Here is a 135,600-nt window from a genome sequence, read left to right as displayed (position 1 = left end):
AAAAAAAAACCACCCACACCAAAAATCCCCAGTAGCAATGGTACTTAGCCATTTCTTCTCACAATTCTAGCAAAGGGGGAAACTCACATGTTTGATATCATAACCAACCATTTACTTGTTTTCTAAAATGATAACTTTTTCAAAATAAAAAATACATCCAGAATCCACTCTGCTTCTCTTCTTTAGGATATGTGCTGAGTGTGTTCTAAAGCAAGCTTTCCCAGGCCAGAGTACTGGTGGCATGGATCACTTCTGGTTCCATTTGTGGAACAAACAGGGCCAACCACAGAAACTGCTCCAATGGAACAGTAGTGTTAAGAAAATATTTAGTCTTTGCTAAGTGTTCCAGCTGTGGTTCTGGCCTTCACTTTCTCTGTGAGGACAGTGCATACAAGAGGCAGTTAAGATACTTATATCTGTCCCATTCCAAGTGCTTAAGTAAGATTCCTGACTTTTCCTAGATACTCCTCCAAGTATGTGGAAGCAAGAAAGCAGCTCTATGCATCCTATCAATTATTTACAGACCATTAGAAAATTGCCTGCTCACTCCATCTTTGAGATTGCTGCTAGGGAAAACACAGAAGTTGTGTGTCTGTAAATGTAATAATAAATCCACTTTGCTTGATTGTGACATAAAACTTCTCTAACAGTTCATGCTTATCAATAGCTCACTCTGCTACTATGGAGATCCAGATATTTACAGAAATACTTTTTCTCATACATGTTTTTAATAGGGAATGCATTTGTAGCAGCTGAAGAAGACAGGAATATTAAGGTTGTTGTTAATATGTAAAAATAGCTTAAAGTTTCCTGATTGGGAGGGAGGGAGGGAGGGAGGGAGGGAGGGAGGGAGGGGGGAGGCATTTCTCTTCATAAAAATGTGTCACTGGAAGGGTAGCAATAATGTGGTTTTGTGACACTTCTTCACGACTAAGAGATAATTTTTTGATTCCAAATAACTGTGAGCTTTTTTCCCACAGTCTCAGTGTTTCTCTCTTAGTTCGTCCACATATTTTTCTACAATTATGTGTGTTTTTGTAAGCACACATTTCCAGTATCTCTGAACTTGCTTCCCAGGGTATGACCCAATCATTAAGGCTGAACTAGTCAAGTGATTTAACATACAAGGATTTCAGGTAGGGTGTAACCGGAGGAGGGAATGCAGCCCACCCAAGTCTGAGACTGTGAATGCCAAGTTCAAGTAAATTTACTAGCAGGCTTTTTCCTTTTAACCCCCCACCAAAACATATAATCAAAGGGTGAAGAGTTCAGTTATGGAACAAACAGGACCTCTTTAAAAATATGTAGCTGGCTCTAGCCAAAGACAAACTATGATGTCATTGGGTGGGAACTTCCCCTCACTGTATGAGAGCAACATTGGAGTGATGCGATGCAAGATGTGAAAAAAATCACAGGAGTGATTTTAGTATCTCTTGGGGTATAGTTGTTGTAACTAATCTGCAGTATCAGTGATTTTCTGTTTCATACCTTTGAATGTTGTTAATTTTCCACAAATTGGTGCCCACACAATTTTCCATTCCTAGCCACGCTATATTCATAGGCAGACTGAAAGCTAATCTGATTAGCAAAGTTGTCAATCACAGCATCGATTAGATAGTAGATAATGGTGTTAATGCAATCATTAAATGGCAAGCAGCTTTTGCAATGTTTTCTTTGAATAGCTTGTGGGGCCCCATCTATGTTACAAACACAGTTGATTTGGGGAACCTGGCTACAGACAAGTTACCCTATACTGGGTGTTAACATTTATATTGATTGGTCCTGCAGACAGCTTGGTACCTAGTTCATATTTATGCCTGTTAGCAGAACTGGAAACTAGTTTGCCCTCAAGAGATTTCCCATGCAGCCAGTTAGGCTTAGATACCTTTACAGCAAACCGCTTGAGAAAAGGCCTTATGTGCTGCTGTCAGAAAATGTGTCAGAAAAATGTGTTTTACAGAAAAACTGGTGCTTATGCTGATGTTTCTAATTCTCAGAATTTCATGTAAGACTCTTAATGGTGACAAAAGAAACCAAGGTCAAATCCTGGCTTCACCCTATCACTATAAATCAACCTCTCTTGACAGCACAGGGGCCTCTATTTTATCCCATAATATGGCCATCAGTGTGAATCAACTGATTTACTTTTGCAAGCTTAGGCCAAAATAAGTTAAAGAAGCAAATTAGCTTGATTTTTTTTTTTCCTCCTGCAATATGGGCATAGAATTCCACACAATCTTTTCTCAGGATTGACTATTAGAAACTTAATTGGTCTGTGGTGAACGACATTATTATATATGTAGTTCAGATATGTAGATCCAGATAAAATATCCATCTCTTCTTCATTTTGCTTTTCCAAAGGAGAATGGAATGAATGTTTCCTTTTTAATTAATTTAACTTTTCAATTTCGCTGATTTAATTTTCTTTTTTATTAATCACACTCAAGAAAAAACGGTGAATAGATAACAAACAGCTTCACAACTGGCATTGATTTTCAAAGAAATCTGTTAGCAGTTTTCAAGTACTGTATTCACAAAGGTCAATAAACTTAAAATGGACAAACTCATTGTCTGAGCCTATAGACTGCTGAGGGGAAAATGTGCTTCAAGAAGTGCTGATCCCTTTAAAATCATCTATCTCAAGTCTTTGCCTCAGGTAACTTTTCAGCATTACAAAAGCATACCACGTATAGCCATGACATTGCCAAGACATCTGTGATGTCTTATATAAAAAATAATGAATATCCTGATTTTCAGATAATATAAAATTTGTTTGACACACAGCCAAACACCTCACATTCTTCTTTTTTAGGTATGCATTATTCATTTTGTTTATTGAATGGAAGAAATTACAATGAATATCAATATTGGGCCCAAATATCCAATTTCAATTTTTTAATACTGCATGATTGCTTTATTAAACATAAAATGTTTAATCAGCATGATTGCTCTACTGATATTTTATCATGACACTAACTTGGACTATTATCCGTATGACATTTAGCAGTATTTCAGTTTTATACAAGTAAAAGCATCTTTCACAGTTAAAAGTGGATGTGACTGGTTATATTGTTAGTAAGGAAAATTATTTTATTGTATGCAATTCTAGATAATTGTGAATTAGGGAGTGATATTGTCTTTTGGGTGAGTGAAACAGCCATTATATATATAAAATCAGAAACAATGTATTTGTTGACATCACTGCTGTTTAACCTAGAAACTCTCAGAAAATAACTTTTGCATTGTACATACAAAATAACATCTGTCCGTGCAAGCTGTGCACAGAGCAGGTTAGAATTCCTTGCAAAATCCATATGCACCACATAATTTCACTTTAATTTGATTTGAAGTGTCTGGACAGCAGGTGTATACTAAGTATTTAAAGTGATTCAAGGGAGACTAGGAATGCAATTCCCTGTTTGGAGCAGGCCTACTACAGCATTTGAAACAGAAGCAATAACAGCATCAGCATTGCTCCTAATGTCCTTTGGAGCCGAGCAGAGCGGAGGTGCCCCTGGCAGCTCCTTCCAGTGACAAGCGTTCCACTGCGCTACTGAGTGGAGCCGGGAGTTTGCCCTGAGACATGGCTGACTTCCCCTCAAATGCCCTCTCAGGCCGTAATCCACAAACCCCACTAATCTGCACTGGGGCTTCCCTGCATTACCGTGGATTAGTGACGTGCTGCTGTATCATATAGTATATTTACGCACTGTTTACAAACCCTGGGCAGTTTAACCCATGACAAGCATGGGTCTGTAATCTCATGTGCTGTCAACCTTGTTTAGTACAAGTATAAAAATATAGATATAAATAGTGTTATGCTTACTTCACAGGAGAGTTTTATACAACATACTGCATGTATACTTTATAGCCATCTTTTCACATTCTTGGAAAGGGAGGTTGAGTATCACTCGGCATATTCAGCTGCTCCTTTGCACAACAGCAGCCTCTCACAAATCTGTCAGGAGGCAGTGGTGTTCAGGGACTTTGCCTGGATTCCCCTTTACTCCACAACTCTTTTCTAGTGGCTTGGCTTCCAGCCTAGCAGTGTTACTTATTCTTCTTCTCTCAAATAAAATCTGTAAGCCTCTATCCTGCAGGAAGCCTGACAGCCTTAGACTCCCTGCTCCTGAAGGCTTCAATCACCCTGTTTTTTTAAAGTCTTCTAGTAGTCTGCTGCCAAGCATGGCTCAGTTCAAAAGTAGTTGTGACTAATTCAAAAGGAGAAGCAATTTAAAGGATGCACTGAGTTCCTTTAATCTCGCCATTTGTTTGCTCTTTTCGCTATGCATCACTAATATATTGCCTCTTTTCCTTCAATTTTCTGTGGTGAACCAGCAGATGAGTTACTGTAGCAAATCAGGAAAATTGGAGGTGTTCTTTTCTAGGCTTTTCAAACTTCTTCTGGACTTCTTGTGCCAGATGTTTAGCACCTAAGGCCGTTGCAGCCCCTCTCCTCCCCCTTCCACCCCATCAGTCCACAGTCTCTCTGTGCATAGTTCCCACATGCATCACTGCCATCACTGACGCAAAAACGTACTCACAGGCCCTACAGAAGGATTGGCAGCACTGAACTGTTTTCTCTTGTTCAGTAAGAAGGGCCTGAGCCAAGCAGTGGGGTTCAAAGTGCAAGATCTAGCAAGGAGTAATAGGGTGCTATGGGAAGGACAGTGGGGCAACCATGCCAGGAGAAAGAGTAACCAAATGCCTTCCTAAAAGTCTGCTTACAGCATGTGGATAGGCACACAAACAGCTCTGCATCTCTGCACTTCACAAAAACCTACACTACAAATTCCCTAAGTTGTCCTTCTTTAAGAAGAGAAAATACTATACCTGGAGTTTCTGGGAAAGTCATGTCTGTCCATTCCTTCAGGGCCCAGTTGGGGCACCCCTTTTCCTTTTAAAACTTGCACCTCACTTGACATCACCTCTCTCCTCTGCAACCTCTTCCTTCTCTTCATTTTCCTGTCTGACTGCTGCAAGACCCTGTATTCAGTCCCTACTCTGCTAAAGCTTCAGCAAAGATATAAAATGTGGCAAGGACAAGCCTAGGGGAGATTCTGCACTGGTAAGATGTACAAGCCTGAGTCGCATGAATGACTAATTTTTGTGGCAACAAGCTACTGACTATTGCTGTAGTCTTTAGTTCTAACACTAATTTCACTATGAACAAATTGCCGCTTTTTCTATAGAATATATTTCTTCTCCAGGACTCTGGTGGCTTGCTGTGCTGTATGTACCATTTTTCATTAACAGATTTTAAATAGAACCAAAAGAGATGTGTATTTCTTCTCTTCTAATGTGGATGCAATTTTACATTTCTTCTTTGGTACATCTTACTTTTTTACCAGGATTGTAACTACAGTGAAGGCAGGAAAAGTAAAGTCAAATGAGATTTGTGGTCTATGAATCTCTGGACTACTTCATCAGAGTGCTTGGTGATAATTACCTCTTTCTTCTTCCCTTCTTGCTCCAACAGTTGGGGTATTTTTATTGTGCAGAATTGCCATGGGAAGCTGACCTCAGAAACAAGAAGTATATCCAGGAAAACTCACATGCAGTAATGACAGAATTGAACTGTATTATTGAAAAATGTAAAGGAATGTACAGGGATGCTATATCTGTGGAATCACAACCATTAATGCCTGTTGAAATTATCACCCTTACTGAAGCTTTTTTTTTTGGCTGACTTTGTGCAGCAATCTTGGAGAGGTTTCTGTAACTTGCATCTCTGTTGAATTTTATACTAGATGCAGCATTTACCAGCATTTCTGAGGAAATTTCTAGGCAAATGGAACTGCAAATTTGCTTTATGTGTGACTCTGGCATACACTAAGAAACCATCTACTTTAGAGAAGTAGTGGGAACACGCTTCACACAACATGCACAAACCCTCTTATGATTTAAATGTGAACAGACTATGTATCTTTGCCATGTTAGCTCAATAATCCAAACTTCCCTCGGGCAAGTTGCCTGTGTGTCTAAACAGCACACATCTGTTCTTTTCCACCACTTGTTTACATGTTCTTCCTCTCTGTGTGCCTGCTCCATCCTCATTTTAAAGACATTCCTTAATGCTTTGTTTATTTCCCATGTACATTTCACAACTGCATGCTCTAAGAGTAGTATGTGTTGAGTGCTGGTTTCATACAATTTATGATCCAGTGTTTGTTTTTTAATGTATTAGTGTGTATGAAGAATAACTCCATGAAGTCATTCAAGGTTAAAATCAAGCTTTCTGGCTTCAGGCTGACTGGGCAGAATTGTGAAATGCCACATTGCATGGTAATGTAACTAATGAATCTACAGTGATACATACTGTAATACAGAGTAGAGGATTTAGGATAGGAGAGAAAAATCTAATTAAAATTAGCAATTTAATAGTGTCATCCAAAACATTAATACATTCTTTTATTAAGCATAATAAGAGGAAAATTGCACACTAAAGAAGAAACAGAAATATTTTTTAAATGACATCTTCAGTCTTCTGTTCTCAGGTATCAAAGAGTCAGATTTTCAGAAATGCTAAGTAAATATTTGTTCAGTAGCACTAAAAAAATAATGTTGGATAGGCGGGAGGGAACTTCTATAAAGTCCACCATTTTTGCAATGTTAGTACAATGTTGTACAAATATCAGGACGATGAAGATGCTTATTTTACCCTATGGCTGGAATAAAACATTAATGCAGTTTGAAAATTGTTACTAGAGCTGCCCAGCTCTGAGAAGTATCTTACAAGCCTTTTAGCTTAACATTATTTTGTGTTTTCTTTTTACTGTTTAAAGTGTTCTACAATTAATAAACCAGACAGCCTGAAGTGGGTTGTTTGTTCCTCTACTGAAATGACAATGGGTGCTACCAGCGCTCAGCACAGGACTTGTTTACATGTTTAGTCTGCTTGCTTATCATATTTGAGTGCTGATCAGTGCTGCCTCCATCTCTTTTTCCAGAGCCTCTTGTTGCCAGCCTGGAGTAGAGCCTGCAGTGTGAGTTTTTATGAAATGATTAACAATAAAAGTAAAATTCACTGAGAAATATTTTCCCTTTTTTATGTAGAAATCTCAGCAAGCATATGAAAAAGTCTATGACATTAGGAATGGGCACATCTGACATTTCATTCCTGTAAAATATGCCCATAGACTAACAATGCATCATTCAGAAAAGAAACCAAGTATTTTCAAGGTAGAAACATAAGCAAAAAGATATTCCTGTACATAAGTGAATATTACTGTAGGAAAAAAGGTTTCTGCTGATTGATCTGTTGGAATTACAAAACTCTACAATTGACAGAAGAGATTCAGTGTGGAATCAAATTCAGTGCGGAATTAAAAATCAAACACTGAGTAACTCATTGAGATGATGATTTCTGCTCCTGGGCTTTTTTTCTTTTTGGAGGGGGAAGTAACTTAGCAATGCAAGTCTCTTCTATTTGTGATAGCTATAAAAAAACACAAAAGTACTTTTCTGGATGTGTATAAATACTATTGCATAATGCCATGTTGGTCTCTGATCCTTGTGAACACAATTATTTCCTTTGGACAAAACCCTCTCTTCATTAGCACTGAATGGTATTTGTCAGTCTTTTTCCTGTTTAGATAATTTGTTCAGTGTTGATATATTTAAAAACATTCAATTGGTTGGAATAGTATCTGCAGCTTTCCATCAAAGGAGTGATGGCAGTGGCTGTGGGTCTAAATCTCAAAGCACCACTCTGTAGACTTCCTAAGTGATTAGTACAGAGTATTATCGCTCTCCACCATCTGGCTATCTAATATGGAAACGATATTAAAGGAATCAGAAGACCTATACAGGCTTCATCACATTGGATGTACACAATGTCACAGGAAAAATGTGGAAGCTACATTTAAAACAACAAGAGATATGCTTAAACATAAAAGAAGTATTTCTATTTGCAGGGAATAAGTACGTTTGTCCTCCCTCATTTTAATTACTTGCAAGTATATAAAGCCATACATATGTATACTGAGATAATGCAGCTTAGCACATATAGGCAGGATACATGTTTAGCATGCTAGGAGTGAAACCTGTTTCAATTAAGAGTCTCATTTTGGTTGTGATGTCACTTCAATTAGTTGATATGTTTCTGTGGCTTTGATTCATCTATGCTTTAAAGGTTTTGAAGTTAAATGCTTTGGGTAAGGCGGAATTAAAGAATCATCAGAAATTTCTGTGCTAAAGCCTCACAATCCAATACATAAAAACTCTTGTAATTCAGTGTACTGTATATCTTTGTGTATAAAAATATCCCTTTATAAGGAAGAACAAAAGATATGCTTCTCCACTCCAGGAACATTACATGGAATAAAGAGCCTCTGAAAACCTCCGAAGCACAGAATGCAAGCTTGTGCTGCCAGACAAAAGTGAAAGCCTATCCTGTTTTCTCTCTCCCTGATGTAGTTGCTGTGTCAGATGAGGGCATCAGGGCAGATTCAAAAGTCAGGATGAAGAAAAGAGAAATAGTGCAGAGAGAAGTGTGGTGAATTTAGTCCTACAAACACCTAGGTTTTCCCTGTGCAAGCCCAGCTATAGGCTTTTTAATTTGTTTGTTTTACAGAAGTGCAGATAAAGGCGGTAATTAAAAATGGGTTATCAGATTCCACTCATTTGTAGGTGTTGTGCTCCGGGGGATTGTAAGCCCTGTATCCGGCAAAGAGGAAAGAAGAAAAAAAAGGGAGGTCTTCTGTCCTGTTTCCTTCAAGCTGTTTAGGAAGTTATTTCTTTACTTCTTTTTAAAAGGTTTTATTTTTATCTCACAATGAAAATCAGTTTATTTGCCTTGCCAAAGAATCCTGAGCTAGTGGCTTTCTACTCATGTCACAAAAGTGCCGTAGCTGCTTATGAGGAAACAACATGTTTGGCTGAGCAGCACAACTATTAGAGTCTGGTTTGGTAAAGATTTATGTCTTTTGGTCCTGAAATCTCCTTCCCCACTGCAGTGATCTCATGTCCTCCTCCGTGGCACCTGCTTCAGACAAAAGACAGCATGAACTACAGCTAACCTGGAGGAAGGACAGTAGCAAAGCTGAGAACCTTTCCCTCTACTAAAGAATTCTTTTCCTTTCTCTTCTTGCTTACTGTAGGGCTTTTTTTAAAAGACTTGTAAGGCGTTAATTGTCTTTAAGATTACTATCCTCTTGCACATATTGCTGAAATTGGTCACGGACTTCAAATGATAAAGGGCAATGGCTGACAGCAGTCACATGGGCCTAAGGAAACTAGGCTGTCAAATAACTTCTAATATGTGGTTTTATATTTGGTATTCTCAGTGCTTTTGACCACAGTTCTCTGACCTTTGGTTATGTTCTTCATGATATTCAAGGAGTAAGTAAGAAAACCCAACAAACACCATCTTCTTGTCCAAAATTTCACTTCTCTTTCTTCTCCATGTATCATGAAAAGAATACAGCATCTTTTCCCTTTGTGTACAAGCTACTTATTATACACATGAAGGATGTGGAACTGTGTAGCACTACTTTTGGCAGCAAGGTCAGTTTAAATCAAGTTGATGAGCTCTGTTTACCATTTCCAGTCTGACCAAATCTACATTGTACTTTGCATCCACAAAGAAGTTGTGTGGACAGAGCGGTCTCTGGACTCTAGGATAAGGTGGATCATTAAAATGACACACATTAAAAACTCCACAGAATTAATTTTTTTAAGGTATTGTTAATCCAATTTTTTTTCAACGTTCTCATTCTCGTTTCTTCTGCTTCAGCAGTGCAGGGGCAAATGTGCACTGCTGGAGTGGGGAAAGGACCTGGGAGATGAGTCTTAAAGCAGATCAGCTACCAAAGTGGAATAATTTTCAGTTATTCCTGAAGTGTGAAATTCTGTTCTGACTGAAGATACAGAAAGTTTGTCTTTTACTGCAGGGTGGATAAAATTCCATCTTGGGCAGCCACAGCACCAGGGCAAGAATCCAGGCCCTACTGACATCAGAAGTAAAATATCCCATGAATTCAACATTGTGGCACTGAATAAATGCCAATAGTTGCAACTCTGTTCTAGGAGAGCTATAAAATCTGTGAAACGTTATCTGTCAGTTAAATCTCCCCTGCCATTACAAATTCCAATCATAACTATGGAAAAAATTATTAAAGGATCAAAAGATAAAATTAAAATTGCTCCATACTTAACTGTCCCAATCTTTTCAGAAATTATTCAGGATACAAATATCTTTCAATTCTTCTGTGCCTACATTTGCATGCATAGTTTAGGCAAATATTTTAAGAGAGGATTTAAAATTTTCTGGTACTTTTTTTTTAAAGCCAGTGTCAATTAATACAGATTGTGACCAATTTTCCATAAAATTTGCACTAACAAGTCAGACAGGGGCACACAGTTTGGCAGTACTAAAGACACATACCTAAAAATAATCAGGTGCTGGCAGAATATATAAGGAGAGAGAAGAATTGTCAGCCTCTGTGCAGGGTTCAGCCAGTTCCTAATAGCCTTCCATGTCTGGTTTGTAATGTACAGGACCTTCTCATGAAGTCCTAATTCTGGCAAAGATTCCTTTGCCCGAGTAAGGAGCATAAAGCAACCCACACAGTGAACACTCTATAACAAGGCCTATGAAAACTAGCACTAGAAAACTAGAAAGATTTTGGTACGGAAATATGCATTTCCCAAACAACTTAGATACTTTATTTTCAGTTTCCACCCAGAAGTATCAACGTAGTCAAGACATTGTAATAAGCTAACTCAGTTAAATGTATTTATTCTCAACTTTAACTCATTGTTAGGCATGTACAGTCTATGGGTGAAAGCAGGAACAGAACAGTGTTTTTTTCTGATCCTAAGAGGACAGTCTTTTTGGCAGAAATTGCCTTGGTATTCCAAAAGCTACTGTCTCCTTCCAGTGTAGTAGCGGTCTTGTAGTAACTGTGAAATCTCTACACAGCATAATCACAGTAAGCATATACCCCTTTTGTCTGCAAAGGACTTATTAAATTCTGCTGTCCTCATGGTAGAGAGGCAATATACACATTCCCTTTTTCATGGTGTAAATTAGAGAAAGAAAATGAAAATGCCACTTTCAAAAAAGCAGATTAAAATAAAATATAAACCACTTTATAATTCTCTAGAGTATTCCTTCTAGTACAGATTTTATTACAGCTTTACATCCCAGATTTCTACCAACATAGATGTCATCTCATGCAATTAAACTGGACCATTTTCAACAGTGTTGGATGCAAGGAATCACTTAGAAATCTTTATGAAATATATCTGGGGGAGAGTAAACTTTTCAAGTAATAATACTTGAAAAGATTCAGGAATAAGTATTTACAAGAAGACATGTCTTTCATGACATATGATTTACTGGAATTCTTATGTGTTTTTCTGAAATTATCTACTAGTAGCTTAAAATGAGATTTTAAAATGAAGGTTTACAAAGGATACCAGCTCTTTTGTCAAGGCTTGATACTTATCACACAAACAAGAAGTTACCTTGTCCAGTTTTCATTAGACAGATTTTTGTGGTGGCCATTTCCTTTGTTGTAAAGCAGAGAAGCTCCATCTGAGATAGATAGACTGGCGTATACACCAGGGAGCCATATGACTAGCATTAAACGGCTTAGAAGATTGTCTTAGTGCATTATTAGTTCAGCAGTTGTAAGGATTATTGCTGTTGTTGTTTGGGATTTTTTTTCTGGCAATTTCATAGTAAACAACAGTTTAAAGGAGAACAACAAAGTCATTCTGCTGGTGCGAACAGCGGTATTTTTCCAAGCAGAAGAAGGAGTGCAGGAAAAAAAACCAGAGAATCCATGTCTGCACAGTACTAACACAGCGCTGCCCACAGATATCTGAGCTGCTTCTGAATGACTTAAATTCACACTGAGAGCAGAACAAATTAATTAGTGCAGTATTCTCTTTGGGCTGTTTGCTTGGCTAAGAAGCCCAGTATATTCATCCAGATGTACAGCCACAGTAAACAGCCATCCAGGTCCCAGTACCCAAGGCCAGTTGTTAAGATCTGGACTCTGCTTCTCTTGAGCTATGCAGGCACAAGTAATAGCACCTGTTTAAGTTACAAACCTTTCAGAGAAAGAAATCAACTTTCTCAGTATTAAGCACAAGATAATAAGGCAGGCATTAACCATAAAGAATAAAAGTCAAGACATCTAAGTTGTGTGCTAAAATACAGAAGTTGAAGAGGAATTTAAGATAGGTTACATTGCAAAAGTTGAAATTGTAGAAAAAATTACCTTTCCAAAGACTTTCTAAATTACTGTGCAGGGGAATTAAATTGCATTTTTCAAGGCCAAAGGGAAAAAAAAAGTTCTAATATTGAGACATAAAGTGAAATCTGGACAAGAATTTCAATAGTAAGCATTACAGTTTACATTTACAAGACTCTGTCTTAGGTAAAAAGTTAACTTCTGCCTAACACATGACAGATTGAGAGAAGAGCTTTGAGAGTTTTGAGACAAACATAACGCTTTTGTGATAAGAACTAACTGACTGGCAGTAGCTGTGCCTCCAGGTGACTGAAGGAATATGGAGAGTGAGGACGAGGACAAACCATGTTTAATGATGCTGCACATAGGCTGAAAGCCAGACATCCATAAGCAGATGGTCAAAGTCAGGCTGAGATCTTAATTTGAAAAAAATATGAAGGAGAGAAAAACCTGAAAGTGAATTTGATAAAGATGGTAACTTGTTCATTAGATGGAAGAAATTAAATGTATACACAAAGGGGTCAAGGAATAAAACAAATCCTCCAAAGGCAATGTGGAAACGTGGGATAATCATGAGTCAACATTATCATAAAAATCAAGTGAGACAAGGTTTCAATGGCAGAAGTTTGACCCTGATTTGAAAGATGTCAACTAACCACAAAGAGCAATTATGGGCCTTGGGTCATTTGAGACTAGAGTGAAAAGAGATTCAACTGTAAGGCAGACAATGGACTGTAGACATGCAATTTTAGAAGAACTTAAACAGCAAATGTAAACAGAATATTGACTGAGGCTGGACATGAATGGATAAGCCATAACATTTACAAAAGCAAGTACATACAGAGTTAATTTCAAAGGCACAAAGGCCCCTTAGGTTGCCAGATCCCATGAGAAATCAGTGAACTCTACCTAATCACACTCCCTTGCTCTGAAATCTCCCTAATTATCATTCTAATTACATGGATATGACAAGTCAATGGTCATTAGTGGTACTTCCTATGAATCTCTGGAGTCCTGCAAATACAGTATGTAATTGGAAAAGCCTGCTGTAGACCCACACATAGATTTGACACAAGTGCAGCTCAACATATCCTTCAGCAATTCAGCTTGCTTTTTTCCCCCCTTGTTTTTCTGCAGGTCCTTCTCCTCATCACTTAAGGGAACAGATCCTTGCTATACTACATCATTTCAGGAAAGCATTAGTTCTTTCACCGAATGCACTTCAAGTAAGGGATCCTATTATTGTCTTCCCAACTGTTGCAAAAGCATAAAGCAACCTTCTTATGGATATGATTTCACCCTTTTTGAAAGTCTCCATGCACCTTACCTGTCTTAGAGAGCTGTGTTGTGAGGAAGGTCATTCTTAGGATTGTAGATACCATTTTGCAAAGACACAGCAGAAAGACACCTACATGTCCCATACTATTATTTGGCTATTATTTTCAATTTGCCTGTTATTTTCAGTTTTGATGCTTATATGTATGCTCAAAATCTTGATTTTTTTAGGAATCGGTGCAAATTAGAAAGAAAGAGAGCAGTTCTGCCACCCTGTCATGCTATGTTACAGAGGAAGTTACAGCATCTGGCCAAAACACAATGTGAGTATATCTCATACTGAATATTTTGAACTGAGTATGAGTTACATGTCAAAAAAATTCAGTGATTCCCTGGATGCCCATCAAAAATAGACTTTTTGATAGAGTGCATTTTAATGTCTGCTTGAGCTCCTTCCTTTCAGTGTTTCAAAGCATGTGTAAGCTTTCATGACTTTTAAGCTGTAGATATATAAGCATGTCCGGCTCTCTTAAAATAAAAACCGTCCAGAAAGTGAATAAAAATAACAACAAATAATACCATTTTTTTGCTTCCCTACATGGGTACAAGTTTTTGTGATAAGACCAAACAGCTGTTTTGATCAGACCAAATGAACTACAGTTGTTCTGGAGGCCTGGGGAGATGTTTTTCCCCTCCATCTTCTCACTTTATACTAGCTGTATGAAACAGCCGTTAGACCACTATCACAGATACATGGTAATAGTCACCTGTTGGCTTATGGAGACAGACTGGATGCCTGACAAAATGACCCAAACGTGGTTCTTTCAATAGGACTCTTTAAAACATTGTTCTAGCCTGGACTGAAAGTACTACTGGAAATGCAAATATTTCAGTTATTGCAGATCATCTAGTGCATCTATGAAAGTGAATGGAAATGTGGCTGAACAAAAGTCTGGAGTATTGAATAAGAACTGTATGATATAACCTATTAAAGACATAACAGCGTGCTAATCTGGAGAATTAAAACGTGTCTCTTTCCCACGAGTCAGAATGTGTTTTTCTTTAATTGCATTTAGGTTTTTTCATGTTTTGTCATACTAGAATGCGGACATGAGTTAATGCCTTTGATCTAGGTTAAAATCATTATTGTAAATAAGAGAGCTTTGAACTGGTTCATCCTTGTGATTTTATAAATTAAAACATTGAGCCTCAAGAAGAGGATCAGGAAACTCCACCATCAGCAAAGAGGTGGTGAATAGCCTCAGGTCTATACATACAGATGGATCCAATAACTCTCAAGAGATTTCTTAAGTGACAGAAAGATTTAAGAAAATTTTTCTTAAGATTTAAGAAAAATCTTAAGATTTTCTTAAGTGACAGAAACTGGATGCCAGATCACGTTGCTCCAAGTGGGAGTGGTAGCTATACCAATGTTAGAATTGAGATCTCTCATTTCTCTTGAGGTCAGGAGCGCTTTTCTTCTTCAAACAATAAGTTACTGTTTCCCTGAATATCTCGTAGGAAAGGTATTTTGAGCATCAGTGGTTTTTTGTTTTAGACTTTAGGTTAAACATAAACAGACATCTTAGGAGACTGCTGATGTGAGAGGTGGGTGGGATTTTTTTCCATGGTTACACTCAGCAACACCAGGAGTAACTCAATTTCAAAATTCATGTGAAACATAAAACAACACAACTTAATTATTTCTTCCTAGGTAGGCTCTAACTTGGCAGGATCACAAAACCTACACTGCACAACGATTTCTGAGCACTCAAGCTTTGCAGCACTAAGCCATAGCCATAGTAGGTTCTTCCATCATGATGAGGATTAGTATAACAATCAAGAAAGGCTGTTTTGACTGAAGTGTTTCCAGTTAGAGAGCAGAACTTGAATTTAATTGTCTGGGTTTCAAAAGGCTTTGCCAGAACAAGTATTGGGCTAAAACAAAGTTGTTTTCCTAATTCTAAACCAGGTGATAACAAAATTCAGGTCTTGATCCGTTTCACCCAACTTCAGCCTTCTAGCCAACATGCAGATTAGAGGTTGTGTCTAAGCAAGACAAAATCCTAGTTGTTCATGGAGAGAGTAGAGCATCTCTGGAACTACTATTATTATACGAACTACAGTTCACATAAGCCTCTGTCTTTATTGACTGGTGAAGAGTCCCAAAGCACATACATTCACACCTTAGGCTAAATGAGCAACTGTCAGAAGCTCTGGTAGTGCTTGTGAACTAATGTCTGGCCTCCTTTTAGGAAAAACAGCAGGTACAAACCAGAAATGTGTGAAGAGAGAATGATGAGCTGAACTTCAGGAAGAATTCTAATATGTTCTGGCAATAAGGAACATAGTTTTGTTTTTTCTTAATTGGACAATGGGCTATGTAAACATGCAGGAAAGATACTGCCTTTTTTCCACAGACGTCCCAACTTGACAGAAAATCCATGGATATGAGGCCACACACAAAGCCTGCATAGTGGTCACAGATGCAGTGTGTTTGTGCAATACCTGAAGCTTGAGAAAGTAGGAAGCCAGATCTAAAAAATAAGCTTGTGTCTGAAGGTAGTGACAGACAGAAGAACAAAAGGAGAGAGGAGAGCAAGCAACAGAACAGAATGGCAGCATAAAATCAAGATTTTTCAGTTTAGTAAGTAAGTGTGTATTTCCCCCACCCACATCTGGAATAGTATGAATTCTGGATTCAAAACTGCATTCTTTATTTGCTTAAGATTCCCAGTAAAGTGTCTTTTGCTCAAGGAATGCAGGATCTAGTTAGTGTCTCAGCTGCATGACTTCTGCATGTAGTTGGCCATATTCACTCAAACTTTTTAATTGCAGGCAGTGTCTTCTCTTACTTAAACACTTTCCATCCACTTTTCCCCTGCACATGCTTTTTTTCAAATTTATTTTTCAGTCAGAAAAAAAGAACAGCTCCAGGAAACTGGACATTCCAGAGCAAACCGAACTTGACCTCTAGAGCTAAAAAGTGAAGTGGGTTTAGTAAAGTTCTAAAAAGTGAAATCTGATTTTATTTCAGTGCTTTTATTTCAGTCTCTCATATTGCAGGTGTGTGAAGGTTTCCTATTAAACTGAATCTTGTCTTCACCCTGCAGATTGGCATACGTAACAGTCTCCAGGACAGGCAACTTCTTGCTTAAATCCACATTATATTTGTCAAGAATCAGAAAAACAAGATTGTGGTAATCAAAATCACTTAGAGTTATTTTCTATTTTATAGTTTTGTTTGCATGTATATAAATACTTAGTAAAAAGAAAGCTATCTACTCACATTACAAAATATGAACTACTGGAGATGTTCCATTTTATTATTTGTATTCTAATTACCTCACATTTTGAAAATGTAGTGATGTATATCACAGTGATGGAATTTATGCTTCTGAGACAAAACTAAAGAAATTAATATCTTCTTTCAACCTGACGATGGAGCAACATAGGGAAGACTGGTTTTGTTGAGTAGAAAAGGATGATGTTACTCTGGTGCAGAATGAGGATTTACCTACATGATTTCTGGTGGATTTTCTGTGTTGAAAAGTGAAAGGAAGATTAAATCAGGAAAAATATAGATTGGGAAGGCATATTCTATGTCTGCTGCTTGAAGTATTTAAGAGGGAATATTAAAACTAGCCAGTGAGATAAAATTTGCAAGGGGAATGGGTAAAGCAATAAATTAGCTTTAATAAATGCTATGTTCAGGGAGCAAATACTATAGGAGTTCAGGCTAGAGATTACACCTAACAATAACACCCAGTGAATAGTCCAAGTTGGTAAAATATGTCATGGACCATTAAGTTAGTGCAGATGTGCATCTAGCTATTTTTGCCAAAACCCATCAGGTGCTAGATGCAAGGTTTTAACAATTGTCTTCGTTGAATATCATGTAGCAAGCATGTACTGTTCCACTTTTCCAGCCTATTGGGGTCCCCCTAAATGCCAGGCAACCTTGCCATCATGCTATCCTGCACCTGCTTTTCTATTATCTACCACTACCTCTCTGTCAGTACATCAGCTTTTAGCTCTTCCAGTTCTCTTCCGTTCTCTTCCAGTTCTCTTCCAGCTGAGGTCTGATGGGACTGCTTTTCCATCCTTCCATCCTTTCCATCCTTCCTCCTAAACCTAGTTTAAAACCATTCTTATGAGGGTGGCAAACCAGTTGGCAAAGACATTCTGGCTCCACTTTGTTAGGTGAATCCTTTCTCCACCAACAAATGTCATTCCTCAAAAATCCTGGAGAAACCTGGAAGTGTCTGAAATACTACATTGACATTAACAGCATTTGTTTGTCTGTGCTGATTTTTAGCCCATGTCCCTTACAATAGGTTGCTATCCAGAAGGTAGCAAGTGAAGAACTGCTGCTCTTGGTAAGCAGTTAATTTTTCAGCTGCTTTCTACTGTTCTGTTCCCTCCTCCTGAAATGTAAATGAACTGCCTGTGATCAACAGATCATGAAAATATCCATTTATATTATTTTTTTCATGTCAGATGTCAATCAAATGCACTTTCTATTTATTAACTACATCTGATAGCATCATCATGCACTTCTTCCTTTTATACCAGTAATTGTAGAGACTCCAGACTACTTGCTTTTTGATCTTTGCATTAAATTACCTTATCCTAGGCATTCCTCTACCTCTCATTTTCCATCATCTGTAGTACTGCAGCTCAAACTTTTCTTTGTTTCTCTGGCAAATCTCTTATTACTATCAAGTCACAGTCTGTAATTCTTCTTCACTTGTTAGAAATCAAGATGCTGCAACAGCAGCAACAGTAATGAAGACTTGTTTTGTATCACTTATGTACTCCTTTCTTATCACAACAACCCAAGCTTCCCCTACAGCGTCCATGCCCTCTCATTACAATCCCTTCAACTCCCTCCCATGGCCTACACAATATCCCAATGTCTCCTCTAGGCTCCCTGCAATACATCCCGTTCCTGCCTTTTTACTACCTAACTTCCCTCAGTGAGTCATGCCCCAAATACTCATAGCTCCCCCGTATCTCTTGCTTGACTAAGATAAGACATAATATGTATTGATAATATGTGCCATGACCTACAGTGTAAGGAGCCAGCCAATACTCATGGACAGCCACTCTCGGAAAAAAAGACACATAGCACATAGTTTCTTCTTTCCCTCATTTGGGAGTGAAATGGATCTTCCTTTTCTCCCAAATCACCCACTTTCAGGAAAGGTGTGGGAATATCATACCTCTGAATCCTCTAACACTCTACAGAATTTGCCTGAAATTAGTGGGTGGATTAAGAGAAGGAAAGGTAGGTGAGAGGCTAACAGGCATTGGCAGTGCAGTTGTGTAAGCAAATACAACCACAGAGCTGACCCTGCTTCCTCTTTCTGCCAGCGTCACTCAGCTGTCATAATGTGAGTTTTTTTTCCTTTGAAGGGACAACTGTACTGCTGAGAGGTTAATCAGAAACTTTCTTTAATGAAGGCAAGGCCACAGAAAATTGATAAAGTGTTGGCTTTGGGCCAAACCTAAGCAGTAATGAAAAGCAGTTTCTGCCAGGCACCAGGTCAGTGACCTCGGTGAAACTTGTGCAGTATTTGGGCAGGCAGAAAAATCACAATTTGTTACGTCATCTTTCTAGTCCTCAATTGAATGCTTCCCTCCAACACTACTTCTGTGATTTGTAGGGACAATTAATGGGAACTGCTTCCAGCTCTAGCTGAGGTACTTTTCATTTCTCACTTCCTCGCATCCTGGAAGTAGTATATTCAGGCAAGTCGTGTGACCAAAGCATACAGCTAAAGGCATAATTTTAATGCCAGGCTAGTGGGTGCTGGTTACAGACAATTTTAGCTCCATAAAAATGCACTGCACTTTCATTTGTTAAGAGCACTATTAAATGCTATCTTAATTTAAACATTGCATTGGACTCCCCTGTCAATTTTACAAGCAGAAATGTTTTTTCCTGAAGTTTTCTTGCTGAAGATTTCTGCAAAAAACTTAATGAATTTATTTGGAGCAGTTACAGATCCAAATTGCTTTTTAAATTCATATTTACAAAAAGACACTTAATTCCAAAAATATTTTCTTCCAGTATTTGACCTATAACTTTCTAGAATCAAAGTTTTATGGAAGTATTGTACTTGACAATGGAAACAGGCTAGGAAGATGTGACCACTTATGCATTTAGTCTCCTAATGATAGCTGATATTCAAATGAAATGGGAATAAAAATTGCCAGCAGCCTCATCCAAAACTTTATCTTGGATCCCACAGAACTTGGACTTCTGCATTACATCCAACCTTTAGCCTCTACAGAACTATGCAAATCAAATAAAAATTCTATGTGAATGGCAAACACAGCTCAAAATGGATTAAAATGAGGGTAAAAGGAGGAGCATGCAGGAACTGGCCTAATTTTTCACTTTTCTTTCAACCAGCTTCTAACCTCCAGCAGACATGCTGTTTCCTCCAACCATCCTATTTTATATATTTGCTTTTGCCATCTATGGAGAACCAGACATACGCATTTTTTGTCTCAAACATTGTGGCTGTTACAATGGGAAAGGTGTGATCTAAAGATGTAGAGGTGGGGCAGAACTGTTCTGACCCAACTTCCTGCTTCACCTTGACACTTGTGCGCAGTGTCCCTGTCCACACTCACCTCCTGTGGGAGGACTCCAAGGGCTGGCTGTGCACGCATCAACAAAACAGGGCAAAAGATCTGGTTTACGTAAGAGGCTTGCACCAGGTTATCTAGAAAAGAAAGCGGTCAGGCCCTCTCCCGCTCTTTTCCCTCTCTTTCTCTTTTGCTTTCTTTCTCATGATCCCAGCTCCAGAGCCTCCAACACAGCAGGACCAATGCTTTGTACTGTCTTTCCCTTTTCTTTCCTTATTTCTCTCCCCACTTGCTTTGCCTGGCAGAGCATAGACACAGCCAGGCATATTCTGCCTCCCATACTGAACTTTGTTGTGGGTGTAGGGAGGTCGTGGAAGTGTGTTGTGGCTTCTGATACAGCACCTTGATTTGTTTTGCAAGTTGAGAACATAATGAAGTGTATGGTACAAAATTAAGGACTTGCTAGCCACCACGTTTGTGGAAACGTATTTTAAGGAATTTAAGGGCTTGTTAGCCAACAACTCGAGCCTCAACAGCGGGCTGGTCGCCAAAGTTAAAAATGCAAGAGTTCAGCCTGATGAGAATTTACAACTAACATCATCCCTCCACTGATGAGTCGTGACACCATCCCTACTTTGTGTTTACAAATGAAAGTAGGAATCTTTATGTGCATATATACTACCTGCTCCCTCAGATCTGGTTTACATGGATAAACCAAGTAGCAAAAGCACCAGGTGGCATTTAGCTTGGCTTCTCCCACCCCACGCCCTGAGAGGATTTGGCTTCCAAGAGGCACCAAGTCTTTATTTACGCAGGAAAAGACCATCTCCCCTTCCTTCCTTCAGACAAGCAGCCTCTCCCATACACAGCACTTTTTATCTGTTTCTCCACTGGTTCCAGCCACTCTTATAATCCTGTGTGCATACCTTCACATCCTTTTATCTTTCTTTGCCAGTCAGTTTTTAAGGTCTATTCGGTAACTTCAGAGAAACTCAAAATTTCTATTCTTTATGTAATTTATCATCCCTGAGGCCATTCCGAACACGAGACAATACAGTCAGAGCAGAGCCCTTAGTGCCAGCGGTCACTGTGGCCCGGGGCTGCATAAGGCAGAGCACATTCAGAGCAAGACTGTCTATTCTCCGCTGCTGAATTATTGTTAATTATCGCTCTGCCGCCCTAAGCCACAGCCGGTTATTTTGAGGGACGCCAAATCCCGCTGGCTGCAGCCCCCCACGGGGGCGAGCGCTGGGGCAGCCACTTCTCGTTAAGATACCGAGCGAGAGCCGCGCTCGATCGGACGATCTCCGGCTGCGGGCCCCGCCACCCACTGTGAGGGGCGGCCCCGCCTCACGCCGCCACCGCGGAGCGCCCGCCGGGCCAGCCGAGGGGCAGGGCCCTGCGGCCGCCCCATCCCCGCCGCGGCCGCCTCCCGCCCCATCCCCGCCGCGGAGCGTGCCGGGAGCTGTAGTTCGATTGGCCGCGCGGCCCCGTTCCCTCGCTGCTTCCCCGAGGGGCGCGGCGGCTCCGCCAGACCCGCTCCGGCCCCGCGGCTTCCCGGCGGGGCAGCGCTGTTCGCCCCGGCCGAGCATGCGGCCGCCGCTGCGGCGGCTTCTCCCCTCGCTGTGCTCGGCGGCGGCCCGAGCCCTGCTCGCCCGGCGGGCCGTGCCCATGGCGCTGCGGCCGGCGGAGGGAGCGGCACGGGTCGGGGGCGATGCCCGGAGCGCGGCCGGCGCGGCCCCGGAGCACGGTGAGAGGCGGCGGGACAGCGGCGCGGGGGCAGAGGGCAGGCGCTGGCCAGACCCCGCGCTCGCCTCCCCCTGGGCTGCGGGCGGGCCGCTGGGGCGTGCGGGGCGCGCTGGGGCGTAGGGAAAACTTTTCAACTTAATTATTAAGTTATTAATTATTAAGCAGGGCTCTTGTTCATAAGGCTCTGGCGCTTCCCTGACTGCCCCGCTCAGTCCCTAGGCTTGCCGTCAGCGTATGCATCCGACCTGACTGAACACTAAACCTACCTTTTTTCCCCCTAAGTTTACTACTACTCCTTTTCTTCTCAGTTCCCTGTATATGTCACCTGGCTGAATACGAACCCTGCCATTTTTTCCCACAAGAAGCTATTATTATTATTATTATTATTATTATTATTATTATTATTATTATTATTATTATTAATTATGATTTCCTTATCTATGTTAACTGTAGTGCCAGTACTGGAGGTTCAAAATGCATTGACACTAAGACCATCTACTTCTACAGCACCTCTCAGTTAAACTGTCTCTAAAGGATTGATTTGTTATTAAAAATATGAATAGAAAGCAGCGGGTGAAAGCTCAGGAAGAGGTCAAAGATCCCCAACCCTCTTGCCGTCAGGCAGATGGGAGGAATGGAAAAAGGTCCCTTCTCAGAGAGGTGGAAGAATTTGCTCTGGGCATCCCTTGCTTCCCTAGGGGCCCTTATGGAATAGGTAGGAGCCCTGGATCTTGAGGGTCAGGCAGACAACAGTGGAGAAGAAGGTTTATCTGGAGGGCCTTCCAGACCAATGCAGTCAACCAGGTGGATCACGTATACAATAATACACGCATTAAGAGAAAAAGAAGGGTAGTTGTAGTGGGTGACTTGCTTGTAAGGGGAACTGAGGGCTCTGCATGCTGATTGGACCCATTCCACAGGAAAGTCTGATGACTTCCTCTGGCCCAGATAAAGGATATTACCAAGAGACTCCCTGAGCTAATTCTGCTCACTGGTTACTACCCAATGCTGGCTGTCCAGGTTGACAGTGAGAAGGTTGATGAGAGAAGTACCAGGATTATGAAACAGGAGTTCAAGGCACTGGATTGTCTTGTTTGAGGGACAGGAGCACTGATGATGTTTTCCTTGATTCCTTTGGTATCAGGGATGAATGCCAGAAGGAACAGGAAAACCCATGTGGTCATCAAGCTTAAAGATGGTGCCATTGGTGGAATTTGGGTTTTTTTCTTTGTTGTGGGGAGATTATGAAGCACCAGGCCTGCAGATGGTGTTCACCTGTCTAACAGGGGCAAAAGTATTCTGGACAATGAGTTGGCAGGACTGACTGAGAAGGTTTGAAGGGGGAAGGGGAGGATGAGACCAGGCTCACTAGGGATGAACCTAGGAGCTGCATGCCAGAGTTAGGGGTGAAATCAGTAGCCCAGCTGAAGTGCATCTACACCAGTGCAGGCGGTGTGGGTAACAAACAGGAGGAGCCAGAGGCCGTCGTGCAGCAGGAAAGCCGTGATATAGTCGCCATCGGGGAAATGTGGTGGGGTGACTGCCATGACTGGAGTGCTGCAGTGGGTGGCTACAAGCTCTTCAGAGGGGACATGCAAGGAGGAAGAGGCAGTGGGCTGTCTCTGTACCTCAGGGAGTGCTTTGACTGCACAGAGCTTGAGGATAGTGGTGGTAAGATTGAATGTCTAGGGCTGAGAATCAGGGCAAAGGCTGGTAAGCCAGAGATCTTGGTGGGAGTCTACTACAGACCATCCAACCAGGATAAAGAGGCAGATGGAATATCCTGTAGGCAGCTGGCTGATGTTTCACCATCACTAGACCTTGTTCTTGTGGGAGACTTTAACCTGCCTGTGTCTGCTGGAGACCCAACAGAGTGGAAAGGAGTCAGTCTAGGAGGTTCCTGGAGCATTTGGAAGGTAACTTCCTGACACAGCTGGTGAGGGAGCCTACAGGGGCAGTATCTTGCTAGACCTGCTTTTTATGAACAGGGAAGGGCTGGTGGGAGATGTGGTGGTCAGAGGCTGCTTTGGCAAGAGCAACCACAATGTGATAAGAATTTTCAGTACTTGCTGAAGTAAGGAGGGGCATCAACAAAACCTCTGTCTTGGACTTTGAGAGGACAGACTTTGGCCTATTCAGGACACTGATTTAGAGAGTCCCTTGGGAAGCAGTTCTTAAAAACAAAGGGGGCCAGGAAGGCTGGACATACTTTAAGAAAGACATCCTGAAGGCACAGGAGCAGGCGGTCCCTGTATGCTGAAAGACAGGCTGGTAGGGAGGAAGACTAGCCTGGCTGAGAAGGGAGCTTTCACAGGAACCTGGGGGAAAAACAGAGCGTTTATCATCTTTGGTAAAAGGGGCAAGCAACTCATAAGTGTTTCAGGGTGTTGTTAGGTCATGCAGAGAGAAAACTAGAGAAGTGAAAGCTCAGTTAGAACTTACTCTGGCTACTTTTATTAGGGAAAATGAAAAGTGTTTTTATAAATACATTCATAACAGAAAGGGGTCAAGGAAAACCTCCATTCTTTATTGGACAGGGAGGGGATTATAGTCACCAAAGACGAGGAAAAGGCTGAGGTACTTAACCCCTTCTTTGCCTCAGTTTTCAACAGGAAAACTTGTTATCCTCAGGGCAGCTGGCCCCAGCTGAACTGGTAGACAGAGAGGAGAAGCAGAATGGACCCCCTGTAATCCAGGAGGAAGTAGTTAGTGACTTAACCACTTAGATGCTCACAAGTGTATGGAGCTGCACGGGATCCATCCTAGGGTGATGAGGAACTGGCAGAAGAGCTTATTAAGTCTCTGTCCATTTTCCATCTATCATCAGTCATGGCTAACCAGGGAGGTCCCAGGCAACTGGAGGCTGGCGAGTGTGATGCCCATCTACAATAAATGCTGGAAGAAGAATCTAGGGAACTAAAGGTCTGGCAGTCTGACCACAGTGCCCAGCAAGATGACGGAGCAGGTCATATTAAGTGTGATCATACAGCACAGGCAGGACAACCAGGGGATCAGACCCAGCCGGCACAGGTTTAGGAAAGGCAGATACTTCCTGGCCAACCTGATCTCCTTCTATCACCAGGTGACCCACCTGGTGGATGAGAATAAGGCTGTGAATATTGTCTACCTGGACGTCAGCAAAGCCTTCAACACCATCTCCCATAGCACACTCCTGGCAAAGCTGTCAGCCCATGGCTTTGACAGATGCACTCTTCTCTGAGTTAAGAACTGGCTAGACAGCCAGGCCCAGAGAGAGGTAGTGAATGGTGCTGCATCCAGTTGGCAGCTGTTCACTAGTGGTGTCCCCAGGGATCAGTGTTTGGTCCAGTCCTGTACAATATCTTTATTGATAATCTGGATAAGGAGATCAGGTCTTCTACTAGCAAATTCACAGACAAGATCAAGTTGGGTTGGAGTGTTGATCTGCTGGAGGGGTAGGAAGGCTCTGCAGAAGGACCTGGACAGCCTGGATTAATGGGCTGATTTCAAAGATACGAGGTTCAGCAAGACCAAGTCTGTTTCCTGCACTTTGGCCACAACAATCCCCTGCAGCACTACAGGCTGGGGACAGAGTGGCTGGAAAGTGGCCCAGTGGGAAAGGTCCTGAGGGTACTGTTTTGACAGTCAACGAAAAGTGACTGTCAAGTTTGCCCAGGTGACCAGGAAAGCCAATGGCATCCTGGCCTGGATCAGCAATAGTGTGGCCAGCAGGACCAGGGCAGTGATTGTCCCAGTGATTTTTGGCACTGATGAGGCCATGCCTCAACTCCTGTGTCCATTGCATGGCCCCTCAATTCAGGAAGGACACTGAGTTGCTGGAGTGTGTCCAGAGGACAATGGCGCTGGTGAAGGGTCTGGAGCACGAGTCTGATGAGGAGCAGCTGGGGGAGCTGAGGGTGTTTAGCCTGGAGCAAGAGGCTCAGGGGGATCTTAGCTCTCTCTACAGCTACCTGGAAGGAGTCTGTAGCCTCCCCAGGTGGGGATTGGCCTATTCTCCCAGGCAACCAGCAACAGGACAAGAGGATACAGACTTAAGCTGCACCAGGGGAGGTTTATGTTGGACATTCGGAAGAAATTCTTCATGGAAAGAGTGGTTGGCCATTGGAATGGGCTGTCCAGAGAGGCATTGGAGTCATGTTTCTAGTTCTGTTTAAGGAAAGACTGGTCATGGCACTTAGTGCCATGGCCTTGTTGACAGTGTGGTATTCAGCCATAAGTTGGACTCAATGATCTCAAGAGGTCTTTTCCAACCGAATTGATTCTGTGATAAATCTATTAAACACACAAACATAGTGAACAGGGAACAGTGCCTGAAGATCAAGTCTCACTGTGATCTGTGATACTTACACGTCAAAGAAAAGAAGATTGTTCTATCTGAAACAATAATCTGAATATGTAGAGAAGGCAGCTGGGGTCAGAGAACAATCAAATATATTTTATTGCTCCTTGTTTTTGTGGTTTCTCCTTTGTGACGTAGATGTATCATGATCTTTTTTTTTTTTTCCTGCTGGAACAGATGACAAATGCTGGTGAAGATCAGCAGTCACTTAAATACAAATAAAGGAATAATGAATACATCTACTCATATATGAAATTCAGGCAAATATAATTAAGCATGCGATTAAGAAAAAAGAGCTTATCCTATTAACAGCTTGATGGTCAAGGAGTTCCTAGGGAAGCTAGTTTTGTACCCTAGGCTTCAGATTATCAACATTATGTCAAGAAGTTTGAAAAATCTTGTTTTCAAGTTGTATTAGTAACTAGATTGCAACTGTTGAATTTTGTTGCAGATTTCTTTAATTAGTTTTTTTCAAAAAAGAGAGGGAGTTTTTTTTTTTTTTTTGGTAGAAGCACAACCTGTAGAATTTAGACACAGTGCCTGCTCTACTCAAGTCAGTTTACTGAGGGTGCGTTGTTAATTTAGCTGTGTCTTTGCTATTGTGAACAGGCTGCATTTTGCAAAGTGGTGCAAGTATGTTGCTTTTTGAGCAGACAGAGCAAAGGAAACCTGCTATCTGCAATAGGCATCCCTCAGATTTATGTGAGTCCTTGTACTGTAGCTGATACTACCTTAACAAACCCCTTTTGCTCTCAGCTGGTGATTCTTCACTGCTGAATTTTGAGGTTTTCTGCCCCAGCCTGACCTACTTGTTTGTCAGTTTCATGGACCTCTGTCTTGTCCTTCACTTTGAGATCTCTTTGGATCCAGGGTTGTTTTCTGTATGTCTGTGGATACCAGAAACAATGTTGTGTGTGAGCTTTAATCTAAATGTTAAGTAATAATTTTATTATTGCTTTAGCATCTGTTTCTTATGCATAGTTCTTTAGTGTCTGCAGAGGGAACAAGTAACAAATCTAAATACTTTGTTTCCTTTAAATAGCCTGGGGGGATAAAGTCAAGGTGTCAGGCTACAACCACAGAGTGATTTATGCCTGCCTACTTTAGCCTGGAGTGAATTAGCATTCAATCAGGTTGTTCTTTTATTTATCTTCCCTAGCTTAAAGTGATATGTGTAAGAAACATTCCACAGGGTGATAATCACCCACACTGGGTCTGTAATATCAATTTTATACATGTGTAGCCTTGCGTGCCTTAAGAACATAGTGTACACTTTTGCTGCTGAATTTTCCTCTTAGGCCAGATTTGGGCCATCTGCACTGGTCATGAGAGGAGCTTTGAAAATGTGTTGTCGGTGGTAATGAGCTGTCCTGGGATAAACTGCAATTCTAACACACGGCTCCTTCCACTACAGTAATCCCATTGTGGAGTTGTCCCAAAAGAGTATTGCTGGGTGCCTGATTATATGCCCATTGTTTGCTGATAGAGAAGATTTTGCTTATTCTTTTTTTTTAAGGTATAACTTAATATACCAATATTAGGGTTTACTGATGCAGAAGCATGAAGTAGACAAGGAAATGACTCATGCTCAGTTAGTACTCTTGGAGAAAAAGACTTTTTAAAAAACTTTAGTGGACATTCTGTCCTGTCTAACTCAAAATATTCTGTGATTGTGGTATTACTCTAAGGTAGAGCTTTATGTATATCTTTGTACATGCAAGATGTATTTTCATTTACATTGATTTCCTTCTATAGCTTAAATACTAAAAGTCAGTTTTTAGAATGAGAAATTCAGATCATTGCTGTCTAAAACATGCTATACTGAGTGGGAGATGCAGGAATACAGTAATCATCTCATTCCTGAATGATGAGAACCCTTCGTTATATGTGGAATGGTAGGATTCCCTTCCTGCTGCTTCTTCATGGCTCATTTTCAGTATGTTTACAGTGGAATTAATTTGCCAATGTTTGTCTGCACTGAATTTCATATGCCATTACTGTTATCTAAAATGAACATTATGTGATGTCTGAAGGGTATTATTTTTTGTGCTCAGTTATAAGTTTGGGGGTTTTTTTGTTGTTTTTTTTTTTTTTTCAGTAATTTCATTTACTTGGAACCAAACAAGACCATAGGTTATTAAAATATAGAAAGCAGAACTCTATTTTTTGCTATTTCACATAAAATGTTGAGGTATTTTTACTGATCTGTTGACAAAGAAGAAGAACAGGATCCCTGCAGGGTTATATGTCAATATATATTTGCTGATAATTAATTAACTGTTTACTTCATATGTTGCTTATGTATAATGTCTCTTAGCTGTTTATATCAAAAACTAAGATCCAGTGTGTTATTTTAAATATATTACAGATGGGCTGGAAAATATACAGCAAAAGAAAATCTTTAAAGAGAATAAGGAAAAAACAGAACAGAGTGAAGAGCCATGTGCTGCTGATTCAGTAGATTCTCTAATGGCAGAAATGCCATTTGTGGACACAGATATTGAAGATGAATGTGCTAGTAAGTACATTAAACAGAAGTAATGTGAAAGCATAGACACATCATGCACTCAGTTCTTGGTCCTACCTGTTGGCAGGGACACATGGGTCATGCACATGGAACAGTCTCCCTGCAAACGTGTTACAGTCCAGACCCTCTCTTATTACTTTTCGGTCCTACAGTACTTGAACATATTAAGAATTCACCCTCCTGTTATCCTGTGGAGCAATGAGTCACAGAATAAAGAAATTTCATATGTCAATTCACATTACTGTATGTGAGCTTCTCAGGTGATGGGTTTTGTGAGCTGTTCTTTAATATGTGTATTCCCAGCATGAGGCTGGAAGTACACTTGTAATTGGACAGTGGATGTCTGCAGCCTGGTCAGCTTGGGGGTATGTATCAGGCATTGTGGTGGGAGAGGGTCTGCAAAGGCTCAAGGAAATGAGCCAAGAGAAACACAACTATGTGTAAAGGAAGAACTGAGGACACACACATTTCTTTGACTATACCAGAAGGTATCTCTGGGAAGGGAGGAGGTAGAGAGCAAATCTGTCTGGGATGATATTTTCTTCTGGGCTGGGTTTGGTTCCTGTACTATTAGTTAGTTAGTCTTAGTCTAGTACAACTTTTAGCTTTAATAATCCTATATTTAATCCTGCATTTTATATTTCAAAATGGAGAATGCATGGGATTTTTGAAGTTTAATATTGGCCCTTCTGCTCTACAGTCATGTCCATGTTCAAGTATGGACAATTTGCAGGCCTGTTGTCCTGCTGCATATATTGGCTAAGGGAGATTCAGTGGTTTGGAAGCCATGTGTCTGTCTGTGTTAGCAGCTTATAAACCTTGCTTAGAGGTGTAGGCCTTAGTTCAGCCTACATTAATTGTATGGCTATATTAATTCAGGTCAGAGTTGGATCCCAGTCAGACAGTTCAGAGCATGGGCAGAGCAGGTCAGTGGGAAGACACACTCCAGTCAGTTGACTAAAGTCCAGCTCCTGTTGGTGTGATATTAAGAGTGTCTTTGTTCAAATGTCTCTATGCTGAAAGTGACTTTTTTTTTTTCAGTGCATGTGACTTCTGAACTAAGTATTAAAAAAAAAAGAAAGCGGACTATTGGAAGGGAAATTGAAGAAGGCATTGAGAGAAAGAAGAAAAAGAACAAACAGTATCAGCCAAATTATTTCATTTCTCTTCCAATCACTAATCCAAAGGTGATATTCTTTATTATACTAATATAGTATAACCAGAATTACTTCAACAGCTGCATGTGTTTATAAGAACAGTGTTTGATATTGTGCCAAACATTTTTTTCAGGTACTTTTAAAGAAACATTAGCAGTCTATTCAATGAGTAATGTTGTGTTATGTAACATTTTTTGTGAATAAAATTGCTTTTCTAAAAAAGACTGGAGGAAAAATACTTAGATTTTTATTCAGTTTGTCAGTCTTATGGATTTCACTGAAGCTTGCTGAAATTTCCCCTCTCCCCTCAGCAGTGTTCAGTATTGCCTATTTTGTTGTTCACGTAGAATGAGGAAGATATTCCTATTAAATTTAGTGAGAAAAATTCTAGCAATATTTTTAGATTTCTTTATAGATAAAAATTTGTATTTGGATCTATTACTGTTTTAATTTGGCAGTTTGTAGTTTAGCATTTTACAGTGAAATGGTTCATCTTATTTAAAATTAAAACAACTGTTGTTTTAGTGAGATGTTGTTCACATGAATTCAGGAAATGCAAAGAGCTCTTTAAGAAAATGTATTTTCTTGCAGTTACATGAGTTGTCTCATTTAGGCAGTAAATGAAAATGATTTCTTACATGCTGCAGGTTGTCTCTGGTATATCTTTGATATCTTTTGTGTCTGAAACAAGGAAAGTAGGTGCTTTATGTTTAAAAAGTTGAACCCAGCAGTTTAAAAGCATTTGCAAATTTAGTTTGTGGGGTTTTTTAATATCAGAAACTATGTCATATGAATTTTAACTCTGTATTATCAGTTCTCTGAAAAAGTAAAATAAGATTAAGAAAATACAAAATGAGACTAAAATAGGTTTGAAAATGACACTGCAGTCTTTGATTCTTCAAAACATAATATGTGAAGAAGAGATTGTAAAGGCTGGTTTTATAAGATCCAGGATAGCCTGTTACAAATATTGTAGGATATCTTTGGTGACATCTTATGTTAAAATATCTTTTCTTCTTCCAGATCTGTTTAATAGATTTCATGATTTAACAAGTGCAAGAATAATGTAGGGGTTATATAATCTGGTAATTGAGAATTCCTGCTGATGATCATTACTATGCCCAAGGGTTGGTTGGGGAGGTCTTAAGTATGCGTGGCTTTTTATATGTCATTATCTAGTCATATCATTTACAGAGGTAAAGAAACAACTCTTTACATTTAATCTCAGAGCATTTGGGAACTCCAGGACTTTGCTAGAAAGTTTTGTTTATACTTGCCTTAGAGGTAAAGTTGTTCTGAAAGTAGAAAATACACATTGGAATTTTTATAGGCAATATTAGCGAAAAATTTAGATGCCTGGTTTCTTGATAGCCAGACTGAATCTGGTAATTGCTGGTATTATTTCAGTTGGTAATGAGAGAACTTTATGTTTTGAAAAGCTTATTTTATTCCAGTGAAGTATTTTAAGCATTAGTGTTTTTATTTGTATTTTATGTAATAATTTAAGCTTTACACAGGGGAAATTTTTCAATAAAGGGTATTTCTGAAACATTTAATCATCTGTTCCTCTTGGATAATGAACAGTTTTCTTGTTTTCGTTTTAATTGTTTTGAATCTTTAGAAATTAAAAGTGTTGTTCCATTAATTTTGAATTTATATTGAACTTTGCATTATTACTTGTGTAAAAATAGCTAAAAAGATTATGATCTATTTCTATTTGTTTGGTTTTTTTTTTTAAGTTATGACTTACATGATGTGTTACCATTGGTAGGTTAGCCTTTCAGGGTTCTCCAGTCTTGACTATAATTGCTATTGATCTGTTAAATCTTTAAAGCTTTACATTTACTTACTAGTAGTATCCTTGTAATAAGCAAAATGGTGTTATTCTATTACTCCTCAGAATAATGTACTTCAGGTAATGGGAGAGGAGATCTTGAAATCAGTAGTTGAGGCCTTTTTTTAGAACTTTTTAAAAAAAATTCAGAGGGAGGAATTGTTAAGTGTGATCAGCCTTCAAAAAGATTTTGAATTACATTAGGACATCTTAAGTAAAAATAAATAGCATGATAGCAGTTGAAATGTAAAACAGTACTTCGTAAGGTAATGTAAATAACAGGTTAAATAGCAATTCAAAGTTTTCATCTATGCAGTGGGTCAAAGCTTATTATATAGCATTGGAAGAGTTCTAGTTTGCTTCATTAGAATAGTATTCTCACATGTTAATTGCACCTTAGATTTATTGGAGAAAACAGAACAAATCTGAAATTGTGATATGCATTGTGATGGCACGCCTGTTTAACAGCTGTTGTGTTACACTTTGATCGCATAACTTCAGGGAAAACCTTTGAAAAACAACTTTCTGAAATTCAGAAAAACTTACTTGAAAACTTTTTTTTTCTTCCCAAATAATATTGATTGTGTAGAGCATTGCCATTTAGAGAGAGAGAGAGAACAAGAGGATGTGCTCAGCCTTCTTTTTATTTTACCTGTATCCAAAGGGCAGGATTTTTCATACTTTCTTGATGGAGTCAGCAATAACTTTTCTCTGGAATTGATAACTGGCTGTCTTTGGACTTAATCTTATTCCAAAGCCATATTATTTTTTAGGTTTTTAGCTTGGTTTCCTAATAGAGTTTATACAGCTATGAGCCTGTCCATTGGGATTTTTTGGGTTTTCAACCTGTTGTCCAATTTTGGACAGAAAAATTGACATCTCAGAGGTATTAATTTCCTACAGTTTTTGTGTCATTGGTGCTTGCATAAAGGAGTGAGCCTTGAAGGAGCATACTTTTGTGGACGTACTACTGAAGGAACTATAGGAGTATGGGGATGTAGGGTATTGGTTGCTGAACTAAATGCTGAGTAATATTGATCTCTTTCAGAGCTAGGATGGTCTTTACTGCTTTGATAACACAGTGCCACATCTGTCTTCTGTACTCTGAACGGCTTGTACACTTACATTTATATTTTTTCCTTTCCAGCTCACAGGTGCAAATTAAATTTAGAAGCAATAGTTGAAAATAATAAAATTGTAATTACTATGACACATTTTTTTTTTAGTTTTGTTTCTTTTTTTTTTTTGCTTTAGCTTATAAACTTAAATAATTATTCAGACAATACATTGTCATTAGTGGGAATCACATTTACCAGTTCTTTGCTTAAATATGGATTAAATTCCTCCTGTATCTGAGATAATGAAAATGTTATTTATCCAGGAGGAGATCAGTTCTGACATATGAAGAAAGGTGGTCTTATTACAACATGATTTATGATAAAATGTTGGTGGAATTTTCTTCATATATTCTATGCTACTTAAGACACGTGTGGTTTTTGTAAATGCCATATTCCCTTTTCTGGCAAGTAGCTTTTACCTTCCATCCTTCTCCCTACCCTCACTAGCATTGGTTCCTTTGAGTTATAATTTAATTATATTTATATGACACTACTAGATATCTATGGCTTATTGGGTAAAATTTCTGCATGGCAAAACTCATCTCAAGAAATTCAGTCACAAAAATACTGAACAGTCGCATTAGATTGTCGGATTTTTTTCCCAGGAAATTTGTGTTCTTTATGATTAACAGAGCTGCCAAAATACATCAATGCTTTTTTAATACCCAAAAACTACTTGTGCTTATCTTACAAAAGTCAAGTCTGTACAGTACATTTGTGAAGTATTCACTACTGGATTTCAAATAAGTAAACAACAAAAAAGTGAACCTGCTTCTTTTAGACTTTATACACCAAAGATGATTTGACTGTAATGTCTTTGTTCACTGTGCTTTAAGAAGTAATTTGTTTCGTCAGATGATCAGATTTATTTGACTTGATCTAATTTTCACTAACATACTCAAGAATTATTGCAGGTTTTTGGTGTTTTGTTTTTTAAATTGCTACAATACAACTAGCATAATGTTTAGCACAGTAAACATTTTGGATATAATTTATAGAGCATGTATAACCATATAAATAATTTTCAATAAAAAATGTAATTCCAGTATTTTTAAAGAGAAAGACTGATGAAGTTAGAACTCTATACCTGTTGCAAGGAAATTTGTCTAAATACATTTGAAGGGAGTATATACATTATATTTGTCTATTGGACTATATAATTGGAATTGCAAATCAGATATCTCTACAAATTATTTACTAAATATTCTGGTTTTGTATGTGCCCAGTCCTGCAAAGATCAGGTTTTTTTCAGTCACTTACCTGCGCATAGCAAGACAGATGTTTAGCAGAGTGAGCAGAGAAATTCCTTGAAGAAACTTCTTGTTGGTATTACTGGCAGTGTAAAACTAGATGATCTTAACCTGCTTCAGGAGTTTATAATACTTATGGAAGGAAGCTCCTATTAAGATATGATGGGGACTGTCCAGTGATTTATTAATCACTCTATTTGTATCCCGTTTGGGTTCATTCAGGTCAATTAGTACAGCTTTGTCAGAGGATAAAACTTTCTTCTGCTAGAATGGTTTTTACATAAACGTTTGCTTTTAGTTTGTGTGCTTTCTTGTTCACTTGCATGATGGGATACAGTAATTGTTGTAGTGGCTAACTGTTGTTTCTGTGTCTTTCTTCCCAGATTACTGGCAGTATTCAGGCTGTCCAAGATGCAATAATACAAAAGGATCAAAGGCTTTCCAAAGCAATGGTTCGCTCTGGCTCATTGCATGTCACCATGTTAGTGATGCATTTATCCAGTGAAGAAGAAATTAGCATGTAGGTATTTAGTGGAAATAAAGTATATACTAGTATTTTTGCTTAATGTGTTCATAAAGAGACTAGCAGGGTTAACTGATACTTTTTTGTGCCATAAACAGCCCTAATTTACTAGGGTTATTTTCATAACTTATGGTAGTCATAAGCTCTGAACAAAATATGTGGTTTTCCCTTGCATTTTACTTACTGTGTGCTGAACTTGCATGCACATATCTCGTGTTTGCTAAAGTAATTACTTTAAAACAATGTTTTGATATAGGGGACAAGGGAATTAAAAATCTGCTGAAGTGCAGATTGCTCATAAGAAAGTGAGAATCCAAGGTAGAATGTAGGAACCATTTAGTAGTTAAGGGCATGCTTCTAATAAGTAGAAGTATTTTGGCTGAAAGCATTTGACACACATAAAAATAATGAATGATCAGTATATCTGAATCAGTTGCCTTGTTTTTACATGCTTGTTTTTTTTGAATGCTATATCCTTGAGATCTCTATACTCCTAGCAGTCTTCTACTGTGAAGATGCAAATTTGTCAGCATCAACAGTCTAATCTAAGGGGAGAGAAACAGCCAGGGACAGAGAATAAAAAGGCAAGCAAAGGATACTCGATCTGGTAGAATCCTCCCCTCTCCATGTGTCTGGTTAATGAGTAAACTGTGATAGCACCTGAAAATTGGTGAGAACAACCACCAGCTGTTTATATGAGATTTTTTTAAAGGGCTTGAAATACAAACTTTTAAAAAAAGGAACATGGGATAGTACCTCAAAGCACATGTACCTCTTCATGAGTATTTTTTAAGAGTCCAAAACTGTATACCAGAACAAATATTCTCAAATTCAGGATATTCTGCTACTCTGTGAGCCCCTTCTCAGCTTCCACTGTCTGAATGCCACCGAAGCAGTGACTTACAGAGTTCTTCTCTGCCTCTCCCAGCAGAACTCTACAGTCCAGGCACTCAGAACTGTCCTCTAGTCAGCAGGAGCTTCCTCAGAGATTCACCCCTTCCCTGGCCAGATGCCTCCTATAGGTTTCTAGCTCAGCTATCCTCAGGTATTCTAGATTGCATGTTCTTTTTAATGAGATTAAAAAAAAATCATAACTGATATTTTTTGTTTAATCTTCTGGGAGATCTGAAAGAGTAAAATACCTTCTTCTTGTTTCACCAATTTTTGATACCAGGTTAATGGAAAGAAAGCAAGATCCAGGCTGGCAAACAAACCTGTGTGTAATGTAGGGGGAGAGTAATCTCTCAAACAAAGTGCAGCTAGTCAACTGGGCATCTGAGAGTTCACAGATCCTTAGGTTTGGATCCATTGAGTTACTTAGATATCTACAGTTTTTCAACTGTGTTTGCACAATAGTGCCTCTGTCTATACAGAAATGAAATGTGTTGAATGCTATTTGAAGTCAAATGCGTGATAAGAATGTGCTAAACATAACATTCAATTCAGCACAAAGCCCTTTGTATGGTATTTTAGTACATACAGCTTTCACCCTGAAAATGGAAGATCTGTATTCTAGGCCGCTCTTTCTAAGGGAATCCAGACCTGCAATTCTCATGTGAGTTTCCTAACTGATTGACTGTAGTCTAGCCTTCATGAATACACTGTACATCTCTTTTTGTAGGATTGTGTGAAATCAAAAATGTGAGATTTTGAAACTAGAAAGAAAGAAAGCAATCAAGACTCATGACAGCACTCCCTTCAAGCCAGGAAGTTCTACCCTATGCTAACTGTGCATAGTCATGGGATCAGGTGCTAGAAATCAGGATGCCTGCCTTAGCAGTAAATGCCTAATTATGAGATTATAGTGTCAAGTTTTTCTTGCTAGTTTTCTGTCAAAAACTCTGTGAATCTCACCTTTGCATTACAAATAACAGATCTGATGGAATTGAGTTTGGCTTTGTTTGAGAGATCACTTTTTCTAGCCAATGATCAAAATTAAAACTCAGAAATTTCTAAAAAGAAACTTGGTGAATTTTAAGTGCTACAATATTTACATTGCAACAATATAGGAAGAAAACAGGCACCGCTTCTATAATTCTAGCGTGTGTTCACTTAGAATATGCTGTTTAATTTTTTTTTAATTTCCTTTTTTGACTTTAGATCAAAGTGCTTGTAAACTTTTTGGGTATCTCTGTGGATTAGTTGCACTGAGTATAATTACTAGTTGGCATTGTATATACTATTTGGTATGGAATAACAAGAATAACCACTGTTGTGTTTTTAGCTATTGACTCAGTAGAAATGTTTGTCCTTGTGCATTATTCTTACAAAGCAATTGTTAGATGTTATGAAGCAGTTGATAGAATACAAAAGGCAAGATAGCTAGAGTGAGATGACAGCTATTTTTCTACATATTTTAGTGTTTGCAAAATTATAAATAAAAGTAAAAATAGAAGTAGATCTTTGCTGCCACAGTGCTAAACTGAAAGCACACTGCACCGTGTGGATTGACCTTTCATGGAACTTGTCGAGTTGGCTTGGGCTGGTCAGTGAGTTCTGCAGCAGACCCTACAGTATGGAAATATAAATCTATGTTCAGCTGAGGAACAGAGCTTTCCATGGACTTTCTGTGGATTAGTTTTCAAATGTAAAAAATCCAGAGATGGATTTTAAATACTTTCATGAATCAATACTTAAAAGCCCTCTGCAAGCTTTAACTTAATTTGACTCAATGTATTTGAAATATCTGTACTTGTTTTGGACCAATTTTTAGGTTCATGTTGGTAAATAAATCTATGCCTGCTTACATGTTAAGTAATCTGACAGGTAGAACCAGTATTAGATGGTGTTTTTGAAAGATTTTGAAGTACAGCACATAAGGAAGACACAGGAACAGGCTTGTCTAACAGTGATAAGAGGGTAGGTAAGTGACAGAGACTACACTTAGAGTAAAATATCTTCGCCAAGGAACAAGGAATGTTGGTGTTTAAAATGGTTATAAAGGAACCAAAGTACTTCTAGCTTATAGATTAAAGCCCTCTAAAAAGACCACAGGAGGGCTCTATCAGTGAAGGATATTCTGTCATGTAATCAACATTCATGTGTTTCTTAACTTGGCCTAGGTTCCAGTTAATGCACAGTTCAGATCAGGAGTCCACCTTGTTAAACACAATGGGAATGTGTAGAGATTCTTGGAATTGTACAGGTTTTGATGAAATTATTTAACCTACTGTAGAAATCGGTGATTGCTTTCATCCAGCTAAAACAGAAAAAGTAAAAATGCCTCTTCTGAGCATTTTTAACCTATTACTGCCATCTAGCGTTTATAAAGTCTGCATTGATTTGGGGAAGAGATTAAAATCAGGTTAATTGAATAGAATTAAAACTGTGAGATGTGAGAAATCTTTTAGAAAACACTAAAAATGTTTATGTGGTTTTTGTTTAGAATTTAAATCACTTTAAGTGCAGGTCAAAACAATTATTTCATGTAATTGTACATACACTTGATGTGGCTAATTAAGATGATCATTAAAAGATTTGTACCCTGTTTTTGCAGTTATAGTGTGCACGCCTCTTAGCTCTTACAGAAAGTAAATGTAAATTGAGACTGCACCTCTTTTAATAACAGTTCTTCATGAGCTTAATTGTAATTTCTGTGTAATTTTATCATTACATAGGTAATGTTACATCTGTTTATAATTTAACTAACACTGTTGTAACTTGGACTGAAGAAGAATCTTAGTTCAATTGACATATCAGGAAAGGAAAAAAATTAATTTAAGAGTGGAAAACTAAATGCTTCTGAGTAATCATCTTATTTAAATGGGATTCACAAAGTAATAGGGACACTGTCATGTTAGTATCTGGATACCTTGAGGACTGAGATAAACTCTTTTGAGGAATTACACCCACTACTAAATCTGCTTTTATTATTGGTTTGGTTTTATAGCACAGTGTATGAACCACTTTACCTTTATAAAAAGGTGGTAGTAATAATAATAATAATAATAACAACAACTGTATTGCTAGAAACCAGTCCAAAAGTACCACAGTAGATAATAAATTGGTACTAAAAAAATCTTTGTTACATTTATTGATGTAATGATTAATGGCAATATTAACACGAGAAATTCATTTGACATTGGTCTTTTCTTTCCTCTCAACAGAGCAGTTGGTGCTCTTTCTGACAGCAAGGTTTTTGTAGATGATCTCCTGAAAGGAAAAAGAGTGGATTTGTCTTTTCAAGGAATTGATCACTTCAGAAATCAAGTTGGATTTGTGAATTTGGCAGAAAATGATCATACAACACTGCTTAAGGAAATAGCAGGTACAACTTGTCAATCTAGTTTTAAGTGTTTTAAAGACTTCTCAACAACCTCAATGAGAATGGAGCACAAAGATAACTAGGTGCTAATTTAGTCAATAGTAATTTACCTTAAACAGCTGTAAATGCTACATAATTAATTTCCTGGTCTAATTTGCGTATTTCAAAATGATGTTAATGAATTACAGACAGTACTGTTCTCTGATAACTTTTTATTTAGTATATGTAAAAAACATAGTGCAAATCTGTAAGTGGGATGTAAAGACTCCATGCTACCTTGTTTTGGTCCTATTTTTATCTGCCTATGAGTCTATACTTAAACTATGTTGTTTACAGATATTTAATAAAAATTCTCAAAGAACAGTACTGTCTGTAATTCATTCGTGTCCTTTAAAACTATCCTGGCAATTCCAACTATTCCTTGGAAAGATTCTTTAAAAGAGTTTTTCAGTATTGATGAATTATCTTTTGTGTTCTGAGGAATGTGAGGTCACACCATTTTTTAATAGAGCAATAACCCATTTTGCAGAGCAGCAAGGACTGCTGCTGTCACACTACCTCTTTGCAGTCCAGTACAGAGGGAAAAAGTGAAAAAGTTCTTTATTAATACTGTGTTTTCTCTAGCAATTCATTAGTTTCATTTCTGAAGTGCAGCTGGTTTGACCTTTTACAAAGACCTCAGATGAATTTATTAAGGAATCACTGTTTTGCTACTTCAAGATTATGTATGGCTTCTGCTATGTTCTAATGTGAATTTTGATTTCATGTTGTTATTTTGTGTTGTACATGAATAAAGGAGAAATATTGAAAACATAATCAATAGAAAATAGATGAAGTTAAATTAGCTTCTAAATTATAGGAAACCATTTTGTTCTGTAAATTATACAGAGAAATTGTTTGATAATAACATCTGAATGTGGTCATTGCATGCCTGCTAATACCAGTGTAGATGTAGGTTTGCCAGAGATGGAAGTCCAGGAAAAGCAGAGCTAATGTGAATCTTCTGTTTGTTCTGATTTCCCAGTTACTTCCCAAAAATCCATTAAAAGACATTAGCATAATTTAATTATCTACCAGGAATAGTGTTAAACAGTTCTGACAGAGGTTTGAAGAGTATTTTAATAACTGTTTGTCAAAGTCTTTTTAGAAATTGTGCGCTTACATGACATATACAATTACAGGACATTTTAAAAAACTTTCTTCTGCTTTGCTGCACCACAGAATATTTGAAGGACTGTTGTGGTTTAGTTCCAGCTGACAGCTCAGTCCTGCATAGCCACTCGCTCACTCTTCCCCAGCCATTTGGGGGAGAGAGTTGGAGGAGTAAAAGTGAGAAAACTTGTGGGTTGACATAAAGACAGTTTAATAGGGAAAGTGAACAGCATGCACTCGAGCAGAGCAAAACAAGGAATTCATTCACAGTTTCCCATGGGCAGGCACATATTCAGCTCTTCAGTGATTCAGCAGGGCTCTATCACTAAGAGTGACTTGGGAAGACAAATGCCATCCTCCATCCTTCTTCTTTCCCCAACACTATAAATGCTGAGGGTGATACCATACAGTATGGAATATCTCTATGGTCAGTTGGGGTCAGCTGTCCCAGCTGTGTCCCCTCCCAGCTCCTGTGCATCTCCAGCCTGCTTGCTGGAGAGGTGGGCTGAGAAACAGGAAAGGTTTTGGCTCTGTGCAAGTGCTACTCAGTAGTAACTAAGACATCCCTGAACGATCAAACCTCTGTTCAGCATAAATCCAAAAGATAACCCTATACTAGGTACTATGAAGAAAAGTACTCAGCCAAAACCAGCACAAATACTAAGTGAATCTGGAAAAAGTAATGAAGTGCTTGGTTTTTATTTTGATAGCTACATTGTAAATGCTGCTTGCAGCTGATAAAAGTAAATAAGTGAATCCTGGTTTTTTACCTACAGGATTTGCAGATGTTGATTTTATGGATTAATGATGCATGTTATGGTCTGACCATGAGAGGGAGCTTGTATTTCACAAACAGAAAAATTACTCTTCTGTTTATGCATACAAATGTTTCATTTGCTTTTGGTCTTCTGATTTTAAGAAATGTTGTTTTGTTGGCTTAAATACTTTAATACAGTTAGGACTTCACTGTAGTACTACTGTCAGTTAGGCTGACATGCAGTACAACTAACTTAGTAATTTTCTTTAACTTCACTTGTGTATAAATGACATTTAGTCTAATCTCTTCAAATTGATTTCCTAGAAGTCCACACTAGAGAGTGAGAGAAACGGAAAGCGAGTCATACTGCCCATCTTCTTCTCTAGATACATTACAGCTTTACTTGAGCATAAACTTACATTGCCACCATATCAAAGCAATCTGACTCCTTTGTGCAGCCACATGGAGAATTCAGCTGTGATAAAATTAACATTTTTACCTTTGCCAGCTAATTTTTAGCCTATTTAACTTGCCCATGAAGTTTACTGTATAGCTATATATCTGCTGGTGGAAAAGATGGGAGCAGTGGCAGGCATGAGGCTGGTGAGAAACAGTCTGTTCTGACAAGGATGATAGTTTAAAGCTCATCAAGGATGAGCTTCTTTAAAAATCGTGAATCCACACATTCAGCATCCAATTGAGGGTGAATTGCATTGCCCTCCCTTCAGGCAGCATAGGGAAATAGTTTAATTCAGTTAATTTAGTTCACTTTAGTTACAGATGGCTGGAGCTGTGATAAATGAATTTTGCCTCTTGTCAGTTGTTCTTAGGTCATTTCACATGATGAAAAAATTTGGAACTCAAAAGTATTGTAATTTTCCATTAGAAGAACTGATTTGTACAAAGTGAACAAAATTATGGCAGTCCAAATTGCTGTTGTTTAGTTAGGTGGGACTGGAAGTATTCTCTGAAATTATGAAATGATTCTCTGAAATGATTAAATGATTCTCTGAAATCATACTGAAAGCGAGGACAGCAAATGCTTTTAGATTTTGATCTACATTGTTTTTCATATTGTGCTGCCTAACACTGAATTACAATAGCTCTGATAAATAACTCACTAAAATGAAGCAATATGCTTATGGTGGTTTAAAAGAAGGTGCTATCACCCATTCTACTTATGTTTCTTTTTCAGTTTAGGACTTTACCTTCACATTGTCACTATCTTGTAAGGCTTAGCTTATGTACTGACATGGGTATGAAGTGGGGATTGCTAGGCCCAGCTGCTCCATGCATCCCACTTTATGAACAAGCTCATCTTTCTTATGTGTATGTGTGTGGTGATGGAGAGAAACAGAACAACCCACACATACTCCTGATGAGTGCTTGAAATAACAATATAGCTCGCTGATACATGGCAGTGGTCTGGGACAGTGACAGCTCACTGTAAAAAAGTCTAACTAATACACAACCAAGGAGCAGTGGACGAACTACTGGGAAACTGGCTTGACTGGCTTATCTTTTGGCCCATCTCTTAAAAAACCCTAAGAACTTAATAATTTTAGCATGGCTTAACATGATAGTTCTAATGGTAAGTTATCTACGCTCAACTTTTCTTCATTTCCAAGTGTAAAGTCAAAAAAAAATCAGTAAAAAGACAGAATACCGCTAAATTATAAACCTTTTAATTGAAGGAACATGGTTTTGAGACAAGAAGAAATTAATAGTCTGGAAGTATACATATGTAGCAGGTTTCTCTATCTAATGAAGTCTTTGGAAAGAAGATGGCCATTTGTATTATGGAATATGGCTCAATAAGCAATTTTACTATGAATTGGTCTGTATTGATCTAGCTGTTGGATTTTTGAGCTTTTCCCATGTAAAGTGGTTCTGAGTAAGCTTCATATATCACATTTCCATTCTAATTATAGGGAAAGAGTTATCTAATGGATTCAGCTGCATCCAGTGTAAGAGGCAGATGACATTCAGTAATTTTGACATTATAAAAATGAGGTACGAAATGATATTACAGAGTACTTCAAACTGCATGAAAGGCAGTCTGAAAGCTGTCCAAAAATTTGTTCCAGGAAGTCATTGTGCTTGTAAAAATAGCTTTAACATTTCTAGGGTATACTTTGAAGCTGCAAACATCAGTCAGCCTGAGGCTAATAAAGGAAAACATAGATTTTGTTTGATTTTTCACTCTAAGTAGTAATGATAATGTCTGGAGGAAAGATGGAGGATACTCATTTGTCAAAACCCCTGGGCATTGTCTATTTTTCTCATCACTGGCCTCTAATTTCTTTCAGCTAAAGTAATTCCCATCATAAACTTTAACTTTTGTGCATTTGCCAGTCAACAGATCGACTTTTATGCTGTCTCATAAGCCTAGAACTTTCCCTTGCCCACAGCATCCATGTGTCCTTTCCAGTTTCTGTTAAATCCCTTCTTGTAGCCACTTCTTCAAAGAATTTCACGGATATTAATAGCATTACATTATCTTGTAACCTTCCTGTGCTCTCAGGAAAACATTTCTCTTTATTTCTTTTTTTCCCCTCCACTTAGTCAGATTTCATTCTATTTTCATTATTTTTGAAGAAGGAAACACGGAGTTAATTATGTTCATAAGTTACCTTAACCAGTAAAATGTCACACTTTCTGGGGTTATCTTTAGTCCCAGCAAGCCCAATGTCTTGAGCCTGTGATGTTTAATATGTCTGTGCCGTGACAAAGCTGTGTGCAAAGTCTGATGCCCCTGAGAACATGTGTAGACACACACCTACACACAAGTAAAACTGTTATGTTTAAAACTGCAGTCTCTCTCTCCATGCTTTTCTCTTCTGACCCAGGTTTTCATTGTTTTTTCTTGATTGGAATTGCCAGATATGAAAGGATTTTGGAAAGATAAATCGACCAGATATCGAACAAAGCTATTTCGCACAAAACGAAGACAGGCAGGCCAGTGGTTCTGTTCAGCAGGGTAAAGTGCAGGTGCCCAGCTGTCCTGCCCAATTCCCACACAGTCACAGCACTGTGTGATCAGTCTGTCCTGCTGAGATCCCTGAGTTCACAGTCCCGTGATCAGAGGCACATTGGCAAGCCTCTGCTCTGATACTAAGCTCTTCCCGGAGTTAGGAGGGGACACCTGGAGAGGTGCAATTCTTCATCAGCACAGATCCTAGTTGCAGAGTGTCAGATAAGACTGCATGGCCTAAGATGTGATGGCAGAAAAAAATTGGAGTTTTCAGAGGGGAAAAAAAAAACTGCTATGCACAAGATGAAGTCAGAACATCACATGGTAATGTAAACCTGGGTCCAATAAGATTTACCCTTTGCTGGAACATCAGTGTCAGTGGGTCCCCAAATGGTGCTGTTTAGAGATTAGATACAGGAGCCAGAGAGCTTAGTGGGGATTCAGTGTAAATTTAGAAATGTCTCCCACAGACAAAATTTAAAATAATACAAGTAGGTCAGCTGTACTTCTGTTATTTGCTTCCTGATGTGATGCTGTTTCTTCCAGGTGCCACAAAGAAGACTGTTGAACTATCAAGCAAAAAAATAATATATTTAAATGAACATGCATTGTTTTGTTAAGGGCTGATTAAATTTATGTGATAGGATTATAGGATTGATAATTTTCCCCCCATTTTGAATTTAGTTTGATTGTGTGAGTGAGCTAGACCTACACCTAGTGAAAAATTGGAAGTTGTACTTGCAAAAAAAAAACAAAAGCTTAAGGTTTTTCTGTTTTTCAGCAATTTTTTTTCAGCAATTTTTCTGTTTTTCAGCAATAGAAATACTCTATTTGCCAGTATTATTTTTATCACAGTTTTTTTAAATTTTATCTAAACCTTTTTTCAAACAGAAATTTTTCACATTGAAAGTATTTAATCTAAAAAAAACCCCATAGAACACAATTCAAAAGTTGAAAGTATTTAATTTAACAAAAACCCATAGAACATAATTCAAAAGTTACACTGAAATTTATTTCCAAGAAATTAAACATTACATTGCGCAGATAAGTTGCAAAATAGTAAACTAGGTCAGTGTTGTCGAGTTGTTTTGGCCTGGACTATAAACAGATAAAAGTAGGAAAAAGTACATTAAAAGTAGGAAATTAGCTCAGAAGGCAACAGTGAAGCTTTAAAACCCAAGCAAAAATCATCAGCACACCTAATATGTTCTCTAATGCTGGCGTGTTACTCCAGTGTCAAAACTTAGAGCTTTCACTTCCAAATTTCCTTTGGTCTGAGTGGGAGATTACCCAAATACAGAACATAGAAGTCACCACAGAATACTGTTTTTGAATTGAGAATTCTGTTACAGAGTTTTCCTGAAGATTCCCACACTTCTAGTGAGAGTGACTCCTGAACAGTGCTAATGTTGAGTCTTGATTTTGATAGCAAAATCAGACAGCATGAACAGCTTTCTAAATGCCATTATTTAACTGATATTAACTGCAAATATTTCACATGAAATATTATATCAATTTTCACAGGAAATAGTATATACCTCTGAAGGAATAATATGTACCCTTGAAATTAAGTAGAAATCTCCCTGCCTTTTAGTACTCATCATCTTGTTTCTTTCATGTGAAGCACCTATGACTAAAATTACATTTGAAAGCACATTTTAAGCATTACTTTATGTAATATCTTTGTATTTATGCAATTTTCTCCTCCTGTCAGAGACTATGAAGAAGATATTTCAAGAAAAGGGGATCATGGCAGGAGAAGAAAGAGGTTTTAAACCACATCTGACCTTCATGAAATTGTCAAAATCAACAGAGCTACGTAAACAGGTGAGCTCACATTTCACATAGCTCAGCAGCAATCTAGAAAGTTTAATTTGGAGATGGACAGTGTTGTTTATGCTGTAGCATCATATTTGCTACTTTGAACCAGCTGAAGAGGTAAGACTTTAACACTTGGCTTTTAAAGAAATAATTAGTGTATCTACCATTTAAACAGTCCTGTACTGTAATTTACCACTCTTGATATTCTCAGTGCAGTAATATCATGGTCTGTTTTCTATTGGGAAATTAGGCAAGACCAAAGGTTAAAAGTACTTGTTCAGAGTTGCAGAACTCTCATTAAGTGGTAGATTGTATGCATGCAGTTTGTTTGCTGAATTTTGCTACTGTATAGGAGAAAATGAGCAAACAAACAGTAGAATTTCTGTTTGGATTATGCATAGTGGACAGACTGTTAGTTCCCTACCGAATATGCTTTGGTGAATTTCAGAGTAATGAGGAAAAACTATATTAATAAATATATATAAGTTAATATATCTTCTATATTCTCTCTTGCAGGCAGTTATTTCTTGCCTATTAGGGGTTTTTTTTTGACAAAATACACAAATACATGAAAATAGGATATAACTGTGATTAAAATATATAGAAGCAATACTAGTGTACCTTTTTTTAAATTTCATACTAATTTAACTGTAGTACTGTATTATTTAACACAAGATATACATCCATACATTTTTTTCTGACATTGTGTAGAATGTTTTATGTGATTTTTTAACATTGACTAGGAAAATATTTTTCAGAAAAAATATTTTAAATAAGAACTAAAGTACATAAAACTAATCTTTTAAGTTGATTTTTCCTCAATAGTGGGTTAAAGTTAATAATCAAGCTTTAAATTTTAGTTAGAAATAGCTCTAAAAATGCTGAAGGTGCATGTTTTAATTAAGTAGTATTTTGAAATCAGTAGAAAGAAGGTAGTGAGATTTGAGATACATCAAGAAAATATGAGGGTGTGCATACTTGTTCTAAAATAGAAATAAAGACTTAGCCACAGGATGCAGGTGGTATAGATATTAAATTTGTAAACTCACTGAAGCTTTTCCTTGAAATGATAGTTGGGTTTTAAAATGCTAATTTTAAAAAATCCACAGATCTTCTAGAATATCAGCTCTTCAGTGATTTAACTGGTTAAAACATCTGAGACAATCAGGGTGGGATTTTTGCTATTCTGTATTTTTACTGTTTTTTGGCTGGTTGGTTGTTTCATTTACATTTATCTACCTTCCATGAAATATTAGCCAGGATGTATCCTTTCTATTCTGATATTCACTGCTGCTGACAGAACCAGGTCAATGTCATTCCAAATCATCTTCCTGAGCCCTCCATAATGCTGGATAATGCATATGATCTACTGCATAGGAAAATATTATGTATCAAAAATCTGTACATTTTTCTGTCAATTCAGTGTGAGGCATAAGCATCAGTCTTTACTCTAATTTTTTCTTTCATTGTGTTCTTGCATTTAGTTAGATAGTTTCATGCACTTACAGAAAACAGTAAATAAAAACATGTATCATAAAAGGAGTAATTATTTGGCAGTACATTTTAATACAATGTCTAATTGCATTTTCAGATCATACAACAATATGAAAAGCAAGAAAAGAGAAGTGGATGAAGGTTACATGAGCAAACTTATAAAAGAGCAAATAGTACTGAAGTGGTTGAGTATTGTTCTCAGCCATATCTTTATATAAGTATATTAATTTATTTTTTTAATGTAAGCTTCCTTATTTGAAACAATATTCTGTTAAGTCACCCTCCTCTCAATGACATCTAAATTCCACCGAAGTTATATTTTAGGGGAAAAAAAATCTGTTTTTTAAACCTTAATATAATTGAAGTAATTTTGAAATGCATATATTCTGTAGAGATTTCACCTTTCCCAAAGTTAAAAATTATATTTACAAAGCAAAGAGTTTGAGAATTCAGAGTTAGTAAAGATCTCAAGAAATAAGGTTTTCACTTTGAAGACACATAATTAATACATACACATAATGATAAATCTAAAAAACATGGAAACAGATATTAATAAAGGATGACAGTGTGAAATTAAGTGGATTAGAAAAGAGCTATCTGGTTTACTGTACCCCCTTCAGCTTCTCAAATTAAAGGACTTATTTACCTACTCAGAAGTGGGACCAACTCATTCTTCATGCTTAGTTGGGCATTTCTCAGATCAGATGTGCCACTGAACACTTCCCCAATAATGTGCTCCTAGATGTCCTTGTGGAAGGAGACAAAGGGATATAATTTACTTGCACATGTTCAGCTATTTCCAGAATTATTTGAATGAGAAGAATCCTGGGTTATCATCATTACTTTCTGTGCAAAGAACCTAATGAAGCACAACAAAAGAAGCAACTGGAGTTTTGCATTTGAAAATAATGTTTCTGTTCCTGCTTCCCTCACTCACCTCCTAAGTTGCCACCAGTCAGTCACAAGCCCTGTGTTTTCCATTTGTCCACATTCCTGTTTCTTTCAGGGTGTGTTGTGAGACACTTCATAAATGCTGTATGATGTTTGAAGGTCCTTTGATACCTAGTACTGCCAGAACTGCAAATGCTGTGAAATGAATTTCATAAGTAGAAGATGACTGACAGCTAAATTGCTCTGATGGAATCTACTTAATTAGTGCAGAGTATATGCCTAGCCTAGACAGCGGTTGACAACAAGAAATGCCAAAATGATAAATCATGAATCTTTTGTATATTATATTCTTTTGTACAGTGTATCTTTAAGATGCTGCATGTATAGATAGTAAAAGAATATTTTATTGAGAAAAATATTTGTATTAGCAACACTTCTGAGTATTGCAGGGGCCTGTTCAAGGCCTGATGCAGTGTTGCCATTCACTTCAATGGTGACATCATGATACCAGATATTATGCAGACAGTATTGTTATGATTGCACTGGAAATGGCATGAAATGCACTATTCAGTAATTTATTACTGTATTTTTAAATGCAAATTATGTTAAACTTCTGTCACTTTCCAGTTTCATACAGAAATAGCATAAGGTACTTATTTGGTAATAATAATAGTTTCCATTATCATCAAGGAGGAAATTCCACACTGAAACAAACCCAAAGCAGTGTCTCCAATTATACCTCTTTTTGATGTATGCTGATATTCATCTTTTTGCTATCTTCAGCCAGATATACCAGATAACATGTTCACTACTGATAATTACTAAGGGATTTAATTTTTTTTAATCTAAATTTTCTCTCAGTTTATGTGACATTCATATTTTTGGCTTCTTGAAATGACATAGATGAGAGATGTAGTATGTCTTTTATTTGCCATAATGTAAGTGGTTAGAGCAAGTTTTGGCAGACAATAAGCTATCTAATGTCTCCTCTGTCTTATTTACATGAGGAATATCAGGCACTTGCCTGGCTGCAGGAAAGATTATTGCTTTGATAGTGTTTAGATATGGCTCTTGCATCATTAATTTGTTAATGAATTTTTCTTGCATATGCATACATAAAATACTATGTTCAGTAATGATCCTCTGCATGACAAGAGAAGTGAAAGGGAATCCTCCCTTTGTGGTATTAATCCTCAAATGTTAATAATTGAAAATAGAATAGAAAATGTGAATTTCTCTCTTACATTCCTAGATTTGTAATTTTGCCTTTATTTATACCCATGTGGCACAGACACATAGAATGCATGATACAACTGTATCATACAGGACCTTAAAGAAGAGAACAGTTCTCAGTAAAACTAAGGTACTTCCATTTATCAGTCCCCACTGAATCTGACCACCAGCATTCTTTTTATATCTAACCCCTGGGATCTCTGGCATTTGGACAGAAAAGCTGGTATAAGAAAAGCCACAGAGCCATTAAATCCCTCTGCATTGCTACTTCTGGCAGTCTCTATGTTAGTGGTTTTTATTCTGACAACTGTTAATTGTTAGTACAAGAGTCTGAGCTGTGTATTTATTTGGAATCTTTTATGCTGATCCTAAAATGGCTGAAACCATCACTTTGGCACAATATGAAACAATAAACATGTTCCTTTAATAGTCTTCTAAGACTAGTAGAAATGTGTTGTGATTTTTCTGCAGTATATTTTTTAATCTGAGGTTCCAGCAACAGGGACAGAAAATGCACAAAATGAGTGACCCAACACCTGGAAGAGGTTCTTAAAAATTCTTCCTCTTCATACACTCATATGATACACCATATTGCAGGGATATGTAAGTACTTGGTTTAAACAAGAAGAAGAAGGAAGGACATGACAGTTTGTTGCAAGCTAAATGTCCTGTGAGGTGTCATGTCATAGTGATCGTTCTGTTAAGTTCTGTTTAAAGACTGTCCATGGTAGATATGATGCAGTCAATGTATTTACACATACCCTTGCTACAGGACTGAGGCTGCAGAAGGCAACACCTCTTTAGACATGAACTCTTCCAAGTCCACTTGGGGATCGTCAAGGTCTATGCAAAGAAACTTTTCCACAACAGACTTGCATTTTTCCATCCTATCACATTTTGAAGGATTATCAAGACATTTGATAGGTTTTCCATTGCGAATCAGTTCTGATACTTCCACTCCTCTTTCAATAATTTTGGCTGGCATTCCTGCTAATGCAGCAATATTGGCAGCATGACTAATGGTGGACATGCCCTGTTTGATCTGATAGAAAAATATCAATTCCTCTCCATCCTGATGGGTCTCCATGGTCAGGTACTCCAGAAGAGGTGTGTCAGGCAGGAGTTCTAGCTGCATTAAACTGTGAAAATTAGTGGAGACAAAGACCTGTGGACACTGTGTTCCTTGTCTGATCCAGTACCTCAGGACAGCAGCCAGAAGGGACAGGCCATCCAGTGTGTTGGTGCCTTTACCAAACTCATCAATAAGTACCAGGGACCTCTCCGTGGCATTGTTTACAGCCTTGGCAACCTGGTTAAGATCAATCATGAACGTGGAGAGCCCTACAGAAACTGATTCCCTACTGTGGATTCTTGTGTAAATCCCATCAATTACTCCAATCTCTGCCTCTGCTGCAGGGACATAACTGCCAATTAGAGCCATGAACACTATAAGACCTACTTGTTTTAAGTAAACACTCTTTCCAGAAGAGTTGGGCCCTGTGATGATCTTTATTCGTCTGGTAGCCTCGCCGCTGTCCACAGGATTGGCCACAAAAGTCTTTGCACATAGTTCCATGAGTGGATGCCTTCCGTCCTTGATGTGGAAGCCGTGGCGGTGAGTAAAGCGAGGTCGGCAATAGGCGTTCTCCCGGGCCATCGCTGCCAAGGCTAGCAGCACATCCAGGTGTGCAGTGTACTCAATCACACTGTTAAGTACTTCAGACTTCTCCAAGATCCTTATCTGCAGCTGATGCATGATGAGTGTTTCCTGGTCTCTGATCTCACTGTGCAAATCACCCAGCAGGCTGTCTAGCTCCTTGGTCCGGGCACTTCTGTAGTGCAGTTTATCATCTGACAAGAACATGAAGTCCAAGCCTTCAATTTCAAAGTCAGTCTTATCCACCATATTTGGTAGGCGTGGAATGGAGAGAAGGAACCCAATCAAAGGAATGTAGATCACAGAACAGGAGGGAATGTGATTGTCCAAAGTCTCCAGTTCTTTTTGTGCCACTTCTGTAAGGAAGTCTGGCAGTCCCATCAGCTTTCGTTTCTTCTCATCAATTGTGGCATCTACATTGGGTCTAACAGTGAAGCGGTTCTCTGAGAGGCTGCCTTCAAAGTCTACCACTTTGCTGATCAGGTTAGCAATGTAGTGCAGATCATCAGTGAAGACACGTGAAATAGTCTGAAAAAGTTCAATAGTGTTGGGCAGAGAACGACACGTGTCTCTAAGGCACACTGCATTGTATGCTGTCTTATACAGTGCTTGCCAGTCACTAACTTTTGTGTTGGAAAGAGTCATTCTCTTTAAAATAAGAGGCACATTTTTAATATTCTTGAGGCAGTTTTGAAGAGTGAGGACTGTTTCATGATTCTGAGCTAGCAGGAAGAAGTTGATAACATCCAGCCGTTTGTTCAGCTCTGTCATGTTCTGGGTAGGTCGTGTGAGCCACAACCTCAGCAGTTTTTCTCCCCATTTGCATCTGCAACGGTTTAAAATTCCAAATAAGCTAAATCCTTCTTTTAGTCCACTGGATAGCTTGTACACAGAAGGATGGATATCACTTTTAAATATCTGCAGGACACAGTAAGTGTCTTGGTCCAGATTCACAGTATCTGACAGCACAAATTTTTTAAAGGCCAAAATAGGAACTGCTATACTGCTGTCTTCGAGTTCAACTCCAACCCTTCTTCTGTCTAGAAACTTAAGGAGGCCCCCCAAGGCTCGTATCATGAGTGGACTCTCAAAAGGGATGATTGAGGACAAATAGAGAATTTTCTCTGTAGCAGTCATATGAGATGGGATAAATGGAAATGGCCTAGACAGGATCCGTTGCTTGCTGACTTCCAGACCAAAATCTATGTTGGGAAACAGGACAATTTCTGGTTTTCCTATGTCTTTATCACCAGCAGTTGCTTTTAGGTTGGTCAGGAATTTGGCAATATTCTGGTCCTGTTTTGCACTGGTCACTATGCATTGAGGGTTAAGTTCCCCAATCACTTTTTGCAGTAGCTTGAGGTCTTCATTATCAGGTATGTCAGGCATGAAGTAGACTGAGCAATCTTCTGTATCATAGTAAGTAATTGCCAGCTGCCCTGCATACCACAGAACAGACATATGTGTCTCCGAGCTCTCTTGCTCCTCTTGCTCGGGCCCAAGCGGTAGTGGCAAGGCACAGCTTGTGGTTGATGTGGCACTCATCTGTTGACAAGAGGTATTTTTATTCACAATTCATCCAAATCGTCCTGAGAAGTAACTTTAATTGACAACAGGAAGTTAACAGGAAGTCAGTCTTCCATGCCTGGAGAATCTGAGATGCTACCAGGAATTAACTATAAATGTTCAAGTGAAAAGACACAGCCAATAACTACAGCCATTATTGGCTTCCAAGGAAGGAGTAACAGGGCTAACTACCAGCATTAGTTTTACAGTTTGTGTTCTTTATATTTTTTTAAGTCTGTGTACACTCAAGTACCCATAAATACAGTAACATGCATGGACCTGTATATCCATGTACAAAATCATCTCTCAGAGGTTCGTGACACACACCTGCGCTGACCATGCAGTGCAGCCCCATAGCCTGGCCATCATTTCAGGGTCGTAGCCCCATATTTATGCTGCACCATCACATGGCTCCAGTTGCTATAGAAGCACATAAGGGATCGGAGGTACCAATCCCTGTCAGAACCTCACTTCCAATCCCCTCCCACTTTGCTCGCTACTCACCCTCCTCACCACAGAAGGGCAGCTGGTCTCAGCTGCTGCGCCTCCCTGCAGCCCAAGGGCGTTGTGCTATCCCCTTTCCCTTCCTCTCCGGGCGGGAGCCCGGCGCTCCGTCGGGAGGGCCCGTCAGGGGCCCGGGCTCGCCTCTGCAGCCGGGCCGGGCCCGCTGCGGCCCTGTCCCGGCTGGCGGCGGGGCCGCGCCGCAGGGAGCGACCCTCGGGCCGCCTGCAGGCCCCCGCTGGAGGGAGCACCTCAATGGTGTGCTGGGTTGTGCGGTGTGGCACACGGAGCCTGGAGGTGCTTGCGTCTCTGCTACCTGCGCTGTCACCACTGGAGCCTTCCTGCTCCTGATCCCAAGGCTGACGGCGGCAGTAGCTACGGGGCCTGCATGGGTTCAACTGCTGGGATAGCGGGCTGCACTTTCCCAGAGACACGAGCAGGAAACCCAGACATAGCAGGGCTGCCAGAGGCATTCTCCTGGTGCTCTGGCAGTCCTGCAAGAGCTCCTCGTGCCGTGCTTCCCCAGGCCTGTGTTATTCAGCCGTGTCCTTTACAGGCATCGCCCATTACAGTGCTTCCTCGAGAGGCAGATGTCTTCCTCCTCCCCTTCCAGCACCAAACGCTTCAAAGTGTGCTCTGGAGTATTCTTGTTTCTGACCCTTCCTCATTATAGCTTATCTTATTATCAGCATCTGTACTATTCCCACGTGGTAACAACTTTTCTCTTGCATCTCTACTGCTCCAGACCCTTTCAGTTAAGAAATGAGCCATAACCTTCCCATGCGCCTGCATTGCTTCATCCTTTCACATCTGACTGCAAGCAGCACTCCAGAAATTGTTCCAGTTACTAAAAATATCATGGTTTTCCCATGGCTGCTTTTCCAAATACTTTTCAGTAGTGCATCACAAGCACGACTCAATTCCTAAGCATTCAACTTTTGATTCATACCATAGCAACCTGTCTTTGACAAGCAACATCCCAATCTCTTGTAAATGTTATTTTTTTATTGGAGCATGAAGTTGTGATTTTTATCTTTTCTTCATTTCATTCCAGAAGAGCTCAAGGCTTCAGATTTTGACAAGTGTTCTCCTGGCTGAAAAGGTCTTTTTTTATTACTAATTGATGTCTAACAGTATTTTCTAGAACTGTCAGGCAAAAAGCAAGGAATGATTATTTAATGACAGAATAACCTTAGTACATAAGGACTAGTCTAGCCATAGCCATAGAATATAAAATGTTAAGTAATTACTATGAGGATGGAATAAATGTAGACTTCCACAGAGATGCAGACTCCCACATTTCCATTTCCTGAAATGAAAAGCATCCACCACTAGATGTCATGATTTCAGAGATTAAAGAAATGAAAAGACATTTGACCTTGGCTAAAGCAGACTTTACTTTTCACACTGATGAGCTGCCAAGAAACCACAGGCAAACCGGGACTTTGCAGTTGTCCAGGGTCCAGGATGTTGGCCAGTTGACTGTGCAAATGCATGGGGGGCGTGCAGAGAGGTTGGAGAAGAGCACAAAAGAGGAGGGGAAGGTGCAGGCTGCCAAAGGGGCCAGTCCTGTTTAAAATGAGGCTGGTGGGCACACCTGTCCAACTGATTGCCAGGGGCAAATGTCTGTATCCTCCCCAAACTGTGTATGGGGAGTGCAGGTGTTCACTGCAAAACTTCAAGCTGGGCCAGCCAGCAAGTGGAGACCTGTGGGCTCAGTAAGAGGCCAGCAATCTGGGCAGAGGTGCTGGCGGACAGAGGGGCCATGACGGTGCTTCAGGAATGCACAGACATGAACATGGAGAGAAAGTCATGTCCATCCTACACTGCTGACCTTCTGTCCCTGCCAGAAGCGACCTGCGCTTGTGTCTCCTTTGAGCCCCATGTGCAGGTGCTAGTCAAGGCAGTGGCATCCATGTAGCCAGCCATGTCCATGTCCTTTCAGCATGGGTCTCTGGGACATGAAAGCAGCAGGTACATCCATCAAAGACTGAGGTTCCCACACGCTGGACTGGACTCCAGCAACCACGCAGTAGGGAACACACCAGTTGGGGCTGAAGCTGCTAGAAGCTCCTAATACTCCTTAGCATAGAATAATGATATTTAAATAGCAAACAGCATTATTAGGAGGTAGATTGAAGGAGAAAATACTGAATTTCTACGGAGATCATATATTTTTATTGACAATGCAATGGAATGAGGACCCCATAATTCTTAAAATAACTACTGAAATTATGTTTTCTGAAAATACCCTAATAGAATATTTATTATATTCTGCTTCATATATGTAAAACTGCTAATGATTCCAATGTTATAAATCCCAGAAAGTTTTTAGATTTACTGAGATAAAAGAAGTCTAGTGCTAGTAAAATACAACCATTTTTTTCCTGTGGACTGATTTTAATGACTCAGAAGACTACCCTTGATGACCCTTTGAGATTGTTCCTTGTAGCAGCATACCCAGTGATGACAGCAAGAATAATTTCCAGTTACATGTTCCATTAACACTTGTAAACCACTGGAAGTTAAAGCACTTGTAGCATTGTGTATATCTGTTTCCTACAAGACTGAAAAGGAAGTGGTAGAAAGGAGGACTAATGACACTTTTATTTTATTGTTATTTTCTGCAGTAGACAGTTCTTCCCTAAAATGGAAGATTTGGCATATGATTATTTCTGTATTCTTTTTGCATCTTGAAGTAGTTTTCTATACTAACTGTACTTATGGTTAAAATGAAAGCTATAGGAATTAGATATGAAAATTCAGTGTCCAAGTAGAATGCCTAACCAAATTTTATGTTTCTTTTTAAAGGTGAAAAAAATTGACTCTAGTCTGTACGAAGATTTCAAAAACCATTATTTTGGAGATGAGATCTTGCACCGCTTTGATCTTTGCTCCATGTTGAAAAAAAAGCAGCCAAATGGTTACTACTACTGTGAGTCCTCCATTGTTTTTGGTAAGTACATAATAATTTTCTTCTGGTCAGTTGCATCTCTGAGTTATATGTGCAAAAAGCCATTTTTTCTGGAGTGTGTGTTAGGCAATTCTTGTAAGATCCATGGAGTCTGAGAGAAGTCTCTCCCTCAGCCTTGGCTCTGCAGGAACTCTGTGCAGTGGTTCTCTCTGACAGCTAAAGTTTATGTTCAATTATCCATCTCCACAATCCCATTCCATTTCTCATCCTAAAATGAGTGTTTAAGATAAGTGAGATGTATCACTCCCTAGAGCTGCTCATCTCTCTGTTGACTTTAAAGACAGGCTGTGTGACTAAGTCAGATTAGACACAGTACTTACAGATGATTAAAGCTAAGTGAAATGTCTCTGGTATGGCAGAGATGTGACCTTACTTTCATGTACTACATTCATGTACAGAGAGAATTGCAGTGGTACCACAGATTTGATAATAAGTCTTCAGAATTAGACTTTAAACATTTTACAGACACCTTGCTAGGTTATTACACTGTTAGAAATCAGAGTTGTGTCTTTGGGCATTGTCTGAACAGAAATACCACTGTTAGAAGTTAGTGCTGGTTTCAGGGCTACATGTAGGGCTTTGGTGATAATTTGGTTTCTTCCTTGCGGTGACTTCTTTGTGCTGCAGCATTGCTGCTGGAAGTGCTTACTGGTCTTGAGGATTGTTCTGAGGATTTTAATTAAATACTTAAACATGCCAGGCACCTCTCAAATTCTAGCTGCTGGTAATGTTTTGTTTGTGCTTAGGGTCACCTTTATTTAGCTTAGCTAAATTGTTACCAAAAAAATCAAAAGCAGTAAAGAGGAAAAAAGTATAGGATGTGGCAAAACTATTGTAAAATCTAGATCAGTCAAAATCAATATGAGATATATTTATACATATTTATTTATCTATATATCTGTCTTATCATATTTATTACGTTGTGTTATGTATGCCTCATAGTTATGTTTATCTTTGTGTACGTAGCTATATATATAATGTCTTCTGTATATGTTTGTGCATTTAAATTTTATTTATATGCATCCAAATGACTGAGTAAGAAAAATTATAAGATCATTTAGCATGGTATAAAATTTTTGATTTGGGTGAAATTGAGGCTCTGCTATTTACAAATATTCTTCAGACTATTCTGGAATATGATTAAGGAATTTGGTATATAAATCATTACAAAAAAGAATCTGCTTAGTAGTATATTTGGTAGATATGTTTTTCCCAAACATTTGTTTAAATCTGTCTTCTTGAACTTGTCTTGTTACTGACATCTCAGATTGCTAAAATGAGACAGTTTTTCAACAGTGTTTTGAATGTGAGTCCCATTAAATGGTTTACAACAGCAGTCAATCAACCAGTATTCAAAGCAAGAATCAGATGCTTGTTTGGCTTTAATTCAATTCCAGTATGACCATGTTTAAAGAATTTATGTGTCATTTTCACAGTCCAAACAGAACTCTGCTTTGAATTATTTTTACATGCGCACTACATCTGACTTTTTCTAGCAATAGAGAGAATGGATGTTCTTCACTGATATTAGATTAAGAAAGGGCACTGTCATTATTCACATTTTTTCAGTTCTATATGGATTTAGATGCATCTTGGTGAAATATGTGCATTTAATTTCTTGGCTTTGTACATGTTAATATATATTTATGTAAAGACAACAAGTGAAGGAAAACACTATATTGGAGTGGAGTTTAAATTACTTATTTTTTAATTTCAGGGAAAAAGAAATTTTATTTTCATGAATTTTGAAAAATTTCTTTTGATGAGTTTTAAAATGTGATTTGGATGGGGTTTTTAGTAATTATAGGTAGCTAGGACATTAAAATAGGGGAGGTAATGTAATTCTATTAATACATCAAAAATAGTGAATTTTGAAAACTACTTAATACAGACAAAACACCATATCCAGGTCTAGTTCTTCCTACATGTACATGTACTCGAGCACTTTTCTTTGAAGTACACAGAAATTACAGAAACAGAATTTACTTGTTACCTAGAGTCAGGGTTGAATGTTTTGCATTTAATAAGATGAAAAGATCTGAAGGGGGATCAGAATTAATGTCAGAAGTCCATTCACAATGGAGACTTGCTTACTACCACGTCCTGGCAGCCAGGAGGGCCAAGCATGTCCTGGGGGGCATCAGGCACAGCATGGCCAGCTGGGCAAGGGAGGGGATTGTCCTGCTCTGCTCTGCACTGGGGCAGCATCACCTTGAATGCCAGGGGCAGTTTTGGGTACCACAATGTACAAAAGACATTAAAGTATTAGAGAGTGTCCAAAGGAGGGCAACAAAGATGGTGAAGGGCCTTTAGAGGCAGCCATGTCACTTTGTCTATAGCCTGGAGAAGAGGATACTGAGGGAAGACCCCACTGCAGTTACAACTTCCTTGTGAGGGGAAACAGATGGGCAGGTACTGATCTCTTGTCTCTGGTGATCAGGGACAGGACTTGAGAAAAAGGCATAAAGCTGACGTGAGGGAGGTTTAGGCTGGATACCAGCAAAAGGTTCTTCACCCACAGGGTGCTTGGGCACTGGAACAGGCTCCCCAGGGAAGTGGTCACAGCCTGACAGAATTCAAGAAGCATTTGGACAATGCTCTCAGGCGCATGGTGTGACTCTTGGGCTGTTCTGTGCAAGGCCAGGAGTTGGACTTGATGGTCCTGATGGGTCCTTTCCAGCTCAGCTTATTCTATGATTCTGTGGCTAATAAGTGTCACAGCCATATCAGCTGCACATTTATTTAAAAGTCTGTTTAAAAATCGGGGAACCAAAAGAGATTGATATGAATAAAAGGCAGAAGTACAGTACTTGCTGAACTGCATCAGTATACACTGCGGGTAACCAGGCTTTGACAGGATGTTACAGAGCAGCATCCACTAACTTTAGCAGAGCCTACAACTGCACCAGAAGCTTTCTCTATCTTTGTGCTAGCCCCACAGGGTATGCGCTCAGGAGTTAAAAATTGGTGTGATAGTAAAGGTAATGTTGAAGCTTCATCTTCAAAGTAGAGTTCAGTTTGCTGTTTAAAGCAAGCAAAATAGCAAGGCAACAAAGTGTCCTTCTTTGGACCACCCGCCTCATGGCAGCTGTTGTATGCCGCCTCAAATCCCAAAGAAGATGAGTGAATGCTGGAATGAGTTGAGCTTTTCAATATATGCTCTTTCACCTGAATGATTGGTCAGTTTTTGGTACTGTGGTAATGTTCAATAGATCCTCTGACTGTCGGGAGGAGCATTATGTAAATCTTATGTCAAATACAACTTTAGCATTAAGTATCTCACTTAAATATTTTCAGGATCCATTAATGAAGATTTTTGTAGACTTCTTTCAAAGAAAATTTGTTTGTAGTATTATAATGTAAAATGAGATTATACATATTAAAGAAAGGTATCACATACCAACCTGTTTTCTGTGATGTTTCTTCTGAGTGGCTTGTAAGAAGCTTATACATCAGACTTCCCCCATGCTGTCTCTGAGGTAGAGAAACTTCAAGAAGTCTGTTGCTGGGTGGAAACCACCCAGCAGGTTACTGTTACTTTCTGCACAGCCAAAATTCATATTTCTGGAATGTGGACCAACCTGGAGGTTAAAGTCTTGCAGTCCCCCTTAATCCTTGCAATCTAGCAGTAGCAATATGGAAAATAAAATATCAGACTACAAACATCTGGTTTATCTGCATAAAAGCATAATCATATGGTAAAAGGCAATGCTTTTTTCTGCTCAAGTAATACCTCTTTTTAAGTAGCAGAACACTAGTGGATCAATTTTCTTTTCAGTGGATCTGTGTACAAGTTGGTGTCCAGTCTGACCTTGTCACCAAGGTCATTCTGCAGTCTCTCTGAGATGGGAGACACCTGCAGAAAGTCATTCTTCCGATCCTAAATGGAGTGTCTAAGGCAGGATCTAAAAAGTGTCTATGATAGCCAAGCTGTGAGCTTAAGGTACACTGCTTGAGCAGTTGTTAATATTTGTTAATTGGCTTGCTTGCTAATTCCATATATGTGTTTATATAAAGACAAAAGTTTTCAACTAAATAGCAAAAAGTTGCATTATATTTGCAATCTTTAAGTTTCTGAGAGATATCAATAACATTGTGCACAAAACATGTTACAAAAAAATTAATTCTTGTCAATTGCTGGTGTTAGGCTATTTAAACCATTAAAGTAACATTTTTGTTTCTTTAATAAACTTGATTAGGCTTTCATGGTGCAGTTTATGCTTCCGCATTACATTGTACAATGCTAGCCAAGCAGCTGCTCAACACCCATGTCTCAAACAAAGAGGAAGATACTTCTGATAATAAGTTTCATATGAGCCCTCCAGACTGAAAATAAGTTTGTCAGCAATAGGTTTGGGAATACCCACAGGGAAGAAAGAATTCCAGAAGAAAGAACAGAAGAAAGACTCGTCTGTACCTGAAACAGAAAATAGATATGATAGTGTCACTCTACGAACTCTGAATAATACTGAGAAGAAACAGAAGGATAAAAATAAAGGAATTGGAAACCAATTGATAGTTGGATAGATTGTCAACATCCCTCAGTCTGCTCTTGATAAAAATGCAATTACAGTGTCAAGCAAAAAATACAGTAGCATTTAGAATTCAATCATTCATCTTCTAGTACTGAAAACAAGCAAAAAAAAACCTTCTCATCGCTTTCTGTGATAATGAGATTTATTTTTTTGTATTTGATTATGAGATTTACTTTATTGTACAGGATCATTTTTGCTACACTCTTTTTAAAATATCATAATGCAATTCTGTTCAAAAGACTATTTTCCTTTGTTTTTCAACAAAAGAGTATTTGAAGTAGTGATGTGTTTTTATGCCAGAGCTGTTATCAGTAGTTGAAAATAAGTCAAAATAAGATTTTCCAAAATGGTTTTCAAAAATATGTGCAAGCAATGGGATAAAACTGATGAAGTAAATCTAACAGGAGAGCACAAAGTCTTATTTGACGTCAGTAAGATTGTGATTCATAGCTGAAAATTTAGTTGAGTATGTTAAAAAGGCAGAATTGATTTTTCACAACAGAACATAGTGTGCTATAAAAATACAATATAATAACATCCAGCAGGTTTTTAGTGTCTTAAGTATTTATGCTTTAAGGATATTTTCCTCAACATACTTTGGTGTTCAAACAACGAATTTGTTTCTAAATTTAATATATTGAAAATATATTAAAAATGCATAAAGCATTGATTTCAATATACCTTAATTGCAAAAAGGTAAACAGACCACTTAGGTGGTGCGGAGTAAACTAAATGTGTAATATTCTTTATTGAACAGATCAGTAAATATATAATATTCTTTCATTGAATGGATCAGTTGTAGATAATTAATTTATATTCTTAAAATTTTGCTAGCTAGCAAGGTGCTTTTGTTGATACATATTACTTGTATAGTGTTGACATCAAAGAAAAGGTATGTTTGATTTACCATAATCAAATTATGCTCTTTCTGCAATTTCTGAGCAGTCTTTTTCAGTAGTTTGAAGGACCTGGAATGAAAGGACAACCAGTTTTCCACTGTTCAAATGTCACCATTTTTTAGTTGTTTCTGGTTAGTGTAGAACTCTTACCCAGTGTAAGAGTTAGTGTAGAACTCTTACCCAGTGTGCAGCATGGTTCCACAGAGTCTGTAGGCTTCCTACCTAATCCTTATGAGGTATTTTAAAATAAGTTATGGTTGCAGATCAGTAGAGGTCTGTACCTCAGAGATTATGACAAATGCTGACATAAAAATTTAGGTGTTAGGGAAAAGGGCTTGTTTTGAGTAATACCACAAGTTGCATTTCTCTTTCATGACAGTACTCAGCAATTTATGGAAACAGGTGTTTCTAGGATAGAAACAATAGTTTTCTTATTCTGACTGTGCATAAAATATTTTTGAGGCCCCTAGTATTTGTAAACATAGATTCTTTTAGTGAAAATAATTTCAAGATAAAATGTGACAGATTTTAAATGTGGCTTGTAGTATCATTTCTTGTTTCCAACAAAGCCACAATGTGCTGTTTCTCATGGAAGCAGCAGAATGTAAGAGAAAGATTACACCAACTACAAGCTAAGACATGACATCATTGTTTTAACAGTAGCCTGCCAAAACCTACTTGGTTTTAATCTGTTCTTAAAACAGAGAGTGTTGTCACAGTACCTGCTGGATACATAGTATGTGATCTTCTATTTTTTAAATGAAGATATTTAAGATCTGCATTAATATTTGAAAACAGATAAGAGACCTGAACCTCCTCTCTGTTTATAGGACAGTTAGGCAGATATGTTGGGTACAAAAGGTTGGAGATGTCACTCAACCAGTAAAGACCTTTCTGGGAGGGTGTAACATGCAATTCACAAATTTGTTTTCATTTCTTCTTAGTGAAGTATATCTGGGTTTGTGTGTGGTCCCTTTTTTGTCAGCCATCCAGCCAGGGACAGTCCAGCATTGCACGTAATCCCCCTGCCCCACACGTACCAGAGGATGTGGGGTTTTTACACTGTCTTTCATGCTAGTGACAATTCCTTACCTGTTCCATTGCAGGACTGAATGTGCTAACCACACATGGCATAAGCTATGTGGTATTACTCCAGTGTTTGATGTACCTCACTCGCTTATGCTGTGGAAGTGACAGGGAGAACTTGAGATCACATGGAGATTACCATGCTGAATGCAGCTGTTCTTAGTGCTTCTCAAGTGTGGGTGCCACCACTAGGCTGATGCTATAATCTTTAGCTGTGTACTAATTTCTGTACATTTCTGTACCAGCATCAGCAGCTCAGGAGGTTTACATGGCCAAAGCCGTGGTACCCACGCATAGGTTGAACATGCAAACATACTCATACTTACCAGACATACTTACAGACATCTGAAGGCAGGCTTCCAATTCGTTAACTTTCTAAACACGCCTACTCTTTATTTTCTGAGACAGTGTGAGTTCACACTGCTTGCATTCTGAGCAAATATCTGGGCATATGTGGTTGCCAGAGTACTGAGCTTGACAGTTTCAGTTGGCAGCACAGATTTCTATTCACCTGGATTTGGATCAACTATTGGTACAGCAAGAGTGTCCTCCCTAGACTATATGGTTTTACTTTAGGTAAAAAGTTTACTTTCTGAAGTCCTAAGACATTACAGTTGACCCATACTTTTAAAAGTCTCTGCTGTTACTTCATGTTTTGCAAAGAACAGGTTTGACTTACAGAATTCTGAGTAGCCATCCATAGCCTAGGGATTACAGCAGAAAGTAATTGCTGACTCTTTGAAAAACATTTTGCCTTTTAAATCATTTATTTAGAGAAGCAGTGAAAATGGCACAAATTAATTTTAATACCTAGGCTGCCATAGCTTTTTTTTTTTAATATTTAAGATGTTTTGAATCCGAAACCTTAGATACTGAACTTTATTGGCTTAATCAAGAGAACAAACAAAAGCCTTTTTTACACATATAAATGCTCCTAATTAAATGCTTTTGGAAAGTGGGTCAAGCTGAACAGGAACAAAGCACTCTCTTATTCCAAAATAAGAGTGTTCACATATGGAATTATTCAGAAACAGCTCTTAGTACTTTAAAATTCCCAGGCAATGTTAATCTGTCTTATCTTTCAAATGCAGGCAAGCTCTATAGTTTTTCTTCCCCATTCCTGTAATTCTGCAGACTCAAAACATATTGGTTGTTAAAATTTTTCATCACTTGATTAGGTTGTTACACCATATCTGAAAGGAGGGCAGGTTTGTTAGTGTATCTTTAATGTTAGAGATGTTATTTTCACATGAGAGCAAGTAAAAGCAATCATTATTTAGTATGGGATGTACTCTTTCAGATGATTATGTTGAATTCTTTGTGATCCTTATTATTGGTAAATTCAGCTTTCTATACATTGTAGTTTCCTTTCCTGATGTATGCAGTATCTCAAATAAAATGTCATCTACAATCCAGATTATGGTTATACTATTTCCTTTTTTCCAGTTGTCTTGCAGTTAACTAGTCAGAGCTTCTCTTTTTAATTTTTTTATTCCCAGAAATATGCAGAATATCTGGTTTAACTTTATTCATAATTCATTACGTGGACTGGTTTGAATGTACTTAGTGGTTATGTCTAGTCTTGGGATAGTTTTGCTTAATTTCTGAGAACACAAAACACATGAATATATGCTGTGTCTCCAAATGGAGATTGAAATACTATAGTACAAGTCTTTCTATAAAGACATAAAACCCTATGCATTTCAGAGCAAACCAAAATCTATAATTTGAAATACAGATGTGTAAACCTTAATGCCCTAGTTATTTGAGAATTATTGCAAATATTTCCCAGATAAAGATTCATCTGTATTTTTACTTCTTTTCTGAATCACGGTGCCTTTTATTGGCTTATATGAGCAGCTTGAACAATGTTGTTGTGTTAATTCAGGTGCTTATGAGGAACAAGAACTAAGGTTTTAAAGATTTAGTTCTTTCTTACTGTTATCTGCACATTCAGTTTTAAACTCTCCACTTACTTTCAGTCCTTTTCTTCACTCCTTTATCTGTTTGGGACTTAAGTAGTATAGTACCAGTGGTGGTGAGGCTCACCTAATGAGATTCTAAGGAAAAGAAAATTATCTTGGGAGAATATTGGTTTGTGCTAGTAGATTTTAAAGGTGAGAATTATAAAGTAGAATGCAATAGCTAAGTACAAAATGTTTTTGATTGTTTTAATATATTTGAACTATTTAGCATCCCTTTTGTTTAGAGGAGGGATCTTATCTAAATGAGTTGCGCTGCGCAAATACATGGAATTAGTCAGCTGCATACACCTGATAAGTTTCTCTTCTGTAGCAGTAGCTATTCTGACTGTTGAATTTTTATTTTAATGCTTTTTTTCTTTTTGGTTTATTTAATATAGTGGAAGAATCTCTAAGGGATTGTATTTTGTGACAAATATACATTTTTTCAATGTAAATTTACATTTGTGCAAATTCAAATGTAATGATCTGTCAGTGCAGTTGTATTAATAACTGTTCTAGTACAGCAAATACAATAAGAAATCTACAAATCTTCAGACTCTCTTTTAAAGGCTGTTTTCCCAAACAAATGTTGGTCCACAGTGCTGGCCCACAGTCTTTTGCCCTGTGAAATACAGTATGAATGTATGTTATCTACCTGGCTAAAAAGTGCATTTCATAGGTGTGTTATGAAAAGTTCTGTATATTTTCATAGGTGTATATTGAAAAGTTCCTCTGTTTTGTATTAGAGGAGGGAATTGTTTCATATGCTTGTGTATAAATAATATTGAGAAATAAAAAAAAGGTTTTAGATTAATATCTTTTGCATAAATTTGGCCCCAGAATGAGATGCCTCCATTTCCAGTTGTGTGGAGTCCAGTATCCCAGAGTAGAGTCAAGAAAGGCTGAACTGAATGCTGCACTGAACAAGCCAGGCATCAACACCTCTTTGTCTTACTTTGATTTTTGAGTTAGGCGTCTCACCCAACTGGGATCCAAAACCTCTGCTTATGATACATTGGTACTTAAATCAGGTTTCACATTTTATTTTAAAGAAGAAATAACTTTTTGCATACATAGTTTGCTTGAAAATGAAACTGGACATTGGGACTTTTTCTTCTCTCAGCTTGGGGAAATTCAAGCCCCCAAAGACTAGCAAAGCCACAAATGGCAGCTTAGCATGGAAGCTTAATGATGTACCAGTGTTCTTCAAGGAGCTTCACCAGAGCAGCAGAGAATTTGGACATCACAGAGCCAAAGAATGAGCCCCACTGCTGCCCCAAATCAGACTGTAATCCTGTGATTATTACCAGGAGTGTCTAGTCTTACAGAGGTCACAAGCACAATACTAAAATACTCACTGAACTCTTAATCTTGTGACTCATTTAGAAAAGTGAGTGTCCAGTTTCTGGATCCTAAGCCCAGGCTGTTCAAACTGAGCCAGTTCTGAATGTGACTATTTCTGCTACTGGACATCAGGAGAATATGTGAGGTTTATTCAGTTTCTGGATGTGGATGCATCACTGCTGGCTAAATGCTCAGTTTAGTGCTTGTCTTTTTTTGGTTTTCATTAGAAAAAAATTATCGATATATAGGATTCATTCATACATACATACATATTATATTTATGTCCCTGTGTGTGTGTTTGCATGTTTGCATATAGTGCACTTGCATGCATGCTTACAGTAAGGTGATGCAAAACACTGCTTTTAAGCAGCTCTTTTCTTGCTAAAATCCTTGTAATCAATTCAGCCACAGCAGTGGGTGATGTTCGTTTGCATGGAGGAGGTTAAAAAAAGCACAGCAGAAAAGCATTGAGTATGTGTGGGTTTGGACAGCCTTTGTCTATGGGACTTGTATGGTACCTTGACATATATCCAAGCTGCTGCCTTCCAGTTGCACAGTAAATGAAACGTGTACTATTGTTAGTACATGTTTCATTGAAATGTTCCTTTTCTTTGGAGAGAATCTCCATGTATGAGAGAATCTCCATGTATGAGAGAATCCATGTATGAGAGAATCTCATACATGAATGTCCATTTAAAGGAGCATCTTTTTTGACTGTGACATGTTGTTATCTTTTGTATGTGAGCTTATTTTTCAAGCTATGCTAGCTTTTGCACTCTTACATAAAAGTTTCCTTAGCACTTTAAAACTTAATGTTTAACATCATAATTAATATGCATAAATCCTATTTTATCAATTAGTAGAAAATGGCAATTTTAAAATCAGAACAGATACTGATGGTCTTACCAGTGATTTCTCCTCTCTCTAAAAATATTTATCATTGCTAAGGATGAAAACAATGTGTCTTTCCCTTCTCAAGGAATTGTACAGTACACAGAAATTTTATGGAAATAATGAGAATGAGAACAAACAAAAGAAACTGTTTTACTTCATCTAATGCCTGCTTACATGAATAGATTTTGTAAAGAAATACCTTTCAATACATTGAGGTAAAGAGAAAGAATTTGTTATTTCACTTATTTGATATTGTATCCTATTGTTCACAGAGCAAATGCAGAATCACATTCCCTTTTTTATGACCTTTATAAATGCCTGTGTCCTTGGAGTATAGAAATATGTGGGAATGCCCACTCAGTTAATTACATTTTACTCAGTTAATATAAGTATCTCAGTCTCCCAAATCTTAAATTCCTTTTTGAGAATGAAAATATTTTTCTCAAAATGGCACAGTTTTTGTACAAACAGGTAATAGGTGTTCATATACTAAACTAAAATTCCATAACACACTTTCTTCATATTTATAAATCTTAAATACTGAGGTTGGAAGGCAATAAACATATTTCTAGGTAAAGATACAGGAAGGTCTTCAAGCTGTAGTCCTAACTGGCTGATTTTTGAGAACTTTCCAGTAAATTGCTCCTAGCTGTTAGATCACTTTGGACTCCATAGTTTTCTAGTTCTTTGAGATTGTGCACTTTCAGTATTCCAGATCTTATATTACGTAGATATCACTTTTAGATCTTTTTATAGAGATGTGATAGAAAATCACAATGCATAATCTTTGCTTCACTTGTTCTTTCTTTATGTTTTACTTCTTCCAAGTACGCATAACATTCATATTAATTGTTGTCAGTAATCTTATGTGAACTACAAAGAAACGTATCAATTTATTGAAACACTCATATATTTTAATTTTAAATCTATAAGCATATTCTGTTAATGTCTGAGTCTCTTGGGCAAGTCCTATAATTACATCTACATTATTTTAGTGATCTCAAATATTTTATCTCAGCTGTAATTGGAGGCCAGTGAAAAACTGGCAGAACTATTTGTTTAAATCAAAATTAGGAGACTGTTGATCCGTAGCAAAAGAATGGCTGGGTTCTAGATTGTCTATTAATTTTGGGACAGGGCTTGATTTTTTTTTTTTTGTTACTTAGGTGGTTTAGAGAAGAATGTATGAAAGGAATAACAAGGATCTGTGTATGAGTAACAAAAATGAGTTCACAGTCATCTGAGAAAGCAAAATCTGGCTGGCATTCCCAGTTCTCCTTTTCTTTCCATTTAGAATGAGTTTCTGCTTTGGTCTCAAGAAAATCTTGGAGCAGAATAGCGTAAGAAATGAGTCAGTGTTACTGCCTGTCCTGATCCTTTAGCAGAGTCTATCTGGCACTTCTCTTTGTGATGATAAATCTGGTAGATTCACACATAGGCAGTCATGGCAGTGTAATGCCTTTTAGTTAAAATTACACCAGCAGTTACCCAGCTTTCAATCCGTTGGTGTGTTTGTGATGTGTTGGTAGACCATATGCTAAGGGGTCAACTGGAAGTGATAAATGTGGATTATTCACTACACTTACTGCAAAGATATATTAATAATGGGTGCATTTTTTGCACCTGTTTTTGAGATAAATATTTCAAATTCCATGGTCTTTTCCCCTTTCCTTTCATAGTGTAAATTTAAACAGTGAAAAGAAAAATGCAAAAAGAAAGAAACAGCTTTTTAAAATTACAGTCAGTAAATGATTGCTGGACTAAATGTTCACAATATTCAAGAATATGTGAGCTAGGTCCTGAAATATTTTCCAATTTCCAATTTTTGTCTTTTTAGGAAGGAGTGAGAGCAAAGTTTTCCTGAAATAAGTTTTCTTTTAACTGGTATACTCAGAAGAGAGTGTAACAGTTTAGTGCATTTGTTGTCTGCAAAAGTTTGTTCTTTGTTTATCAGTTTTAGCTGAACACAGACTTGAGCTTCACCTGGCATGTACTGCTTTAAGTGACATTGTGCATGTCAGATGAAAGTCATGGTGCTGCACATTAGTCAGATAAGACAATTCAAACAAGAGGGTGGCCTGAAGGATCCATACTTGGTTTCTGTGTGAAACTCAAGGTAGAGAGCCCTTTGCTGAGGTGAATGGGTTTAGATAGCCCAAAAAGATGATATTCCTGAGGAATCTCACAGATGTGTGGTGCAAGTGTGGGATGGGAATATTTTGCCTGGTGCCAGTGGCCAAAACATGAGCACAGGGGGAGAAGGAACTGCTTGGCAGACTAAGCTGCTTTCTCATTTCATTGGCATGGAGGAAACTAGAATTCTCTGGGCATTGACTTTGGCCTGACTTCTTGCTGATTTTGTGTGTAAATGCCAGTCAATCTCTTAAAATTGAGGATTGATTAGGACTGAACATAACCACTGGTCAGAGCATCCTTCTTCCTCCTTGTTCCTTTTACAGACCTTCTTTCCAGTGTGGCTGATTTTTTTGAAGGACTGTTAGCTTTGGAAGAAAATGCTGTATTTAAGAATTTATTCAAATCTAGAAATTCATTTTCTGAAAGGCTTTGAGGTGAAATGTGTGATTTCAAAGGAAATAATTAATCCTTTTCTTTCAGAATATTTATTTTCTTTATAATCTGACCAAAGAGATTGGTTAAGCTGTGCTCCATGTACAGTTTACTAAAGCAAATGGCAGCACATGAACAGATTTCAGTGAACAATATTAAGGTGCAATCTAGCTGATGGCATCAAAACCTTCCTTATTTATTATATTGTTGTTTTTTAATGCAAGTTGTATATGGATTCCTTTAGTGACTTTCCTTTTTCTCCCCCATCTATCATTTAAAGCCTTTGATACAGCCTCAAAAACATAGCTGTAACACACAGTAACCAGTATTGGTCCCTGCATTTCTGTTCTTTAATGCTAAGTACTTGTTTGCACAGTACCAAATACCTCATTTTCACTGGCATTCAGGAATAATATGGCAAAAGGTTGAAGAATTACATAAAATACAGGGTATTTGTTCTCACTAGAAAGTCAGGGAAAAAAACCTTTTACTACTGATTTTCAGATTTTCAAATAGCATAGGGCAGCTGTCTAGTCAACATTTAATTTTTCTTCAGACTGTAGAAATACATATTTAAGGAGCATTCTGCAGTTGTACCATCAAGTACTTCTAAAATAAATGAAAACTTTTACAGAAAGGACCACCTTAAATATTAATTCTGTCTTGACTTGCATTCTTGACAGAAGTTTTAACAAGCAAGGGAAAAGGAACTTTGTAATTTCTCAGAAAATTAACAAATGGGCACTGGAGTGCCAGATGTAGGGAAAAGCTGCAATACTGAGGAGTGTTGCAACAGGAGTGAGAAGGGGACTGCAATAAGGACCTCCCTGTGCAACCTTATGCCAGCTAAATTTTGGGCACATTCAGTGAGTTATTTATGTATTTAAGTATTCCAAACCCAAGAATAATTTTAGTAAAGAATGGTAATGAAGAGCAATATATCAGCAATAAAATACTGACTAGGGTCAGTGGCAGTAGCAGATTGGATACACAGAACTGTGGTATATTGTCAGTGCATTTCAGTGACTTTCATGACAGTCTTTGACAGCAAAGAATATTAGTAGTCACAATTAATTGTAATTTCTTTTTTTCCTTTTGAAAAAAAGTGTATTCAATTTGCTTGTTCTTAGTGGAGAACTCATTTCAGGTTTTTCAACAAGAATTGTTCTTCTAGTCTATGCACAACACAGCATTTCAGAAAGAAAATTTTAACATAATGTGATCAAAAATATATGCTCATTGAAAAAAATACCTCACTGTGCTCTGTGCATAATGCATTTTATTTTAAATGTAAAAATTTATCATGTTTGAATGGAGAACAAGGGGAGGATGTACAACAACAGATCTCTAATTTCTTTTTATTGGTAACAGGATTTCCCAGTTCTTCAAAATAATAATTTAGAAACACTACATGTAATCAGGAAAATAAAATATTCAAAACAACATTTGGGGAAAAAATGAAAGTCCTCTTAAAACAAGGCAAACTGCATAGTGATAATTTGTTGGAAATTAAGATTTAGCAATGTAGATGTCAGAACATAGTCATTAGACCCTTGCCACTGCCACATCTTATTCTTGTTTAATTTTTATATACATAGTTAAACCACCTATCATTTTTTTTTGCTATAGTAAATAGTTTGAAAGTGAGAGGAATCTTTTATATTCTCCTTAAAACATCTTTGGTGCCCTCACAGTCAGTTTAACTCTCAGTAAACCATCATTGGACAATAATAGCTGTCTGTAACTACTGACTGCTTCGTAAAATTGAGACTGCAAACTAGGAACAGAACTCTTTTCAAGCCTTATTATCTCAGTTTCTTTATTTCAGAAGGAAAAAAGTATGTAAGTACCAAAAAATTTTCCCTTGACTTTTATTACAGATTTTTGCACACATGACATTTAATAATTTGTATTAAGATAAGAGAGTCAGGATTTTAAAGGGCATTTCCCTCACAATAATGAATGTATCCTTCTGTTTCTGGTCCTCATGTTTGTATATAATCTTTCTTTTCCACAGAAACAGCAGGAACTACCTGAATATTGAATGAAATTAATGCTTAGGAAGTCTCAGAGGCTTAGGCTTGTAAACTGAGCCTTGGCAAGACCCTGAAGTGTGAGGAGGACCTTGCCCTGGTTTTTCACATTGTCATTGTCATGGGACTTATCTACAAGTCTTTATATGTCAAAGGGGATGAATTCTTGTACTGGCAAGCCAGTATGAAAGTCCCTCTCATACACATCCTCTCAGTGAGGCCAAATCACTTCAGGAATAGATGGGCTACCTTGAGACATACACGCTATAGGTGGTCACATCCACTCTGCAGAGGAGGGTGCCATGATATGTTTGTGGTTTGCTCCCAGAAGTGCTGTATGGCTTATTCAAAAAGTGGCTCTGAATGCGTTCCTGTGGGTAACAACTTGTACATTTGCAGATTTGGTCTTGAGCCTTGCCCTTAGGTTGCACTAAAAATAGAAGGCAGGCTCATTGGTGGCTGGCATCCCAGCATTTCCTGAAAGGTACAGTGTGTTCCAGAAATGGAACTCACAGGAATAGTGATTTGCAGTGAGTAGGAGCAAGATTCTCTCTCTAGAAGGCAGTGTTGTAAAACACATATTAGTGGTGAGAATTCCCTGGAGGATTTTAATGTGGTTTAAAAAAGCATAGCTAAAATATGCACTCCTGTTTTATAAAGCAAATGCCAACTCATTATCTTCTTTTTTTGTTTTGTTTTGTTTAATGCATATTTCTAGGAATATTCTTAATCTATTGAAAGAAAATAAAATACATTAAATTTAATTTAGGCTCATCATTTAAGCTTTTTCTCCAGGAAAATAGAATTGGAAGTGTTTTCAGAAAGACACAATTGAAAAATTGCTAGAATTATACAATGCATTACAAACCAAGTATCAGAAAGAAGTGGGAGCATAGTCTGCACTATCAAACACAATAGGAAAATGTTTGCATATTGGCAAGTCCAACAGATCATTTATTTATCCCTGTTTTATCTTCTAAATGGGGATTGTAATTCTGATTTGGTAGATGCTCCCAAAACAAAACTTACACTGATATACTGCCTTCTGCACTCTATGTGTGTGTATGTGTGTTTTTATACATAAGCTTGGGAACAGCTTAGGTTCTGAGTGCAGAAATACTTTTAAATTGAAATGCAGATCAGCTTTTCCTCCTCACCCACTTTTTACATAATTTGCACCACAAGCATCATCTAAAAAAAGCTAGGTTCCTTCTGATCAGCTGAACAGTATTCAGGAGCATTAAGAAGGCTGAAATTGCCTCTGCTTAAAACAAACGTTTTAGTTTCTCCTAGTCTTTATCTGCTGTATGGAGAGAGACTTTCCAAGATTCAAACCCATAATTTCTATTTAGGGAGGCCGAAAGTTCTGTTTGCTGGTTTTGTATCAAAAAAAACCCAAGATTCAAACCCATAATTTCTATTTAGGGAGGCCGAAAGTTCTGTTTGCTGGTTTTGTATCAACCACTTCGTTTTGACTAATCTGAACAGCCATCCTTGATAAAGGATGGTACCTTGCCGTTCTTTACCTGGCAAAATTTTACCCCTCTGTTTCAATCCCAAGGTGTCCTTCAGTTTGTCTGCCTCCCAACAAAATATATACCAGTGTCTTTTGAGGCCTATTCATTTTTAATAATGCTTTGGCTGTTATGCGGCTAGAGTTATTATAATTCGATATCCAGTCACATGTGCCTGATACAGCTGAAAGCTTTGCTGCTCTGCTGTAACTTCTGTCAAAAATGTACTTTGTATACCTCACCAAAATTTCAAGAGCTGTCCAAACAGAACAAATGGCAGGCCTTGAGCTAGCAAAGCACTGAAAATGTGGTCAGACCCACTTTTGTTACTGAATATCATATTTAAAATATTTAAGATGGACCCTACCCAGCTCTGGAGGTTTCAATGGACTTGATGGTCTCTACCCTCATCCGGGAAGTTAGAATGCATGTAGAATGATGGGGCCAGTGTTAAAAGGCCAGGGCCCACCTTGAATCCTCTGTTTCTTCCTTGTACCCACATTTGTGCTTTGGTATTTCATTAGTTTTGGCTAAAAGATGGCTTATAGATGGATGAAAGTGGTCTATCACTGATTGTGACTATTCCAGAATTGCTTAATAGATTATTGTCATCCTGACATCCATGGATTGCCAGGATTGCTTAGAAAGTGATCCGTAAGAACTGTGGTTATTGCATGTTTTGACAGAAGAATTCTTGGGGTTAACAAGATGACTTTGTGCTTCTTAATACTGCTTGGTTAAACATACTTGTGGAAAGATGAGAGCACCAGGAGCTCTGTATTCATTTAGGCACTATAGAGATATGATATGTGTATATAGAAGGAGATTATGCTTACATAAAACTGAAAATTGTATGTTAATGTTTGTTTTATTACTTGAATATTTTTGGTTATTTGGGCTTTTTTCTATTTTTTAAGGTTTTTTGGTTGAGAATATTTGGGGGGTTTGCTTAAAATGTTGTCTGTCTTCTTGCTTTGATCCTGAACTGACTGGAGGATACTCTTAGAAATACACTCTTAGAAATACTTTCTCCATGCTTAGATGACTGTCTTCACTTATGCCCTCTAGTATTCATGTTTAATTCATTTATGTTGTAGAATATGGGTCATGTTCTTTTCCTTTTGCTGTGGGTTAGGCTGACAGCATCTCCTCAAGTGAGGCAACTACACAGCTCAAAGGAATTTCATTGAATATAGAACGTAAAAATTGTTATAGTTACTTAAAAAAATAAAAAACTTGTATACTGTCCTCATTTTTTATTTTGGCTACTGGAAGATGATAATTCTTTAAGCAGTAGATGATCTAATTATTGTTAATAGTAGAGTAGTAATGGAAAAGAATAAAAATTATCACCTACCAACCTTACACATTTAGTTTTTGAATATTATGTCACTTAAAGACAATTCTAATTTTATGAAAAACCATGCTTTACAAATATGTTAAATATATTACACTTGTTCTTCTGAGATAAGCTGACTTATCTCTATAAAAAAATAAGAAATATTCATAGGATTTTCCAGTCTGAGATTCTAACTTTTGGGGAAACAAACATATAATTTCTTGAATAAAATAGTAGTTTGAATGTGAAGTAGTAGCCATTTTTGTGAAGAACTTCTGCCACTGATTTAATTATTAGCTTTATGGAAAGCATGTCATATGAACTAGAACATTTTAAAAATGTAGATTAATAGTAGCAGAATTCATACCTTCACCTGCGTGGTAACTGGATTCTTTGCTCATAAGTATTAGTCTTTATAATATAAACAAGAATAATAAAAAAGTCACCTTAGCCTTATGTTTTAGTTCATCAATATAATGAGGAGAAACTTGCATGCTTTAGCATCCTTCATATTAATATCAAATGTTAAGAACCATTGCTGTCACAAGTTGTCTGTAATGGTGCTCAAGTGTCAGTGACTCCAGGTATCACCAGAGGAGATATTAGGTGCAAGATTAGGTCTTTAAATGAAAGGTAATTGTGGATTTGATTTCTTCTGATTTATTTTTACTTTTTGAATGTAGAAAAAATTACTTTCAAAAGCAAATTGACTGCAGTAATAAAAGGCTGGTTTTTCAAGTGTACATGGCTGATCTCTCAATGAAACACCATGGTTTTCCTGGATCTCCTGGACAGGAAATTGTGTTGTGTTTTAACCCTAGCCAGCAACTAAGTACCACACTCACTCCCTGTCCACCCCCACCCATGGTGGGGTGGGGAGAAGAAACAGAAAAAAATTAAAAGCTGTAGGTTGAGATAGGAACAGTTTAATAATGGAAATAAAGTCATTGTTGATGATAATGATAATAATAATAAATAATAATAATACAAAAGGAGAATAATACAACCCACTGACAAATGAGTTGTCAGCCTTTCCCCAAGCAGCTATTGGCACCTCCCAGCCAACTCTCCCTGCTTCAGATACAGGTTACAACATTCTACAGTCTGTAATATCTCTTTGGCCAGTTCAGGTCACCTGTCCTGGCTGCACTCCCTCCCAGCTTCTTGTGCACCTGCTCACTGGCAGAGCATAGGAAACTTGAAAGTCCTTGACTTAAGAGTGAACACTGCTCAGCAACAACTTAAACATCAGTGTGTTGCCAACATTGTTCTCATCCTAAATCCAAAACACAGCAGTGTACCAGCTACAGAGAAGAAAATGGAACTCTTTGGAAAATTGAATGGAATGCATTCCTTCATTATTAGCCAAATGACAGAAGATCTGTGGGATCATGTTTTGCTTATGTGTATGTATGTGTGCTATCTGCCCATTACAACATTAAAACTTTTACAACATAAACTTTGTTGGCAGATTTCTGGTAAACTAATCAGATGTAGAAATCTTGAAATATTAAATATCTGCATTTTGGCAGAAATACACATCCAGAGAGAAGAGAGAGATATTTCATTAATTCCCACAATGAAACAAAAATTGCAGTATGAGCTTGGGTTTTAAGAGCCACAGGACATCAGGGAGTTATGCCATTATGAATGGCTGATCATGGGTCTGTCTTCAATACAAGTTCATTGGACACCAGAGAGCTACTTCTCAGCCACATGTCATGTACATTCCTTGTTGTTTAACAGAACAGCTTGTGCTGACAGCTAATTGCAGCAAAAGCTGGGATATTCACATAGACTTAACCTGCGAAGATGCTTTGATAGCCAAGAGCATGAGCACCCCAACAATGTTTTATTCCTTTAAATTAAAGGAACCACAAGACAAAATAAGTAGACAACTGGGTAGTTTTGGTTCTGGTGAGTGGAAGAATACTTAAACAAAATGTGTGTCTCTTCATTTGTTTTTACTGACTGACATACTTTGGTGGAATGGACTCAGTTTGCCAAAGCTGTACAGGCTGTGCTCATTTACTATCCTTTTTCATGGTGTATGCCAAACTTTCACTCTTAGGTGCTTTATCATTTATTTACTTTCAAGTCAATAATGACTGTGTTGAGTAATGTTAGGACTAATAATAATCCTTGTAGGACTGACTTTGATTCTTTTTTATCTTTAATCACTAACTGAGGTTGCATCTTGTTAGTATTTTATTACCTTAGAAAATCCTAAGTTTAATACATCCATCAGGTGACCTTCATCACCCACACTTGCAGTACACACCATGTTGAGAAAGGAGAACTAGTAACCTGGAGTGAAGGTGGTCGGCTCTATTCCTTCTGAAGTCGGTGGCAAATCCCCACCACACCCCGAGCCATAATCCCAGTTTGTTTCTCAGCATCTCAGACTAGGGCTGCTGTGCCGCTCCTCCAGCTGCTTGAGCAGCTTTCTTCCTTAGTCTTGTAACTTCATTTTTCCTTATGGGGGAAAGAAAGAGAGCCCATAAATTAACTATAAATACTAATATATATTGTCATAATATGTCCTTAACTATATTTTCTCCCGTTTCTCAGCACACGGCTGTGGGGCGGAGGGGAGCAGTGGTGGCAGGGGCACTCAGCCCCACTGGCCGGTGCCGTATTTAAAGTGGACAGACGGCTGCCTGGATTTTCTAGCGCCCATCCCTCCCGTAACGTCAGGACGGGAAAGGAAAGATCTGTCTTTAAGCAAATTGGATGTCAGGGAGACAGGTGCAGGATGCCAGTGATCCCCGGCCCCGCGGGCTGGGGCTGGCATTTGGGCTAGGGCTGGGATTGGGGCTGGCGCTGGGATTGGGGCTGGCGCTGGGGCTGGGGCTGTGGCTGTGGTTGAGGCTGGGGTTGGCGCTGGGGCTGGGATTTGGGCTGGGGCTCGTGCTGGGCGGGGGCTGGTGGTGCCGTGCCGGGGGCGGGGCGGGGCGGGGCCGCCGCTCGGTCCCCGTCTCCCGCTCGCTTCCCGGGCGGAATAAGCAGTTTTTGCACGGACCGCCGCCCGACTTGCAGGTTTTGCTTAAGGTGCAAGCAGAGAGGACGAGGGAGAGGCTGAGGCGGCCGGTGCCATGGGCCAGCTCTGCTGCTTTCCCTTCTCCAGAGGGGAGGAGAAGATCAGTAAGTGCGCGGCGCTGGCTGCCGCCGCCGCGGGGAGGGAGCTGCGGGAGCATTCCTGCGGGGTTTTTCCTTTTGGGAAATTAACTGATTGCTTTTTAGAGAAGGGGTTGAGAAAAATGAAGCAATATGTCCACCAAGTAGATGAAGATTTCTTTCTAATAGAGATAAGTGATCGGGTCTAATTTTGTTTGTGAGCATTCTGTCAGTCCATTTCTGCAAGCAGATGTAGCCGAAGTCAGTATATTGATTTTCCTTTTTGGCAACTGCAGTTTAGAGGGAGAGATGAGAAGGTTTTGATATTGTAAGCGTGTGCATGTTGATGGTAAAGCTCATTAGAGACAGATAGAAAGAATGGAGATTTTGTTGATGTCAATCTTGACAGATGACAAAGGATTTCCATTTGGGTGTTGGTTGGATATGTAGTCTTAAGATGACCAAGTGAAGTCACACTTTATGTATGGATCTGGTAGCATCTGCTTTTGCTTTCAGTTGAGTAAATATAAGTTGAATCAGAGGGAGCAATTCTGATCTCTTTATCCTTTGGTGTACTGAGTCAAGCTAGCTAATTTGACTGGAATGTTGTTTCTGTTAAATTCTGTGCTGAAAATGATGTTTGTCCTAAATTTGGTTACACAATAAAATATTTGCTCTCGACTTCTTGCTCAGTGAAATACTTTCAACCTTTCTTCTAGAAGATACAGCCAAATTTCTGTCACATTGTGTCTGAAATCAGTTTTAACTAAATTCACATAATTCATTAGCTGTAGGCTAGAAAGTCTAGTTTTATAATCTGGTCTATATTCCATTCTTGTTTCTCAGGAAGCTGTCTAGGCATAACTAAAGTGGGAGTTTATACCATCAATTAAACACTAAATGTGTCTACCAACTGTGCAAGAATCTAAAAAACAGCCTCAAGAAGATGAGTTGGCAGTTATTTTAAAATGTTTTTCCTTTCCAGGTCATGGTATGAGGGTAAATGTTACAAATTTTGCACTGGGGAAATGACTAGGAACATTTTATATTTTGAAACTATTCTTTCATCTAGCCAGTACAGAATGTCTTTATATGAAGAGCAAGTAAGTAGCACATCTCACTTCTAATATATGAATTGGTGAAGACAGACAACAAATACAAATTGAGTTTTTTAAGTTGTTCTGTTGACAGAAAATAAGAGAAAGAGAAAAGTACTATATTCTGCATCCTGCTTCTCTCAGTCCCCTCACTTCACTGCTTTTTAACTTTTCTTCTGACATCACCTGTCATGCACCAGCTTTCTTTGTATGTGCTCTTGTGAGTGACTGGAACATACACTGAATATAACATTTAGCACAGTATGAGCTCAGACTACAAGTAATCAAAAAATCATTCAGGAGATGTCATTATGTATATGCAAAGTCACAAAGGCTTTTGAAAGATGTCTGCTTTTGGCATGTAGCAACTGAAAGGTGTGGCATAACCCCTTGAGAATGTGGAAAGGAAGAAATGGGTAGTTAAAGGATGAGGGGAATCTGAAGCAAGGAGATCTGGCTGTGGGTGAGGTAAGAAGGTGGTGTCTGAAATGAAGAGAAAAAAGTAGATGTGGCACTGTTTTCCCAGTGTTCATGGGGGAGTAACATGACTGAGTGATCTTAAAAAGGGAAAGAGAGAGGAAATATAGGACAAGCGTGGTGAACATGATTGGTTTTCCCCTTCATTCAGCACTGACTGAAGAAAAGGAAGAGAGGGGAAATTACTTTCCTTTCATCTGGCCTCCCTCCTCCCTCTCTTCTGCCACATCTGTTTCTCCCTCTGTGTGCTGGGAAGAAGCACTGCTGGGCATCTAGCATGGCCCCAGCCAGAGAAGTGGTTTGAAGCTGGCCATGAGGAACAGGCAGAAGGGAATGTGTCTCACATCCATTTTTCCTCTTCTTATCATATTATCATGGTGACCTCTAAACTAATTGTGTTTAGAAATTAACCCAGGCTTTTTATTACTAAATTATCCTGGTTAGGAAACATGCAGGTGCAAATCACAATCATGTGGCTGTTGTACACAAGAAACAAAAAGTACATTATGAAGGTGCAAGCATGTGCAGTAAACAGCAGCTCACTGTGCTACTTGACTCATTTCAGTTGCAGTGAAAATGAAAATGTATGAACTTCACTATGGTTTTCCTATAAGTTTTGTTTTAGCTGAGGTGCCTCAAGTGAACTCAGCCAGTTATTGAATTGCTGAAGGTTTGTTCCTTATGCAGTAAGGAAATTTTTTTCATTTCATGTAAAGCATAATTTCAAAAACTGTTGTAATTGTATTGTCTGGTACTGTTGCATTGTATGTCTTTGTGTTGAGTGAGGTAAAAGCTCAGTGCTTTCATGGTGTGCTTTTTAAAATTTGAGTTTAGATCACAGCAAGTGTGAATTGAATTTAGCTTCAACTCAATCTACATTGTTAAAAAAAATTAACCTATTTTACCTTAGTAATTAATAGGTGCTTATGATTGAAACACACCAAAGTGCTGAGAAGTGGAAGCTGAGTTGTATTATTACAGCCTCTTGTTTACATCTTGTATCCACACACAGTTAGGTATTTCACATCCCTTTCTAGTCTCTTCAAATTTAGGTATAGCCATGGAAAACATTTAGCCAAGTTTTATGGTGATGGTAAGATCATAAGAGTTGTTGTCTGGACCAGATTTAGGATCTGTCTTCCTAACACATGCCTAACATGCCTTAAAGCTATTAAAAAGGACAGGTGTGTAAGAAGGTGTTTCCTTAAAATTAAGTTCTAATGCTGCAGCAGTTCAAGATTTGTGGACTTGGTGAAGCGGGGTGGCATCCTTGATAATCATGAGTCTTTAATTATTTTTTTCCAGTCTCCTCTTGAATCCACAGAAATTTTTAATATCTGTACTATCTTCCAACAAGAGACTTTATGGCTTAAATATGGTTTTTGTAAAGAATCTTACTAGCCATGCTTACCAATACAATTTAATATACTGAATGTTATCTTAGTAAACAGTTTTTCTGCTACACTTGGTAGAAATCAATTCCCAGAATGTACTCTGGGTAGATCTAGGGTATTCTGCAATGAAGGAAAGGAAAAGAGTATCTCTTCTCACCACTGACTGTGGGATAGACACAAATAAAGAATGAGTAGAAACTGTTAAAACTTAGACATGTAAGACCTTCACAACTTGTTCTTTCTGTTGTCTTAGTGAATGGTCATGTAACCACTGTAAGGCTGAGAAAGCCTTCTACAAGGATACAGACACTCAATTCAGCACGTTAAGTTCCAGTGAAGTTGGTTAGAGTTTCAAAACTTGACTCACTGTGTTCAAGGAGGAGCTTTTCAAAGAGTATATATTTCAAATAAAGATTAGTGTTTAGTCTAACAATTCTTTATATTTCTGATATCATGAAGGAATTGCCTGCATGATAACCCTGTAGTTAGACCTCGTATTGATTTGCTTATGTCAATGCTCAATAAGTACTTTTTCATTTTGGAAATGGTCTCAAATTATTTTTAACAGCTTTTTGAAATCATCTAATTGCAAGTTCATTTCTGGTCTAAAGTTGTTTGTTTTAACTTCACAGCATGACACTTTTAAATCTGTCATAAAAGAGAGCACTTTACAAAATAAGCATTGTTATACATCATTATAGTTGTATATGTGGTAGCCCATTTGCTACTTGATGGGAAACCAAGGAAGAGAGACTTTGTTGTACTGGCCAGAAATTGTTTAAAAAGACTGTTAAATATTGAATGCATACAAAATCCTCATATTATACAATTACTGATATGAAAGAAGGCTGGTCATAAAATCAAAATAGAATATGAAACTTATTTGCATTCTAAAAAATGTGATTCTCAACTTGAAAGGGCAGAGGATAGCAGTGTGAGCACTTTTTGCATGTTTTAATTTAATTAGATTTAACAATTTGTTGTTTGATAGCTATTATAAACAGGTCAAGAGCAGCCACGCCCAGAAGGACATGGGGATGCTGGTGGGTGAGAGGCTGGACATGACCCAGTAATGTGCACTCACAGCCCAGAAATCCAGTTGTATCCTGGGCTGTATCCAAAGCAGCGTGTCCAGCAGGGTGAGAGAGGGAATTCTGTCCCTCTGCTCTAGTGAGACCCCACCTGCAGTGCTGCATCCAGCTCTGGGATGACCTGCAGGACATGGACCTGCTGGAATGAGTCTAGAGGAGGCTACCAAGATGATTAGAACACATGTCCTACGAGGAAAGGCTGAGAGAATTGGGGTTCAGCCTGGAGAAGAGATATCTTTGGTGTGAACTTATTGTGGCCTTCTGGTACCTGAAGGGGCCTGCAAGAAAGATGGAGAGAAACCTTTTACAAGGGCACGTAGTGCCAGAACTAGAGGAAATGGCTTCATCTGAAAGAGCATAGGTTTAGATCAGATATTAAGAAGAAATTCTTTATTGTGACAGTGGTGGAGCATTGGCACACGTTGCCCAGAGTAACTGTGGATGCTCCTTCCCTGGCAGTGCTCAAGGCAAGTTTGGATGGGGCTTTGAACAACCTGGTCTAATGAAAGGTGTCCCTGCCTGTGGCAGGAACTAAATGATCTTTAAGACCTCTTCCAACCCAAACCATTCTATGATTTTATTATTATATGTTAATACTCATAGTGCATATTGAACACACAGTGGGTAAATAGTGTAGAAATGAATAAATAAACACAGGAACTGGGGCTGTGTAGCCTATACAGAGGAACCAAGCAAGCTGGCAAGTTCCAACATCCAGCCAGGCCAGCAACATGCAGTCCAGATCTTTTGGGCCTGACCAAAAATTACCCAACTGTATTAAATTAGGGATTGGTTTTTTAGGGTAAAGCAAAGTTCAATGAACAGAATCCAACTACTTTATATGTCTTAAATTGAGTTTGAAAATACTGAAAGTTACATTTGCAAATCAATGACTTGATCCAATTTGCAGTTTGGTGTAAGTTATGATTTGTTTTGTGTTTATGTAACTGTAGTACAAAAGTTGCATTGTCTGGCTTTCTGTCATGAGAGACAGGACAGGTTTGCCTACCACAAATAGCAAGTCAATCCCTGTTGTTGAACAGGCCTTGTACATTTGCCAGGTTGTCCAATAATGATTGCTCCCTGTCCTGCAGGTTATTGTCACTTCTGTTTTGTGAGGTTTTAACTCTTACTTACTCAAAGTGATACCTGCTGTTGTACTATAAAGACACTATTCTTTTCCCTTCTTCTTCCTGAAATGTGAAAATGCACTCATCAGCTGAGGTTGATGAGTCCTATTTATACTCATTTTCCAGTGCTTATATTCTGTCTTGCTAATCTTAATCTCCCTGTGTGATGTTTCTTCACTCCTACACACACATTCACACAAGATACACACAAAGAGGTGCATGACGTGGATGCAAAACACAAACAATTTGAAGGAAAGGTGCATTCCTCAAAATGACATTTTGAATAACAACTAGGTGTTGTTTGTCTTTTTCCCTCATAAAACTTCACAGTGCCTGTGATTAGATTGCTAACATTGTTTCCATCTCTATGGGAAGAAAAGAAAGAAAATTTAACAGTCCAAACCAAAACTAAGTATTCAATACTTACCATGTCAAAGTTGAAAGTTACACAAGTATTCATCCTCCTGCAACCAATATTAGGTTTGATGACCAAGGCAATAAGCCCAACCAGGGCTTGAAGACTGACCTTAATTAATGTCAGTAGAATCATGAGTATCTTACATGTATGTCCATTCTTGGGTCTGACAGTGGCTGTCAAAAATAATCCCTCAGTAATGCAGCTAGATTGCTAAGAGAACACTTATTATCTTCACACTAGTGAAGATCGAGATTTTTTAAAACCTAAGAGAGAAAATAAGGTGTTAAGTTCACTTTCACTGCAAAAAGGTATCAAGTGGATGATAAAAGGACAGGCTCTTAAATCAGAGGAATGATATTTAAGAAAGCCATCAGGAAGTGGATGCCTTTTTGTGGCCTCAAGAATGAAGAATATAGTTGTCTTGAATTAAAGAGGATAGAAATACTGGGGACTGTGAAATTAGGAAGTTTTAAAAATTTTGTTGGATGTTTCCATATGTCTTAGGTAGTCCTCCTTGAAATTAAAATGTCTCAACATATTTGGGGTTGTTGGTTGGGTTTTTTTTTTAATTAATAACTACATTTAGAAAATAGTCCTACATGATATGAGCACATATTGCTGAATTTCTTCTGTGTCTGACCTGTAGTCATTTTAGGTGGCATTTGATATAAACACAAAGGGATATGTAAGCCCAAATTTAATTCCTACCAGTATATATGGTCTGTGGAAAGAAATTAAATTATTGAACTTAATTTTTATAGCAGTTTTTATTAGAGTATGAGGAATTTTGAAACATAGAATGCTATTTTTTTCAAGTAGGCTACATTTTACTATTTCACAAGTATGCAGCAGACTGTCTTGCTCCATAATCTATCACACTGCAAAAGTTGGGCTCCCTTCCACCTTCCTGACAGGATGTTTTGTGTAAAATAAATTGCAACTAGAAATTCTGGAGATGGATCAAGTCAAATGTGATTGCCTTGTGATTAAGTTATGTTACTGATGGCGGGAAAAAGCAGAAGTGTTTATTATATAATTTATTTAGGGATATGACAGAACTGCTTCTTTTCCTGAAAGGAAACATGAGCAAAGTCAGGGAGTTCTGTGGTTCATAAGCAAAAAATGTCGAGGTTAATTTGTAGCTGTTCTAAAATACTGAAATTATAAATTCTGCTAAAAGTCTAATCCTTATATAATATACACTTATGTATGAAATGAGTATGTATCTGGGGCTGAAGGCCTTATTTGGAGTACTATTGGCCACAGTGATCCATAACTACACTATGCTGAGAAACTTCAGGGAAAGTCTTAGCTAAACCTGCTTGTATTAAAAGGCCTGAAGGATAACTCATGAGAAGATAGGAAGAGATTTCATTTCATTTCAGCTGTAGCAAGCAAAGACCAGGATTAGCTAGATGGGACAGGTACCAACACTTGATCCCAGTATGAGAGAATGAGAAAGAAAAGAAAGTTCAGAAGACCCTGATGAGAGACTTTGAAATGGAGATGAGGTCACTAAAATTGGCTCCATTTTGATGGAGTTGGAACTTTAATGAACTTAATGATCACTTTTTGTAAAAAGTGTGTCAGCAGAGAACCAGTCTCCAGTGAATTGTGACTGTGTCGCAAGATGAGAACTGCCCAGGTAACCGTGCAGCCATTCTCATTATAATACACTGTTTCCTGGCTTCCACTGATGCCAGTAGAAGAAAATGTCTGGTAAAGATCTTCTTTCAGCTTCCATATAGGATGTTTTTGTGAGCACTTCACCACTGTGTGTTGTATCTAGACTGTCCATTAGCTTAAGTGTTCAAGGGCTATCTTACCTTCAGCTTAATTGCCAAACCATTACTCTGCATAGGTGGAAAAAATGAGTACCTTTTTGGCTATCAAGTCATATTGTGCAGAAGTATTTACACAGATTTCTCCTATACTATTGAAATTGTATTTATTTTCTACATTGATGTCATGTTCTCTGTCTTCCATTCACGTGCTACTATTACTTTACTGTCAATACCTCTGGAACTGGATTAGGTCCCAAACACTCCCAACACAGGGAGTATCTTTTATATCAGTTTAATGACTGGCAGAAGAGGATATACATAACATAACTGTTTTTTACTTTCACCCTCACTATAATCTCAGTCCTCCTTACCCTGATGTGGGAGTTGTGTGATCTTTAGATAAGACTACCAAGGTGAGAACTGGCTACACTTTTTATAACCCTGCCTGTAGTTTATGGGAGGTTGCTACAAGCTGCCATTTTTCATAGTGAGTTCTATCAAGAAATATGTGATCACATACAATACAGGTTAACCTTGCTTCTTACAGATAGATGTTGGTAGGAACAAAAATAAGCAAAACAATAATGGTTTGATGACCATAAAAATCTTCTAGATTAAAAAGCACTGACAGAAGAAGTTGCAGATCCCACAGAAGCATTGCTGCTGCCATCCCTGCTTGTGTGCACTGTGCACTGGTGATCTGTGCTGTGTGGACTGATCCATCGCAGAGCAGGTTTTATGTGAGCACTCCTTTAATAAAGGCAAAAATACCCCAGTGAGGTTAAGTGCTTCCTCCATCATTAGCTGACTACACCTGGATAATTTTGTTTTAAGTGAATTAAGGAATTCTCACAAACCCTGGACCAGCTGATGGTAAAGGTCACGTAGCCACAGTAGCTTTTTCAATTGTGTGACTGGATCTAGTGAAGAGTAATACGCAAGAGAAATACACAGGCTCAGTTTTGCAAAGTACTGAGCACCTCTGATACCTTGTGAACATGTGCACACACATATGGAGATACTTCCTACTGCCAGCAGACCCTGCTGGAGTGGCAAGGAGCTGAAGCTTCTGATGCATGTGGAAAGGACTAGCAGAGTGGGAAGAGGAGACATTGACCAGAAAAGCTGATTATGACGTCTTTCTCAAACAGAGCATACTGCTTCCTTGGTGTAATGAAAGGGTTTTTACTATATTTAAAATAATAAGTTCTGCCTCTGTGCAGATTGATCCATTGGTACCTGTGGATTAAACATTAAATCATGTAGATGTCAGATGGGTCAGCCTTTCTGCTAAGTGTAGCAGTCCCAGGACAGTGAAATGGTGTCTCTCTACCTACCCTGCACTCAGATGGAGGAAGCAAGGAAGACCTGCCTGATTGTAGCTGAGTGCTTTTCAGAAACTGCAGCAAACACAGTTGGAAGGGCAAAGCTTTGAGAGGTGTATGGACTCTGTCTCTCCCTTCTGCCTACTCTCTCAGTTGTATTGCCTCGTATGGCTGCTGCTCCGCAGGGTAAAGTCCTGTACTTCTTATTGGTCGGCCAACTTCCAAGGTCCTGTCGCACTTATCATGCTTGTATTTCACAGGAAGGTTATCTTCATATTTGTGTGCTTTCCCATCCTCTTCTGATCTGCAAAGCTATAATTCAGAAATGAGTTTATTGACAAAGAAATGATTGCTAGTTACTGCTGGTCAGAAAATATTAAGAGACATGAAAGAAAATTTAAAAACTGATGCAAGTTTTTCTGCTGTGAAGGGCATTGTATGAGCCATCTGTGGATATTTAGGTAATCACTGTTTAGTCCTGTTAGTACTGCAATGGATAGCTCTATTATGGGACTTTTCATTGAGGGAAGATGAGAGACAACATTAAAACTGTTTTGTTTACAGCTGAAGGCTTCTTTGCTGATATGGGAAGCGAGCCTGTGATCCCAGTGAGTCCATACAAAGGTCACCACTGCTGGAACTAGTCAGCATGCTTGTCAGGCTGACAGAGGTTATACTATGGTTATGCAGTTTTCTGAGTGGAAATTAAACACAGTAAGAGGTGATGATGAGTACCATGCAGTATTGCTGCTGTTGTATGTATGGTACTGTAAAGGAAAGAAAAAAAAATCCTCTGTCAAGCAGAGGGACCTTCCTTAAAGTGTTTATTTTACTGCACGTTGATGCAATTAATTATTTCTGTGATTTGTTTTCTTGATTTTGGTCTCTAGTTTAAAATGTATGGCCAAATAACATTTTAGTACACTTCGCTACAAAGTCGATCTATGTAGAGAATGCACTGGAAAGTTGCTTATGTGGAGAAGTTTCTAACCGTGACATTAGCCAGACATTTTGTTCATTGTTTCTGGAAAGTATTTCATTCAAAAAAACACATGAATAAAACCAGAAAATTCCAAAGGAACAGTAGTATTTTCTTAAACTTCTTACTGAGCATACTGATGCTACATCAGTTAAATTGATTGATGAAAGTTTTGGGAGACAGGAGGCTTCAGTAGAGGCAGAATTGAGTTCTGTATTTCTTAGGTTATATAGATATCAGTTAAAATTCTGTCCACCATAACTAATTTCCTTGCCTTATAAGGGGAGGAAAATAAGGCACAAAAATACATCTGAACACTTCGTTGGCAGTTGGAAAAAAGAAGCTTTATGGTGATCTGGAATATGAGCAAATTCTGCTGCAATCATACTCAAATAGCCCTGAGCATTACTGTGGGCCACCAGCTGCAGTGGCAGATTACAGCTGAAAGTTGCATTTAAAATTCCAAACTGTGCTGCTTCTTAGTTCAAAAAGCCAAACAGACCAAAGAATAGCAAATGCAATTTCTCATGGGGCTAAATCTTTCAAATGCAATTAGTTTGTTTTGTAAAATCTCCAGCATAAAGTTAGACAAACAGCTTGAATAAAAATTAATAACTCTTTTAAAATATTCTGTAATGATTAACTGTTTTTCATCTTTTATAAATGGCTAATAACTGTCAGTTAACTATTGTCTATCAATTTGCAATATAACCAATAAGAATACATGTTGCTTTTGCCCAGAAAATTTATTTCTGCATACTAAAATAACTACACAGGTAATTTTTCTGGTAGTGGTAAAATCTCAGAAAAATTTCCAATTTCCAGTAACTGAATTGTTAATTTTAATAATTTTATATTAATTAAAAATAATAATTTCAATAATAATATACCATTTAGTACTGCAATGCTTGAAAGCTGTCTAAAAGGATGCTTCAGTTGGAATATTCAATTAGAAACAAGCTAACAGTGTTTAAGGATTTTTTGCTAAACATGTGAGTAAAACCATGAAAGTGAAACAGATTAACTGGGGCATGAATCAAGCAGTACTGAAAATGCCAAGTTAAACCCTTAGCAGGAGTAAGCAGGAATAGTGCTGATTTATACCAACCAAAGACCTGGCCTGCCAAGTGTCGTGGCTGTGACAGTCCACTGGCAGCCCCTGGAGTCCAGAGCTGCAGCGAGATGGATGAGAGTATCTGCCAGACCATTTAAAAGCAGACCTTCTATAAATAATACCAGAAAGATTGGTTCAGATGGCAAGCCAACAAATTGCCAGCTCCATCTGGAATCCTCTTTCTAAGTGCATACGTAGCAAGGGAAGGAGCCCGGGTAAAATGCTGTTTCTGCAGCCCTGAGCATTAAAAATCAGACTGTTAGTCTGCTCTCTTGGCTCTTGCAGGAGATTTCCAGCATGATTTCTTTAAGAGAAAGTAAGCCTGGAAAGAAATTAAGATCACTTTTAAATTTGCATTTACACTAGTTTTTCCAAGCAATGTGTCTGCTGCCATCCCATATACTTTTTGGGTTTCAAAGGGAAAAAGAAGCCAAAATAAAATGTAAATGTACATAAGCGTGTTGTGGGTGAATCGAAGAGCATAATTTCCCTGATGGTCCTGTATGCAGATGTTCAACTTAAGAAGAAAAAGTGTAATGGATTTCTCATACTTCTATAAGTATGCAGGTTAAACATTATTGCTTATTAGTGGAAAATATGTTTGGTATCCCCCCCATATACACCTAGATATGAGATATTCGGTCTTTTAAGCTGTTAAAATGATTTAAAGATTATCTTAGTAACAACATTGCCACAGCAAAAGGAAGACTGGGTTCTCAGAGGAGCTCTGTTTGCTTTACTCTAGATATATTTGAATAAGCAAAGGCTGCAGCATTATGTTTTTATTGCTTTTCAGAGGGTAAATTACAGGTCATTGCTATCAGATAATATTAAAAGCTGCCCTGTATTCCCAGTGAACAATATCCAAATACCTTATTCTGTATTATGGAAGTACTATTTCTCTCATTCATTATTGCATGCTCCTGTCTCAGTTTACTGAGATTTGTGTGTACTCTGGCACAGTGCCTCTGTCTATTCACTGTACAAATAGTGCCACTCTTTACACACCAAACAGTAGAAGGAGCTGCATGGTTTTCTTAAGTGCTGTAAGGCCTGCCCTGAAAAGTAAAAAACATTAGAAAGTCTAAATGTTTAGAGTTATGAATTTTGCTTTTCCATTTCCTTACTTCTGCAGGATAAATCAGAACTACAGTAGTGAGATTTCATTGTAGTAAAAGAGGAAATGGAAATTCTGTTGTTCCCACAACTTTACTGGAGTAAGGAGCCAAATCCTGTCCTCTGGCATACGTGTTACTCTAGCTACTACTGCATTACTCTCTGAAACTGTTCTTAGTTCATACTTCTGTTTTCATTTGCGCTGGGCTGCTTTGGAGTTACGATTCAAAACCTCTGCCAGGAGAAATCCACAGAAGTAACTGTTCCACGAATGCAGAATTTGGCTCAATGTACTTCTCAGCTTTGCTACCTACAGACACAGCCCAGCTCTGACTGCTCAGGGTGCCTTGGACTCCAGTGCACTGCATGTCAGGGTGTCTGGGGATGTACCTGGACACTGGGACTGCCTTGCCCATGCCACCACCCTGGCATAGTTCTGGGCCTGGCAAACATCCTGGGCACTGGTTAGAAGTTAGTACCAACCCAAGTCCTTTCCCAGCAGGCAGTTTGGATACAGCCACAGTATTTCAGAGGCCTGCAGAGCTGCATGGGATGGACCTGACTTGCTCTGTGCTAACTGGCCTTAGAGCCAACAAATACTGGAATTTTAGAGCTCACCTGTGTACACATAGGCAGGTGCCTCTGCATGAAACACCGGGTTTCAGAGATGCTTTTCATGGTACTGTGAGAACAGGTGTTTGTCTAATGTCAACATAGAACCCAAGCTGAATTTTCCTTCTCTCTTCAAAAGTGATCCATAAGCAAGTCCATGTTACAGACAAATAGAAAGTGCAACATGCTAAACATGAAATACCATTCTCTGTGAGCATATGTGAACAGCTACCTCTTCAATTTAGAAGCTCATTTGCTTCAACCTATTGTCTTGCTATATGACAAGTCCTACTGTAACCTAATCCCTGTGAGCTTAGAGTGGAGCCACTCATAATGTAGAAATTGTAGCATATGGATAAAAAAATGTATTACAGAAATAGAATAGCCACACTTGAGAGTGGGAAAGTGTTTGTTATACAACCAAAATGTGGTAGTTGTTTACTTCTTCCAAAGCTGATATTTTAAATGTACTTTTTTCCCTTTGTACTGTCTGATTTGTGATGTTTAATGCTAGGTAATTGAATGCTTTGCTTGCTAATGGAGAGTGGTATTCCTGGAAGCAGGCAGGCATGTTCTAACCTCAATTCCAGAAACCATTAAAAAATGATTAAAAAAAAAAATCACAAAATTGGTCTGCACAGCCTCCATTAAAGATGCCATATAATTAAGAAAGAGAAAATGAGTTATTTTGTTTCATTAAAGGTTTCTAGAAACTAGAATCTGAACTAATAATCAGACTCTCAATTTTGACATTTCTATACTGACCTGGAATGATCAGGAAGCTGTACTTGGTCCTCTTTAAAAAAGGGGTGAAAACAGATTTCATCTGTGGAAAGATTCACTTCTGGGAAGTAAAAAACAATCCCCGAAATCTACCTCTTTTCCCCTCCAGCAAGCTTGTGTGCCACCAGACCTATAACCTTTCAGCAGAAATGGCATGCATGCAGTGCTAGCTAAATCTGTCCTAGGAAGATCAGAGTAACTTTTGTCCTAGAAGCTCGAGAAGCTCATGGAGCAGAGGAAATAGATGTTTGGAGGAAGTACTGTGTCTCCAAAAGAATACAATGCTCAAAACGTGAAGTAGAAGCCCAGGCTGTGCTCCAGAAACTGGCTGGGGAGCTCTGAGAGCAGGAGCTAGCTAGTTTTGGAAAAAAAAAAAAGAAGAAAAAAAAAAAAAAAAGCTACAAAGCCAGAAGGCAGGAGGAGGAACTGGTTAACATGATTAAGCAACTGTTAGGATAGCATGGGATTACTTCTATTGCATCATGTGAAATAAGAACAAGAGAGAACATTTTGTGTATATTTCAGGGAAAGCTTCCTGTCAGTGACAGATGCTGGGCTGCAGAGAGTCTACATTTTGCAATGTTGTGACCAAGATTTTGAGATTAATGCAGACAAACAAAGAAAGCAAGACAAACAACAGGTCCTTGGTCGAGTGAGGGGTTGTCCTTTAGATGACATTGGTCTGTTATTATTTGTGAAATTATTATAAGCAAAGTGGAAAACAAGATACCTTGAAAAGTATCATAGCAAGATGTACTGATGCCTTGTTCAGCAGCTGATTACTGATAGTTTAATAATGTTTTTTGCCAAATCATTTTGCCATTCCTAAAATTTGAGTGGTCCTGTTTCCATAAGCATTGAGAAGCTGGAGAACTGACAGAAGAGATTGAGATTTAGAGGAATTTGAGGTATATGGTTGTATATGCTATGTAAGTTAGCATGATATCCCTGCCCATGGCAGAAGGCTTAGAACTAGATGAACTTTAAGGTCTCTTCCAACCCTAACCATTTTATAATTCTGTGGAGCATGAGGTTGGAAATTGTCTTAAAAGAAAAATGAACTGGGTGCAGGCTGTCCTTGAGCCTTAAAGAGCTAGAAATACGCTGTACCAATGACCAGTTTGGCACTGCCAAACTTGTACAATAGTCAGTACTTTTAGACTTGCAGTTCTGATGTTAGTGTACACAGCTGAACTTCTGTCAGTCTCTTGACCCTGCCTGAATTGTTGTTCTAAATTGGTGTAGGGAAAGTTCACTTCTTATTAGGTATTCCCTCTGGATCCCAGTCCCCAAATCTCAGAATACACCGTTAACTTTATCTTTTCTTCTGATGGCTTAATCCCTTTGAATATCTGCCAATCTCAGGTGAATTTGATCTGGGCACTTGCTAAGGTTCCTGTGAGTAAAATCCTCAGGCATGGATAATTCATTTCACTCACCAGAGATGTTGTATCCTTTTGCTAAGAGGTGAATTGTCTTACCCTATGGTCTATTATTGTGTTTCACATCCTAGCAATATTTTTTAAATGACATTTTATTCAATCTTTCATTTTACTGCAAAGCACAAGGATTGAACAAAAACATATTAAGACTCAGCCATGTTTTCTGTATCACTTACTGTGGCTGAGTGCAGACAGCAAATGTACATTTTTTTCTGTCTTAAAAATCCATTACCATCTACTATAGCCTAATGCAGTCTAAAAGGTTTTCCTTTCTTTCTTTCTCACATCTTTTTGCTTTTCACATACACCTCATTAATACACTGTGAGAGGTTTTCCAGCACAAAATTATGAGTTTACTCCTGCAGTTCTACAAACTGTAACCTGTGAGGTCTGTTCTAGGGACTGAACCCTCTTCTAAAGTCGGGGTTTCCCTTTCTCTGTTAAAATGAAATTTGCTGTAGTGTTTTTGTGTTTTGAAGCACAGTTGATCCTCACATAAATGTTGGAACATTTATGTTGGCCCCCACCTGTGTGCTCTATTCATACATTGCATGTGTGTTCTCTGCTACAATTAATCTGAAATATGTGGAAGAAGGGCCATGTGTAATACAGCCCGGATCATGGAGTCACTGCCTGTAATGCTTGCTTCAGCAAAAGTGTATAATAATAAGTCCATTCCAAAAGAAGTGCATCATTTTACTTTGAAAGATCCATTTCAATCCCTTTGCCTTTTTTTAACCATAATCTTTAATGAAGGCATAAAATAAGAAAATAGTACAGGATTAGACTTTAAATAAAAACATGATATGTGTTAAGGTCTGTCCATGTTTAATCTTCTCCATCAGCAGCAGAATGTGTGGATGCCTGTGGTGCTGCAACCAGGCTGTGAGGAGGCCAGTTCTCAAAAGCTCTAGGTTACTGCTTCTGGTGCCCCACACGGTAACCCTCAGTGTATAGCTACACCTGCATTCGTGGAGTTCAAACCACGTTGCGTCATGCTGAGCAGTTGTTGCATGTGCTTTCCTGTCTCAGGAAATCTCAAAATCATGAATGACATAATCTGCTCTTGAGGAGAACCACTGCCCATTTCTTTCCTTCTCCTCATCCTTAACAAACTTTTCTTGGGCCCTCTAGTCAGATAACAAATGGGAGAACTTTTCTGTATGGAAAATATACAGGCAAAAGCAAACTAAAGTACCACCTTTTTACCACACAGTTGGTTCTGAATAGAATGAAAAGAAATGCAAAAACTAGTTATGACATGAATATCCACCCTTTATTCTTTTACTCTTGAATTCAGGAAAGGCTGAGAACAATACTGCTTTAAAGAGGATGAAGAAAATATATGAAACTCCAAATCAGAACTGTTTAGCCTGATAGAAATAAAGGCCCAAAAGACCAGCTGGCATAAATAAGCAGTTTTTTGCTGATATTATGGGACAGATTTAGAATTATTGAGATGCTAAAGAGGAAGGTGTGGAGCTCTCTATACTATGTAGGTAGAGAGAAACTTTGTGAATAGAAAAAGGAATGTAAAGAGATGAGAACCACTGGTTTTAAGGCATGGTAATGAGCAATCCATTATGGTACAGAGTAAATTGGTAAAAATTGTGATGATTAATTCAGTTTTTGGCATAGCAGACATATTTTTTTAGATTGATTTCATTGAAGTGTTGCTAGAACAGTCTTTGACTCACTGAGTTTGAGGAAGTAGAAATATGGGGGAAGAAAGGGAGGGGGAGTTATTATTTTGCTAGAATGCAGTGTTAGAGCTGTAGGGATTTATTCTCAATAAAGAAATGTTGCTATTAGGTAGGGAAATGGGTTTTTAAAGGAGTTTTATGTTGTTTCAAAAAGAAAATGATTTTATAACTTTGATATTTAACATTGGAAGGATATGGAAGTAAGGTCCAGTGGTTTAAATACAGTAATTAGGACTCAGTTATTATTGATTTTTAATGGTGATGCAGACTCAAGAATAATGTTAATTTTGATTATTAGGTGCTTGTTCACTATATGAGGTTATTCGTTCTATTCATAAAGAACATAGGATGGGAAAAAATTTAGTACTGTCCTCTCCTATTCTTTCAATTTTTTCTTGTCCTAGATTATAAAGTCTGTTTTTTCATGTGAAGGATTGATTACATTAAATTTAGTTCTATGGCATGGTAATGTTTCAGGATTTTTTTCATCCACAGATTTTGTTCTGCCATCCTCTAGCAACAATTTTTAAATTTCTGTGAATTAGATTAACTGAGCTGTAGTCATACCTTCAGCATTCTTAACTCTTTATCTACAGCTTTTCTGATTTCATGTCTGAGGTCATCAAAACTCCCATGACACAGAGCAATTTATTATGACTAAGCACGTGCCTGAATTTGTTGCCTATCTTGTCTTTGTAATATTTTTCTTTAGAAATCAAGAGGGACTTTTTTCAAGGTCATGTGGTGAAAGGACAATGGCTTTAAACTGAAAGAGGGTGGTGAGTCCAGAGAAGTTGTGGATGCCCAATCAGTGGAAGTGTTCAATGCCAAGTTTGATGGGGCTCTGAGCAACCTGGTGCAGTGAAAGGTGTCCCTGCCCATCGCAGCAGGGGTAGGACTAGATGAGTTTTAAGGTTCCTTCCAGACCAAATCATTCTGTGATTCAGTGTTCTTGCAAGTGGGTATATTTGGGCTTTTAGAAAGTGATAAAAGTTGAGGAAGAGCTTGTCCTGAAGAAGATCCCAAACAGTGGTTTTACAGGTTCAAGGCCAGAGCATTTAAAGAGAGGCCTAAACGTCTATGTACTAGTATTCTCCAAGTATCAAAAGCTTCATGTTTACAAACTTTTGTGTGTTAGAGCAGTGAATATTTATGCAGCTACATCTCATAATATCAGTTTAAAAACTGATAACAAATTCCAGCTCTTCCATTTAAAGTGTAAGTTAGGTGGCAAACAAAAGGGACGGAAGAAGGAGCAAAACTAAATACATTATTTAAGGCAAAATCTGTGATAGATAAAGGGGATTCAGATAGGAAATACCATAATAAGTACTTAATATTAGGGGGTGTTTTTAAATGCAATTCAAATTGATTTAAGGGTGTCTTGTTAGTTTTCCCAAAGCTGTTAGCAAATTTGGTCAGATTCTGTGGACTTGATCCATGAAAGGAAAGACAGCAGCAATACTACTCATATGTTCAAAACCACATAACTTCATGATCTGCTTAAGAAGCTTATGTAGTGGGTTCAGTTCCTTCAAGAGGAAGATTCTGGGGGAAAAGGATTAGACCCATCTATTTTGACTGCCTTTGGATGCAGTTATGCTACCAGTTCAAAACTATCTAAGATGCTCATACCGAGAGAGGGTACTCTAACCTTCTTCCATTAGATTCAGAATCTAATTAAATATGCTTACAGAGATGTTAAAAGCACCTTGCAGATAACGGGGGGTTTTTTTCATATGATACAGTATTTAAAATTATTAAATAAAATTAAAATTATTACAGTATTTTATGGACACTGTTGGACATACTTTTGAATTGCATTTTTTTGCAAGATTTCATCTTCCTTTTGCAGTTCAAACAGTATGCAGCTGTGTTTGACAACTCATGCTTCTGCAACTTAAATAATTAAATGAAAATGCATGTTGATTAAAATTTGACTTTTCTGTCCATAACTTACAAGTATATTCATAATTGCTTTCCCCAGGGAAAGAGATGTACTATGTGAGAGACTGTGATAACATGAGTTTGTATGGAGCCTTTATCTGAGCTCAGGAGGAACAACAATGCAGGTTTAGCTTGTTAAGATTCACTTATTAACACTTGTTTAACAATCTGTCTTAGTCCAAAAAAGATTGCTTTTTTTAGTATACTTGACAGCAGCATGGAAAAGTCACAGCCAAAATAGCATCCCTTTGGAAGCTGTGTAGTAACAAATGAATTCTAAAGACATGACACTGAAGTTCTCATAGACTATGGGAAGGATAAGGAAACAGTAACAAGTGAATGTTTATTAAATGACTTGCCTTGGCATGCTGGTGAGTAAACGTTTGATTTTCATGGCTGACAGGTCCATAAGCAGGGACTTTAAGGTTTTGCCAAAATACTTGGACTGTGGCAATTAAAATCTTTGTATATACCCTTTTCATTAGCAGCTGTGTTTTTGGGCCTACACCTCCCTCAGCTTGGTAACCTAGCAGGGTGATTTTCTGCCTTCAAGACCAGTCAGCTCTGTCTGTGGTCACTGGTGACCGAGGTTGATGGGGAAGCAGCCTACATGTCACCCATAGTGTGTTACATTCTCAGTATTAGTTTTGGAGGACCACTGAAGGCAAGGCACTGACGTTCCTGAACTCCTGTTCCAGAGTTCAGCTTTTCCCTGGGAAAACTGGGAAGCCTGATCTCTCTCTTTCTTAGGCTCTGGAAACAGCAAGAGGCTTCCCCCTTGGCACCATCCTAGAGGGCAGAGAAACTCTTCTGCTCTCCTTGATCAGCCTGCTGACCCAAGCTGCCCTGTTCCCTGTTCCCGAGAGCTGCTGGCACTGGGCAGCACAAAGGGGAGTGAATAATGTTGGCTGGATGTTTGCTATCACAATCTGCCTCAATCGTTTGGTTGTCCCATTGCCATCATGCACAGTGGATGTTACTGTGGCTATGTGAAACCACTTCTGTAACTTGGCCTGTTTTCTTTACCAGAGTGTTGGTGCAAAAAATCAAGTAAAACTCACAGCTTTTTAAGCCATCATGTTTCCTTTGGCAACTTTGCTATCTTTCCTGCTATTGCACTAGACTTCTTATAAATCAGTTCAATTTAAGAATTAAACTACATTAAAGGAATCAGGGAATTTCTCTGTCAACAGATCTCTTTTAATAGAAAAATAAACCCAAGATATTTAACAGAACTCCCTGTATGCCAGAATTAGGCTCTTTTCTGGAGGCTCTTGCCTGTGGCATCACATCCCTTAGTGCTTGCAGAGGGATGAGTAGGTTTAGCAGATCACATCCTCTTTCTTCATTTAGAGGTGGTCAGAAAATTTATATCAGAGCTTTCCAGGGGTTTATGTGAAACCAAACAAACTTTTGCTGTGTTTGCCAAGTCTGCAGCTCAAAGGGTCCCGCAGCTACTCCTGTTGTCATTACTGAATCTGGCAAGAGCACCACTTTCCCTGAATAGCCGCAACAGCTTTAATTTCCTCTTTAGTAGAAATTGCTGCTTTATCAGGTTTATTCCATGGTGTGCCAAATTAAATTAAAAAACCTTTCCAGCAAACTAGAAACCATGTATTCAGCATGAAGGACAGATTGGCATTGCCTTGTAAGACAGTCCTGTATTTACGGAGCAATATATGTAAACCTAAAGAAGTTTGTTAGATGTCCTACATCTAACAAAGGTGGGAACATCCAGCAACAGAAATGTCATCATCCTCATATCATAATGAGATTATGATTTCACCTTCCTCCCAGTGCCTTGTGTCAATTTCTAAAGTGACCACTTAAGAGACTTTTCATGCAAGTCCTTCTTAATTAACAAGGAAATGTTCAGAGTTGTGACTTTCCTGTCTCTACTTACTGTGTTGATTAGATATGGGCATGTGCTCATATTTGTGTTCATATAGTTTGTAAAAACTATATTAGAAATAATTATTGGAATAACCCAAAAGGTAGATAGAGGCATGTCTGTTACCACAGCCCTCCCAAGGTCCCAGAGCAGAACTTCTGCCACCAAATTTCCCAGCGGTTCTCAGTTACCTATTCAAAATACTAAGGGTCTCTTTTATAATGTTCCCCATGTTATCAGTGTTTTGTTGCCAAGAAAGGTTGTTGGAAAGAAGAACAAAGCCCAGTGTGTTGAGGCCACGAGGAAAGGATTGCAGAACATTGTCTTGGAGCAGAGTTGGTAAAAGGATGTAAAACTGGCTTTTCCTATAAAAGGGATCCCCTGTTGCTTCCTTCAATTAAATCTGTTACAAAAAAAATCACAGTCCATGGGCTAATCATATGAACAATAGAGGGATTCAAACTGTCCTGCCTCTCTCCAAATCTGAGATACCTACATGCACTCTAAACAGCCTGTGTCAGGGCCGTGAAAATGCTGTACCAGGACCATGATATCTGATTTGTTCCAATACAGTGTTTCAAAATTCAGCTCACAATCTTGTAATGTGTAGGGGGACGTAGACTTGGGGAATAAACCTAGTCCAGTAGAAAGATACAGCAGAGAATTTGAATCCAAACTTGGCTATGTTTGCAGGCATCTGGTTCATGTCCATAAGTGCTAGCAGTAGGATGTAGGATCATAAAGCCTCTTTTGAATAATTCTGTGGAGCTGATAGTTCCCTTTGTAAAAAATGATGGTCCTTTCAGGACAACTGGTATGCTTCAGTTTTAGTGATAAAAAACACTGCTCAGCATGAATGCATTGAGGTACATTCACAGGGTATGAATTGGTTTTCATATTTTGAAAATTATAGAAGAGAATTCTGGGATAAACAAAATGAAAGGTTTTTTTCATTTTTATTCTGAACAACATTGAGGAGAAGACAGTGGATTTTTTTTTATTCACAGGCACAGAAATAAAGTAGTGTCACAATATTGATGCAAATACAGTGCTGTGGTATATCTGTTTCGTTTTCAGAACAGAGATTGCAAACAGAGCAAGTGTGAATTTTTAACCCTCCCTTTTGAATCTAAAACATTCATATCTGCAATGACTTCTACAGATATTCCAGTAATTCCAATAATGTTAGACAGGGCACTCAAAGAAGCATTTGCCTGCTGCAAAGGAATTGTATTCATCAAAGAAGCAGGCAAGCAGAAGCTGCAGCATGGGAGGAGAGATGTAAACAGGACAGATGTGTGTTACATTGTCAAGTAGATCTAGATGCTCAACACTTGTTTTTATTACATGACCTGTTTCATTTTATCAACAGTCATGAATAGGAGTGATACAATGGTACCCAGCTACCTTGCCAGCCAACCATGGCATTGCAGACACTCCCACAACTGCTATTTTGGAAGTATGAGAATAGAAACAGAGCATCAGGGAATCACATAGGCCCATGTACCTGTCCACCAAGGTGGCTGCACAGATAAATTCAAGCACAATCTTCATGCAAGGATGTGCATGCATTTGCATTCACATGTCAGTCAGATGCCTTTCCAGTGGGAGTGCAGAGCTCTTAGGAGTTGCTACAGTCTTCACCCCAGACTTTTGATGAGCCTTGAATATCTCAAAATATTAAAAATAAACAAACAAAAATCCACAAACCCATTCTTCTGTAGCTATATAAACTGAACTTATAAAAGTACCGTTTTATAAAAATCTGAAGTTTTTCATGCTTGAGAAAGTACTTATAAGTGAGCTACCTGCTTATTTTGAAATAATAAACACAATAGTAGCTATATGGATTTTATACATATATCTGTAAATGAGAACTGTTCTGCAGAAAGTATTCATGGGAGAAGAGCTCTGGCGTTTTTCAGACCATAATATATTATATACTACAACTAAAATTACACTGTGAGTAAATATAATCAGTACTGTTGTGTGGTATCTGGAGGCCTCTGTGACTGATTAGTCGTATTCTGCATATTAAGCACTACAGGGTCAAATGCAAGAGTAGCTGAGCACCATATTTCCCATTGATTTTTTTTTTCTGAGTTGCATGGATAGATCATTAGCACTATGTGAGTAATAATTTCCATGACCCACAAGCAATTCTGAAAAATAAGAAATTCTACAGCTGGAAACCAGTTTTATTTTAAATAATCATTAAGTATTTTAATTATTTTTTCTAGTGACTAAATATACCAGGGCAACCAACACATTTTTGAGCATCTTTACTAGAAGCAAAGGAAATCAGTAATCAAAGGACTTCATTCAAAGGAGTGTGTGGGATCAATTCAGAAAAGCTGTGAGGAGATGCTGCTCATAAATATCTTGGGTGCCCTGAGAGAGAGTCTGAATTAAGTCCCTCCTTCCTGAAAATTAAAGGATAAACTTAGACCCAGGATTTAGAGATAGCAGTGATATGGTAAGCAGTGAGTCAGAGAATGTGGAGTGTGTAGCTGTTTGGTTTTGGGAATAGCACCTCTGCCTCCGTTGCATGGTAGCCTGAAATATTTCTCCTTGGAAATGATAATTCTGTTTTTAATGTATTCTTATATTTACATTCTTATAATACATTCTTATGATGTATTCTTATATTTGGTTTTAACCAAAACTATCCCCTTAGATATTCTTTTCAATATCTTTAGAATATTTGTCTACACTTTCTCCAAAATGTAAAGAAATGCTTTACCAAGATATGGTCTGATGATTCTTCAGGGGGAGAGCACAGTTCTTCCTTGCCCGTACTAACTGTGCTGTGGAGGCCCAGAACTGGAAGAGCTACTGTTCCAGAACAGAATGATCAGATTAACAGCTAATAGAGGCACTGCCTCTGAATATGAAGAGTTTTGTTTCCTTCTCTCTCTGCTCCTTGAATCCCCATATGAATTATGCTTTATCAGTGAAATCACTCCCAGGTTGTGCAGTACACTAGGAAGACTAATAAAAGTCTTTCATAACTGTTATCTAAATGTGTTGGAAAACTTTAATAAATTACATATATGAAAAATGATAAATTTAGATAATTGAACAGTACAAAGCTTTGTGCTGAGAACATACAATAATATCTCTTTCACCAGATGCGTGTGACTAAGCAGCCTCTTATTACTGGTTGCAGAATGCAAATGCCCAAAGAGGACACGAAATGTATGACCTTTAAATACAGATGGAGGGAAACAGTTATTTACATAGTGCAGGGTATTGTGAAATAGCAAATGGCATGACCAATGAGAATTGGACAATAAAATTTGCTTTTCCTGCAACAAATTCTTTGTAAAAGGAGGATTCTGCAGTAGGGTTTATAGATTATCAGGAAAATGTTTCATGGAAAAGTACCATTTCAAATTACATGTAATGATGTATGAGAGTCCTCACTATGTATACAGTTGGTTTGTTGAATATGTTATTCATACAAAGTTTTAGCAAAACAGGGAAATTTCAGCTTTTTGTTTTTAGCAGCAGATATTTCAGAATGGACTTCTGGAACTTGCAATCCTTTGATGTTAGAGCTTTAACATCACAGCTCTAGAGGCAGAAGAGAGCTTTGAGGGGAGGGACTATATGGTTTTTCAAAGTTTTATGCTTTGTTTAGAAAAATATATGTAACCTGTGCTTGGAGTGTTTTCGTAGTTTTTCCTGTGAGAAACTCCTGAATTACAAGCAATGAATAAATAGATAGGTTTAGATTTATTAAGCAAAATCACAAAATGGTGGCACCTAAATTTAGGAATGCTTCTAAAGTGCAAATATGCCTTATGCTATATTTGATCCTGAGATTGGCTCATTTGGTCAGAGCATGGGGCTGATAATGCCAAGGTTGCAAATTTGATTCCCTTAAGGGCCATTTACCTAAGACTTGGATTTGATGATCCTTATGGGTCCCTTCCAACTGTGTACTTTGCTCAGATGTCACAGGTGGTCATTGGCCAGAAAAAATTAAATTTGCACACTTACTCTTCTAAGCTGAATGAGGATTTATAATGTTAGCCAGTGGCTTTTGCTGGAGTATTATAAGAAACATGAGCAGTGAAATATCTTTGATCTAATACGCTGTACACATCTTTATGTAACACTTTTGGTTTGGAGCTTGAGTGGGGGGAAAATCACTTTTTACAATCAGGAAGAGGCAGCTAGTAACTTAGAATCCAGCTCAAGTCAGGAGCTTCTGATACAATGACAGCTACTGTCTTTGCATGGCAATGAATTCCTTCTCTTGTCTGTTATGATGCATAGGTGAAAAACAAGCAGCAGAGCCAGACGATGCAGAGCTGGTGAGCCTCAGCAAAAGGCTGGTGGAGAATGCGGTGCTGAAGGCTGTGCAGCAATATTTAGAAGAAACACAAAACAAAAGCAGGCAGACTGATGGGAGCCCTGCAAAAACTGAGGAAGCAGCGAGCAGCAGCAAGAATGAGAGCGACAATGATAACAGCAAGTGAGCACTGTGCAAAAAGCCTGGGAGCAAATATCCCACCAAGAATAACTACAAAAACATGTTCTGCTCCCTGCTGAAATTTGCAAAGTGGTGCTGGGTGTCAGGCATTCTGCTTTGTGAGTCTCTTATCAAAAGTTTTTTTCTGAATTGAAGGACACTGTCTACTGGTTTAATAAGTGCTTGCACTACTGAAAATCTGTCGAATGCTGGGAGGGATGGACGGTGGAAAAAAGACAAGAGCGGTGAAGCAGGCGGCTCCAGTCTTCACTTGCTCTTGATACCAAGAATCCCTTTCTTGCTTTTGAGGAGAAGCTGAACATTTTGCATTTGTCATTTGGACTGTCATGGATGGCTGTGGAGGAAGCCTTGCCATAAGTGGAAGCAATGCCCTGTGCCCGAGGGTTTGGCAGCGCTGCAGGGCTGCTTGCTCCGTGTGAGAGCACGTGCTGTTTCCTAGTCAACAGCAGTCAATACCAAGCTAAAAATTACCACTGCAGATACTCATCGCAGATACTATTACACAGTATGTAATAAGGCAGGAGTTTCCCTTAAATGTGATGCTGTACTGTTCTTTACATTTTGGTAGCATTTGTTGATGTAAATTATATTTTTTGATGAAATACCTTTTTATAAAAAATCCGTATGGGTGAAACACTGAGCACTTACTACTGTTCAAACCAGATATGATCTCTTTTTCTCTGTACATTAATGATTCTAAATCACATTAGTTATAAAATGTATTATATTGTTGTTTTCCTCTAGGAAAGAGCCATGAAGCAGACTTAGTAAAGGAAGCTTTACACAGAGAAACGCAGGCCCTGTTACCCAGACTGAATCAGATAAAGGAGCTGTTAATGAGTCCTGAGATCCGCACAAAAATTAGCAAAGAACTCTTTGGAGACAGGCACGACTGTAACAGTAAATGGAAAAGTTGTATTGATTCTGAGTCTCCAAATGCATGACTGTAAATTTTCATTGTGGAAAATCTCATCAGGTTGTTTAAAGACAAAATATTGTGGCAAGAAATTTTTCAGGTCGGTTTGTTCGCGTTTTTTTTTTAACTAAAAATGTGAATGGGTATAAAATGGCTCATGAGGAATCATGCTGAAATACTTGCACAGAAGGATTATATTTCGTAATAATGAAGTATAGCCACTTCTCATTGAAACCTGTTTGAGTGTGCAGGCATATGTTATGACTCCAAAGTAGAAAAATACTGGTTTCAAATAGATCTGAGCAAACACTGTGCCCTTCCTTTATCATTGTAAATAATTCAGTTTTTTTTCTCTTATACTCCTTCCCTAACAATGATGTACAAGTACTAAAAAATTGGTGGTTTTAAATACTTCAAAACGTATATTTGGGGAAAAAAAATCCTCTTTTAATTATCTGTCTTTTGTATATGTACTGGCATTTTGGGTTAGCATTGTATGTTTTTTATTGTTTTTTAAACAGCACTTGAATACTTGTATAGATGCTGGCATTTAGTTTCTGCTGATGTTTACACTAAATCAAGAATGTTTTAAATTTCAGTATGAAATTCAGGTTCCACTGCTCTCAATGGCATACTCTCATTGGCTTTAATGGAGTCAGGATGCTGCAATTAAGATTTCTCGTACAAATAATAATATTCCTTGGGATAATATTTGCCTTTTTACTTTTGTAGAACAGAGTTTTTGTCTTTTGTTTTTGATGTTCCTCCATCTCTACCTTCTGCTGCCTGAGGTGGGGTGTCAGTTTGCTCTCATTGTTCCCTCCACACACCTGCAAGATTCACTGAAGATTTGGATCATGGACAACAATGCAGGAGTAGGTCCAATATTTGCAATTTTTATAAACGTTGTCATAAAAGCTATATAATATGTTGTGATTGGTATCAGAATTGTGCTGTTAGAGCAGCTGTGTGCATGTTCTTAATTTGTCTCAAGCACTGTTCATTTATCTCACGTCAGAGCTTTTTCTTTCCTTATTTGATATGTAACAGCATATTCTGAAACACATCTTTTACATGCCATGTTCACAATAAAATATTTTTCCTTTGCACTCCGTGTATGTTTTCACCTGTTTCCAAATGGACTTGAATAAAACTAAGTGCTTGCAAGTAACAGGGTTACAGGAGAGAAATAGTGCTCCAGTGTTTCACACCATTAAGTTGACTATAGGGTATTGTGCCAACATACTACTCTGGAGCTTGGCTGCTGAAATCATGAAGATAAACTAGGCCCAAGTCATTATTATTTTCAAGGAAAAATCTTTGAAACTCTTGGGATTAATTTATGTTCTGGGCAGGGCAGGTTTAGAAATAAATACTGGTTACAACTTCCTAGAGGTCCACTCTTGAAGTGTGAGTTAAAGGAGTAGTCTCAAAATACTCTAGAATGATAGATTAAAGAAAAAATCTCATTCTGAAATCACCCCTGGAGATCATTGAGAGGTAGCTTTTTGTAGGCTATCAAGCAATTTAAATCCAACTTGCAGATAAGAACACAAAACCAGACACTCAGCTGTGAAAACAGGAAAACAATTTATTGTATTATATCTGAATCATGAATTGCCATCTCCTATTCCTCATACAAGTAATTTCCATAATTAAGGGACTTTTTATATTATTCAGCTTGTAACATTCATTGTTCTTATGTTTCAAGTAAAACTGTGGAAATTAATCACTGAATTTATGTCCACGTACTTTGTTAGGTGACCTCATTATTTGAGAGTTTGCTCATTCAGTTGCTATGGATGGCATCGAGAATAGCAGCTCTGAAAAATGTTTAGGAGAGTTAAGGGCCTGAGCATAGGCATCATCTGAGATGTACTGGAGTGAGTCTGCCAGATATGGCACAAATCATAAAGGGGACATTCTACTGGATCAGGAACTGTGGGATAGGGGACACCCCAGAACCTCTAAAAATATTCTGGATACCGTGTTTAAGCACCCCATGTTTAAGCAACCCAAACCCATCTTTAATTTTCAGATGTTTTGAGACAGGAAAATCAATAGGGCTTTTGTTTCTGAGCCATTCACGTTCTCTTAAAATAGCCTTTACTTCTGGTTTTGACAAGAAGGACTGTTAATTTACTCAAAATTTAAAACAATAGGGGGAAAAAACCCTTACATCTGGATTCATTTTCTTATGACAACCCTTCTTGCTTTCTCAAAGTTTTTTTTCCACTGGCAGTGAAGCCTGACTGCCAAACTGAAGGATAAATCTCTTTTATGGAGCTGTGAGATGAGCACTGAAGAATGCAGATACATAAAGACTGAACCTAATATAGGCAGGTGTGAAGCTCAGAGCTGCACCCACCAGAACAAACGTGTTGCCTTCCTCACACTTACAAGTAATTTTCAGACAACAATTCTGTTTCTTAAATAAGCTCTTCTTTGAGGAATGTCTTAAGGTAGTGAAGCACAGGTTATTCTAGGAAAGTGTTGGCATTTCAAAGCAGATGGTGCAAGTTTGTCCATGTTTTGTTTTCAGTTCTACCTTCCAGTTTGCTCATACTCAAAGAGTATTTCTACACTGCTGATTGTAGAGCTGTCTATGACAGATTTAAAAACAGTAGCTCAGCTTCCAGGACTAATCTAGATGGAACTGCCCGTGACCTACTGAGAAACTTCCTGACATCTAGGCTTGGTCCAGGCTTAGACTGAAAAAATTGTGGAAGACATGCATTAGATATCTGAGCAACCCATGCCATAAATTCCCTACACAGTTGGGCTGTGCATGAGAGCTGTTTAAGAGTTGACAGAGTAACCGGAGAGACAGTAAATCCATGTAAGTCCTGACTAATAGACACCAATTCTCTGATGAAGGAAGGGAGACTCTTGTGGAAACCCATGTCTCTAAGCACAGGTGCACATGGCATAAGGATACTCAGTCTGGTAGCTAAGGGGTAATGCACCAGCTGAATGTGCATCAAGGCCTTTGTGAGAACGAAGCTAAATGGTGTTTCTGAGTTGACTGAAGGTGACCTAAAGCTAAAATGGATTGGAGCTTAAGGTCAGATTTGAATGCTGTATCCAGATATACAGGTACTGAGATCCACTCTGGATACTGCCCTATGTCTATTGAATTGTTAGGTAAAATACTACTTCTTGGCAAGATTATACAGTCTGTAAGTTAGGATTCAAGAGGCTTCATATTACATATTTATAGAAGTTTCTGATTATAACTGTGCACACTTCTGCGTGTGCTATTTTAGCCTAAAGACCATGTGAGCGTGTCATGGATCAGAGTGTAAGCCATGCTTCATTCGGGTGACAAGAATGATGCTGTTCATTTTTATGTCAGTCTAGACATGACTCACCTATTCTTGTTAGAATTCTGACTTTTTAAAAGTCTTGAGAGATATCCTACACATTTATGTAGTCAGCAAGCAGGAAAAATAGAAGAGCAGGGCTGCTGCCCTCAGTGGAACTTTTAAGTTGAAATTTAGTAAAAACACATATTTTTTTCCAGTTATGTCCAAGAATATGGAATGAAATGTAGACTGAATTTTTTTCACTGCAGATGAAATACTATCTGCACAGCTGGCTGCAGCCCAGTGGAAGGCAGGAGGAAATCTGTTTGCCTCAGGTGGAGCCTGGTAGCCAAGCACCTGAGTGTTGCTTCACTCTGCTTTAGCCTCACAGACTTGGTTTTGCACAATCTTTTTCAAAATGATGTTTTATCAGTGAATGCCCTCTGCCTCTGTTCAGCTGTTAGGGGTGTATTGTCTTGGCCTGAAAAAATGAGGGGATGAACTACTGTGGCTTTCAGCTGTTTCCATCCCTTTGGAGGAGGGGAGAAGTTGTTGCTAAAATCCCAAAGAGATTGATGCTTTTGCAGAGACACCTCTGGTCTCGCTCAATGGGCCAGAGGTTGAAGAAGGGCCTACATGACTGTTCACTGAAGTCTTCATCTGGCAGCGACTACTGTCTGATCCAGCCCAAAACCACCGGACAAAAGCAGTTCCCAAGGGATGTGCCCTCCCAGAAATGGGATGGTGAATGGATCAACTGTATGATTAGTGAGCAGTTGGATAAAGTGATGTTTTAGCTTAATGAAAATTGTGTGAAGTCATGGTCATGTAATAATATAATTTGTGAAAACCTTTTGGAATTTTGATTCTTCTGTACGTTTTCACATAGTGACAGGGGGTAATCTCTGAGACTGTTGAAGGTGCATATGATTTCAAAGAGCTCTTTAGTGCCACACCATAATCTTCTATAGAAATGCTTTGCACTTTTTATTTCAATTAAGCAAAGTCTTTCCTGGCTTGGTTTCAGAGGCAAGGAGTCACACTATTCTTATGGGAAAGGAAACTGTTCAAACCGTGGAAGTAGGAGCACGTTAATGCTGACATGTGTTTTACTCTGCTATTCCTTTGATCAATAGTTTCTGTATAAGCAACTTCTTAGCATGCACTCATCTTCTCATTTATATTCTCCTCATGTTAAGCCTTTATAATGAGAACATTTGTACTGAATGAAAATCAGTCCCAAGAGACGGCTGGGCTGAGGAATAAAACACACTCATAGTGGAGCAATAATTAGAACAGTACAAGGGAAAACAAAAAGCGATATGCCTGCCATTCCTGGCATAGCAAAAAGGGCACTCTGGCATTGATAAGCAAATAATTCTGCAGCAAGAGACTGGAGTTTGACTGCTGGTTTGTGGTCTCTGGTCCCACTGCTGTTTATGTTCTTTGTTTAGTGACTCTTGGATGAAAAATGCATTAGCAGAGACTGGGACGTGGAACGGTTTCTTCAAGGAACTCTCATTGCTGGAAAATAAAGCCCCTTTTTGCTTGTGGTGATTAAGGATTAAACCAATCCAAAATGCAGAATTATGGCAGTTAAGAGGAGATAATTAAAAAATTACACATGGGGATTTCAGTAGAAGCTTATCTGAAATAAAAGTTGGTTTTCTTTCATATAAGACAGGCAGAGATGATTTGAGGTCAAGATTGACTCTAGAAATTCTGGTGGGATTTTTTTAGCAAAACTACAATTTTAATTAAAACTCGGAGAAAGCATTGCATTTCCAGAATACTTTTTACTTTAATTCTTTTTTTCTTTCCTTTTCTTAGCCATACAGAGAACTTCAGCACTGAAACACTCAGAAGATAAGAAGAAAACATGCTGATATGATTTAACTTTGGTCGTAACTCAGAAAAACAAAGCATAACAGAAAAACAAAATAAAGAAGAAATACCAGCAATTAATGATAAAATTCAAAGGTAGCTGGCAGTGTGAAAAAAAATTAATAAGTCTAAATGTTTAGAAGAATAGAGGATGAAATGAAGCAAAACAATAGCGTTCTCTGCATCTGGTCAGTCAGATAATGAACACTTGTGTTTGTCACTCTGCTGTACTGTACAGGCAAATGTCCCATTTCCCAGACACATTTTGCAACCAGATACATCCAAGGAAGAAGGCTGAATGAGCATGTAGTCACTCTAGCAGAGCACTGAAGTGAAGGGTTACAAGAAATATTGCAGGATAGAGTCTCAGTCAAGGTAAAGTCAAGGCAGAGCTCAGGGAGATAATCTCTAGAGGAGCAGGAAGAAGCAAAGGAACAAAGTGTGCATTTGAATCTCCATTTAGCATTGTGCAGGTCCTCTGAACCTCATCACTTTCAGAAGTTACCCCTTGTCACTATGTGAAAACTTACAGAAGAATCAAAATTTCAAAAGGTTTTCACAAATTAAACTAGTACATGACCATGACTTGGAACAATTTTCATGAAGCTAAAACACAATTTTATCCAATTTCTGTCAAAGTGGAATAAGTAGTCAAGTCCTTAAATGTGCAGAGGAAATTAATTGCAAATTATCTTAAATTCTGAGGCATTCCTGCTGCCAGCCAGCAGAGCAGAGTGACCAACAAACCTCCCTCCTCCAGAAACAAATGGATGACTGAATGTTTGCAAATGGCTCGAGGTGATGGCTGCAGCATCAAGTCTTGTTCTTGCTAAGTACAGGAAATTGGAATACAAACCTCAGCAAACTTATTTAGGTTAATTAACAAAAAGGGTCCACTGCAAAACCAGGCAGAATCATCGAGTAAATATGATAACTTGGTAAATTAAAACCTTCTTTACCATTGTGCTCTAAAATTAGATGTATCACTGGACTGGGAGGGATCCTATTGTTTGTAGAATGATTGCTAACAAAGGGAATATGTGGAGAATGGCTAAAGCAATATCATAAATCAGTAATTCTGCAGAGGTAAGGAAGGTGTTTCAAAAGTGAAGGTACAAAAAGGAAAAAACAGATTAATTTCTTAGTTAAAAATAATATTTAATTAATATTAATAATATAACAAATCTTAACCCCATCCATCCATCCATCCATCCATCCATCCATCCATCCATCCATCCATCCATCCATCCATCCATCCCAGTAAAACCTCAAGTGCAGGGCCAAGTCTAACATGTATAGTTCCATTGCATTCAAGGCATAAAAATATGCGAATCAAGGGAACATAACTGAAACTGCTTTTAGTGGTAGATGTAGAAAACAGAGAAAAATAGATTCATTGCTCATCAAGCTAACATGTCCAGTGACCTGCCTGTTACATATTTATTCTATAATTTTACATGTAGACATAATAATATTTTTTCTAGAGATACAGGAAAGGCACCAAAATACAGAGAACACCCACTTAATCTGTACCTTAACATTATAGAAAAGGAAATGAAGTAATAAATTTTTGAGAGAATAGAAATCAACTTTCTTAGTTATATACTAGACAGTTTTTGTACTTCCAGGAAATAAGAGTTTACTACTTTGAAAATAACATGGAGAAAATACATTATGGAACATCGCTGGATTTAGTGATGTATTTAGTTACAGAAAAGATGAGTACAGAGAAGCCACAGATCCATTTGTCTGGTTTTGTCTTGTTGCCGTCCTGTAACCTCAGACTCTTGGAAGACGACTTTTCATCTTTAATAACTGCAGAGATGCTCCTTCATAGTTACTTACTAAGTCTCTGGGTTTTTTACTGCTGTAGTGTTTCTGGATCACCCACATGAACTAATAATTTATATACATTCATAATTTAGCGAGTGTGATGGAGTAACAGAGGCTGAAGGCCATGGGATCAAAGGGAAGAAGGATTTTCTCTGTAGTCAGTGAAATTACCTAAGTCAAAATGTGTTATGGCGCTCTTTCAGCTCAGTTTGCTTGAGCATCTTTAACCAGGCATAAAGAGACTCCACAAACTGGACATGCACAACTCAAAAGCATAAAGTGACTGTTTATTACCTAACACATTAAAAAATGGGGTTTTACAAACTACTAAGCTAAGCTTTAACATGCTCCCCACCCCAAAATCTCTCTGCTGGTTGGGTGGCCAAGAATTAGGAAGAGAGGGGTCAGTCTCCATAGTCCCCTGGACCAAAGTCTCCATGGTACAGAGCTGCCACCTGCCACACCCTCTGGCAGTGCTGGTCCACCAGCTGTGTGAGCCAGTGATTCCTGCATTGCTGACCTCCTGCCACCCCGTCTCACATCCTTTATCCAGCCTCCATCAGAGCTGCACAGGGCAGCTGTCAACATGAGACCTTGTTCCCAGGCTGGGAGAGCCACAACGTGCCCAGCAGCCTCACCACATCCCCATCTGTCATGTGGGCTGTTCTCCACACCAGCAGACATTTCCATCCAAATACTACATTATCTTATGCATGGGTGGATTAATGTTATTATTTGTATTTCAGACTCAAACTGGTCCTTGCAAGAATTAGATTAAGGAGGTTTCAGAGAAGTGTTAGCTAACATTTGTTAATCATTATTCTTGAATGTAATCTCAGAGCACTTGGCTCTGCCAAAATATTGGACATTTTCCTCACACTGTCTACTTCCCTCACTCCAGAGAAATCCAAAGAGAAGCTTGCTTTAGCCACAGCTGGCCCCAGAGGATTAGTCACAGAGGCACAGGAAGCCTGTGGACAAAATCAAATGGAACCCTATGGCAATGGACACTGAACACACAGATAAAATCTTCATATTGCACATAGTCTTCTCCGTCCTCTGAATTACTTGGAAGTCATCCTGCAGGGCTTCTTTAGTGGGGGCTATGCCACATGGGAATGCTCAGTTTGGCTGTTTGTGAAATTCATCCTTCACTAACCATGTTATTTAGATTTGGAGGTTTGTGTCATACCAGTTTAACAGTTTAAAAATAAACACAAGCCCAACACAGACCTAGCACAGTCTGGTGTGAACATGTTGCAGCACCTGTGTTAAACTCTCCTGATACTAAAGAAACTTCATAATCCTATCAACACTTAGCCTGGAAATCACACAAATATATTAAGAAGCTTTCAAAAGAAATTAGAGTGGATTTAGCCACTACCTCAAAGTTTTATTAATTGTACAAGCAGACACACCAGATTATGCACAAAGCACTGGCATGCACTTCGTGCTGCTGCTGCTGAAATCTATGTCATGTAAGTTTGTCGTGGTTTAACACAGAAGTAAATTTTTTCAAGAAGTTAAGTCAAACCAATCAGTAGTCAGGTTTAAATATTAACACCTGAAATGACCACTAAAAGTATAGACATGCCTCTGAGAACACAAGGGGTTAAGAACTCCCAGGGGAACTGTCTCTTTAGTTCCAGTCATCAGAGAGTACAGTGCAGACCTCCCCTGCCCAGCCACAGGCTGGGTAGGGGAGCAGAAGCCATACGGCCTGGTCGAGGTAATCAAAGAGTGAAGTGACGAAAACTGAGCCAGCTCCTGCCTGACAGCACCTAGAAATTTACCAGCAAAAAAGAAAGAAAGAGGGAGAAAGATGCCCAGTATAAAAGTTAAGAGTTCTAAGCAGAGATTCCAGCCATCCAAGGAGTCCAAGACTTTTAACCCTCTTCTGAGAAATGAAAGCTTTATAAAATATTACTCCTCCTCAATTTCAAGTAAAAAAGAGACAGTCCGAAACCTGAAATGTTAAAAAAATAATTAAGTAAGAAGAGATGATGGAGTAGCTTTTAGCTAGACTTTTCTTGTTAACCATAAACTAAACCAAATTCTCTGGCAACAGAGACTGCATTTTTAAGAAGATGCAATCGTAAACCAAAGAGACCTGCTTCAGCAACTACCAGCACAAGAATAGAGAGAACAGAGAAAAGCTGAAGAGAGTGTAGTGATACCCTCTGTCTTCAAGAAGAAAATTATCTCTATTCTTAGACCCTCGGCCCCAGGAGGAAAATAAAAAGAGACTGTAGTCCCAAAATAAGAACCTGAACTGTTGTCTCTTTTAGTCCTTAGCAAAGCATCCTTAAAAGAGCCCTATAAGCAGTCTGTCCATACACAGTAGTAAAAACTGTAACATAGAAAAAAAAGTGTCACACTGGCAAATTTTCTTCAGACAGTTGCCATGTGTGACATGAGAACACAGAAGGTGGCAACTGTGTTTCATGGAGGGTCGATAGTACAAGAGTGACTCCTCTCTCCCTAGATAGACTAAGCATTAATTATCTAAAGAGTAGCAACTTAATCAAGAATCCCAGGTAATATTTCATAGTAGCTGTTTTATAAATTAGGTAAGAAAAAGAGTGTTTTAAAAAGTCTTCATCCTAAATTTAGTGTGTGTGTCTTTTATAGTAATAGTAGTTTAATAAAGTTTTTTTCCTTTATTATTAAGCTTAAGCTTGCTCTACTCTGTTCCTAATAACATCTCACAACATTTATGTTAGGAAAGTATATTTTCCTAAGAGCACTAACATTGCGCCAGTGTCAAACCATGACAAAGTTACATGACAAGAAGAATTTTGTTCATTCATGTGAACACCATAAGGTGCTTTATTGGAGAGAAAAAGAGGCTCAAAGTGGCAACACATCCAGGAGCTGAGCAAACCTGGGCTAGGAGACACCAGATTTAGAGAATCTGATTTCAAACCAAAATAATCATCATGAGGGTCTTTCATTACCCAGATTTCTCAATTGAAAGGACAGAGAGAGAAGTAGAATCCCAAAACTGAACCAGTAAATATTTATTAGGCAGTTGTTTATAGAGTGGGCTGTTGGCATGATGTCTAAAATAGCCCTGTTTTTAATCAGACTACTTTAGAGTGTGTTTAAAAATGGAAAATGCCCTTGCTACTCAAGTGAGGTAAATTTCCCCAGCAGTCTATGGGAAAAATATAACCAGGGTGTCACATTTGCATTAACAGAAATGAAAGTATACTAAGGCCAACACTGAATAGCTTTAGAAACCTTGTTCTGAGCCTCTGGGATAAACACTGTTAAATAATGGCAAAATAGACCTGCAAGCATACTTACAAATTCATTCCACAAGTCACAATGTTGCTTTTTATGGGATCAAAAATCATGCAAAAAATATGCAAGGATATTCAGCCAAGTTTTTTATGAAAAAAAAAAAAAAAATTAGAGAAATCAACATTTTTTGTCTCTTTTTGACTGTTTCCCTTATGGGCCCACTCCAACTCAGAATATTCTGTGGTTCCAGAGCCAAATGAGAATGGGAAACCTACTTAACAGGTAGTACACATAGCTGTAGTTTACATGCATTAACACATTTCTTTAAACCAAAAATTTCCCCCCCTGATTTACTCATGTGACTGTAAGAACTAGCACAAAGTAAGAGATAGCACAAAGAGCCATGTTCCCACTTGTAGCAGCAGTGGCTGCTTCAGCTATGTGTTTCTTTCCCTGTCACATCCTCCCAGTTTCCAGCAATCAACCCTTAAGGGACTTGGTGAGTGGGAAGTTGCATCTGGAACTGGAGGCTGTGATTACTAGCCTGATTAGCAAAAATGAAAATTATTTCCAAAGAGCAGAGAAGAGACATAAAATGATAATAAAAGACAGTTGAAGTTGTAAGTTAATTAATGAGCAAAAGAAAACTCAATCCTATTTCACAACAATACTTTGAGTGCTGTTTGGTATGGTCCTAGCTCTCGTAGAAGTAGAGCTGGGCTGAAAAGTGTGGATTGGCTTGGGTTGCTCTTATGCCCTGCTAGGCCATGAATCTGTACCCACAGTGTGCACAGGAAATGGCCAGGCTCATACTATGCTGTGGCCCTCAGCATCCTGCAGCAAGGCTTCCTCAAAGCTCTTTGATGCTCAAACTAACAGCTGTCCTTGTATTGCAGTGCCAAATCCAACCTGTTTGGCTGCCAAGGTCAGGGAGATGTTCCCAGAAAAAGGTTGGTGGGCATCTCTGTTTTTCAGATAGGACATTGCAAATCCTCATCCCCTGGGATGATTTGCTGTCACCAGATGACACAAGGAAAAACGACGCACCACAGCCTTGGTCACGATGAAGAGACCAATTTATTTTTTCTGACTCCAATCTTTTATAGTTCTCAAAAGGTGCCAGTGGATTGGAGGGTGAACGTGCCACCTCTCCAACGACACTGGACAAACTACCTGTACATCAAATTTCTCCGCCTCTATGAAAGAATGCAAAACAATAGGTTGTTTACAGAAAGTTGTGTGGGAAAATTCTCTACAAGAATGTAAACTCAGAAGGCTTTAGAAAAATCTTGATAACCAGGGCGACAATTTGCCTCCAGCTGAGGCACCATGGCCTCCAACTGAAGAACAGCCATGTGGTTGTGCCTGGCATAGATGTGGTGCCTTGGGCAAGATCACCTCTTCACAGGCAGGCAATCTGGGTAATTTACATCCGCCCAGGGTAAATGTATTTCAAGTAGACCAGAGAGTCAAATGCAATACTTTGGACCAAATAGATAGTGCACAATAGATTGTGATTGCAGAAAATAAATACTTATTTTGAAAGAAAGCCTTTTTAGTGTGCTATTAGATCAGGACAAAATGTTGCCTGAATAATAATTACAACTGAAATTACAAATTTGTTTTTCCACTTTGGGGTTTGGGTGTGAAGTAGAATTGCCAGAGCTAGGAGAAAGTCTGGTTCTTCTTAGTGCACCAAAGCTGCTAACTGGAGAGAATGTATCATTAATATTGCTTTTCTGTTATGCTCCTTTCCTATTTATGTTCTATTAAATAATGGTCCTTCTTGAAGACATGTCAGCAGGCTGGGTCTGTGTTATCACTTGGTGCTTCAACAGCCTGGATCTTATCAAAATATTGTGTTGCAACATTAGAGGAAACTGGCAGGGCACGAACAGAAAAAGGGTTTAGTACACAATAGATAATCAACCTGTGGAACATACTGCAGAAGGATCTTGTTGGTGGAAAACCTTTACAAGTCTTGGGGGATGAATGGATGACAGGAAATCCACTGTGGGTTGATACTGAAACCACAGCCACTTTAGGAAAGCCCCAGCTATAAAGCTCTTTCTGTCTTTTAAAATACGAAATCTGATTAATATTTCATTTGGCCAGTTTGCAAAACATGTGACCTTTGTTACCCTTACTCATTGGGTTTTGGAAAATTGCTGTACTATTCATTTGATCATATACAGGAAAAGCATTGTTATCAAGCTGAGATTGGATTAGCAACAAAAATACAATTGTGGGCTTGGTAAATTCACAAGAGCCTACTCAAGGTGATAATATGCGCAGATTGCTCATTTAAAGCCCAAGGAGATTTTCATGCTTCAGCAGTATTTTTCCCACCCCTGGCACAGGGAATTATCCTCATCTCTTGTACCTTACCTGAATTTAGAACTCCTTACTAACACAGAAAACTCACTTGCTATTTCTCTTCTATTTGAGAGTGTGTTTTCTTCTCATATGGGAACCATTTTATATTCCTGTATTTTTATCCTTGCTGGCCCATTGTTACACCTCTTGTGTCCTAGGACAGATCTTCTGGACTGATGTGACTAGAACTGAAGACATTGTTATCATTCCAAAGTCATATATAGTCTGGCATGATTATGTTTCCTTTTATATTTCCTATTTCTTTCCTAATAATTCATAACATTCAGTTTAGTTTTTTGATCATTGCCCTGAACTAAGGTGAAATTTTCAGAGAAATACTCACAATGATTGCAAGATCTTTCTCCTGGGTAGCAATAGCTCATTGACAGACCATTATTGTGAATGTGTAATTAAGGTAGGTTTTGCATTGATTTGTATTTATCAGTATTAAATGTATTCAGCCATTGCGTTATTTATTGATATTCTCACAAAATATTTTTACAGGTCTCGGTAGACTTAGCTTTGACTACTGTGATTAATTCAATGTTATCAGCAAAAAGTGTCTCCAAAGTCTTCACTTTATTTTCATGGTCCCTTACAAACATCTGTGTAATTCTACATTTCCTATTACTCTACTAATTTTATAATCATAATAGTTGAATTTCTTTAATGCACTTTGAGAAGAGACACTGTTAAAATGATTTGATGATTAGCTCATCTTTAATTGTATGCTTGTTGGCATCTTCAAATAGCTCCAACAGCTTTTACTCTAAAAGCCATGTTGATTCATTCCATATATGACATATTTATCTATTTTCTGATGTTTTCCCATTAATCTGCTCAATGGATAAGGCACATTTAACTCCTTGTAATTGTCAAAATTTCCCCTGGGGTTTCATTAAATATTGATGCCACATTTACCACTTTCAAGTCCTTGGGATCTGAACTAATTTTAAGCAGTGGGGTACAGTGTGGTCATTTCAAACCATCCTAGAATTGAGTCATGCAGAAATTATTCATGTTCTGGTAGCCAGACTTCACTATGTCTGTTTTGCTGCATTGCTTCATTTCAGAGGAAAAGCAGTGCAGATTTAGCACCTCATCCAACTGCAGATAAGCAGCACATTTCATTTGTATCTGTTGCTTTCAATTCCAGGACTTTTGGATTTGCCATACTACTTATAATGTCATGACAGGAAGTAGTAAGAATAAGCACCTGCTGCCAGTGACCTCAGTGGGCTGTAGAGTGCCCTTTCAGCTGTAAGATTTTAGTGGTCCCTGTGCCAAAATGTACTGTGAAAACTGCGCTAGATCCATTATCAATACAAGTGTAATAAAACCGGCATGGACAAGCTAACTTTCCTATATGAGAAGCTCAAAGAGTTGAGTTCATGCGCAACTGCTTACTTCTCAATTCAACAGTTACCAGAAGAAACTTGGATCATACCAATCCTCACAACCAAAAAGAAAAAGGGTCCTTCTTCTCTTTCAGATGAACTATTTGGCTGATGAATGCTCCAAAGAATGGGCTCACCTCAGAGGAGAAAAGAGAGATCCCAGTGGAGGTAAAATCGCATGGCTCTCTCCTTTCATACTTCTGCCAAAGCTCATGCAAGTGAAATTACGACATAAACCCAGACAGCTGTTCATTGTAGGAAGGAGGAGATGGGACAACTTCCAAGTATTACAACAGTTCTTTTCTTTTTACTGTATTTAGATTTGATCAATTTGAGGGGTAGAAAATAAGGTTCTGAGAGAGAAATAATTTAATGAAAAGAAAAACCCTGCAGGCTGAAGGTAATAATATTTTTCACAAGAAACTTTGTTTCTGGCCTTCAAAAAGAAAGATGCTTTCAATTTTCATTCCTGTGCAACATTCATATCTTAGTTGCAGTGATCAGCTACAGTAATGATATTTTATAAAATAGACTAAATATCAAGCATCAAATACCAGATTTACTTTCTCTTCAGAGATCCCATTTCTTTAATGTGCAAGTTATTTTTTCTTTGCAAGGAGTTTGTTACAGCACTTTCCCTTCTGCTGATGATGGAAACAGAATCCTGTTCACCCATGGCTTAAGCCCAAATGTGCTAAGTGTACTGGCAATGCTGCCTGTGACTTTAGCACTGTGGAAAGCAGACTTGAAAGACTCAAGGTCCCATCAGCCTTTGAGGGATGTGGCAAGAGTAATAGATTCAATAATCCAATTTAAGTCTTCATTTTCAAATGTAGATCTCAGCACTAGGGAAGATCTTTGGGATATACCAATGTAGTTTTATTGACTTGAGTTTATTCTACATCAGGACAAACCTACCTGAAAATTTACTTTTAGGATCATGTTTTCCACAATGACAAACAAATGTATCCAGACAAAAAAAAAGATTCTTGTATATTTAGACACAGTCCACAGCACAAGACTCATTTGCAAGAGTACAAATGCTTGAAACTTCAGTTCACAGAATCTGTCATCTAAATATTTAAAGTAAATTCAGAACAAATGCAACAGTCTCATTCCTCCAGTTATCACAACTGCCAGAGGTAAGTTATCCTGGCAAATCCACTTAGAGATAACAGTAAGTGTTTAGACAACTGAAAAAGCACCTTAACCTTGTGCCTGCGTTAGAACAAAGTTTTCCTTATGATTACTTGGATTTCCTGCTTCCTTTCAGGCTGAAACTACTTTGGGAAAAGTTTCACTCAACTATGCAGCAGTTTCATTTTTAGCAGCACCTTCAAAACAGAGAACAAAACATGAAAAAGAAACAATTATGAAGTCCTACAAATCCCATAATATTTGTTTTGATAATATTAGTTATTAATTTGAAATTAAAATCTGAAGTAGAAACCTTCCTTTAAGGAGAAGCTGCTCATAACCTTCTTTTCTTGGAAAGGTCTCTTCCCTCAGAAAAATGCTGAAAATATCAAGAAACAAACATGCGATCTCTCCAAGTTTTTCCATCTGGGCATCTTTGTTCAGCTAAAATATTCTTAATCTCTTAAGCGTGATCTGATGCTATTTCTTTGCAAGCTGCATGCGTCATCTTGTGACCTTGTAAATTGAGTTTATATGTATACTCATCTATAGTTGCTGTTTGCAATGCCAGAGGCAATTCAATTGTTTGGTACTTTCATTAGTCCCCTATTGATCAATTCCTCTTCCTCCCTGTTGTGCACAGAAAGGCACATTTCCTGTTGCTTTTTGCTGATTAACAAAACCCTCTTACTCTTTTTTGGCATTTTGATGGTATTTTATACTAATCTTACCTGGTTGTTCTTAAAGCAGCATTTTAATTTAATATTTTATTTAAAGCAAACTTTGAAGCAACTTTATCTGGCCCTGGAAGTTCTACTCTGAACACTTAGTCAATCACTTCTCCCTCCCTCCCAGCATCTATTAAACTGAGTTATGGGCTGAGAAGTGGGAGTATTTCCTCACCTAGCTGAAGGCATTCCTGACAAATACTGCAGCACGCCCTTTAAGGCTGCTGTCCAGCATGTGCTGGGAAGCACAGCACTCTCACACACTGTCATTAGCTGGGACACTGGGACCTCTGAGGTCTCACAGAAGAGTCTGCCATTTCCAGGTGACCTCACTGGAGTCAGGTGAGAGAGCAGCCATGGGAAAACCCTGACCTGCCTTTGTTCAAGTCAGGGGTGTTACACAAGATCACTATGATAAATTAATTTTAAACAAGTTTTCTTTCATGCTGTAAAGACACAGCACCCCCACCCCATTTCTCCAGCTGGTGCCTTCTGTCCTAGGACATTTGCTGACCCATGGGAAAAGGGAGCCTCCAGTTTGGAGGCAGCGTTCTTATGGCAGCTGGGATTGCCAAATACATCTACCTTCTGTTTTGTGTTTCGCTCCCATTCTAGGGTTATCAGAGAACAGGACTTTCTATTTTCAGTTTTCAAATTAAAACTCTCATTCACTTCAATATTTTTTATGACGTTGATTTTGTTTTATTGAGGTTTTGAACTTTTAAAACAGCTGGGACATCTACAGGTCTAGGAGAACATGTTGTTTAAATGCTCACTAGCACAGAGGAAAAAAATAAAAAACTTCTTTCATTTCTTCTTTCTTACAGTAAATCCTAACAAATTCATACCATATCTTTTAAACATGTTATTTGTAGATTGTTCATGCTTGCATTCAAGGGTCTTTAGGTGAGTTACTGGAGCAGTGACCAGCTGTGAGGTCTCACAACATAGAATTTGAGAGGTGCACTAAACCTTAGGGGCAGAGGACAGCTGACTTTGCTAGACAGGAAAAACTACACTAAATTTCCAGGTCTGTGTGTTTTCATGTTCCCCAGCCTGCACAGATGTTATGGTTTGATATGTTAAACCACAACAACAGAATAGGACTAAAGTCATTGGAAGTGGCAACATGCCATTTCATCAGTGCTGAATCCTTCTGCCAGAATGACTCAACTTCAGCCGTGTGATGTATAAGTAAAAATAGGAACAAGCATGGGCATTGATTTATGGTTAGAAAGATCAGATATTGAAAGTTAAATTTTTACAAATTTTCTTTAAATCTGAAAAGTAATAGGACAGACATGAAAAAACTCTGAAGTTCTCCATTGCAAAGGCCTATCTTGATGCTACTGGAAAATGTCAGCTGAATTTCTGACTCAGTCCCAGCAGGGAAATCCTCCTGCCAAAGTCACACGATCCAGCATGGAAATCCCAAGTGTCATGTAATATATTCCTGAGGGTAAATATCAATATGGAAACTGTCAAATTTTTTTTGTTTGTTTGTTTCTGGCTGTTGCCAACCACTTCCCAGAAATTTGCATTCATCCATGAAATTTGTTTCCATGGACCTCTTCTTTTTCCTCAGCCCTACCACCTGCTGTGGTTCAGGCAGAGCTGTGCTTTGTCCACCTGTGAGCACATGCAGGGGCACCAAACTCCCTCCTGCCATAGAAAAAACCCTTTCCCTGCTGCCATCAGTGGCAAAGGCACTGTCTGGGACAAGTTGTGTGGCACACAGCTGCAGGGTCCTGCTCCATCTCAGACAGTGATGGGGAAGAGGAGTTACCAGAGCAAGGTTAGAAACAGTGAAAGCCTCAGGAAAGGGACCCCAGCACCTGCCCCTTTTGGTTCAGCTTTGCCCCAGTGGCACAAGAGAGCATCCTGGGGTGCTTGGGGTATCTCCGTACCCTGAACCCGGCTCTGATTGACATCTCCTTTCCCTGCCTGCACGCTGTGGTTTTGACCACCATGTTGGGAGGGCAGTAGGCTTCCTGGAGGCAGGAGACCCTTCCCCCTGGCTGGGACACCCCATTTATATCCAGACTTGGTCAGAAATGGCTTAATATGGTGCAAAGCTCTTGCCTGTGAGAACAAAGTCACTGAACTGGTCTTGGGACAAGTTCTTCATCTTCCTTCAGGGAAGTTGAGTGTCTCATGAGCCACAGCAATTTCTGAGCTGGCTGAAGGCCTCCAGCCTGCCCCATGTTGCAGACTCACCACCTCCTTGCAGAGCCCCATTGTGCCATCTATCATTTAAAATGACATTCCAGTAATGGCCAAGAACCCAAGTACTTGGTAGTCTCTGGAACCTTGGGGGTTGCTCCTAGGCATACTTAAAGGCATCCAGATGATGGCAGCAAAAAGGACAGTGTACAGCCACACAGTCCTCTGCATTTCCAATCTTTAAATCAAATACAATTCTCTCTACTATAGCTTACACAAATGAGGAATTTTTAATTACGTCCTGAGAAGAAAACAGTGTGATCCTTACTGCCTTGAGAGTTCAGGTTTCTGCAGAACAAACCCTTTCCTTCAGCTCCCCTGCCCAGAGCTGACCTGCTCAGGGCTCCTCTGCTTTATTTTTTCCTCACTTCACTCTACAAAACAAGTCCTCAAATCCCCTGTGGATGAGGCTTAGCCAAGGCAACACGGCTCCTGGCTTGCCATATACCTGGTGCTGAACATGGAAGGGGTTTAGTGGCTCATGGTTGGTTTGGGAAGGAGCAAACTGAGCAGAAGAAATCACCACAGCTTATTTGGCATGGGATGAACCCCTGGACTCTGGGATAAGGTGCCATTGGACACTCAGGGGCTACAGACTACGCAAGTCGTGCTTTCCCACTTCCGTCCAGTGCACATGGCTGCCTATTGGAAGTGGGATGACAAAACCAGAACTAAACAAGCAAAGAACCCAAATAATCACATTTTGAAGAGCCAGAGCTAAAAGGCAGCTTGGAAACTAAGTGTTTTCACACAGGCTGAAACAACAGTAACAATACAATGCTGCAGTTACCGCGTGCAATCACTGGCTTTGTAGGAGTGCTGAACTGAGACAGACCAGCTTGCACACAGGTGATAGATGGATAAAAAGGACACTTACAGAAGCCATTCCCAACAAATTGTAACAGATTTAAAACCTGCTGCAAGAGATCAAAGACAGCAAGTATTATGGGCTGGAGAGAAGAGCAGAGAATCGTAGGCATTGCCAGGTTTCAGATTCACTGTATTAAATGAAACCTCTAGACAATTACAGAAAATGGATCATAACGAAATGAAAACAAACCCAGAACATTCAATGCATTCAGTCCTGTCCCAGTGACATGCTGGAAGGATCACCCAGACAAAACCAGTTCAGTTTTGCACTGACAGCTGGGGTATATGATTCTGGCATGTGGGCAGTTGTAGGTGACAGGAATAGCAGGATGTCCATGTCCTGTCTTTGGGTGCATAGCCCCTAAAAAGGGAAACTGTTTATCTGAAGTAGGCTGCAGATCACCAAAATAGCACCTGTGAGACATCTGAAAGCTTTTACATTTCAGCCACCACCTGGACTAAAGTATCTATGCTGAAAGGCAGCAGATCAGATTTTAGGGAGCAGTGATTTTCCTCTCTCCAGAGAGTGGAGGGGTCTTGCCCATGCCCAGCAGTGTGGTGTGACAGGGCTGCTGTCACCAGCTCTGTCTCCCTGCCCCATGCACTCACACTCATTTTGCATGGCCAGCATGCACTGTGGATTCCTGCCCTGTTTTCCTACAAATGCATTCGGCTTTCTCTGGAAAAAAATAAGAGATTTCTTCATTTCTGTAAGCAGCTTGTGCCACTAAGTACTCTTGGTGGTAAAAACATGATCCTAATTGCTCATTGGATTTCTCTGGATTTGCATTCCAGGAAGCTTTTTTTCTTTGTTTTTGGTTTTTTTTTTTTTCTTTTTTTTTTTCTTTTTTTTTTTCCTCTGATAGCTTAAGGAAGCTCCTTTAGTTTCCACTTGGAAAGAAACATTCATGCTGCAATCATGCCACTATTACTATCACAGTTATCACCTGGTAACTGAAATGAACTGAACAAATCCCATCAGAAGTGATTCTCCATTTTTATTTTTAATTACTACTTTTCCTAGGACTTGTGGCAGGCTGCTCTATTTATATTGCACTGCATTATTCACAATGATATTATTTTTAAAACTATTGGCACTATATTATCACCCTTCCACAGCATCTGAAACTTCTGTTCTCTTAATACAGAAACGCCTTCTCAACAAACTCTTTTAGGATGTGGATTATATCTAATTTTAATTTATTATGTGGATTATTAGAATTATAATGTGGATTATATCAGATATTAATTTATTCCATGAATTTTCTTAACTTCCTTAGGAGTTACTAGTGACATTCTAATCGGGTACAGGCAGCTTGAAATATTTCCAAATACAGAACAAGACATGGAATAAACATGCAAGATTTTTAAAGTATTCACAGAAATGAAATGGTTGATTCGTTTTCAATAGGATTCATAGGTATCTGCACCCACCTTTTTGTAAGTCCCTCTAGTTTTTGGTATTAGGTGGAAACATCAACAATAGCCAGACATTTTAAGATCACTCATCTTATTACATGCCATCAGTGGGGCTTGCGTCACTTTGAGCAACACGGCCATGCATGGCCAGTGCATGGGAGACCAAGTGATGCTACTGCTATTTATCATCCATTTTCTTTTAAAGCAAAAGATAGTTTGAGAATAGTAAGATTATTTATAGCAAATGGATACCACCCACCACAGACACAGACTGCTCTGAGGACTTCAGCTTAACTGAACATGAGGCAGGTCCAGCACAGCATGTAAACAAATTTCATCTTATGGCTCATTTGTTCAGCCACAGAGATGGTTTGTGTCCTACCAGCCTAGAACATGAACATAAAATAAGACCTATATTCATCCATTAACACAAACCCTCAGTATACTCTCTCAGTTTTGTTTCAGTCTCTGCTCTGGACTGATGTTGAGGGGTTTTTTGCTTCAATCCAGAGATCTAAACCAGAATCTGTTATTTCATCATTCATTAACTCAGCTTATTTATTTGATAAGAATAAGAAATTGGACTCAATGTGAGGATTGATAAAATGAAGTGATTCTATTGGCAGTAAAAGTTGATCAGACTTTTTACAATTCAATTGATACATTTTGAGGACATATTTAACAACTTCAAAGGAGAAACAGATCTTTGAACATGCTCATCTCTGTTACACCAAACCATTGCTGTGTTAGAAACTGGGAGTGTGGGAAAAAGAGATGCAGAAATCCCTGATGGTTCATTAGTCTACTCCCACAGCATGATTAGATCAGTTGGGTCAGTTTTCTAAAGGCTCCATATGATCGAATTAGTCAAGGATAAGTCAGATTATTTCTGCCTTACTGCCATCATTACAGTGCCATAAACATATCAATTAAAAGGGTTTGCTCTGACAGGATTCCTGCTGTTACTAATTCAATAGCTCCTATTGTAAAGAAAACCACCTTGGTGGTAGCCCTGAGGAGGCTGTGGCAGCTGAGTGTGTTGGAATGCCTTGGCTTGGGAGCCCAGGAATAGCTCCCTTTTTTCTGGGAAGAGTACTCTTGACTGGCTGTGATATAAAGGAAGCAGTCATACAGGGCCAAGACCCCAGGTTTGGGTAGCAAAGCTTTTATCTACCCAAGTAAGAAAATTCATTTGTGCTTGCTGTTGAAAGCCCTGGGGGCATTGCCCACCACCATGGGCTTGTTACCAGCAGTTTAATCAGTCCCAGTGCCTTGTCACCCTCCCAGCTGGGAAATAACTCTTTTCCCTGGACGCCCCAGGAATGTGTTGTAAAGATGCAGTCATACCATAACCACAGTGTGCTCTGAGCTTTTGAGACTTAAACATGAAGACCATTTGCTCTTCTCACCAAATACTTTGCAGGAGAAAAATTAAATCTTCAGACTGAAAGAGTCTCATCTGTACTTCCTCAAAGCAGCATCAAGAAAAATGGTGTGGGACAGTGTCACAGTTGAGACAGCCATGATACACAGCATGTCACCATACAATTTCAGAGATATTCAACCCATACAGAGTAACAGCAGAAGGCATCACATGTCCACCCATACACAATAACACCATGTCACCTCAGAAAGCTGCAAACATCTACAGCTCTTGTTCTTTAGCCTGACCTTTTATACCCCTCCATGCATTGCACCTGTGTGCCCTCTGTTCCCTTTGGTGATTGGTCAGTGCACATGGGCACTCCATGGCTCATTGCTTCCAATGCTGTTCACCTGCTTTTCACAGCTGCAGCCCATTGGGGGATAAGGCTCGCAGCAGCCCCACTCCCAATTAGCACAAACTGTGTACCTACAGAATAGCAGTACTAGCATAAAAATAATATATGAAAAATCCTTATCTGAATGATCGTGGGTGAGTTATCACTGATCACAGAACCACAGAATTGCTAAATTTGGAAAGGACCTCTAAAATTATTGAATCCAAACGTTAACCCAGCACTGCCAAGTCCACCACTGAACCATGTCCCCAAGTGCCACATCTAAATGTCTTTAAAATATCTCCAGGGATGATGACTCAACCACTTCCCTGGACAGTCTTTCCAATGCCTGACCTCCCTTTCAGTGAAGAAATTTTGCCTAATGTCCAATCTAAATCTTCCCTGCACAACTTGAGGACATTTCCTCTTGTCCTGTCACTTCTTACCAATTAAGGTTTCCAAAAACTGGAGGACATTTCCAAATATTACTCTCTGAAGACTCGTAGTTAAAATGTAGATCTGTGCTCTGACCTGGGGGTTATGAGATCTTAAAGCTTTCCCATGAGTCACCCCACATCAGGAATATTTTGTTATGTATATTGGTTATGATTTTGCAAAACCAAATGGTGTGTGGGACTCTTAAATTCTGAATATGCCATTATTTGCATAAAACACATACCTCTTCCAAAGCACACTAGTTTTCTCACAGACCCTGCAGAATGGGTGGATCTTTCTTTCTAATGCCTGAAAACTGTTAAATTCACAAAGCAATACTCAGATGGCATAATTATTAGCATTACAGGCTGATCTCCTAAGCAAAAATTGTGGAAAGAGCCCTTTTATGAGAGGGTGGCTGCTGTAGCCAGGGGTGGTCTGGCCTTGTTATCACAGACTGACTCCAGCTGATGCCTTGCCAGTTCATTGATGCAGCACACGAAAGCACTGCTGCACAGCTCTGTCCATCTGGGTTGAAATTGTCACTACTTGTACATCTTGGCTACATGGATGGCCACATTTATCACTCAAAGAGTGCTCCTATCCATCATATTGTCCTCCTTTTCAAAGCTTGCTCTGTGTTTGCTCATTCTTCCTGGGCTCAGAACCAGCCTGCTTTTATATCAGATATTTCTGCCATATTTCAGTGCATTCTGCCAAGGTGCTGCTGGAACATGAACCCGAGGTTGCATTTCCCAGGACAGACAGACCTGTCTGGTTGTGTTACCCCTGTTCCTCTGCACACTGCAGGCTTTCAGCTGCACGAGCCCCTTGTGTCACTGCATCACTTCATCCTCTCACATGGCACGAGGGAAGCCCAAGCTACAGCATTGCTTTTTCTCTAGCACTGGCTGTGGTGGGGACCAGCAGCAGCTGCCCAGCACTTGCAGTACCATTAATGCTGGGTAGTACAACCTTTGCTTCCCTTTAACAGCAGAAGTTCCCAAGAAAGGAGGGCATGTGCTGAGCAGGCGTTTGGAACACCCAGGTATGCCGGAAGAGGACACTGGCAGCAGGAGTAGCAGCGAAGGAATCACAGCTGCTACTGAGATAGAAAAAGTATCTTCTTACCTATGGGACAAAGGTCATTTCTTCACAAGCTGCAGGTTTCCAGGGTACCATAGGAAGATGATAAAAAAAAAAAAACACCCAAAAACAAAAACACAAAACAAAAAAACCCAACCAAAACAAAACAAAAACCCCAAAACCCTAATTCATATACATGAAGATCTTCTATTCACTTTCAGAAAAAGGGCAGGAATATCTCTAATCAGGCATCTCCAGCTTTGTTAACTGGTTCATTTCTACTGGAGTCTGAATCAGGATTGCTCATATTCACCAGATTATTCTTGCCTTTATCATGACCCAAAAAGGAAAAGATATGGCTCAGGCCAACCTGAAAATCGTAACCAAAAGCTGTTTTAAAGCCCTTCACTTTAAATTTGAGTTTTCAGTGCAGAGAATTAACAACTGTCAAGTCACATCTAAAGCTTTCAGAGGCCTTTTTGCTCAAGGATGTCTACTACATTTTTACATTTTCTCACATTTTCAGTATTTTTGCTCACCACCAAGGTGGCTGGAGACAGCTGTGAATGAGGAGGACGAGGAGGTAGGAAGAGACCAGAGCCCCAGGGGAAGGTGTCATAGCTGGAAAGCTCCATCTCCTCAACAGGGACAAGGGACACAACTGTAAATTCAGACAAGAAGAAAGCCCTGATCAGGCCCTGGAGAGGCAGCCTCTGTGGTGTGCCCTCTTCCTGAAGGGAAGGCACAGCCCGTGTGGTAAGGATGCGGCGTGCTCCAGAAAAGCAACCTCACACAGCACTTGGGTACCAGGCTGGTCATGCAGTGTGCTACATGGCTAATTAGGGACTGTTGAAGAATGCAAACCTACAGAGTCTAATTACTGCTAATTTATTGCATCAACCATTTAAAATCAAAGAGTGAAAGTGGAAAAAAATACAACATTTTTTCAGCAAGTGAAAAGTATTGAATTAAGCAGATTGAGTCTCTCACCACCACTCTCTAATCATGGTGTTGCTTCTGCATCTGCTGTGCAGGTTTAGCTGGAAGTGTTTTCTAGAGACAGGAAGACAAGTAGACAAGTACCTGTGAAAAATGTTGATGTTGGTTGTTTTTGGGTGGTTTTTTTTTTGGTCTGTATCAGATGGGGAACACTGCCAACATGCTACAGAAATAAAGATATGGAATTGCAGAATTCTTTAGGTTGGAAAAGACCTAAGATTATCAAGTCCAACAGTCAACCCAGCACTGCCAAGTCCAACAGTAAACCGTGTCCCCAGATGCCACAACTACACAGCTTTTAAATACCTTTGAGACTGGTGACTCAACCCTTCCCTGGGCAGCCTGTCCCAGGGCTTGACAACCCTTTCAGTGGTGATATTTTTGTAATACCCAATCCACACCCCCCCCCCAGCACAGTTTGAGGCCATTTCTTCTCATACTATCGCCTGTTTTTTGGGAAAAGAGGCAGACCCCCACCTGGATACAACCTCCTTTCAGATAGTTGTAGAGAGTGATAAGGTCTCCCCTCAGCCTCCTTATCTCCAGTCCAAACAACCCAAACTCCCTCAGAAGCTCTTCACCAGACCATCAGACTTGTGCTTCAGACCCTTCTTCAGGAGCCAGGGAGAACTCGACTTTTTCCCTGCTGCTAACCTGGAGTGTGACATGGAGCAAAGCACTGCTGGGCTTTCTCTTCTTTCACATATGGCACTGAAAATGTTAAAGAGCATTCACTTACTCCAGACATCCCTCACTGCTGAAGTGGGATCAGGTGGTGGGAGCCATTGATTTTTTTAATGTCTTGCTTGCTCTCCTTTGGAAGCATAAAATTTCATTCTCATTTGAAGATGCATCTCATTGCTTTCACCAGTGACACCAGACCTTTCTTTTCCTTTTACAATGTCACTGCAATTTCAGAGCAAGCAGCTGAGAAAAAAATGTCTGAATGGCTCTTGGTTCATGGGCAGGCCCTGCTGTGCTGGAGTGGCAGTGCTATGAAAGGGCTAATTGCAGATAGAGGCCTGCTGAGTTACATATGCTGAACATGGGGCTAATTTCTTGTGCCTTTCCCTCAGACTCCCTTGCTGCAGTGCCTGCCTAGTCTATTCCAGCAGTGCTAACAGAGATTTTTGTGAAGGGACAGATGGGGTGGGGGCAAGGGTCTCACTCTGCTCAAACCCTGTAGTGAAGGTTTCCCTTCAGTGAAGTGCTTTCCCTTTGTTTGCTCAGGTCAGGCTGCTTGGCTGAACAACCTGCCTTTTGGCTAAATACCACGTTTTAAATACAAGATCCCCAAATCTGCAGATCAAGGGTATCCCTAGTTCTCAATAGATCTTCCCACATAGAAAGTAATTTGAATTTCAATCAGGGTATAAAATGTAATGTATACTCAACAAAGCAACCGAAGGCAGGCTGAGAAAACATAAATGAGCTTCATTTTAGTTGCTTTCAAGTTCCTTCTGTATAATCTTTTCAGTTCTTATTTACTGTAATCAACATCCATCTCATGGCGATTTGTAGGCAATTGTGCACAACAGTTTGTTCAACATTCAGAGAAAAACTGCATGTTTCTGAAACCTGAGGTAAACTCCACAAATACTTAGAACTCTGGATAGAAGATGAAAAGGCCTCATAACAGGACACATTGTTCTGCTCTAGAAAAAGGTATTGGGAAGATGCGGCTCCAAGCATTTTTTTTACACCAAGATTATTCCAAAGACAAAAAAATTTCAAAATAGATTCAGTTCTTCAACCATTGTGGGCTGTGGCAGGCTAAGTCACCTGGACTCAGCACCTCCCATTGGAGAGGTTTTTCTGCTGAGCCTCTTCCTCTTACCCTTCTTGGAGCCTTGGGGTTGGTGATATTCTCATATTGCTCATATTCTGCTGTGAGTGCAGGTGTGGTGTGAGGAGAGCAGGTAGCACTGGTGAATTGGTGAATTGAGTCTCCTGATGAACTGAAGCAACACAAGAATTTTGACCATTTTGCTCAGCTGTAAATGCAGTGCAAAGTGCATCTCTTGGCATCACTGTTTCTGTCCACACTGCTTTCACTTCTCATGCAGCCTCCTTCATGCAAAGCCAGGTTTTATTGTAGGAAGAATAACAGAGGCGGAAAATATCTGGTGTTTAATGCTCTGTTATTTCGACTTCGTGATTGCTGTTTCAAGTGTTGAAAGAGCTCTTATTGCTGCTGATACCAGGTGAGAGAGGCATTAATTTGAACTCTGCCAGGCTGAGATCAATAAACTCCCCCACATCCTTACGCTTCTCCCTGATCACAGTTGAATAGCTCATTAGCCTTGTTCCAACCATTATCCTGGCACAGCGCTTTTTAAACTGATATGGTCCTTCCTTGTAAGAGTAACGATGTGTTTATGTTTGTAAGGCATCAGGCACAATTACAGGTCTGCCTCAGTAGTGAGCAATAACGAATGTACCAAAGGTCAGCACAGCTGCCAGGCTCCATGTGGCTGTAAGTAGCAAGCTTGGTATGAAAAAGCTATTGCAGTTATACCCAGATAACCTGATCCTCTCAGGTAAATCCAGTGGGATGCTATCCTGGGGAGAAAATGGAGCAGCCAGTGTGAAACTGCAATTTATAGGGACTGAACAACATGTGCACATCTTAAGCTACGGCTGCAATTCAAGAAGGGCATTTTCCCTGCGGGTCTTGGCATTACTGAAAATTTTCAGGCACTGAACTGGCTTAATATCTTGAGACAGGCTGTGATCCAATTGTTCTCTGCCTCCATGTAAAAGATTCTTAGTTTCTATGCATAGTCTTTTTCCCAGAGCATAGGATAACTTTGAATTTATGATGTGATCAGGGAAAGCACGTTTTGTGGTAAGCTGAATTGTGGCACATCTAATTTTGAATAAATCATTCTTATCAGATGGATCAGCTATTGCCTCTGCCCTGGGCCAACAACCAGGTCCTTTTGCTTTGCAGCCAATAATGTTTTAAATCTTCTCTAACTCCCCAAATGCCCAGATCCTTGCATAAACAAACCCACAAAGCTAGTTTATGAGAAGTCAAATTCTCCATGGAGGTCTAAACACCCTGCAGCTGAGAGACACATATGAAAGCTGCTTTGGAATAGCTAAACCATTTAAATCCATTTAAAAGCCTCACAATTAAATTTGTATGCAGCCAGCTACTGCTCTGTCTCTCCTGAGTCACAGTGGGCTTAGCAGGCTGGGGAAAATCAGGGCCACTTTTTCACCAGGACAATCCCAGTTGGTTTTCTTCCCCACATTCACCCAAATGAGCTGTGGGAAAAAGGCACTGTTGCCAAAGTGCCTTGGTGGGAAGATGATGGGGATAATTCAAAGCAAGTAAAGTACTAACAGACCCAAGAAAGTGATGTGAGCTCAGTAATCTCTCCCTGAAAGAATGAACCACTGAGCAAAGGATGCCAAGGGCCAGGTGTGCCTCCCAGACAGGGTGCAGGGGTGGGTGGGTGCAACATGCCCATGGAGGGGCTGCAGGATGCCGTGGGGCTGGTGGGTGCCTGGCACTTCAGGCAGCACAGTGCTGATGGAGTGAGAGTATTTCTGGGGTGGGGTCAACACAGACAAATGGAGAAGGCAGCAGGTAATGCCAAAGAGCAAAATGTTGCTGGTGAGCAAAGCTGCTGGTTTGGGGACAGAAGAGGTCACATGTTCACTGGACTCCCAGACACCTCCAGCAATCACTAATTCTCATTAGAAAGCTACTGACAGCAGAGGTGTCACTTGGCAGCTCTTTGTCTCAGGAGACAGAGAGGAAATATTATCTTTGCCATACAGATTTAGTGTCCCACCTGTCCTTGGGTGCAAATGGTCCTTATTGAAACAGATGTCTGCTGTGGGTTGATAAATTGCCAGGGGCTTGTCTGCCTGTGTGAGAAAAAGAACATCTTCCTGCAGCCACACAGAAATCCTGGGGTTGGTTAAACAGGCATTTCTGTCTGCTTTCAGATATGGGCCAGCGCCATGTGTGACGGCAGCTGTGTGTTCCCAAAACATTTCCGTGCAATTAGGTTGCAAGGAGACAAAAGCAGCCAGTCAGACTGGCTTCTCCCTAACTGTGCTCCAGCCTCAGGGACTTGCTGTGTGCTGACACCAGCCTCAGCAGAGATGCTGCCTGTGAGGCTTTCAGCGTTTTCTAACCCAACCTTTCTTCCTAACTCCTGGAGCAAGGAAGGCATCCATGTCCTTCTCTCACCCTTTTCCTGCTAGTTTCCACAGAAAGTTGATCAGGAGGTCACTGAGCATATTTTTGTGATTTTTTTTCCCTAGTTATTATGAACATGTTCATAGCAGGTTATTGTGGGTTTCAATCAGGAAGAAGAAAGTAAAACAAGACACTGTTTCAGTCTGAAAAACACAAGGAAGGAAAGCATGAGTTGTCACTCATGCGTTGCATTCTGAAAAACCTGTGAATTTAAAAAGTTGTTTTTACAAGATCAAAACATAACAAGACATCTTTTTGAGAAAAAATACTAACCCCACCTTGACCTATGCTGTATGTGTCAGAATGTATTTTATGCTTTTATCCAAGGACATCAAAGAGCTCCTGTGCTCCATACAATACTCTGTATTCCCTTCAGTCTCCCAAATGCCCTTTGTCCCCCTGCATTGCAAGTCTTGCTGCTCCAAGGAGATGTGGAGCTGGCTGCTGAATATGTGTTTTGCTGGATGTGTGCCTATATTATTATCATATTGAAAGATATGTGCCTATCTTTCAATAATCTACACCAATGATTATTAATCCTTCATCTGTTCAGAAATACTGTCAGAACAAGCAGTTTTAGCAGAAGAGAGCAAAGAAGGTGTGTGCTCGCATGTGTATTTCCCATGTTGTTCCTTCAAATTCTCCAGGCATGAAATCATTACATGTCTAATTAAGTGGCAATTACAAAAGCAACACTCTATATTAGCCCCTTTGGCACAAGGGATCTCTCTAGATGTTTTTGATCTCACCATTCACAGATTCCACTGAAATCCAAGGTGAATTTCTGAAGTTTTTTTGCTGAACTTCAAAGGAATCAGAGTTACCTCCAGTGGGATGGTGGCAGGGATAAATTCTCCAGGCCACTGCTGGAGAGGTTGAGTGTTTAACTGGCTAGTAGTAGTGCCAGCAACACAGCCACTGCGGATTCAATTTGTGGAATATGTTACAATGGCAGTGTGAAAAAATTACTCTTAGGTTTTGCAAATTGATACACTAGAGCTTTCAACTAGGATAGGGAGGGGCCAATTTACACTTCAAAACCCAAACTGTGCCCTCAGATATATTTGCCAAGCTCCCTCAGAAATTAATGAGGACCGTGAAATCAAAGAAGATACAATTTAGCTTAACTATTTAGATGACTAATCCATTTGACTGTGGCTATTTTACATCTTTCACAACCCAGTTTTTCAACTGAATTTCTGAATGTTCAAGCTGAGGCATCTTAAGTAGAAGAGGCAGTTTGAAGTCTTGTCCAACAGAAGTCCCCTAAAATAATAGATAACAACAAATTAAATAATCCTCAAATCTCCATCGTCTTCAGATAAGAGGGTCTATGTGTCCAAAACCTCATTTCTTTTCCAGCTAAGCTACTTCATTCAGTAAAAAAGTCAAGTCTGCCTGCAATCCTTGTCTTATCAACATAAGAGTCATGTCACTCTTTGAAATGTTCCTAATTGAAAGTCTCCAGTTTTCTGTGGAGTGAGGTTTTCTCTCTGTGTGTTCCTACTTCTTCCTTTTTTATATCAGTATTTTGACTGAAAACAGTAAACTCTTCATTGTTAATAGACTGGCAAGATTTTTTAATATAAATACAAATCTAAAATAAGCTTGATATTTTAATTCATCTTCTCATACCACTAAAAAGAGTGGTGAAAAAGGATGAGCAAAGTATTTCTTTCTCATTTAAACCCATTCCATACAAGGAAGTGACTTAGGTCTGGTCTCAGATATTTCAACTCCAGTGTTTTTGTGGCAGGTTGTGCCTAGCTGTGACAGACAGAAATTAATTTCCAGTGAAGGATTTTCTAAAGTGGTATAAAGTGACATGAAGTGAGAGTGCAGGAATGTGTCAGAGCATAAATACAGTGTTACCTTTCGCTATCCCACCTTGCTCTAGAAACAGGGATTTGCAACACTGGCACAAGCACTGTGGTGGTTTCTCTAATGCTTGGAGGGCCTAGAGGGAGGCAGAATTAAGAGGAGGATCTCATTGCCCATTATTTTTTTTTTAATCTAACAAAGTATTTTTAGAGCAACTTTTGTTTTTGCTGTTGTTTTCTTTTAGATATTTTTACTGTGATGATAATGCACCACTTATTCCTCTCTTTCCCCTCTGCCTTTCTCTGCCTTGGTTTTTAGGAGTTTGAGAAGCTGCTGCTGCCACAGATCTTTCAATGAAAAAGATGCAAAATTAGTATGAGGGCCTTCCACATGGCATAGGAAAGCAGGAAGAAACAAGCATGGCATTCAAAGCTACAGCTGGAACGGCATGAATAGCTCTATACTATAACTATAATGCACTTCTACAGTGCTGGGATGCTTGAGCCAGGATGCTTCCTGGCTGCCACAGCTTCCCATCAGTGTTTCTGGAAGCTGAGTTGTCATTGCTGCCTTTTGGCTTCTCATTCCCTTTACATGCAAGGGCCACACTGCCACTGTTCACCTGTGTCCTCTCACACAACAGCCATCTCTGCTTGGAAGCTCTGTGATGCTGAGGATCAGAGGAAGATTTTGAGTACAGCTCTCACTGATTTTGCTTTGCATTTTAAAGCCTAAGACAAATGACTATGATAGCAATTCCGAGGTTAGAATTTTGGAGGGGGGAAGGCATTCTTGGTGCCAGAAGAGAGAAATAAAATAAAAAAAATTCAGCTTCTCCGCTTCTAAAGAAACTCCAATCATTTGATGTATTCTAGGGCAGGAGAAAAAAAAAGCAATAAAGGAAGAGATGAGATTTCTGGATATTAAACTTGTTTTAAACTGAATAATACCACAAACCAAACAAGAGAGGAAGTGTGGGGTGTTTTTTTGTTGTTGTTGTTGTTTTAAGGCAGGTCAGGTATGAATTTCTTGTGTTGACATGAGAAATCACCAAATAGATTTACTATACCAAAGTAGATGTGCAAATGTCTTAGGTGGAAAAAATATTTCTCTTATATACAAAGATACTTGATAATAGCTTATCTGGGTTTCAGAAGCAGCAATAGGCCCTGTTCTAAGTCTTGGCTACCCAGGGCCTGTTCCTGCATGTCAGTGCCCAAAGTCATTGTGTCCAGCAGTGCAGCTTGTCAGCTTAGCCCGTGACCATGCAATCGACTTGCAGTGATTTTCTTCTGTGCTAAGCCAATAAAAAAATTTCAACTCTATAGGGACCCCAAGGCTAAAGGTACATACATATACTAAAAGAGGAGGAGTAGGAGTAGATGAAAGATTTAAGGTTTATAATACAACCTTTGACACTTAACAACAAAACACTTCAGGAATCCCCTGGAGCTTGATGCTACTAGACTGTAGCCAAGCTGTGAACTGTCCTTAGCAGCACAGCAGGAAAACGTGACTTTTTTTTTGCCAAAACAAGTGAAAAAGTTGAATCAGTTCACATCTATTGGTTAATTAGACTCAGTAAAACTTTTGCTTTCTCTCTAAGAGAAGAGTTTTCCAGGAAAATCAAATGCTAAGACCACTCATTTACTATTGTCTTGCTAAAATACTAATTTACATTTACTTAATCTAATGTAATAGTACTCCGTACTGGATCTCAGTGAAGAGCCATGAAATATGTACACGGAACAGTGTGAAGAAAAGCTTATTCTCTCAAAGATACTGTACAGGATACATCTTATTAAAATGCTGCATTGAGAAGCTGTCGTTTTTATGGTGCTGCTAATTGACATCTCCTTTCTGGAAGTAGGAGCACTGTCACCTTTCAGGGCTCACATCAGTATTTATTACCATAGAGACCATAACAATGTCTCCTTACAACTGTTTTGAGTAGGTTTTCCTGCTAGCTACTTATTTTCCTGAGCTA

General features: G+C 38.8%; 2 protein-coding genes across 8 annotated transcripts; one reads left to right on the top strand and one right to left on the bottom strand.

The window, feature by feature from the left end:
• The first annotated feature begins 21,612 nt into the window (after nucleotides 1–21,612).
• Nucleotides 21,613–103,984, top strand: AKAP7 (A-kinase anchoring protein 7). 4 transcript variants are annotated; one of them, XM_053936855.1, is made up of 9 exons: nucleotides 21,613–21,831; nucleotides 28,538–28,687; nucleotides 29,738–29,883; nucleotides 34,439–34,575; nucleotides 38,685–38,845; nucleotides 45,440–45,552; nucleotides 55,700–55,844; nucleotides 101,743–101,941; nucleotides 102,704–102,811. In XM_053936855.1, exons 1-9 carry the CDS (start codon nucleotides 21,672–21,674, stop codon nucleotides 102,714–102,716), a joined length of 1,224 nt encoding a protein of 407 aa, XP_053792830.1. In that variant the 5' UTR covers nucleotides 21,613–21,671; the 3' UTR covers nucleotides 102,717–102,811. The 4 variants fall into 4 exon arrangements, with proteins under 4 accessions (XP_053792830.1, XP_053792831.1, XP_053792833.1 ...); XM_053936856.1 differs by lacking the exon at nucleotides 102,704–102,811 and having other exon boundaries at nucleotides 101,743–102,318; XM_053936858.1 differs by lacking the exons at nucleotides 101,743–101,941; nucleotides 102,704–102,811 and adding an exon at nucleotides 60,062–60,329.
• MSH5 (mutS homolog 5) lies at nucleotides 38,643–53,102 on the bottom strand. 4 transcript variants are annotated; one of them, XR_008429684.1, is made up of 4 exons: nucleotides 52,892–53,102; nucleotides 47,978–48,126; nucleotides 47,687–47,787; nucleotides 38,643–38,730 (listed from the first exon to the last, which is right to left on the bottom strand). XR_008429684.1 is itself a non-coding variant. In XM_053936854.1 (2 exons), the coding sequence occupies exon 2, from the start codon at nucleotides 52,364–52,366 to the stop codon at nucleotides 49,931–49,933; it is 2,436 nt and encodes an 811-aa protein (XP_053792829.1). In that variant the 5' UTR covers nucleotides 52,892–53,102; the 3' UTR covers nucleotides 49,508–49,930. The 4 variants fall into 4 exon arrangements, 1 of the variants encoding a protein (XP_053792829.1); XR_008429683.1 differs by lacking the exon at nucleotides 47,978–48,126; XR_008429685.1 differs by lacking the exons at nucleotides 38,643–38,730; nucleotides 47,978–48,126 and adding an exon at nucleotides 45,576–46,915.
• Nucleotides 103,985–135,600: the final 31,616 nt, after the last annotated feature.

This window comes from Vidua chalybeata, chromosome 3, assembly GCF_026979565.1.
Source record: "Vidua chalybeata isolate OUT-0048 chromosome 3, bVidCha1 merged haplotype, whole genome shotgun sequence".
Taxonomy (NCBI): Eukaryota; Metazoa; Chordata; class Aves; order Passeriformes; family Viduidae; genus Vidua; species Vidua chalybeata.
The sequence above is the reverse complement of the archived record's forward strand: the minus strand, read 5'-3'. Positions and strand labels throughout refer to the sequence as shown.

Bases quoted from the DNA above. Each gene is read 5' to 3' on its own strand.
- AKAP7 (XM_053936855.1), top strand. From the start codon at position 21,672: ATGCGGCCGCCGCTGCGGCGGCTTCTCCCCTCGCTGTGCTCGGCGGCG. The intron at 29,884-34,438 runs GTGATATTCTTT...CTTTCTTCCCAG, and splicing joins TTCCAATCACTAATCCAAAG to ATTACTGGCAGTATTCAGGC. The intron at 45,553-55,699 runs GTGAGCTCACAT...TTCTTTTTAAAG, and splicing joins CAACAGAGCTACGTAAACAG to GTGAAAAAAATTGACTCTAG.
- MSH5 (XM_053936854.1), bottom strand. From the start codon at position 52,366: ATGAGTGCCACATCAACCACAAGCTGTGCCTTGCCACTACCGCTTGGG.